This window comes from Tiliqua scincoides, chromosome 1 (assembly GCF_035046505.1).
Source record: "Tiliqua scincoides isolate rTilSci1 chromosome 1, rTilSci1.hap2, whole genome shotgun sequence".
In the NCBI taxonomy this organism is placed as follows: domain Eukaryota; kingdom Metazoa; phylum Chordata; class Lepidosauria; order Squamata; family Scincidae; genus Tiliqua; species Tiliqua scincoides.
In genome coordinates this window covers 61,450,259-61,594,437 of record NC_089821.1, presented here as the reverse complement: position 1 = coordinate 61,594,437, position 144,179 = coordinate 61,450,259, and the positions used below count along the sequence as shown (strand labels likewise).

The following is a 144,179-nucleotide window of genomic DNA, read 5'->3' as shown; positions in this document are numbered from 1 at the left end:
CACCAAACCAGCATAACAAGATCTGCTGCTGTAGAATTAGGGCAGAACTGGGGCTTAAGGAGAGTTACAGTAGCCATCTTCAAATATTTGAAGGGCTGTCACATAGAAAGAGGAGTGGACATTCTTGGTGGCTCCTGTGATTGTAATTATTTCTTTAATTAGGATTTGATTAGTGTAACACTTTCTTTTCTTAACAAAAAGCTTGGAACAACCATTGGTCTATGTAGCTGTTCTTGGGCAACAGTATACGAGTACATCAGCATTCGTCCTCCAGGGCTGATTCTGGTAACAGAAATTGGGGGAGCTGGGACAGGGGTAACTTTTCATCATTTCAGCTGCATCCTATCCTGGATGCAATCCTATCCTATTTTGTTTTTCAATGGGTTTGTGCTAAAGGTGGCCTCCCTGATCTCTTCTCATATCTTCACCAAAAGAAAATGTACAGGAAAGTCACTTCTCTGTGGACACCTGTCCTATTTTGTTATGGCTGTGTTGAAATAGGCATCTGTTTGCATGTCTGGATACATTTGTTAATAGTTCTCACTGTTGGGACCAGTGGCGGACCTCCCATTAGGTTTGATGGGGCAAATGCCCCAGGCATGAGCCTTTAGGACCCTGCAGAAGCTTTTCTGAGGCTCCTGACAGGGTCAGAAACTGTGCTTCGGGTTTTCCACAGTTTATAGCATCAGGGAAGCCTCAGAGTTTCCCCGATGCAAGTATGGGTCTCATGAGGCTCCATGAGCCACAGTTGAGTGGGGGGGGGGGGGGTTTGGTAGATTTCTGCACAAGCAGGTGGTGACAGCCAGTGGGGGTGCCCTCGCAGACCTTTGCCTCGGGGCTGGGGAGGTCTGTAGCCTGGGATTCAAGAGAAGCATAGCATATAAATAAGAAATGAAACTATTCTTAGCTTTTCCCCCCTCCTGAGAATGGTTAGGCTAGGGCTTATTACTACTTTGCAGATTACTGCAGACCCCAGATGTAGACTCTCTCTCTTCCCCTAACTTTTTATAGCCATCTCTTCAAATGCACATCCTCTCCCCTCCCCACTGCCAGATTGATAACTTACTAGTCTCTTCTGGCCCTTTAATGCCAGGAGGCAGACCAGGTAGCTCTGCAAGCATCAGATCATCTCCTTAAAGAGCCAGGAGAGGCATCACTGCCATAGTAAGATTTGACTCTGGGATCAGAGTAATACAAGGTCATCCTAATTCCCACTTTCAGCTTTAAACTGCTGACAGTCACTTGCTGTAGCAGCACAGAGCTCTTTCCTGCTGGGGAGAGAGTCCTGCAAGGAGGGAGAGCAGCAGCAGCTCCTTGTCCAGCCATAAGAATGACTTGCCTCAGGCAAGTGGCAAATTACAATTCTGGGCATAAGTATTTCATGGTGACATCTTTTTCTGTACTGACATCTTACACCATCTTCAGTGGGAAAAGCTGTTGCACTTGGTGGGCATTCATTTTTCTACAATTTAAAAGGCAGACCCCTCTGTTACTCTTATGGAGTGGTATGTTGTTTCATGAATATCCCTTTCTTTGCTGCAGGGCTACTTCTAATGAAAACAAGAGAAATGTCAATGTCAGTTCATGATAAAGGTGATGTCTGTGGTACTCATAAGCCTGTCCACTTAACTGCATGTGATGAATTATCATCTATCTTACTCTTTCACAAGGGAGCATTATAGAAATCTACACAGTTGTCACCTTAATATACAGATTATGTGGTTTCTTCCACCTGTACTGTCTGTACTAGCTGTATTATCTAGTTTAATATTGAACTAGAGTTCGAGAACCAAAGGACCCAGTCATCCTTAGTCTTGTGCCAGGCTCCAGAGAGGTCAGGCACAAGATCATGTCCTTTAATGCCAAGATCATTTACATGGAAAAAATTATCCTCTAGTTCTTTTCATGTTTTTCCAGTGAAAAGTACAAATTGCAGGTCATTTTGGGCAAATTTAGATGACACAATATTTTTTTTTATTGAGTGCCACCATAGTATGCAGCTGCGGTTTTCAAACTCTCAGGGAGTTTGAGGACCCCAGTAAATCCTTGCAGGGAAGGGCAGGGAGGCAGTGGGGGCAGAGGGAAGTCAGTGATGCGATCCCCAGGATCGCTTTGCTAAGGGGGGCTGCAGGGACTAGGATGTACTCGCCAGTCCCTGCAGCAGCCTGTCGGGGGTGCGGGGAGCCCTGCTCGAGCGCCTGCAATGCTCCCCAATGTTCCAAAAGTGAAAGTGGAGCGATCGCGCTCCACTTCTGCAAAACCAGAAGTGGAGCGCGATCGCTCCACTTTCACTTTTAGAAGGCCAGGGCTGTGAGGCTGGGGCATTGGGACGCCCCAGTTTAAGAACATAAGAAGAGCCCTGCTGGATCAGGCCAAAGGCCTATCTAGTCCAGCTTCCTGCGTCTCACAGATGCCCACCAAATGCCCCAGGGAGCATGCAAGACAACAGATACAACCTGTGTCCTGGTGCCCTCCCCTGCATCTGGCAATCAGAGGCAGCTTGCCTCTAAAACCAAGAGCTTGCACATACACTTCATGGCTTGTAACCCATAATGGATTTTTCCTCCAGAAATTTGTCCAATCCCCTTTTAAAGGTGTCCAGGCCAGACGCCATCACCACATCCTGTGGCAAGGAGTTCCACAGACCAACCACATGCTGAGTAAAGAAATATTTTCTTTTGTCTGTCCTAACTCTCCCAACATTCAATTTTAGTGGATGTCCCCTGGTTCTGGTGTTATGTGAGAGGGAAAAGAGGGTCTCTCTATCCACTGTCCATCCCCTGCATGATTTTGTATGTCTCAGTCATGTCCCCCCTCAGGCGCCTCTTCTCTAGACTGAAGAGGCCCAAACGCTGTAGCCTTTCCTCATAGGGAAGGTGCCCCAAACAGTTTGAATAACTCTGGTATACAGGGTTGGAGAGCAGGATAAGGGAGACCCCCCCCCCCACTCAGCCATGGAGACGCTTGAGGGCCCAAACCTATCCAACTTTCCAGCACCGGTGCAGCTGCAATGCCACCCGGAGGTAAGGGAACAAATGTTCCCTTACCTTGAGGAGGCCTCTGTGAGACTGTCTCCCCACCAAAGGATGCAGCTCACATCCCACTGACACCACTGCACTGGCCCTGGAAAATTGGATAGGACTGGGCTCTAACTTCCCTCACAGGGTTGTGAGGATAAAATAGGAGGGACTATAGACTGCTTTGAGCTCCATGGGGAAAGGACAGGACAAATATGTAAATAATAACCGTAACTTACTTTGATTAGTCTTTTTAGGTATATAGGCTGGCATGTGGCCTCCTTTCTTCTGCTTTTCACTGTCTATGCAGCCAAGCAGCTTTTTATTTCTGGCAGTCTTAAAACAGTAGTTGTTCTTTCAATTATGCCACTATGAACCATAGAGCCCATGTTGCTTTCTCATTGCATTCAACATTTTTTGTCCTCTATATCAGCAGCAACTCGGCTCCTGAAAGGTTGGATATCTCAAGTCTTCTCCAGAGAGCAAGCAAGATGAGGTGCCTCAAAATCATCACAGCCATACTTGTTCTCTCCTCCCAGGCCCCTGCCCCTGAATCAATTTGGTGTTCCCTCTTTCAGTGCCATAGATTGGGCTGCCTTTGGAAAAGGGACAAATCCCTTCTCTTTCAGTGCAAGCAAAGGGAGCAGAGGAGGCTGCTCTAATCTACCAGATTAGGGTGGGAATACTTCCTTTCTGTGTCTAGTAAGACGTGAAGTTGATATAAAAATCTTCCTGGATGCATTCTTTTTGGTTTTGTAGAACAGCAGAATCAGTCTGCACGATGAGACTTATTAGGGACGAACCTGGTCCCACAGCTCAGGTAAACATTGCAAGATAGCTTTAGTTGTTGAGAGATGAGAAATTTCCCATCATCCCTGAAGTAGGATAACAAAGAATAGAAACAACCAATATTTAGACCAGCAACATGATTTATAAACTAGAATAGCACCTGAGAGCAACATCAATATTTAATCATGGATGCAGTGCACACTTTAGTAATTTACTTGCATTTGTCAATCAGAACAGCCCAAGGATGTGGGGCAGACAGCAACATGAAAAACTAAGATTCAATAAAGCTTCATTGCCAACATCAGAATGATAATGATGCCATACTTAAATGTGACCCTGAAAAACCAGCCAAAATAAAATGTCTTGCCAGGGCATTGGCCAAAGTCCACACTTGGGTTGAATCTGCAGGAAGGGACTTGGACAGCAGGGTGCAACTACCTAGAAGGCTAACTTGCTAACACTGTGCCATCTTGGTAACAAAATGTATAATCAAGAAATTATTCTCAGTTACTATTAAAGATTGATGTGGAATTTACAGGAGAATATGACCAAGTTCTATACAGCCTAAATGGTTGAGGGTTGAAATTCATTTATTTATTTAGTTTTCTATTTCTGCTCTGCCTTCCTGGCCATATACCTTCATGGCAGTTTTCAACAGTTGTGCCTGTGTGAAATATAAGGAGATGGATGCTGAGGTTGGTGCAATCTGCTGCCAGCGGCCTATGATTATGAGGAAATGGACTCATGTTCTGGACCAGACAAAGTTTCTGAGAAGTCATTACAAGCAGCCCTCATGCACAATGTACTTCAAGTTGATGAAAGTATTAGTGAGGATCACTAGAGCTGAATGGGACAGGTGGAGTCAGTGGAAAGCGCTCCTGGCCATCACTGCAATGTGGGCTTCTAACAGAGAAGCACCTCGAAGCTAGGAACTTGTGTTGCCAGTGGAGGACTGATGTCCCTACCCATACACCCAATCCAGCGGTCACATCACCTGCTCTGTTTTGCCTAGTTCATCCATATACAGTCTATGTACCAATGTCCAGAGCACTAATAATCCAAGACTAGGATGAAAACACAACAATGTACTCTCAGCATACTAAAAGATCATTCAGGTCATAAAATGTGTGTACTTGTATATCTAATGTCATCTCTGTAACTTTTTTCTAAGGCCACCATTAGAACAATTCTGGCTGTAGGATTTATTAACTTTTGGGATAAATAAAGATGGGATGTGTAAAGCTGTTTACACTGCAGAACTGAAATATATGATTGTAATTGCATTCAGTAATTTGAATATTTGGTATCCTAATATGATCCAAGGCCCTAGGTTTGTCATCACTGCATTCTAGGGAACAGCAGACAGTAGAGGCAAAGCAATGGTAACATATTTAATATAAAGTGAGCACACTGTCACCCTCTTCTTGTATTCAGTGTGACTGTGTATGTGCAACTTGTTTACAAATTTCTCCACCTGCAGTTGCCTGGGCTTTGCATTTGATTTGCATGGCGGGGGGGGGGGGGCTTCTTTATAGCTGATAACCTCACTTTGGTGGAGATGCAGAATCTAAAAAGAAACAAGTGGAGAGGAGGAACCATTTTGAAATCACATCTCTGTAGTGGCTGGCAACAGAGGCTGAGATATTCAAAGTCAGACAAAGATGTTGATATTGCAAATAGAACATTAGACTCCCTTTTATTTTTTTCAGGGGAATTCCTCTTCCCATATTCCTTAGTTCTGACTGCAGATCTTTTGTGAAGGTTATCAAGCTTAGTATATTTTTATGTGACACAGTGACCATAATAAAATTAATTTACATGTAACTAAGATAGCTACAAATGTATTGCAGCAATAGGTTGTGACAGCACAAATGTCAGAAAAGCATTACAGAAGTGGTTCTCAAACATTTTAACAACAAAACCCACTTTTTTGAATGATAATCCATTGGGACCCACTGGAAGTGATGTCATGGGTGGAAGTGTCATCATCAGTTTAGGCTTCAAACCTAAACCACGATCAGCCAAACTTCCCATTACACATTGCTCTGGTGCTATTATTTTGCATAGCTTGGAAGTCAAAGCAGAACAGACTTGGATCTTTCAACCACACAGCCCTCCTCCCTTTCCAGCAGCCCATCTTTCTAGCTATTCAGGGCAAAGCACTGTGCCTCTCCCACCAGGAGCCAGCCCTGTTCAGCAGTCCTGTACCTTGTGGTTTCAGCTCTGTATTTTCAATAGCAGCTGAGTTAGGTGTATGTGGCCCACCTGAAATTGGCTCTTGACCCACAGTTTGAGAAATGCTGCATGACAGTAACAGACATGCCTCCAAACATCCCATACATACCAGGGCCAATCTTCTTTCAACACGTCATAAGGGTGCTGTGCACAGACAGTTCCAGTTTCCTTTCCTCTATGACTCCCACTTATGAGACGATGACCTGCTCTGAACATCAACTTGTTTCTTTAGCAGTGGGGTGCTGTAGCTGCAGGTGACTTATTCCACACACAGAAGACTCCCTTTGGAGCTCAACTGTGGTGCTTGTATTAGAACAGAAGTGGCATGTAAACCAGGGTAGGTATGCATTGGACAAACTCCTAGCAGTGTTTATTGGAATAGATGACATGTGAATCAGGTGGTGCAGGCAGGAGTTATCCTGACACTTTCAAGGACTGTTGTCAGTTGTACATTGCATTTGAGCACCCGTCCAGTGGTCCAAACCGAGTTAGAAACGTACTTGATAAAATGTAAATCAATAACTTGAGGTAACTGGGCGATCCGAGTTGTGGTTTCCCCCATCACAAGGGCTCTGAATCACAGTGCATTTTCCTGGATATTTGTGTGTGTGAGAGTGCTGGTTTGAACCCATGAGAAAGTCATGCTTTTTACACTGAGACAATATTCTTCCCAATGGGATTTAGTAACAACTTCTCATTGCTCAATTGCGCCTGGTACTTTTGCCCCAGAAAAACTGCCCTTTCTGACCTTTCTTCCTGGGCACATGGCCTTTTCCATTTTTACAAAATTGTGGCAGTGAGACTTCTAGTAGTGCAAACAATTCTGTTGTGGTCAAACCAGCAGTCCTGAAACACAAGAAGATGGATGCTTGAGCATTCACAGGAAAGAATAGATTCTATTGACTGCTGGTGTGAGGGAGACTCTTGTATGCTAATACTAATCACAGCCTGCTCCTAGGCATGTTTATGTAGAAGTAAATCCCACTGAGTTCAATGGGATTTACACCCCAGGCAATGTGCACAAATTATAGCCTGAGGCTGCTAATCAACACACAGTTACCACAGAGCACTGCAAAACTTATGAGTAAATATCCATATCCTACAGGTGTCTACTCAGAAGTCCCATTGTGCTCAGTGGGGCTTACTCCCAGGAAAGTGTATACAGTGGGTCCGCCTTATCCATGGGCTCCACATCCATGGATTTAATCAACTGTGGATTGAAATTGTATTTTGAAAAATCCACATACCTGGCTGTTTAGACAAGTTTAGGCAATTTACTCTGCATTTAGGGAATTTACATATGCTTTAGGCCAGGAGTGGCCAACATTTTAATTTTGGGGCCCCAGGACCCTTTAATAATCACATAGAAGAGGAAATTTCAGAAGGTACAGCTTGTCAGCTCACAGATCAAACTGTACCAGTTGAAATTCCCTCCTTTTCACATAACTGTTTAAGGTCCATGAGCCCTGCAGTTGAAAGGTTGGCCACCCCTGCTTTAGGCAATGTACACAATTTGTACAAATCATGCAAATTGCAATTCATGCACATTTACACAAGTTTATGCAATTTCCTCAAATTTACACAAATTTGTCAGTGGAACATCTGTGGATTTTGGTATTTTGCAGAACCAAACCCCCATGCATGCAGAGCACCCACTGTATAAAATTGCAGCCTGCAGTGTCTGTGTTTAAAGATGCTGAAAGACTCTGTGGCAAGAGCAAGAAAGCACTAATGGGTGAACTTGCCTTATGTGAACTGGTGTGACATCACCATGGAAACATGGAAAATGTTAAAGGCAATTTAAACATCTGCTGTGAAAGTGCCCAGGAGGTGGATCATTCTAGGAAAGGACCTCAGACAATGGCGTCACCCGGTGCGGGAGGCCTGTGCGTCACCCCATGCTGTGGGTGGGGCAACACCCCAGATGGTGGGCATGGTGATGTACCATTGCCCCACTCCCACTGGTTTTTTGGCAGTACCTTTTGATAGAACACAGATATCTCAATGTGGTTTGTTTCATTCCATTCTGCATGAAATTATGCATTGATTGATATATAACATGATGGGATTATTCCTCCAAATTCTGATTTTAGCGATTTTGAAAACTTGTGGAGTCACACACACACACACACACACACATATGTCAACTTACTAACACCTTATTGCAGCAGTTCTCAAACTTTTAGCACCGGGACCCACTTTTTAGAATGACAGTCTGTCCAGGACCCACTGGAAGTAATCTCATGGCCGGAAGTGACATCATCAAGCAAATTAAAATAAATAATTGTAAATAGTTAAATTAAAAGAAATGCCTCCGACGCATTCTCGGCATCACCTGGCAGGACAAAGTTCCAAACAACACAGTCCTGGAACGAGCTGGAATCCCTAGCATGTATGCACTGCTGAAACAGAGACACCTGCGTTGGCTCAGTCATGTCGTGAGAATGGATGATGGCCGGATCCCAAAGGATCTCCTCTATGGAGACCACAGCTGCGATACAAGCACATCTGCAAGAGGGATCTGAAGGCCTTAGGAGTGGACCTCAACAAGTGGGAAACCCTGGCCTCTGAGCAGTCCGCTTGGAGGCAGGCTGTGCAGCATGGCCTTTCCCAGTTTGAAGAGACGCTTGGCCAACAGACTGAGGCAAAGAGGCAAAGAAGGGAGGCCCATAGCCAGGGAGACAGACCAGGGACAGACTGCACTTGCTCCCGGTGTGGAAGGGATTGTCACTCCCGGATTGGCCTTTTCAGCCACACTAGATGCTGTTCCAGAACCACCTTTCAGAGCGCGATACCATAGTCTTTCGAGACTGAAGGTTGCCAACAAAAATTAAATAAGGGGGAGCCAGTCCTGTTCCACCAAGTGAGTTTTCTCTGTAGTCTGCCTGCAATAACACCCCCCCCCAAAAGAATCAGTGAGATCTTCAGCCCTCCCCTTGCCCAGTTGAAAGTCCTTCTGTTTCAAGCACAACAACACAAAGACCCACCTGGCTTTATAAGTCTGAGAGCCCAATCCTATGCCTGTCTACTCAGAAGTAAGTCTCATTGGTGTTAATGGGGCTTACTCCTAGGAAAGTGAGGATAGGAGTCCAGCCTCAGAGCCCAATTCTATGCATGTCTACTCAGAAGTAAGTCCCATTAGAGTCAGTAGGGCTTACTCCCACGAAAGTGTGGGTAGGATTGAGCTGTGAGGGAAACTTTGCAAGTGCAAAACAGAAAACTTTCCCCTTACCAGTTCAAGCCTCTTTGTTGGTCCTTTCTAGTGGGGGGGGGAGGCTGCCTTCTGGGGCTTTTGCTGCACTCCAGTCCCATCGGATCAGGACCATTCTGGTGTCCTCACATTCCCTTTGCCTGGCCTGACCACCAGCCAAGGCACGTCTACCTACTCACAAGTAAACGCTACATGAGGCTGCTTCGCTTCCCATAGGGCTCCATACACTCGCAGCTGGGGGGAGGGACCTCAGTTTTTGTTTTTTGGGGCTGCATTCATTGGATAGGACCATTCTGGCATTGGAGTCCTCTCACTCTGCCCTTTTGGATGGAGCAAAGCAAGGTCGCCTACTTGCAAGTAAACGCAGCCATGTGGCTTCCTTTCCCTTCCCATAGAGCTGAACACACTTGCAGGTGGGAGGGGGAATCTCCTTCTTGGGTGCTTTTTGGGGGCTGCACTCATTGGATCAGGACCATTCTGGTGTCGTTGGAGTCCTCTCAGCCTGCCCTCTCCAACAAACTAAGGCAAGTGCGCCTACTCACAAGTAAACACGAAATACGGCTCAGTTTCACTTTCCATAGGGCTCCATGCATTTTTACCTTCTGGTTTTTTGGCCATAACTTTCGAATGAAAGGAGCGATTTCAATTCTGTATTTTGCACTGCACTCTGCTGGCCATTCCACATCCAACGGTGTATGGCATGACGCAGTAGCTCATAAAGGCACGATTTTAGCACATCACCCCCCAGGGCACATCACCCGGTGCGGCCCGCACCCCTTGCACCCCCCTAGCGATGCCACTGACCTCAGTACCTTGTCACAAGAATTAGCTTCAGCAATTTCAATGATGAATAACTTGGGCTGCTCAGTTCATACAGTACCTGAGTGTCACAATGGGAATGAAAATCCTTAAAAAACCAAAATTTCATTTCTTATACTGGGTTCGTTGGTGCAAATTAGTTTGATCCAGTATAAGAGGTGGATGGTATAAACTGCAATCATCAACATTAACTCGAGAAAACTCCACAGTCAGGGAATAAGAGGGCAGGCCCTCTAATGAATTATGAACTGGTTGAAGACCAGGAAACAGAGTGGGTGTCAGTGGGCAATTTTCATAGTGGACAGTGTGCCTGGTTCTGATCACCAGATGTCAAAAAGGATATAGTGGAACTGGAAAAAGTACAGAAGAGAGTGACCAAATTATTAATGGACTGGGCCACCTCCCTTATATGGAAAGGCTATGGCGTTTGAGGCTTTTCAGTATAGAAAGAAGGTGCCTCATAAACATGATAGAGAAATATAAAGTTATGCATGGGATGGATAGAGGGGAGTTGTCTTCCCTCTTTCACAACACCAGGACTAAGGGACATCCACTAAAATTGAGAGTTGAAATAGGAAAAACCCTGGCCTTCAGACGACCAGGCAAAGATGGCTTTGTAAACTGGAAGAAATGTCTCCTTTTTTCTTTCAGGCATAGTTGACTAACACACAAACATATGGACAGGAGGGATAGTAAATCTGGAGGTTACTAATTCCTGCAGATAGATTCAAAAAGCTTTCTTAGAACAGGAATGACCTTTTCTTGCCCACATCATGCCTGCCACATTTTCGTAAGTCACTTTCTCCCACTTAGTTATCAATGTCCCCAACTCTCCCATGTGGCCACCCACCACACCTGAACCTCCACTGTCACAGCACTGTATTTCAGGGTCCATCCCACTCACTCCATGAATCTAAGGTGACATTTCCTCTTTTCCATTTGCTTTCCTTGAACAGATGGTCATGAATAATAAAGGATGTTTTCTGAGTCATGCCTGGGATCCCCTTCCAAACTGATGGAAAAATAAGAATGCCCTTTGTTTAGGCAGAGCTGCCTATTTGAATCTTGTAGGGCTACTGTCTCCAAATGAGCAAGAAAACACATACCCCCATCCAGTTAGCCTGAAATTCAGATAGGGAATGATCTAGTGACTGAGGGCCCAGTCCTATCAAACTTTCCAACACTGTTGCCACCACAATGCAGTGCTGAGGTAAGGGAACAAATGTTTCCATAACTTGAGAAGGCCTCTGTGACTGCCTCCCCATGAAAGGATGCAGTACATGCCCCATTAGCACAGCTACACTGGCACTGGAAAATTGTATAGGATTGGACCCACAGGCTCTTGAATGACAAAGATGCTCCCAAGTTTCCCTTAAAATCTCATAGGCCAAATCCTTTCCAAAGTGCCCCAGATCTGCTACAGCTGTAGGTATATTCCTTGTTCTTAGCTTGCCTAAAGATCTTATGCCCACTTGAAGTGAACTAGTTCCCCTAGCTTAATCCCAGCTAGGTTCAGCAGACTGCAAAAACTACTTGTGCCCCAGCAGAAAGGAGACCAGGAGGTGGCTTGCCTGTAAGTCTGCAGGATCCCTTCTCCCAGCTCTCCAAGCAGCAGTCCTTTCCGCTACAACAGCACCACCTCAGCTCTCCACTACTCAGCAGTCTGTTTGATTAGTCCACTAGTCAATGCACCAGTTAATCCATCCAAAAGTCCAGCCAGCTATACACATCCATTGGTTTGTTAGCAGAGTCATGGGTCAGTCCATAAGTTAACGGACTTATAGGTCAGTCCATAAGTTAACATAAACTTTCAATAAGCAGAGCCATGCATTAATCATTTAGCCAGCAAGTCTCCTCTCAACTACAACCCACACACCTTTCCTTATCAGGTGCTTCTTATCTCCCTAGAAACTTCATGGCCTCTAATGGCTGCAGCTGTGCAGCACACCCTCTGCTGAAAGCCCAGGCCTTAACCCTGTATTCTCCAGATCCACCACAGCAGAGGGCCACTGCAGACACCATGTCCTAGCTCCTCACCAGATCTTCTGTGATTCCCATACAGGGTGATGGAACAATTACTCCAGAGCAAATATGGACACGTCTCTAGAATGAGTCTGGGGTAAGTGATCTGAGAACTGCAATCTTCATTAGGATCCAGACTAGTAGTATCTTGTATCCACCCCAAGCAGTGGCATTCCTGGGGGTCCCCATGCCTGGGGCAACCCCCAGAATTCTGCCCCCACATCCTGTTTTGCCCCCCTTCTCCACCCCCCCTGCATGTGACCCAGAAGTAATTGCGGTGATGTCATTGTCATCGCAATTACTTCTGCACAGCTGCCTCCTCCGTTCCCCCTTTGAAAACAAGGGGCAATGAAGGAGGCAGCTGCAGAGCCTTCCGCGCCGTGGGGGTCTCCATGGCAGTGGTCTGGGACTAATCCCAGCAGCCCCAGACTGCTGCCGTGGAGACCTCCCACAAGCTGCGCGGAAGGCTCCGTGGGGGCCGGGAAGCGGCGCGCGTCCCCTCTGACGTCGAAAAGGCCTGTGTTACTTCATCCAGATTAAGAAGCCTGAGTTACATGGATTTGTGTCAACCTTTTTAATTGTGAACATCTTGACTTCTATTTAGTTCAGTTCTTCAGAGAAAGTGTTGATGTTTTACAACACAATCCTGCGCATGAGTACTCAGAAGTGAGTCCCATGGAATTCAGTGCAGCCTATTCCTAGGTAAGTATGTTTAGGATTGCATCTCTGTTTGCATAAAAGTCAGCTGCTGCTTTACTATGATCTGAATAGCTGTGTAGATGACATACAACACAGATTTAGCCAATTTTCCAGTGCTGGTGCAGCCATGCCAATGGGGTGTGCACTGCATGCTGTGGTGGGGAGACAGTCACAGATACCTCCTCAAGCTATGGGCGCATTTGTTCCCTTACCTCAGGGCTGCATTGCAGCTGCACCAATGCTGGAAAGTTGGATAGGATTGGGCCCTTAGGCTGCAATCCTAACCTCACTTTCTTGGGAGTAAGTCCTATTGAACACAATAGGTCTTATTTCTGAGTAGACCTGGTTAGGATTGTGCCCTTTGTTTTTACAGGATAAGTCATGGGGAAAAATTACCTCAGAGATGTTGAAAAAGAATAATAAATATCCTGTGAGCAGAACTAGAATTCCAAGGAAGCATGACTTATGGGGGGAGAACATGTAGTTGGTGTAAGGAAGATGTTTTGTCAAAATGTATTGGATGATGTACTTGAACCACCTTCCTGCCACAGTTCAGTGTTTACTTCTCTGTAACATTCACTACCAGAGAGATCTGGATTCTCCATCAAGCAAACACAATTTCTCTTCCTAGAAGCAATGATGAAAATCATCTCAGTATAAGCGAATGTGTTCATTTTGCATATGCTTCCAAACTGCATGCTTTACAGCTCACTCCTAAACATGCGTATTCAGAAGGTCCAGCTGATTTCATTTGGACTTGCTTCATAGTATGTACATTTAGGGGTGCAAATCTGGATTTAAAAATATATGCTGACTGTATTTTAGAAGGAGTGGTGTGCTGGTAGGAGGGCAGGTGTGTGAAAGTGATTGGGGGGGATATATGATTAAGGCAAATGTTACTGAGATCGTGAAGGGGGGTATTTTTTCCATTAATCAAAAAGACAGCAGAAGAATCCTCCTGAATGTGGATTTTCCAACAGAGCCACCAGCTTTCAAACTGATCTTCACAGTTCCATGAGCTGGAATCAAGCAGAACATTGCAAACATTTGGTTTCCTATTTGCTGTCCTTGATTCAATCTTTCACATGGGTGGTATAAAGAGCACTGAGCTGGTGATGAAATTGGCCCTGTGCCTGAGTTATCCTTGGCATCTCAAGGCTAGTCAAGCCCTTTGATCTTTATCAGGGATCCATTTGCGGCATGCTTATTCATAGGAGATATTCAGCGATGGCATATCTATGAACATGTGTTTCCCCAAGAATCAGTTCCCCAAGAGCCCCAAAGGAGTTGATACCCGAAAGGTTGTTTCTTTGCTCACTTGCTTGTGTTTTGTCTGCTAAAAGATTCTGGGAAGGATGTCAGGCAGTTGTGGGGGTGGATTTAGTACAGGGGTGCTCAATAGGTGGATCACAATCTACCGGTAGATTGCGAGGCAAAATGAGTAGATCGCGGAGTGCCGACTCCCCCCCCCTTCAGGTGCCTCTGGGAGGAAATGCCGGGAGTAAGGCCCATTGTACTCAATGGGGCTTACTCCCAGGTAAGTGTGGCTAGGATTGCAGCCTCACAGCCTAATCCTAGGCATGTCTACTCAGGAGTAATTCCTGTTATACTCAGTGGGGCTCAAGGTACACCAACATACATTGTACACGTAAATGTTATATGTTATGATGGCGCGAACATTGTAAAAAAAACTCTGGTAGATCTCCGGGCCTTGCTGGGTTTCAAAGTAGCTCTCGAGCCAAAAAAGTGTGAGCACCCCTGATTTAGTACATTTACTAGGATGCAGGTGATACAGTACTTTGGAAGCTGGATGATTTATTTCACAGCTGCAGCCTTTGAATGTTTGGATAAATTGAATTAAGAGAGCAGAAATGATCAATTCTTCATCAATCAGTGATAATGCTAAGAAGTTGAGGACAACCAGTACTTAGAGGTTTCCATTGTAGCTGAGCCTGCTTGTCTTGAATACATTTCATCTTTAAAGATTCCATAATAATGTTCATATTTAGGCCACTTTTTGTTTTGTGTTGCAGCCTACAATCTTGCTGCTGTTTCCTGGACAGATGCAAAAGCAGAAGAGATTCAAAGGTGATATACTGGGAGGCTGGTGCTTGCAGCATCTTTGCATTGAAAATGCAAGGGGGCTTCTTGGGATTTAAACTATGATGTTTGCTGCGCAGTCGCCCCATGGTGGGGGGGGCACAAAGTGAAGATACTTCACAGATACAGGAGTTTGCAGAACAGAGCGTTGGACACAGCAAAGAAAGGCTGTTCTCCCCCTCAAACAGAATGGATCGAACTAGACATGACAGGAGCATTCTAGAACCTTAACAGCCATTTTTTTTTCTTTTGGCCGGTGATTTAGATCAAGGCAATAGTGCTGGAGGAAGGGGGATAATCCAGTGCCCTTGTGCCACTTTCTCAATTTAAAGTGTTCCTCTTTTGAACCTGTAAGTTTCCCCTTTATAGCAGCTGGAGAGGACAACTGAGATTGGATGTCATCAGTGTTTGAACACGGCCTGGAGAGGCGAGAAAACTAATATAAGAACAATTGTACATACTGTGTATTTAAAGACCGTCTAGTGTGATTATGTGGTGCTGCTTGGTGCAGATGGAATCTTGACTGGCTTGCACGAGTAGATTAGAAATCACCTGCAGCCATGTCAGATGAATCATAGGAGTGGGTAGCCTATTGGACTTGCTACATCTGTAAAATGGGAATAGCCATGCTGGCATTTCTCTACCATAGAGAAAGCAAGGCTTAACAAGTTGGAATGCAACACTGTGCTGAAAATGGTATATAAAAATTATATTTTGGGGTACTTAAAAGCTTCAGTTTTTTTATATAGACTGTTCATATCTTCTTGTTTTCTAAAGCACTTTGAATGGTAAAAAGTACAACATAAATCATTCTATTTTACTTAATGTGTAGTTGAATCAAGCTCTAACATGATTTATGTCAGTTAATTGCATTTCTTCCTTTCTGAATGGCTTTGGTTGATCTAGATTGCTGTAATTGCATTTATCGGAGAAAGCTTGCAGAGGGAAGTTTTCTTCTCCTCCTTTTGACTGATCTTGGTTTGGGCTCTCACTAATTAGTCTCACTAGTCATTGTTTGGCCCAAATCCTGATGCTACTTGCCAGCCAATATAATGTTCCAGGGAAGAAAAGGTAACACAAAGCCTACTCTGGTTGGGTCTAATCCCGAGACACACAACATTAATACGTCTATTCCCACTTACAGGTTGGAAAACTTGGCCCTCTCACCACTTCCCAAACTTATGGCTGCCTTATAGCTAGTTGAAACAAATGTTCCCTATGTCAAGATAAGGCTTATTCAGTGCCAAGGGGAAGAGGATACTGAAGTATTTGCATAGCCAGTCATGTTAGGCAGACATGTTTTCCCCAGTAGCTTTAATGCCACCTCCAGGCCATTAGCCATAGGGTGAGAGGTGAAGAAGGTTAATTCCATGCTTGGGATCATTAGAAAAGGTGTTGAGAATAAAACAGCTAGTGTTATAATGCCATTGTACAAATCGATGTTAAGGGCACACCTGGAGTATCACGTCCAGTTCTGGTTGCTGCATCTCAAAAAGGAGATTGTGGAAATGGAAAAGGTGCAGAAGAGAGTGAACAAAATGATTACTGGCCTGGGGTACTTTCTTATAAGGAAAGGCTACAGCATTTGGGGTTCTTCAGTCTAGAAAAAAGATGTCTGAGAGGGGATAATTGAGACATACAAAATTATGCAGGGGATGGCTAGAGAGATACTATTTTCCCTCTCACACAACACCAGAACCAGGGGACATCCACTAAAATTGAGTGTTGGGAGAGTTAGGACAGACAAAAAAAACCCTTTTCTTTACTCAGTGTATAGTTGGTCTGTGGAACTCCTTGCCACAGGATGTGGTGATGGCATCTAGTCTAGATGCCTTTAAGAGGGCATCAGGCAAATGGACTTTTCTGGAGGAAAAGTCCATTACGGGTTGTACACCATGGTGTATATGTGCAATCTCCTGATTTTAGAAATGGGTTACCTTAGAATGTCAGATGCAAGGGAGGTTACCAGGATACAGGTCTCTTGTTGCCTTGTGTGCACCCTGAGGCATTTGGTGGGCTGCTGTGAGATACAGGAAGTTGGACTAGATGGGCCTATGGCCTGATCCAGTGGGGCTGTTCTTATCTTTTTATGAACTGACACAGTTTAATCAACCCGAGTTATTAATGGGATGATCAGTGCTGATTGTCAACTATGGAGCAGGGAGAAGGTAAAGTGGACCAATATGATCCAGCTATTAAGATAATGAGATGCCTCAAATAGGAAGAGGAGCTCAAGGGGTGAAGACAGGCATAAGAGTACTAATGTGGCCAGTCTAGCTAATACTGCATATTTTGCTCAGCCTTGTCTGAAGAAAAACATGGGGAGGGGGGGAGTTTCCAAGTCCATTATTTGTGTGTTCTCTAAAGTGAGGGTGTCTAGAATGGTATATCGAAATCCTCAGACTTTTTACTACACAATATTGACAGTAACTTGAAAAATTCTGGATGTGGAGCTCTTTGGGAAGTGGAGAACTTTTGTCATTCCTATAATGTGAGCAATGTTTATGCATGGACACTGAGTGCCCAACACAGAGGTTAGCATGTTTAGTGCTGGCCTTAGACATGTGCAGCACAAAGTCACACTTTCATCCCTTACATTGAATTAAAGCCTGTTTTCTGAATGACGTACTTCAACAGATGTTTGAGTCAGGAAATTGGTGCTCCTTTGAGAATCTGCTTCTGAAGTAACTGCTTCTTCTTGCTTTGTAGCAAGGCTGACCTTGAGGTGGTACCTGACATTTGTCTCATGCTGCACTGCTGTGATGTATCCCTTCTTAGGGAAACAGTACATATAAAGATTCAGTGGAACTAGTCTAACTATGAGCTCTGAATGCTTTTCCTTCACTGGGTAATAGTTGGGCAAGCCTGCCTTTGAAAGGCGATGTGGTGATGATAAAGTACTAAATGTCCTGGTTAAGAAGCAAAAAGAGATGTGAGTGGGGTGCTAACTATCTTCTCATCCCACTGAAATGTAAAATGTTGATTCTTCACGCCGTTTCAAAATGAGCTAGCTTTAATAGATGTAATACAGTTTGCCTGCGCTTGCCCTCACAGAAACATGTTTTTTTTTCCCTCAAACAACTCCTCAGTTAATCACACAGTTTTGATGCATAGTGAAAGAACCCGTGAATGAGACTGTGATGAATGACTCAATCAACTCAGCTTGAGCTTCTCAAAAATAGCTGCATCCTCATGTCACAATACACCCAGGAGCTTCTGGGTGGCCAACCTACAGTATGGATACTACATAGATAGGGTGTTGGTGGTGCTAATTAACTGGCATGTGGGAACACATGTTCTACTTCTAGCATCAAGGCAGTGTACTTTTGCTGCTTGCTCCCCCCCCAATCCCTATAGAGGTAAACATGCAGTGAAGCAAGCGTGTGAGGGGGTGTGCTGTGTGTAGGCACATGTGATGACTTGTGGCATTTGCCCTAAAGGTTGACTGCTGCTGCTAGATCGGGTTATCCAAAAAATCTTTCACTCAACTTAATTGGGTGGAGTGGAAAGGTCATGGTTGTGTGCCTCTTCTGTTTGGAAGGAACCAGAAACTGTCTGAGTCAGAAGCACAGGTTATTACCAGTGATGCAGACAAATTCTGTTGAGACGGAATAGATTCTCCACAGCTGCCATCTCACTGGGAAAAGCTCTTGTCTTACAGATGAGTGCAGATGAGCTGAAGCAGGGCCTGCCAGAGCATGCCTTGCTGGCCAAATGTTTGTTTTTACAGAAAAGTACAGAACTTTTCCTTGGATTTGATGGAAGCAGTTGCTATGCAGCAATTCCTTCTTATGAAGTGACAAAACACTTTGTAAGTTCTCCTCTCTGCCTGCCAGCACTGCAGAGCCTTCCCACTTAAAGAGATTTGCAAATTTGAATTTTTCTAAATCCTCACTAGCAGTATAGCTGTCTAAGAAGAGGAGATGGTAAATTTTCAGGGAAAACCCATGTAAATCTGTGTAGGATCTAGAAATCAGGACACTGAGAACAGTTGCTTCTGCCTACAAAATGTGTAGCACTCTGCAAGTTCTCTTCCTACCTGTGATCTACTAGACATTTTTCTGCTCCTCCTATTTGTGACACATGGTCTCCTGCCAATTCCAGATTCTGCAGCACACTTCGCTCCCCCAACTTCTTATAGCATCTTTCCTGCAAGATTAACATGCTCTGAAGTACTTCTCATAATTTTCCTCCGAGTCATGTGCCACATGTATCCATGTTCCAAACAAGATCAAAATACAGAACACTGATAAGCTTACATAATGCATGTTTCAATGTGAGCTGATTAATTTCTGAGCTTGACTCATTTTTTGCCTTCAAAGAGAGCAATGATCCCTCAGGACCTTGGACAGCGCACTTTGGACCATTTTGCACAAGGCTCATGTGTTGTAGTGATCACTGCAGGGACTGAAACCAAGGCCCTTTCTTCTCTTAGGCCATGTACTCATATGTACCAATGTAATGGACCCTCATTAGTGATATTTAACCACATAAACTTGCTTGTTAGAGTGAGTAATGTTGACATAGGCATAATTATAATGAAGCAACAGAAGCTCACTATACACAACAGAATGCCATCATATACACCACCCATGGTCATTACTTCCATATCATATAGTTTGACCTCTCTCACTGTCCTGGCGCAGGTTGCAGGAGGGGAGGGGAGCCGAGCCCAGCCAAGCCCACGGGCAAGGCAGGGAGAGACCAGCCAGCAAGCACACAGGGTCTTTTATAGTGGGAAGTAACATGAGACCTGCAAGTTTCACGTTACCTTCCCACTATAAAAGGCCCTGCGCACGCGCTGGGCTTGTCTTTCCTTCGCTACCACTGAGCTCAGTGGCAGCGAGGCAAAGCAAGGTACGGAGCTCGCACAGCGGGCCAGTGTGGGCTGGGGTGAGGGCTGAGTGCCCATAGGAGATGAGGGGACCCCCTGGGGGCTGGATGGGGACCCACAGTGGGCTGCAAGTGGCCCGTGGGCTGGGGTTTGGGCACCCCTGCTCTAGAGTAATGCATTTGGGGACTGCAAAGATTTGAGAGTTGTTATGACATCTTTATCAGTGAAATAATTGCTTATCTTGGCTGCGGGCAAAGGCCAGCAGTGTAACTTCTTAAAAGAAATGGAGCTCACAGTGTCACACAGTCACTCCTGAAGAACCCTTCACAGATGTGTGAGAAGGGTGTGTCGTTGCTCACTCATGAAAAGAAGACATTCTGCACACGTTCAGTGCTACTCTCTTTTTTAGCCTTTCTTGCTTAACTGGTACTGGGGCTGAGCTCCAATATTGAAACAAAATGTGAGCTGAGACCTCACTCAAATCAGGCCCCTAAAACTCCATACAATGGCAGAAATAGTTCTCCCTAGAAGCCACTCAAGAACTAGAGCTGGAAGCACAATTCTGCTCCATTCTGTTTCATTTGAACCCATTTAGCTTCATCATGTCAGCTGGTAGTTTTCCACCTCTCTGGTTTCTTTGTATATTTGTTAGAAAAATATAAATGACAGAGTCAAAATCAACTGGTTTCTGGGCAAGAAGCCCACTGAGAAGCTTTAACTGCCTGGCTGCAAGCTTGCCATTTTCATTTCTATTTTTTTACTCAGGAATATTTTATCAGCAAAGAATAACTCCTGGTAGCCTTGCATCTCATGGCTGGTGTCTTGCATTTCAGGAATGGATCTTGTTAAATGGCATCCTGCTTCTTATCTGAGGTAGCGCAGAATGCTTTATGAAATGGACTGCTCATTAATAGAAATAGCTGGAATGTACTAGACAACCACAGGCAAATATGAGAGGATTTCATAATGAAGTTAGCTGCCCAACTTCTTTCAAGAACCACACAGGCTATAGCTGCCTTTGGTGCAGGACATCAGCTGTCAAGAATGCCAAATTACCACAGTTCTAGCCCATCAAACAAGTCATGTGAAAAAGGCACACCAGCCGCAATCTGATCTCAACGAGGAAAAGTGCTGTCAGTTATTTAAAGGTTGAAAAAATATGGATTCTGATCTAATTAAAGTTGATCCTGCTTAGTTCCAGTGAAATCAATGGAACAAAATTACTGTGACTAGCAAATGGGAGCAGGTTCATGGAAAAGAGATTAGGTGGCAAGTTCCAAAGGACACTATGGCACAGGAGGTGTATTTGTACGGCAATGAAATCCAGAAGGCTGTGGCACAAAGAACATTCTTTAATCCAATGTTTATATTCAGGTTTCTCATTGCATAGATTGGGGAAGCAGGAATTTTCTTTAAGGAGAGGAAAACAAAGCAAGAAGCACTTGCTTTTTCTAATTTTAAAACAATACTTCTTGGCCCTGTATCAACATGGTGATTCACAAACATATTTTGAAAGAAGACTACTCTCCAGGCACACAGCATTATCCTGCCTTCTCATCTGGAGTCATGCATGCCAATCACTTCAGACTGAAAAACTTTTAGGTGGAGGAGTAGCAGGGTTACACTAACCAAATTTGGTGCCCATTTGGTATTTTTGGTGAAGATGCTTGTTCTGGTAACCTTAACATGAGCCAGTTATATTCTAGAAAGGGAAATCCTTACGCACATGGAAGGGTGCACAATAAAACCCCTTTGTTTAACAATCAGCAGTGGCATGGCACAGAGACTAGCGCAGAACCATCTCCTGACCAGGCTAATTTCCTGTGAGAGAAAGCATTAAAATCTTCAGCCTCCTATAATGCAATTTGGCTCTTATAGGAAAAAGTAGTTGACGTTCAGCTACTTTAGCACTGCCCACTAACAGCAGCTGATCTCATCTTCATGGATTTACAAATGTTACACATATATTCAGTTGCAAATCTTGGGGGAAATGGCCAGCGTAATCTTTTAGAAAATGAAAATGCTGGCACTTTCATATTCTACAAGCTTTCTCAATCTCCTATGTCCCATGAAATAGTGAATGCAATGATATGCATGGGGGGCTCTCCTTATATTATACTTACCTGCCAAGTCAAATACCAGAGCAGTCTATTCACTTTTGGCCATTGTGTACCACTTTGCAGGCTGCATGTGCAGATGAATTTTATCTGATGTACTGCATTGAGTTTTTCTAAACAGAACACATTAATTTTATGCAGGATATAACTATTGAGGGGTTTGTTAATGAAATCAATTTTATTTTATTATTGTGGGCTGATTATTCATAAATTATGTGTTCAGAATGCAGGCACAATCTGGGTTATGGCTGCATTGTTAATAGCCTCACAGAAGAGATGTGAAACCAACTGCTCTGATCCAGATGATAAAACACAAAAGCACTTGTGATTTCAAAGCTGGCAATAGGAAATGAACACATGCATTTTAAGAAAAGGAGGCGAGAGACTGGAGAGATATTAAATTCAAGTTTAATACTGGCAGATGGTAGAACTGCAGGGCTTTTATGAATCCTGATATGGGTATAATGCATGGCAAGAGAAAGGTATAGCAATGCTTTTGAGTTCAACGTGGAGGAAATTCTGTTGAAAACAGCATTCTAGGACAGTAGTTCTCAAACTGTGGGTTGGGACCTGATTTTTGGTGCTCACCAAAGGGTGATGAAAAGATCAGATAACTAATTGTTTCAAGCTCTGTGGCTATTCAAAATCAGATACTGTAGCTGCTATTTACCCAGCAAAGAGCTCAGCTCCTGCAGTTTGCAAGCATGTATAAATATGGGGAGATATATGTTTGAGGGTTTTTTCTGTTTATTATTACTTATAAATATAAATACTGTATAAATTTTAAAAATATTTTCTTTTTAGATCTTTTTTTTTTTAATATAATGCTTTATTTATTTATTACAGATACAGGTAAGGAAAATTGGATAGACTTAGGGCTAGGACTACATAGGTTACACACGAGGGTGGTGGCCATCGATTACAACAAACATTAATCCAAACGAAATTAATAATCAATACAAAAATTATCATATTCTTTAACCCAACTGGTTAATATTTATTTTTCCTCTAACCTTATCTATCCCATCATAAAAAAACACTTCAAACTTTTACTTATACACTCTTCTTACCACTAAACTAGTCTCTAAAATAAAATCTTTCTTATCTGATTCGTAATTTCTAATATGATATCTAAAAAAGAAGTCTCCGATTACCATGGTATTACCTCCTTCAATATCTCTTATAACAGGTTATACATCATTTTCCATAACTATCCAATCAAAAAAGGCTTCAAATTTTTACTTATAGACTCTTCTTACCACTAAACTAACCTCTAAAATACAATCTCTTATCTGATTCTTAATTTCTAATATCACATCTAAAAACAAATATCTCCAATTACAATAATATTATACTTCGCTTATCCACCACATATTTATTAACCCAAAATACAGATTTAATATTTTCTCCAAAATAAATTGACATCTATAATTTATTTTATTTACCTTCTTTTTTATAAAATAATCCTTTTATTTGTCATAATACCACTATATTTTACACAATACTTATATTCCAAAATTGCAGTTCCATCTAATTTATTTCATATATTTACCACTTTAATTTTCACAATACTTATATTCCAAATTCCCTTTTCATCCACTTTAGTTTAATCTAATTAATAAAATATTTATTTTAATACCACTTAATTTCCACAATATTTATATTTCAAATTTTCATTTACATCTATTTTAATTTAATATGTTTAAAAAAAAATTCTATTTATTATTCAACCATTTCGCCCTTCTTCTTATTGTTTACTTTGTACTCTATCTTATTGGTGTTCCCTCTTAGTCCTCCTACTGGTTCTTCCACTTCTTCTTAAGTCCCCACCTCTGTTTTTCTTTCTTCTTTTTTATTCTGTTATTCTTGAATTCAATCCATAAATTCTTCCTCTTCTTGAGACAGCTTGCTCTCTGAACATTTCGTCTTTTTTCTTCCTTAAGATTCCCAGTTATTATAACAATTGCTTCTTCCATCTCGTGTCCCATTTCAAAATACTCCACTTCTTTAACTTCACCTGACATCTGATCCATTCTTTTTTCTTCTCTATTGTTTATAATCTGTTCCCGTGAGTTTACAAGGGAGGAGCTTATTTGCCCAATTTGTTCAGAGAGTTCTCTGACTTGTTGCTCCATTTCTCTTCTAAAATCCATCAGAAAGTCCACCAACAAGGCCTGGCTTTCATGATCATCTTTTAGATTTTCAAAAGCCATTTTTATCAACACCAACTCGAGCCACTTCCTGCAGGGCTACTTTCTAATTTTGTATCCAGGGCTACTTTCCAAATTTTTATATCCAAAAAAAGTCAATCAAATCCACAGTCAAATTAGGTTAGTATGCCTTTAAATGACCAAAAGGAAAAAAAAAAAATTCAAGCCTCTTGCTGAGAAACCGAAACCGAAACCGAAACCAGCAGTGTCCAGGCTTAAATAAAGGCTTTTTGCTGGGAAAATGAAGGTAGACTTTATTTCCTTCGTTGAAGATTACTTATTTATTTCTCTTCGGTACATACCATTAAAAAAAATATATAATCTTGTACATACTCCAGCAGGGGAAATACCAATTCACCTATTCCCCCCCTGGGTGGCTAATGGCCAGCGTGAATAATCTTGAATTATCTCCTCCTCCTCCAGACTTCTTACTTACAGTTCTCAGTAAAACTTTTTAACGAGCCAAGTTCACTCACTCTTAATAGCTTTTTTCGCTGCGATGTTGTTGTATCTAGGCCGTGGGAGGACGGGTTTTCAGCTCTCCGAGCTACTCAAAGATGTCGCCCGGGATAGATATGCTTCAGCACAGAGCAAAACAGAGAGAAATCCTTGAAATTGCCTGTTTCTAAGGACCCCCCGTTCAAGCTCTCAGCTCTTCGTACCGTCTTCCTGGCACCGAAGCGTGCCTTAGTTGTTTAGGCACATGAAAACATATCTATTTCGCAGTCTCTTCGGGAACCCCCAAAGTTCACTGCCACTTCGCTGAAAGTTAGCTCCGTCCCCCTTCTTTTTAGATCTTGATCTCATTTTTTTTAAAGTTGGGTAAACCTAGGTGGGTTCTGAAACAGTGTCATTTTAAAAAAATGGATCCTGGTGCTAAAAAGTTTGGGAAACACTGTTCTAGGACATCTGTGGCAAAGGAAAGCAAGGTAGATAACAGAACCAGAAACCAGTTTATGTACTTGTGCTCTTGTTCAGACAGTAAGGTGAAAAGGAAGGTCATAAGCCACCAAAATAGGAGTGACATCCAATTTTTTTTTGTTTTTTCCTCCCTCAGAGTAGCTGAGTGTACAAAATCAAGGTAATATACAGAATAATACGATATTGGGAATCCTGGCCTGGTAACTGGACAATTGCCTCCCCTTTTGGATTGAATTTAATTTTGAAAAAAAGACGTTAACACTATGGAGTACCTATTCTGGAGGTTGTCTGGTGCTGTAAATATACAGCTTCAAAGCCCCAAATAAGGCGGGTGCCTTCATCTGGAACATCAACCAAAAATGTCCATAGTTTTGTGGCTCTAAGGCAGTGGTTCTCACACATTTAGCACCGGGACCCACTTCTTTAGAATGAGAATCTGTCGGGAACCACCGGAAGTGATGTCATGACCAAAAATGATGTCATCAAGCAGGAAATCTGAGGCTGCAATCCTACCCACACTTACCCAGGAGTAAGTTCCATTTACTATCATTGTTAAAAGAATATACATAGTAGTTTGTTAAAAGTACAGGTCTGAAATATTTCCCCAAATGCAGTCACATACCATGGTAGCATCAAGTCTAATATATTAAAAATAAAATATTGAAATAATGGGGACCCACCTGAAATTGGCTCACGACCCACTTAGTGGGTCCCGACCCACAATTTAAGAAACATTGCTCTAAGGTAAGGCCCAGTGGCACAACACATGCCTTGGGTTTAGTCCCAACAACTCTAGTGAGAAAGGATCTCTGCTAGCAGGGTTAGGACAAACTCTGCCTGAGCCTTAGAGAGCCATTGCCAGTTTGAGTTGACAGTACCTATGGACAAACAAGTCTGGAAGCATAAGGCATATTTATAAGGTTCCTGGGAGAGATGCCAAAACAGCCATGTCCCACTGGACTCTCATGAACAGAAAATACATTAACAATTCCAGTAGCATCATGAGGGATAGGCTGGGACTTTGGTAGATCCTCTCATTTAAGGGGGTGGGTGGGGGTTGTATATGTTTTAAAATGGTGTTGGCTACGTGGCTTGTATTTTTTTTTTGGCTTTGATCCAAGCAGCACGACAATTTTCTCTGTGTGCACTACCCTGTTCCTATAATCCACCCGCCTTTCTTAAAAGCAGCAATCCTCCTCAGGGGTATGGACTTTTCCATTTTTGTTCCATTAATGGCCTGACATTTCATGTAGCTTTCAGAGAGAGATTTTACAGTTGCTTTTGGAGGAGAAACCAAGAACTGCATAATTCTAAGAGAAAATGAGAGAAATCTTCTATGATTAAAGCAAAGAGCTATGAATACTTCTGCTGGGCAGAATGGACAGACACACCAGTGGGGAAGAGAGGCAAAAAGGAAAAGCCAAGCTGAGTAGCTCATGGAAACTATGATGGCTGATTGTGGGGTTGACCAGAGTTTCGGTCTCTCTGGATGCTTAGATCTTAGGTTTTAGCAGACATTTAGCTCATTTTCAAAGTGATGTAACATGCACTAATTCTAATTCTAAATCCATGCCAACATGGCTTCCAGTGGCATCCACTACCCACTGGTAAATGTGTTCATGCATTCACTGCAGATCAACTGCTTCTGAATTTACTTCAGCTTACGGATGACCTGCAGCAAATTCATCTTGTATAATTTATGGTGGACAAGGATATTTCCCACTTTGTGACTAGTTATTGCATACTTCTACCCTACTGCTGGCTTCAAAGGTAGCTTCAAAGTAGCTATGTATAGGACAGAAAACTAGCTGCTTTAAATACATGGAGGTTATATTCTCCTCAATCACTGTGGTAAACTGCATCATTACCACTCCCTTATTGTGTGCCCAAACTATTATTCGCAGTAAAGTTCTTTCTTTCTTCTTTTTTCCCCATTCAAAAAAAAAAATGAAACCAAACTTCTAGTATACAGTATACATTAGCAGAGAAAGCACAATTGTGTCCCCTTGAAAACATAATTTCTATTCAGTTTTGAAACTGTTCTTTCAGCATGCATGGGTTGATCCTTTAAAAAAATAAATAAAGGCACGTGGAATGGAGTGGCTGTTTTTAATCACCCTGGGCTGTTTCTATTACTTTTGTGGTGGGAGGGCCCAGCACCCCATCAACAATGGTTATAATATGGGGGAGGGGCCAGCCAGCAGCTGAGCAGTCATGCCTTTCTTGAACTCTTGAAAGGCACTCTGTTTTTTCCCCAAAAACTGCAGATCTGAGGAGACCGGAGGATTATTTGTCAGGAGAGACAAATTCCTCCATTCATGCTGAATCAAGCTGAAAGCTCCAGCAGGGAAAGACATTGAAAGACTTCAGTAAGTGTTATTCCGTTTGTGTATGCATGGTGTGGACTGAGTAATTTGATTGCCTGATTTGGTTCTTTTTTGCTATAAGAAGAGGAGGGGGGGAGGTTCCCCCCTCAGCTATTTATCAGTGTGAGGAAAAATTGTAGAAGAGATTTACCAAGCTTGTTATGGTTATCTGAAAATATAAGTACAACTTTACAACTTTGAATTTCGGTGGATTACAAATTAACTGTCCTTGGATAAAATTTGTGAATTGGAGTGTTTATTGCCTTGGTTTGCTACTATCATTTGCTAGTGCCTGAAAGAGCGGCTGGATGTTTTGACATTCTTGAGGACTGAGGAATGCGGCTGCCAAGGCTACAAGTATAAACTCAGTAGATAAGAGAAACAGAAATAAAACAAGAACAGTGCACCAGTGACATCTAGTGAATTTAAAAAGACATTGCAAGGACTGGATTTTTGTTTATAAGTGGAGCAAAGAAGATAATACGCTGAGGGCATCTAGTGGTTTTAAAGAACAGTTCGAGCAAAAGGTTTAACTTGACTTTATAATTTTCTTTTGTTATTGTTGATGAGTGATTAGAGGATTTATTGTTGATGTGATGTGATGTATAGATAACTGAAAGTGAAAGTGATTTGTTTGATAATAGACACTTGAGCTTTACAGGAAGGAAGAATGAAGATGGCAAGTAAAACAGTGAAAGTCCGAAGCTCGCCAGCATCAGAGACAGGACTTGGAAAATTAATACAAGAGGAATCGAAAGGAAAAGACTGGAAACAGACTATGCAAGACAACATGGAAAAACTGTTGGCAATGATACAGCAACAAATAAAGCAATCTGTACAGACCCAAGCCAGCGTAGATGCTTTAACTAAACAATTAGATGAACTTAGTGGACAATTGATGGATGTGAAAATTAGATCAGAAGAAAATAAACAAAAGATTGAGAGACTGGGGAAAAGGATAAGAAAAGATCAAGATAAAATATCAGTGACAGAAGAAAATCAGCACGACGCAGAGACAACTTTAATGGAAATTCAGATGGATAGTGCAGCTCAAATGGTGAGGATACAAAATATACCAGAAGAGAAAGGAGAAGATATGTCACGACAGATTGTCGGATTAATATCAGAATGGATTGATACACCAATGGAGGAGATATCTAAAGAATTGGATTCAGTGAGAAGAGTTAGCACTTTTTATCTGAGAAAACACAAATTACCAAGAGAAATTTATGTGAAATTCATTAGAACCTTTTACAGAGATAAATTACTGAAAGCCTCACAGGAAAAGGAATGGTTTGAGACATGTTCCATGGAGAGTGAGGAAGAAGAGAAAGAGAAAATAATGAATGTGGCAGAAATGGACAGACTTTCAGAAATTTTGGATCACCAATGAAAACCGACACAAATTGAACAACGGAAACCTTTCTATGCTTGGTTGAAAATGATGTTTTAGAAATATATGATAGGGCATTTAGATGATTGTATTACATATATAATTTGATATGATATGATAGATGAATGAAAATGATATGAAATAAGTAAATTTAGAAGAGGAAATTGATTAAGATATGTAATGATTTATTAGTTTTAGTATATGATAATGATATGATTTCCTGCACCCTTCTTTGTGTAGTGAAGTATGTTATGTTTTTTGTGTTATGTGTGTTTGCTTTTGAAAAATATTTTTAAAAATTAAAAAAAAACAATGATTATGATATTACCATGCAATGTCATTGCTCTTGGCATTTACTATCAGATTTTTATTGCAAAACCTCTACGCACCCACTCTTGTACCCTTATTACTTTGCCTATGATAATAATTACTCCAAACAAAAGTTGCCCTCTTCCTTTTTAGCTGATAGCGTTTTATACATTTAATGTGGTTGATATAAATGCATTTTACATGACAAGACACAACCTGAGCACAGTTTGAAAGTTGTAGTACATTTATACCAAGAAAGTCCTTTCTCTTTCTTCGGCCCTCTGAGAACTGCAATGCAAAAGGGCACTTCCTGCTTTTAAGGAAAACAAGCCCAGTAGTTCGAACACTTCATTGACATTTTCCTCTAGAGCCTGTGCATCCTGCTACAAGTCGGTACCACAAGGACCAGATAGGTTAGGACCATGCCTTCATCAAGCGAACTCTCTCATTTCTCTTTTTCCTTCTTTTTACTCTTTCTCTGGTTAGTCAGTTCATTGAGTTTCTTATCCAGGCATCTCTGGAGATGAGCTCTTTTGACAGGGTCCAAGGACTTGTCTTTCAATCCACTGCCAGCATATAAAACACCTTCCCGGCTGATTCTCTGTCGGGCATGTGCTTTGGCCTTCTCACCGCACCCATGAACCTGTGGTAGATAAAGCCATAACCAGCAATGAGATGCACCAACAGCTCCAATATATTCCAGCACAAATACAAGGGAATGACATTAATTAAAGTCTCTCATATTTACCTCAATTTAAATACTCTTCTTAATCCATGAAAATAATCTGCTTGTTTACTGATTGCTCTATTAACAACAATAACAAAACCAAACAACTTACAAGGGCATCTTGAACTGGTACCCTGGACAGAAACTACATCCTGAGGGATATCTTGAGCCTGAGGGAGGGGCTAACAGTTACATCAGCTGCACCACACCACAGCACACCTGGTGGACATCAGAGCGATGTTCCTGGACATTTTTGCAGGAGTACCCAACAGATGCCATGGCATGATTTAAACACATGCACAAGTGAAACACGTATCAGCAGATATGCCAAAATAGTGGTCGTGTGGCCTCTCAAATATCCACAGAAATACTGGCTCCCTTAAACATGAGCTAATACAAATGCGACCTAAAAAGTTCTCAGACCACAGCTCAAAAACGCAGCACTTTCATGCCTTTCTCTCATATTTACCACAATTGAGGGAGAGAAGATGGCTGCCTTTGAAAGCTGGACCAGCAAGAGGAGGAGCTGGGGCGAAGAAGGGCTCCCTAAGAAGATGGTCTAGGACACCATCTCACCCAACAAATTCACAGATATTGAGATCCATGCAGTTTTTCCAATCACACACTTAAAAAGCCATGCGGAAAAATCCAAACTCATGGATTAGGAGGGTGATGAGTGGCAAAGAATACTTGGCATGAAATCTACAGGATAAGGAAACCAGCATGAGCACTGCTTCCTTATGTGAGGTTATTCCATGGAAAATGCCCATTACCCTGTGGATTTCTGCACGTGTGCTGACAGTTACAAAAGCAAATTGCACTCAACATAAGTGAGTGGGGGGAGTGGAAATATTAAGAGGAAAGAAACAGTCCCACAGTGCAAACAGCACTGATGGAGTTTTCAGCACATTACTGTAATTTGGCTTAAGTCCACAGCAGCTGATCCCTATCAGAATTTTCCCAAGGGCTTCTATTTAAGAGCCCCAGCAATGGTGGTGGTCACCAGCTAAGCTCACTTTAAAGGGAGAGGAGATAAACTTATGGAGGGGGCATCTGTATAATGGCTACCCTTTAGTCTGATCAAGCAGACCTCTTCCTATGTTCTTAATAGCTCACTCAGCAACATACAAGCATGTTTTATGGTTCCTCTACACAATACCTGCATTTGCCCCATGTCCCCTATGGTCTTTCTTGTAGCAAGCACAACAGCCAGGAAAGTGCAGAGTTGCCTGGAGAATACAGTGGAGACTACAGTGGACTACAGCCTGGAGACTCTGCAGACGCGTGTGGCCTCTGGGAACCAAGTGCCTCTGGGAACTAAGTGCCAGGTAAGGCACAAGAGTTTAGCATATGGGCGAGTTCAGCAGCAGGGCGAGGAGGCCAGGGCCCCATACGCTGCCCTTCCTCTTCCCTTGAGAAGAGGGCTGCTATCCAGTGTACGGTTTTTTAAAGGACCCCTAAATAAAACAACAACAACAACAAAAAAGCTATGCAGTCAGACAGCCAGCAGCAGGGTGGGGGCTATCCAGTGTTCTGCATCGAGTGCCACATGTATGATTATATGCCTCTGGGGCATAAGTCATGGGTGTGTCCTTGATGCAAGGAGCTCCAGGCTCTCAGGGAACGCGTCTGCTCCCTTGAAGCCTTGGTGGCCGACCTGGAGAAGCGCAGGCAGTCAGAGGAGGACCGTGGGGAGACTTCTGGGGACGATCAGGCTTCGTCCCAACCTCAGGCGTGCAGCTCCTCGGCTGCCCGGGTGGGAAGTCTCGGGACTGGAGGACGTCATCCTGGAGAGGAGGGAAACAATCCCCTAGGGGGGATCCCTTCTCCAGGGGATGGGCCCGTATCCGAGCGCACTCGGGATACTCCTCGGCGGGAGGGGGGTCGGGGGCTTCTTGTAGTGGGGGATTCGATTATTAGAAACATAGAGAGGGGGGTTTGCGACGGATGTGAGGACCGCATGGTGACTTGCCTGCCTGGTGCGAAGGTTGCGGACATCACTTCTCGTCTAGACAGGCTGGTAGACAGTGCTGGGGGAGAGGTAGCGGCTGTGGTGCATGTCGGCACCAACGATGTGGGCAAGTGTAGCTGGGAGGTCCTGGAGGCCAAATTTAGGCTTTTAGGCAGGAAGCTGAAAGCCAGGACCTCAAAGGTAGCGTTCTCTGAAGTGCTACCTGTTCCACGCGCAGGGCCAGCTAGGCAGGCGGAGATCAGGGGTCTCAATGCGTGGACGAGACGGTGGTGTAGGGAGGAGGGGTTTCGATTCGTTAGGCACTGGGGAACGTTTTGGGACAAGCGGGGCCTGTACAAGAGGGACGGGCTCCATTTGAACCAGAATGGAACCAGACTGCTGGCGCATAACATTAAAAAGGTGGCAGAGCAGCTTTTAAACTGATCCCTGGGGGAAGGCCGACAGGAGCTGAGGGGCATCCGGTTCGGGACTCCTCATCCCTATGGGATGAGGATGGGGAGGTTAGAGAACAACAAGACAAAGGCAGGGTAGGAGAAGAAATTGGGAAAGTTAGGGAGATGGGATGTGATAGACGGTTTGGCACAATGAGAGGATGCGGGGACAAAGGAGCGAATAAGCAGCCCATCCTGGGGCATTCCGTGTATAAATGCTTTTATGCGAATGCCCGAAGTCTACGAGCAAAGGTGGGAGAACTGGAATGTCTGGTGACAAGGGAAAATATTGACATAGTGGGCATAACGGAAACCTGGTGGAATGCGGAGAATCAGTGGGATACCGCAATCCCGGGCTATAAACTCTACAGGAGGGACAGGCAGGGGCGTGTTGGAGGTGGGGTGGCCCTTTATGTTAAGGAAGGGATAGAATCCAGCAAAGTAGAGATTGAAGGTGGGTCCGACTCCACCGTAGAATCTCTGTGGGTTAAATTACCAGGCTTGTGCAGCGATGTAATACTGGGGGCGTGCTATCGTCCTCCAGACCAGAAATCTGATGGGGACCTTGAAATGAGGAAACAGATCAGGGAGGTGACAAGGAAGGACAGGGTTGTAATCATGGGGGACTTCAATTATCCTCATATTGACTGGGTCAATTTGTGTTCTGGTCACGATAAGGAAACCGGATTTCTTGACGTGCTGAATGACTGTGGCTTAGATCAGCTAGTCACGGAGCCCACCAGAGGACAGGTGACTCTGGATTTAATTTTGTGCGGTACGCAGGACCTGGTTAGAGATGTAAACGTTACTGAGCCATTGGGGAACAGTGATCATGCTGCGATCCGTTTTGACGTGCACGTTGGGGGAAGAATACCAGGCAAATCTCTAACAAAAACCCTTGACTTCCGACGGGCGGACTTCCCTCAAATGAGGAGGCTGGTTAGAAGGAGGTTGAAAGGGAGGGTAAAAAGAGTCCAGTCTCTCCAGAATGCATGGAGGCTGCTTAAAACAACAGTAATAGAGGCCCAGCAGAGGTGTATACCGCAAAGAAAGAAGGGTTCCACTAAATCCAGGAGAGTGCCCGCATGGCTAACCAGCCAAGTTAGAGAGGCTGTGAAGGGCAAGGAAGCTTCCTTCCGTAAATGGAAGTCTTGCCCTAATGAAGAGAATAAAAAGGAACATAAACTGTGGCAAAAGAAATGTAAGAAGGTGATAGGGGAGGCCAAGCGAGACTATGAGGAACGCATGGCCAGCAACATTAAGGGGAATAATAAAAGCTTCTTCAAATATGTTAGAAGCAGGAAACCCGCCAGAGAAGCGGTTGGCCCTCTGGATGGTGAGGGAGGGAAAGGGGAGATAAAAGGAGACTTAGAGATGGCAGAGAAATTAAATGAGTTCTTTGCATCTGTCTTCACGGCAGAAGACCTCGGGCAGATACCGCTACCCGAACGGCCCCTCCTGACCGAGGAGTTAAGTCAGATAGAGGTTAAAAGAGAAGATGTTTCAGACCTCATTGATAAATTAAAGATCAATAAGTCACCGGGCCCTGATGGCATACACCCAAGGGTTATTAAGGAATTGAAGAATGAAGTTGCAGATCTCTTGACTAAGGTATGCAACTTGTCCCTCAAAACGGCCACAGTGCCAGAAGATTGGAGGATAGCAAATGTCACGCCTATTTTTTAAAAAGGGAAAGAGGGGAGACCCGGGAAACTATAGGCCGGTCAGCCTAACATCCATACCGGGTAAGATGGTGGAATGCCTCATCAAAGATAGGATCTCAAAACACATAGACGAACAGGCCTTGCTGAGGGAGAGTCAGCATGGCTTCTGTAAGGGTAAGTCTTGCCTCACGAACCTTATAGAATTCTTTGAAAAGGTCAACAGGCATGTGGATGCGGGAGAACCCGTGGACATTATATATCTGGACTTTCAGAAGGTGTTTGACACGGTCCCTCACCAAAGGCTACTGAAAAAACTCCACAGTCAGGGAATTAGAGGACAGGTCCTCTCGTGGATTGAGAACTGGTTGGAGGCCAGGAAGCAGAGAGTGGGTGTCAATGGGCAATTTTCACAATGGAGAGAGGTGAAAAGTGGTGTGCCCCAAGGATCTGTCCTGGGACCGGTGCTTTTCAACCTCTTCATAAATGACCTGGAGACAGGGCTGAGCAGTGAAGTGGCTAAGTTTGCAGACGACACCAAACTTTTCCGAGTGGTAAAGACCAGAAGTGATTGTGAGGAGCTCCAGAAGGATCTCTCCAGACTGGCAGAATGGGCAGCAAAATGGCAGATGCGCTTCAATGTCAGTAAGTGTAAAGTCATGCACATTGGGGCAAAAAATCAAAACTTTAGATATAGGCTGATGGGTTCTGAGCTGTCTGTGACAGATCAGGAGAGAGATCTTGGGGTGGTGGTGGACAGGTCGATGAAAGTGTCGACCCAATGTGCGGTGGCAGTGAAGAAGGCCAATTCTATGCTTGGGATCATTAGGAAGGGTATTGAGAACAAAACGGTTAGTATTATAATGCCGTTGTACAAATCGATGGTAAGGCCACACCTGGAGTATTGTGTCCAGTTCTGGTCGCCGCATCTCAAAAAAGACATAGTGGAAATGTAAAAGGTGCAAAAGAGAGCGACTAAGATGATTACGGGGCTGGGGCACCTTCCTTATGAGGAAAGGCTACGGCGTTTGGGCCTCTTCAGCCTAGAAAAGAGACGCTTGAGGGGGGACATGATTGAGACATACAAAATTATGCAGGGGATGGACAGAGTGGATAGGGAGATGCTCTTTACACTCTCACATAATACCAGAACCAGGGGACATCCACTAAAATTGAGTGTTGGGCGGGTTAGGACAGACAAAAGAAAATATTTCTTTACTCAGCACGTGGTCGGTCTGTGGAACTCCTTGCCACAGGATGTGGTGCTGGCGTCTAGCCTAGACGCCTTTAAAAGGGGATTGGATGAGTTTCTGGAGGAAAAATCCATTATGGGGTACAAGCCATGATGTGTATGCGCAACCTCCTGATTTTAGGAATGGGTTAAGTCAGAATGCCAGATGTAGGGGAGAGCACCAGGATGAGGTCTCTTGTTATCTGGTGTGCTCCCTGGGGCATTTGGTGGGATACAGGAAGCTGGACTAGATGGGCCTATGGCCTGATCCAGTGGGGCTGTTCTTATGTTCTTATGTTCTTATGTACTACTGGGGATGGGGGTGGGATTTTTTCTCAGACCTCACTTTTAACACTCAGTGGCAATTCTTCCATAGGAACATGTGGCAAGTGGCATGTTGCTAATGCTGAATTCAAGTTCAGTGAGAAAATGTACATTCAGATCATCTCATTCAGGCTGCAATCCTAACCACACTTTCCTGAGAGTAAGCCCCATTGAACAAAATAGGACTTACTTCTGAGTAGACCTGGTTAGGATTGTGCCCTCAGTGTTTTTCCTCAGTGAAAAACTATGTACATATTTACAAACACATTACAGTAGCAGCAGGACAAAACCAAATCTTCCCCATTGCTGGTCAGAGTGCACCTGCTTGAATTGGCTCTTTCCCCTTCCTTTTTTTCAACAGAGCTAATTCATCTTATAGGACCTCGGCTCCTCTCCACAGCTGCTTCATCCTCATAGGAAAGAGGGCTACCCACATCCAGGTTATCTGGAACTGTGATTCAGCCTGTCCCTTAAGCAGGCTTTTTTTTTCTGGTCTGTCCAATGGCAAGCTCTGCTGTGACACTGGCCAGCTTCACTAACTGAACTCTTACACCAGAACACAGTGTTGCTGTCACAATGGAGGCACAGGTGGAACGCCTCCAAATCTGACACTAGCAATTTGATCTTTTGCAGGTAGACAGCTAAATCTAAAGCAATCAATTCTAAATTGTAGTTGAGTTACATAGCTGTGGCTGAGTTACATACATACTATAAAAGCGGTTATATGTCTACTACATGCTCATGCATATGTCCAGTCTTCATTTGCTTACAAAAGTGCCATGCATTACTCTCATCTAGGCAAAACTCTATCTTCTTCCCAAAGTATGTCAATCTGGACGTACTGGCTGGCTATAACAACATTCAGACTTGACTAAGAGGACAACAAATACTGAACAGTCCAGTTAGTTCTTGACCACTATAAATTTAGCCCCTAGTCATGCAAATAGCACTACCACATTTGAACCAATTCTGGTATGCTTTCAAAGTCAATTCTGATTTAATTCAGACTACATTTCCTATCAACACAGAGAAAGTCAACATGAACCTAGTGGATTATTATACAGTGTTGCACACCCTGCCACAAATGTGGTGAATGCTAAGAACCAACCAAAGTAGAGGGAGGAACTGAACACTTATACAGTGGATAAAGGTAGCTACTTAACCATTTTTAATGCAAATGGCACTTTGAAAAGACAGGGGCAGCCCTGTCTTGGGAGGCTTAAAATGAATGATATTAGAATTGAGAAAAGGACCTTCCCTGTGTTGGGATTTCTCCCCATCTGCTTACTCCTGGACTCCTGTATGTTGTTCTAAGGTCAGGGTATCCATCTCTGCCCATTTCCCAAGCCCCATTTTCTACTTCTTCTTAGGAAACTGATGTTGATTATTTGCCAGTCTCCCATTCTTTTCAGGAGCACGGCCTGCACCCCAGCAGGAGTTCTGGTCTTAAATGAATCATTATAGAGGAGAAGGCACCAGAAATCAAACAGTAGGGGATTGAGGCTGCATTACATACTTACCTGAGAGGAAGCCCCACTGAACATAGTGGGATTTGTTTCTGAGGAAACATGTGTAGGAGTGCACTGTAAGCATATCAATGTGTAGGAAGCAATACATAAGCCAAGCAAGTAACACATTCAAGAAGGCAAAAGCATCAAAGTGAATGTATGAAAATACCAGGGGGGGGGGGGAGATGCGTATTCAAGGAGGATGAAGAAATAAAGCCTCACTAGGGCTGCTATTGTCTCTCAGCAATATCTATGCTAAAAAGGACATGCACCATTAATTCACCCACACACCCACCCAAATGAATGAATGAATGGGAAGAGAGGAGAACAATCTCTCAGTATTTCAAGTATCCTAGGAACAAAATAAACTACAATCAAATAGTTTTCTACATACACACCAGGAGAAACTACAACTAAAGGAAAAAGTAAGTACCATAATAGAGAATGTAATTAATGACTGAAAAATTGCTTTGATGGAAGTATTTTTCATTACAAGCAAATGATGAAGGGCAAGCAGGCAGAGTACCAGTAAAAAAAAAAAAATTAAGGTGGAACAGCGCTGAAGCTATCACATTATGTCAGAAGACTTCATTTTAACAAGAGTTTCACATCTGAATTTTGTCCAAAGCTACAAAATGCCCTCAAACAATATAATGTGTGGGTGATTTGCAAACCAATTAAATTGGAGACTTGATTGTAATTGCATTGGTGCAAATCCAGGCTTCCATGTAAAGCTTTCTAACATCTTATCAGTTCTATCATAATCGGCTTTTAATTTGATGAGCTGAGAGAAGCCTGGAGCTCTAAAATGAATTTCCTCATGACAGTTTGATATCAACTGAACCAATCAATTTTTTTTAAAGCTTAAGTTACAACTTGATCTTTTAAAAAGTGCTCTGGCACTTGCATGCTCCAAAAGGAGAAAATGTCAAGTTTGACATATTTAAAACTCAGAAATAAATTCTTAAATGAGACTCCTGATCACATTCCCTTACATATATGTAGCTGCAATGCTGTGGGCAGTAAAGAAACAGCTGGCAGCTATTTCTGTTTCTGCAGTTGTGCTTTTCAAGTTACTGCAATCACAGGCACAGCTGTGGCTACAGAGCCTGATTCACAGCGATATTATCCCAACTGGGCACACATCCATAACTCTACCCTCATTCTCCCTCCCCCAACTAAATGTTTTCAGCAGCTAACTCCAACACTTTTCCCAAGAGATTAAAAACACCTCAAATAAATCAGAACTGCAGTAAACATGACATCTGAAATCAGGCTTTGTTGGTAATCATTATTATTATTCCTAGCACAGAGGCCTTTTATGTGCTACACTGGCACTGAACATGGGCAGATCTGATAGAGCTGTATCAGTCATTAAGAATATGTACAAATAATATCCACTTTGCTAGAGTTGCAGTGACGGGCAGACCGAATTCTGAGCTCTGACTGGAACAGTATTGTAATGATGGTCACATGTGCTTGTGGTGACATATCTTGCACCAGTTGTTGCAGTGACTGCATCGGGGTGGGGCGGAGGAGAAACAGACACTTAACATAGCACAGGTACATCAGTAGGGGATATTATGTGGCAACTGCCATGTGAAGACATAACTAGGGTCAAACTAAAACATTTAAAGTGCTCATGGAGCTCTGTCTTTCGGTTTTTTAAAAAAAATACCAGCTGTCAGGGGAGATGGACTGCGGTGTGGGGGTAGTGGTACCTCTGCTGAGATTCTGCCTCAGTGTGTGAGCCCCCCCCCCCCCCCGCCACCACTCTTTGCTTTGGGAGGGAAGTTCTCATTGATCCTATCAGCCTACCTAGTTCAGTATAGCTTTCTGTAACTAAACAGCAGCTATGCAAAGTCTCATAAAGTGAATTCTTTCTCAGCTCTGCCAGGTGAGATCCTTTTAAATGGGAGATGTCAGGGACTGCAGGCCTTGAGAGTACCTCCATTTTGGAGGCAGAAAAAGGTTTGCAAATCCTCCTATAAATGCCAAGCATGTGCAATGGTCCTTTCCATGCCATAATATTCAGCTTCCTACATTTTCAAGAGATTCTAGCTCCTACAAGCATCTCAACAGGCTGCAGGAAATGAATCTGAATGGTGAGGTAAAAAGTAAAGAGCTGCTTTGAGGTACACTATGCAGGGAGACACAGACAAGTAGTTGGAGGGAAAAGACTCCAAAGAATCGCATTATTTCAACCCAGCAACACATCATTAAGCATACATCCCTTGCTCTGCTATGTTAAGTGCCTTTTAATGCCTTGCCTGTTCATTCCAGCCAAGGATGCACATTCTTGCAGATCCTATTCTTTCCCAAGGAAAAAAAAATAGATATATACCTAAAGTGAAGCCAGAGGATACAGCCAGGGAAGGAGTGTATATCTGTTACGATTCCTTAGGGGAAAAAATGCAAATACACCCTGGACCTTGCCAGAAAACAAATCCATTCTAATATATAGTGTTTCGGGAAAGAGATGAAGGGAGATTTTTCAGGCATCCTTTAGGACATAAAAACTGAAACCACAGCGAGGACCATAGGGGGAACAAAAGGAAATGCTTCATTCTTCCCAATGATAATGGGCAAACACAGCACCACTGAGAGTTTCTTTTTTCGCTTATAGCCTAGCAGAGAGGTCTGCCCCATCAGCAGACTTATTAAACTAGAGCCCGAAACCCTCCTCATGGCTTCCTTGTGAATACTGTGACATTGCTTTTATAATCAAGGACTCCCCACCTCCTCCTCCCCACCAAGCTCTTAAGGCAGAGTTTTCAAGCATCCTTTCTACAAGTTAAGTGAACACAGTCTGACTTCTTCTCCCCCCACCCCCGGTGGATTTACACATGTAGAAATGATAATGTGAACAGTTCCACACTTCTCTAGACTGCAATGATAAACTTCCTTGAAAAGCAGAGTCTGTCAAATGCTTCAGTACCTCTCGTTGCACATTACCAGACATTCAGCAGGAAGGCCTGGGGTCAAGGGACGGAGCAGATGGTGATTTTCTGGGGATGTTTAGTCTGTCTGCACTAAGGTAGGGTAAAGCATACCTCTGGGATGTGATGGCTGAGACAGTAGCGCTTGCTGCAATGCAGGCAGAGCTGTCCCAAGGTTGTTACGCTGGCTTTGCACTTGTGGAAACTACACATGTTGTCAGCTTTGATTGCAGCAGAAATCAGATCATCAAAGTCTTCCTCCACCATGCTTTCCACTTTGGTTTTAACAGCAGCCTTTCCTAAAATCATAAGGAAAAAACCCACATGTCTACCAGTAATTTAAAAAAAGGATATTCAAACCCAGCATTTTATTCAGAGCATAAAAGGGGACAGCTGTGTACATTCAGGGCCCAATCCTATCCAACTTTCCAGCCCCAGTGCAACCATAATGCAGCCCTGAGGTAAGGGAACAAATGTTTCTATACCTTGAGGAGGCCTCTGTGACTGCCTCCCCACCACAGGATGAAGTGCACACCCCATTGGCACGGCTGCACCGGCACTGGAAATTTGGATAGGATTGGGCTGTCAGTCTCCTACTGAAGTCTGCAAAGAATTTAATTCTCCTAGTCAAGAGCAGAAAACACAGAAGCCCATGGAGTAATGGTAACCTAAGATGCGTGGAATGGCAGAAGCCTGGCCTCACATGAAAGGCATGGGACAAGACATATTGTTTTCTAAGTCATGCACAAGCAAAGAGCATCACTCAGCATAAACGTGACACAGTCTTTGCCCAGTTTATGCAAGATAAGCTACACAACAAAGAGATGACAAACCAGAATAAAGAAGTGGTAATAAAGGAGTAGCAAGATAAAATGTGTGCATGTCTGTGCAGAGTCCAGAAAAGGTGAGGTTATGGTGGCCTACATATGGTGGGTCATTATGGTAGCCTACATATATCAACATATATGGCATAAGGCAGCTTCATTTCAGACCACTGGTCCACCTAGCCAAGTACTACCTACACTGACTGATAGCAGCTGACTGTTAGCATATTTCTCTCCAAGGAGTTAGCAAGAGTCCTTTCTCAACTTGCTACCTGAAATCCTTCACCTGGGGGCTTCTATGTAAAGAACATGCATTAAAACTGGGCAATGGGCCCTCCTAGGCAACTCAATCCTATTCAACTCCACGCACAGCAATGTGACTGCACCAAATGATACCTGCTGTATCCCACAGGGAGTTTTAACCCCTGGAGGCCTCCTAAGAGTAAGGGATCAACTGTTCCCTTGCCCCAGAGTAAGCCTGTGCCAGCCTGCTGGGTCTATTTGAATCTGCACCACATGGACCCACGTTAAGGGAATCGAGGGTGGGAAGGATAGGATATCAGTGTGTGCTGCTGCCACCAATACCCCCCTCCGGGCCCCAATCACCACCCTGTTCCCCTTTCTCCCTGTCTTGCTGCACCCCTGTGCTAACTTACTGGCACTGATGGGCATCTCCAGGCCACTGACATGCAGATCCAGCTGCTTGCTGCCTGAAGTGGCAGCCAGGCTGCGCCAAATGGCTTGTTGCATTTTACGACAGCTGTAAAGGGTCTTATGCAGCCAGTCTGAATAGGATTGGGATGTAAGAAACATATGTAGAGGATGAATTTCAAAGAGGTTATTTAATTAATAAAGAGACGGAGGTTATTTCGGGAATAGGGAGTAGCATGGTAAAAGCTGTGAAAATCAATATAGCAGAACATGAAATATTTGCCTATTGGCAATCAAGGCACTTAGCTGCTTCTCAACTGCATCCATTGCTGTACTCTCTCTGTTTAGCCAGGATAAGATGCTTGCCACTGATTTGGGACTGGACTGCTGCCGACTTTGGCTAGCATATTATACAAAGCAACCTCTGAGCCTACGTTCATTCATATTTCCCTTCAGAAGTCTATTTCCATTCACTTTGCGTAACACTGATATCAAAACATAGGTGCTTCTATAGAGATTCTGGAGCATGAGAGAGTTCCAGATTTGTGTTAGGTTATGGTTCCAGTTATCTTCAAATATGACAATAAGGGAAAAGGAGTGGTGCACACACATGTATTCATAGGTATGTGCACACACAGGTGTTCACAGTCCTCCTAGGTAGGCAAGTAGGTAGATAGTACTAATATACTATTGCGTTGACAGGTTCTTTCCACTAATGAATTGTCTCCACATGGATATGTGGAAAACTTTCTCAGCTGATACAAAAAATTCAGGACAATGCAATTATTAGAACAAATTTTAAAACCTAGGAAGGGATGGGGGGGGGGGGGTTGGACTATATGTCACCTAAACATCCTCAGCACACTCTAAGCAACAGTCAGATTCCAGAGAATAAGTCAATCAGAGCATCTGGTTATCTTTTCGGACAAAACTCACAGTTATTTCTTTCTGGAAGGTTATGTGTCATATTTCCAAAAGCCAAATGTTTTTCTTTGCTAATACACACAATGTTTAAACCTTTAAAAGAAACCTCTTCAATGAACACACACAACACTCTCAGAGCAGTTTATTCTACTGAATTCTTGGCTTCTAGGTAACCACCAGAAAAGTTGCTGCTGTACAAGAAAAAAAGTCTGTCCCAGCCACAAAGAGGTGAGGAGATGAGCTGGAACAGCACTGTACAAGCAGCACTGAATTTCTGCAAAAGCTCTGGAGCAGAAGCTCTCATGGTCTGCTGCCCTGGCTGAAATTTCCCAAAAGATGCCTAAGGGAATCACTCCAGAGTGAATCTGCAAGAGAGCTGAAATGGGAGAAGCAGCATTCTGCAGAAAAGGCAGGAGACAATGAAAAGTATCATCAAACTTCCTTCTAAAAATGCAAATAGAAAAGCTTAGGAAATGGCTTCAGTAAGTCAAATCCATAGAAGGTGAATGATATACCTTTCCCTTCATTTCTGTGTTTCTTCCCAATGATTTCCTGCAGATTTACATTCAGTTCCTGTCTTTGTTTCACGCTCTCCCCTCGCTTGGCTTTCTCCCTTTGCACCCGCTCCAGGTGCAACGCTTTCAGATCCACTTTCCCTGTGCTAGCATTGCTTCCACTCTCCTCACTGACAGCAAGAACTTCCTTGGGGGGACTTGAAGATCTGCAGCATAACTCCTGTTCATGTGCTGAAGCATCTCCCAGAGATAAGTCTATGGCAGCATCTCGCTTACGAACACTTATGTACCTCTCTCTACCTCCTCCAGTGCTTACATGCTGCAGCCCATGTTCTTCAGCCAATTGGTGGATAAGCAACCTGTCATGGGCATTTAATGATGAAGGGAAATCCAGTTGGGTCTCATCGCTTTTCAGAAACTCCAATATCTTTGCTTGATGTTTACTTGAATTTTCTATCACCTCAGTTTGCTTTGCTGTGACTTTGACTGCACTCTGCACAGAACACTCAACCATTTTCTGTCCAGTCTGTTTAGCTGGTTTTCCTCTTGGATTCACACCATCAGCCTTTAAGGCAGGGGCAGTGTTGAGTTTAGGTCTCCTTTCTTGCTCATGGATCCCCTGAGAATTCTGGTGAGAATAGTTTTCAGGCACAATGTCATCTAGGTATTCAAACGCAGTACGTACTTCCCCATGCTTGCTCATATAATCCACCAGTCGTTTCAAAAAACTATGGTTGCCAATGGTCCGTGAATCACAGATCACCGCTACATGGCGCCGGGCACGGGTAAATGCCACATTTATTCTCCGGTCTTCAGCAAGGAATCCCACTTCACCTATATATTATATAAATACAAGAAAACAGGTTGTATTTATTCAGATATTCCCACCAAGTTCAAAAGTGCACTTACTTTACTACAAGTAAGTGTAAGTAAGATTGCACTATGTATACCATACTTTGTGTCTAAGTGCTCAAAGCTCCCCATACACTCTCTCACCCCTTCAGTAATTCTTTTAACAATCTTAACCATGGACTGGATCCAAAAGTGCAGTTCCACATGTGGAAGACATCTTCTGCTCAAGAAGAGCTGCTTTACACCTTATGCTACTGGTGTGCAAGGAAAGTGAATAGAAATCTGAGATGCTTTTCTACTTGCACAAGAGTTTGTGCAACCTTTTGCACAAGCAGAATCTTTAAAACCACTGACCTATTAGAACATAAGAACAGCCCCACTGGATCAGGCTATAGGCCCATCTAGTCCAGCTTCCTGTATCTCACAGCGGCCCACCAAATGCCCCAGGGAGCACACCAGATAACAAGAGACCTCATTTTGGTGCCCTCCCTTGCATCTGGCATTCTGACATAGCCCATTTCTAAAATCAGGAGGTTGCACATACACATCATGGCTTGTAACCCGTAATGGATTTTTCCTCCAGAAACTTATCCAATCCCCTTTTAAAGTCGTCCAGACCAGACGCCATCACCACATCCTGTGGCAAGGAGTTCCACAGACCAACCACACGCTGAGTAAAGAAATATTTTCTTTTGTCTGTTCTAACTCTCCCAACACTCAATTTTAGTGGATGTCCCCTGGTTCTGGTATTATGTGAGAGTGTAAAGAGCATCTCTCTATCCACTCTGTCCACCCCCTGCATAAGTTTGTATGTCGCAATCATGTCCCCCCTCAGGCGTCTCTTTTCTAGGCTGAAGAGGCCCAAACGCTGTCATGATTCCTCATAAGGAAGGTGCCCCAGCCCAGTAATCATCTTAGTCGCTCTCTTTTGCACCTTTTCCATTTCCACTATGTCTTTTTTGAGATGCGGCGACCAGAACTGGACACAATACTCCAGGTGTGGCCTTACCATCGATTTGTACAATGGCATTATTATATTAGCTGTTTTGTTCTCAATACCTTTTCTAACAATCCCAAGCATAGAATTGGCCTTCTTTACTGCCACCGCACATTGAGTTGACACTTTCACCAACCTGTCCACCACCACCTCAAGAGCTCTCTCCTGATCTGTCACAGACAGCTCAGAACCCAGTGCACTAACTATTCAGTGAGTTCTTGCACAGGTGTTTGTGGAACAGTAAGAGTTAATACTTTCCCTCCCATGGGAACCAATAAGGAATGAAACAAAATCCTGAAGGTCAGGCGTTTCATTTTGTCACTCCATCCATTTTCATTCACTCCCAATACCTTTAATTATTCTTTAAATTTTACTTGCATTTGTTTTGATATCTGTTTCATTACTCCTTTCACAAATGTCTTCATTGATTTGAAGAATTTATTTTAATATCTAGCTTTTTCATGTATCTTTTGCCACCTTCTGTGGCGGCAGCAGCAGCAAGAGGCCGTGTTTTCCTACAGCGGCCCAGAACGACACTGCATCCATGGTATGGTTGCAAAACATAATGATGGTCGCTAAGAGTTGGCTGCACAGAGGTAAGCCACTCCACCCCTAACATGAAATGAATGGAATCCCCAAAAGAATTCCTATTTGTACCCATTCATTACAAGGCACATTAATTTAAGTATGAATAAAAATGGGGCAAATGCAGTTCAATTTTTCATTTTTTTCAAAATGGATGCATACTCCTATTATAGGTGGCTTTGTAAATTTGATGGGGGAGCCTTTGTCTATAATGATGCGAAGTCCTTTGTTACCTCAAAAAGACATATACTGTGGCTTAGGTAACATGTAAATATAGTTTAACTGATTAGCAGCCCAATTCTCTCCATGAAGAATTCTCCATTCTCTCCATTGAAGTGAGCCCTACTGTAGTCAATGGGGCTTACTCCAAAGTAAGTGTGCAAAGGACTACAGCCTTAGTAATTCAATTGATTTGTTAAAAGGCAGATGAACTACAATTCCTTAATTGGGAAACTGCCCTACTTATTTTGTGGAGTGCTCACAATGCTGCATCAGGACCATCTTCTAAAAAAATCCAACAGAAAATCAAGCTTTATTCCATTTTAAAGAAAGTAGAATCCAGGAAAAAGCCAAGAGCCTGAAAGAGAGGTTCTGGGTCTGGATCTGGCTCACAAGGCGCAGATGGTCATTCTTGGTTCATATTATTGTGACTTGGAATGTCAGTTTCAGCACAGCAGGCCACTTTGGTTTGATAATCCTAACTAAAGTTCATCTCTGGATTGGAACTGGGATGAATTATGACTGTATCATGCAAGGAGGAATTAACAAAAGGGATTTCACAGAGTCCTGTAATCACACTTTGCTTGTCTCTAGTTATTGACAGGAGTCTAACTTTCATAAAGGTCAGAAACAGTCATAGTCTATGCTATTTTTAAAAAGGCAATTAACCAGCATACGCACACAACCAAATGGTTATACATGACAAATGCATATGAGATTCAACTCAGAAGCTATTTCTGATCTCCAATTATTTTCTCAAGGCTTTGTAATAACAGATAGCAAATGCCAAGATGAGTCAGCTCAGCCACCTATTGGGTAGTGGCTGAGTCCCCTCTATGCAGTTAACTAGCAGACAAGTGGAAAAACAAACATTAAAAGCAAATAGCAGGGTTTGTCCCTTCCAACTGAAGGCATATATTTCAGCACAAGCCTGTTGGTACATTAAAGCTGCAATCTTATTCACACTTACCTAGGAGTAAGCCCTATTGACTATAATGGGACTTACTTCTGAGTAAACATGCATACGACTGGGCTCTAAAACATATTAGGTTGCAATTCTATACACCATTTGAATTCAATAGTCCTTACTTCTGAGTAGACACGCACAGGATTGCACTGTTAGCCACCAACATGTACTTAAGCTTAACCTAGAAGATCATTACTACATGACAAATGCCTTCTGGAAAATAAACAATAATACATTGATTTGTTTCCTCCCTCTACAATGGTGGGTTTCACAATAGCAGAGGATTGAGAGCGCTGACCTACCACGTCCCATTACTTCAATAGTTAAAGTATGCTTTGATGCTACTAGTTGAATGAAAGGTTTGTGGAGTTCCCAATAAGAACACACCCTGGAAACTTACATTTGCAGCATGAAGTTCCACAAATATGAGGTCAACTCAATTTGCTGCAATATGGAATTAAGATGCAATCAGCTATATTGTATTCACTCTGAGTGACCTGAGACATGATGATGAGCCATATTTAAAAGCAGTCAAAATCTCATGCCAGTGCTTTTTCCCCCTCCCCAGAATATGCAGCCATACTATGTTCAGCAGACAGTAGCTGTGAAGGACACTGGAAAGCCAGAGATTGTGCTTACCAACTCAACATGTAGTTGCAATAAGTTTACATATTAATACACACGTTATGAAATGGATTCCAGATGGGTGCCTGCTGGTTGATGCCATAACTTGTGCTATGTGAAACTCATTGTGAACTTTTTTTTGTCGAAAATGGAATAATAGTAATAATAATAATAAAAATCTGACCACATGAAAGAGTCTAGTTAATATTGCTGCTATGTTGCCAAAGAGTTCTCCGTGTCATCTTCCTAAGTATTTCACACTGTGCATTATCCTGGCATATGAGCATAGCCACTAAGGCCTTCAATCAGGCAAACTATGCTTGGACACAGCCTTTTCCTAAGCTCTACAGAACAAAGACAAGAGTTTCTGGTCTTGTAATGCTATGGAAAGTATTTTGAAGCATACCCCCCGCCCACTTACTAGGCTTTGACAAACCACAAAATGGAGCCCAATTACTTAGTGTGGTGAATAAAATCTCCGGCTGTAGGCAATCAGAGTCATTGTAAGCTACACACTTTCAGTTACTGCAGTCATTATTCGCAAGGCACTCAACTTTTGGCCTACATTACTGTCCTACTTCTGTTTGGGAAAACTTTTTTCCTGTGTGTTTCTTTCTCAACCCTACATTTTTTTCAAGCACAACTAAGCTGCCTTGGGAACTCTCAGAAGAATTATCTCCTCGCCTATTCTCTAGCAATACAAAAACCGTACATCAAGCAATCTCACACTGAAAGAACAACATGACCATGTGGAAAGAGACAACTGCATGGCTCTTGCCCAGCATTCACACCCCACTGAAAAAGAGGGTACTGATTGAGTGAGAAAGACCACGCAACTTCCTGTGCAAGCTCACTCACATGGTTCCATTATTTACACATGCAACCTTGCAGCAAAGAATTACACCATGTGGGAAGCAGCTTCTATGCTGCCAGGAATGTGTGTAAAGGGTGCCAAAGTCAGATCTGGCTGAAGCAATACGTACAATTTCGTACATACATACAATTTCAATTTAACCTTACAATTAAGCTTATTTTTATTCCCCACTATTTGCAATTATGACCTATCAGGGAACATTTACCTTTTCTATTAGATCTCACAAAAGAGAGGACAACAGCCTCCTTCTCTCTTCCCTGGAAGCCATCCACAGATTTAATCTCCAGCTCTGGGTACTTGTGACACAGAAGCTCTCTTAGCATATTCACCTGTAAAACACAGACATTGCCAATACAAAAAAAAGGTAAATGGTAAATGCAAGGGAAAGGAACACGTCTTTCCATCCTGAAAGATTCCCTTCTTCCAAAATTATAGGTCTCAGAAGTCAAATGCCTGAAATATGAGATTATTGATTTGTGCAGGAGTGTGGTATTGTTAGGCTCTTGCTCATGATTGGTGGCTGAGGGAGAAACAATGTCCTTATTTATTGAGTAGAGGCCACAAGATGATCAAGAGGTTTGGGTAGATTGGCTGATAGGTCCCTTGCAACCAGCAAAAGTATAATTATAAACAAAGTCTGCTCAAGTCAGCAAAACCAGTTGGAGAGTCAGTTTCCGTTGCTGTACTGAATCTGTAACATGAGGCTAGTTTAGTGTGCTCTGTAGGTTCACAGGTCTAAAAATTCAGGACAATTTGGTTTTCCCATTCCTTCCTCTTTTTCAAATCCATCTTCAAAACCCAACCTTTTCTATGAAGACTTTAGCACACAGCTCTCAGACTTTAGCACACATCTCTTAGACCCTATACTTTGCTGTAACCACATCTAAGCTTGTGTAAAGGAAATAATCATATATTTGTCCGCCGTTTACCTCTGCCTCTATTTCCCTCCCCTACCTTGGTTACCTCCCTGGGGTTGAAATTTAGACTGCAAGCTCCTCAGGATGGGGACCTATTCTTTTGCATTTTATAAAGCATCCTGTACATTGATGGCACAATAATCACAGTAATTTCAAAAATGCTGTATTCTGAGGGCAAGGCAGACACACTCACCTGGAGATTGTAAGTTGCAATGACAGCAATGTCTCTTGCTTTAACTCCAGCTTCTACCAAAGCTTGTATGTGCAAGCTGACCAGACGTACTTCACCTAGAAGTGGAAAAAAAATATTTATACTGGAGAATGAATGACTTAGTCCTAAAACAAGTTGCAAAGATTCAGCAGTAAATGCCTGTGATTTGGTCACGAATGCGTTTTCCACTCCCCACCCAAACCAAAAATCAATTTTTAAAGTCACTGTAGGCATTTAAGTCATTCTATATAAAAAGACATGTTTATTTGCCATGGGCTGAAGGCTTATAGGAAACCAAAACAAGACTGACAGAGCCATCCTATCCATTTCTATTCAGAAGTAAGCCCTACTGAGTTCAATGTGACATACTTTTAGGTAAGTGTGTATAGGACTGCTGCTTGATTCATACAATCGTAAGTGGTACATTACTAGGTACATAGTGAGCACAAAACCCATGCTTAAGCAGTTGTTTTTAGACTTTTCAATGTGTGCCTATATAGTTAGTTTGTCATACTACGGCTCAACTTACTTTTGTAAAACTTGTGCTAGCGCAGTGAGCTGCAATCTGAACGTATGGCAGAACAAACACCTGCTTCAGTATAGATTCAAACACTCTGGAAGCACCTTGTGGCCCACATACACCCCCAAAAGATCCATCTCAAATTGTCCCTTAGTAAAATGGGCAAGAAAGACACACAGTCAATAAATACCACAGATCCTGTCATACATTTTACAATGGATGGCACCATGGATTATAATGTGCATCAGTGCTACATTGGTTTTTGCTCCATGTGCATCCTTTGGGATAAATATGTAGTACATGCACATACCATGAAAAAGCTGCATTTGGAACTGTGACATGAATTTCATAATGGCCTTCCATCCAGAAACTGGTCACGCTAATCACACCATATAACATGTGAAGTGGCCCTAAGTTAACATCATCTACCAAAACTTCAGCTTTTCTTCACTAACTTTTGTCTACACATTACTAACCATTGCAAGCACACCTTTTCAAATGCTTCTAAAGGCTTTCCAGTTTCTGTCACTGGACTCTTATGATAGCAAGGAATATCCTCCTCTCCTACTTCCTATTTGTTCTCCACAGTACAATTCAGCCTTCCAGAAAGAATATTAATACTGGAGCACAGCCAAACTGGAAAGTTTCATGTTTATTCAGTACCGAGATGAAGCTTCATAACTGTTGCTAGGCTGATTTATAACTCTAAGAGGTTGTGCTGAGGGCAGTGGCTTCTTTCCTGTTACGAGATCTTGTTGTATGTGCCAATAGCATGGTCAGACACTTGCTGTCCCATTAAATGCAGAGGTTTGTGCCATGTACATTAAGAGATTTGACAAACTGCTATGCACCTAGGTAATTAAAGCAAAAGCTATCTCATCCAAGCCTGTATGGGAGCTGGAAGAGTTTCGCATTTCAAGTTGACAGTTCACAGCTCTGCCCATTGTTTCACAGTCTCAGTTGAAATTCAAGGGATCTGTTCAGGCAAGTGATTTAACCTCAGCCATTGATCTGTCAGGAATCATGGCTGTTTTTTCTCGAAACTCCCGGACCCTACACACTAAGATATGGCACCTGCCTTAGGCCAAGACCGGGCACCAGATAGTCACAGAGGGGCAATAGAACCACTCCTTTCTCCTACCCATTGCTATTCAGAATCTCCTTGGACCTGGGCATACCATGCATGGTGAATGTATGAACACTGCCCAGTGCAGAGATCCCAAATTGATCATCATCTTGCATCATAAATTGCCAGCTGTTCACCACAGATAATTAAAAGGGACAGAATTAATTCATTAACTGGTGACCATGCAAGAATCATAATAATAATACTGTGGAAGGCTACAACCAGTTTGTAGTCATAAAATTTGCATATTGACCTAAAAAATAAGGTGAAGGCCTTAAGCATAAACTGTCCTTATTCTAAAATATTATTACTAAGAAACTGTCAGTGGAAGCCAATGCAAAGGATCATGATAAATGCATTTACTCTTTAGATCTTTTTATCCCATTTCCCCATTCACTTGCAGAGATAACACAAACAAAAAATCTCAGTACAACAAATGAAAAGCTACAAAATGTCAAGCCCAGTTGATGATGATCAGCAGCTCTTTGAAAAGCCCAAAATATTACAGCAGGTCCCTGATTTACAGAAGGTTTCTGTTCTGGATAACCTTACAGTAGTTGATTTTTAAGTAAAAAGGAATTCCTGTTCCAGTTCACACAGCAGCAGAGCAAGAAGGAGAACAAGACACAGGGTGACATATTGCTCCTACTACAAGTCCCTGACTTATGTAAGAACAGCTAGTATCTATATCAATGGCAGATGGGGGGGGGGGGAAGCAGCACCCTCTGCCTCCCTCTAGACTGCCATGGATGGAGCCAGCCTATCTGCTCCATCTTCTATACTCTCAGTACACTCTGCATTTCCTCCTTCATTTAAAGAGCCTGCATGAAGGACAGGATGAAATATGGAGGAAGGAACTGAGTTCTGATCCAAGGCCTGTGCTGGGCTTACATAAATTTAAATTGAGGCTTACGTAACTTGGGGACCCTCAGTACTATCCAAAAGTCTTGACAAATGGGTGGGCTTTATGTCTGTTCAGCCATGGACTATAGCTCAGTGGTAAAGTATGTGCTTTGCACATAGGAGATCCCAGTTTCAAATCCCAGCATTTCCAGGTCGGGCTGGGAAAGACCCCTATCTGAATCCCTGGACAGTAGACACAATCTTGGGAAAATGATTGAAAAGGTCCTGCTTTATGCTATAGATGTTCTTACTTCCCACATTGAAGGAACCTAGAGTAGAGGACTCCCCTCAAAACTGACCTCAAAAGGCAAAGAGTCGTTCATGAGGAGAGATGCTTTCCAAGATATGTAGGTTCTGGACTGTGAAGGATTGATTGTAAAAGCTAAGAAGTGGATCATGAAGCAAACTGGAAGCCATTGCAGTATGTGACTTTCTGCCAACTTTCTGTGAAATATCCCTACCATCAATTTTCCTCTCCAGTTAAAAGAAACCCAAATAAATCATGTTTTACTATTGCTTATATTTCCCATCTATGCTCCAGGTTCATTGGCGCCTTTGCAAAGGTTGACATTAGCACTTATTCTCATAATGGAACCTATTTTTGAGCAGAATGGAATGTATTTGTTAAAAAGGAAAAATACCAAAAAGCTATGCAAACCTTCTTTGTGAAAGGATATATCTATGGAACATACAACTTTGACATTTTATATTAATCAAGTTTATATAAGCAACCTCTTTCAAATAAAGCATGTTATAGGTTCCTTCATAGACTGGATGATGTTCAATGAGGCAAACAGCAATTCATCAATCAGAAGCTTTTCTCAGCATTCTGTATTCAAGAAGGTATGAAGCACAACACTGCCCACTACATGACACATCTGATTGAGGCAACAAAAGTATCTCTCTCTGTCTACATGAGTAGTTCTGGGTTGCAATCCTACCACATCTACAAGAAAGGAAACCTACTGGGCCTCAGTTTTGTCCAAACATGCATTGGACCAAACTGAAACATACATGCAGTTTAATCCACCTGAGACCCACATTTAACTCATAGCATCTGCATTACCACAACATTTCATTAAGTTCAAAGATAAAAATGAAACACTGGGGTTTAGAGATGAGTATAGGTGGGACCTCAGTATTCACTGATTTGACATCCACTGATATGACTCACCACTGATACCAAGGTCTACCTTTAAATGTCCTGTAACAAAGAAAAAAAGCACCAAGATCCAATTTCTTACTGTCGTGCTTTTAAACCACACTGGTTGCAAACTTCCCAGGGTTAAAGATAGCTTTAAAGATCCACTTCTGGGTTTCCTGCTTCTCCATTGTCGCCCCAGAATGCACTGGTATAGATGCTATACCGCATTCAGCCACTAGATGGGGTGAATAATGGAATCGAAATAATTTCATTCCATTAGATTGCATTATTACCCCATCTATTGGCCGAATGCAGTAAAAGGTCTACACCAATGAATTCAGGTGCAACAATGGAGGAGCATGAAACCTGGAAGTGGTCTTTAAAGCTATTTTTCCACTAATTTGGTATCCACTGATTTTTTTATCCAGTGGATAACGAGGCATGACCTGTATTCCTAGGAAAGGTAACTTCTTTCCCCCAAAATTCAAAGAGCCAACTAAACTAGTTTAGCGTTACGTTCTTTCTTTTCTTAGCTTCAGTGTGGTTCAATACTTTCTATAATCTATAACTCCCCTAATTCTGTGTGTTCTTCTCCTCATACAATTTTACTACAAGATCTAAGGATTGCTTGCCATAAAAAAACTACAATTCCTATACTCTTTCACTGTGAGATTTCATCACCCTGTACTGAATACTATGGCACCAGCTGTTTTCCTGGCACTATGCTGTGGCATGGATTATGGGGGTGAAACTGTGGGAATCTGATGAGTCAATGCACAACCTATTTATTTGGTCTTTTAAACCATAATATTTTACACATCTATTCTACACATCTATAATGTGTTCTCTCTTACTGATTCTGGTTAGCCTTTGGACACAAAAAAGTAAATTTCAGTGGGTTGCAGTGCTTGAATACAAAAAACCTTGTGGGCCACAGGTTACCCATCCATCTTAGCACCACTAACACAAATATCTAGACAACCAAAATAGTTGCTGATCTGTATTTGTGATATAATTTTTATGTGCCACCCCAAAGATCCTGGAATTTCAGTCACTCAATAATTCCCCAGTGTAGTCACTGGTCTTTTCTGGCAGAAAATAAGCTTTAAAAAATAATCTAATGACTGCTGACATTAAGCTTCAACATTTGTGGATAGTATCACCTGAAATCTGAAGACTAGAAACTAATTGCAGACCTGGTCCCTGTGCCGCCCAGGGGCACAGGACCACAAAATGCTGCCTCCACAGAGAGGAGACTTACCTCAATTACAGAGCTTCATGTGACATCCGCTAGCCCTCCAAAAACCTTCTGAGGTGTCCAGAGGGCTGTTGAACAGTACTTTCGATTTTCCGATGGAGGGTCAGCTTTTGGAAGGCCAGTGGATGCTGCACGGGGCCTCCCCAGCCCTCAGAAGGGTGCTGGAGGGTGGGCACCGGGTCCAGCAATAGTGCAGCAGTAGCACCCCCACAGGAGTAGAGTCTCAGGACTTTTGCCCCCCCTGACCCGCCAGGACTGCCAGTGTTAGAAATGGCAAGTTTTTTGGGGGGGGGGGGGATCCTACAGCAGAGAAAATAGTACCTTGATTCCCTTTAGACTGTTCATCTTCCACTTCAAGTTCAAATAAGCCACAGCCAGCTGTATCGATAAGCAGCAGTGGAATACTAGTCTCTTCTGTAGAAACCACATCTGGTAGATCCCTGACAAGTTATTATAAAGAATAATGAATTAACACTTTGCTAGTATTACCATACCAGCAACTGATATTCTGCTTTTAAAAATTCAGGCATTATTTGATCCAGATTATTCCATAGTCCATTCATAAGCCAATTAGAGCCTGGATTCCATGGGCTGAAATGCAATACAAATTTTTTATTATATAAAAGCATGCAGGTCCCCTATAGTCTGAACTGGCCTGGTAATGCCATATTGTTGGCATCCTTCAGTCTCGGAAGACTATGGTGTCACGCTCTGAATGGTGGTTCTGGAACAGAGTGTCCTCTCCAGTGCGCGAAGCCTGGGTAAAGTAGGTATGGAGGATAGACTGTTACCCATGCAGCAAATCCCCCCTCTCCACATCGCTGAAATGGTCCAATGGAAAGGCAGAGGCCAATACGGTTGGTTCCAGCGGCGTCGCAGGAGTTGCCAGAACGTGACTGTGATTATGGTAATGCCATAAGCCAAGTGCAAAGAAGAGGCAGGATTTCTGTTTCACTAAATGCATACAATATGGCACAAACTGTTCTCCACGTCTGTGCATGGCAGGCACAGCCTGCAGCTGGGCCATTGTTGCTTTGGGTCGAGCGTGGGTTTGGAAGGATTCATGAGCCACTAGGTTGCCATGTGACTTGGCAGAGTGTTTCAGCCACATCTGTTTGACTACTGCCTTTGGTCACTTGCTACTGACAGCATTTCTCTATGGAGGGCTGAGTTTTGCTCCATCAGGGAGAAACAGCAATGCCTGCCATTGTTCACAGAAATCTTATCCCATGATGAAAAATGAAAAAGCTGAGCTTTGATCTTGCTGTATTGCTGATGCCCTTTTAACCCAGTTTAATTTCTGATTTATCTCCTGGAAATGAAAAGAATGAGTGTTCAAAGGTTGGTAATGCATAACTGAGTAAATGGGCAAATAAGAGGTACTGCGCTTATCTATTATTCAGAAAATGTAACTCTAAAGTATGAAATAACCAGACAACTTAGAGGAAAAAATGTAATACATAGGCTTGAAAACCATCACAGTTGCATAATGACTTTGGCCTTCCTTTATTTGCCTCAAGATTGCCCTTCTTCAGAATTTTTGTCAACAAATTCAACAGCTTACCTCCACAACGATGAGAGCTGAGGATATTTTTAGTGATAAAGAAAGGCCACAGATCTTATGTAAAAACAAACATGCCCTCTTTAAGCTATCTGGGCAGTCTAACTGGCACACATATGAGAATGTTGGAGCTCTTGTTCTTCCTTTAAAATTCCAGACAAAGAAGTCGTTGAAACTTCCATTTGCAAAGGTAACACCATCTTCTAATAATTTCTAGCACTGAGCAAAATACAGAATGTAGGGTTTAGAATCTCATTTGACTAGTGCCAGAGAGTAAGATGATAGACGTAGGTATCCACAGTGTAGCTGCTTGTACTTCTTAGGGCTTGGAGGCAAAAGGAAGTATCCTTTGATGTATACAAGAAACAATGTTGTGACAGCTGTGATATTAGAAAAAAGACACAATGCACAATCCCAATCACCTCAAACAAAATGCTGTTTTAGTATCAGTTCTCTGGTGTCTTAAGCATATTCATAAGATGCATTTGAGAACAAATTCATTCACAGATGCTGATGAAAGAACAAAGAGGCTTTTAAGGTATACCCCTTGGACCGTCAGTTCATGAGATCTAAATTCATTAGTTATTTGAATGCTGTGGAAAATAAAAATCCAGTTTTTCACTTGATTAAAACTGCCCTAAGAGCCCAATCCTAACTAGTTTTACTGGAAACAGAAGCTCCACTGATTTCAGCAGTGATTTAAACTCCACTGAATTCACATAAACACACCTAAGATTAATTTAAGAACCATAGTAGGATAACACTTTTGCAAGCGCAACTAAAGTATCAAGAAAGCGGCGAACAAACTTGAGTTCTCCAGAACTCCTCTTCAGGCTGGATATTAAGCAAAATAAGGCAGGAAGAGAGAAAAAAGAGAAAATGACATTGAAGCCCTAAAGTCTGCAGTTTTTAACAGTGTTAAGATGGAGTTGCAGAAGGTGTTAGACACACCTATCTAGACTAGATTCTGTTAGGCACAAAATGAATGTCAGGTTGCAGGAGGTGCTATTGGGATAAAATAATAACAATGGCAGCTTCTCTAACTCGTTTGAGATGCATGTCTTCAAAACTTGCCTTCGAGAGATTCTCAATGCTGCACATATAGTATGAGTAACATAAATAAATACAGGAGAGACATAAAATTTCCACCTGCCCCGTCCTCTCTGAACATTTAGATCAGCAATTTTCAACCACTGTGGTGTGGTACACTGGCATGCCATGGCAAAAGTGTGCCACAGGAATTTAGATAAGGGTCATTTATTAGTAGGGCCATTAGTGGATGTGAGCCCCACTAATTAATGAGCACGTGCCTTATCAATTGTCAAAAAACGGATGGTGTGCCTTGATGATTTTAGCACTTTGCCAGTGTGCCATGAGACAAAAAAGGCTGAAAATCGCTGATTTAGATGCTTGTTATTTATTTTTTACTATCATTTTATTTATTACCTGCTCTTAAGTCAAAATGGATTTCCAGAGAGGCCCACAACACAGCTAAACATCGTACAACAGTAAACATGAGAAAGCATAAAAACTTCACACACACACATTTGAACAGAAGCGCATACAAATATAAGCATGGGGCAGAATAAAATGAAACCAATTGAAAGGGCTTGGAAAAATAAAAAGTGTTTTATTTGGTGGTGAAAACAATTCAATCACAGTTTCTCATTTCTCCCTCTAGTATAGAGCTCCACTTTTTTCTTTTTTAGCACAGACCATTTTTAGACAAACCATCGTGCACTAAATGTGATAACCACTCTTTAAATTTGTACACAATTAAATTACATCCCAATCATACGGAAATGGTTAGTCTTCCCCAGAAGTGTTTTGGAACAAGCTGAAAGGTCTTGAGCGCCTTTGGTTTTCTGCTCTTACCGTCCTGAAGAGACACTGTCCTTCCCAAGCAGGCAGACCTGCTAAACAAACAGTCTCCTTCAAGGATATAAAGATTCTTCACTGTGTACTTCATTTCACTTCACTTCATTAAGATTCTTCACTGTGTACTGCTGGCAGGCAGCGAGCACGCTTGAGCTTGTTTTAACTCCCAGGAACAGCCTTAATTTGAGTGATTTTGTGAACTCAACTTCTGAAGATAATTATCTGCATGAATCTTCCAGTAGAGAAAGAAGTTGCATTCCTTTCTGAGAAAAGACACGGCTGGAAGAACATGCTTGTGAATCGTTAGCCTCTATTTAGAGGCTAACGCCTGAGGAGAGAGTTGTCTCTCCTTCTCCTACTTTTGCTTAAGCCAGAGAGATGCAGACTCTAGTCTGCCTGGAAGCTATGCTCTCAGACCTATGAACCCAGCCCCAATACCAAAGAAGCTGGTTGTGGATATTTAGCTAGGTGGGAAAGGTACACTGTATGTGCTCTGAAAGACTCCCTGTTATTACTGCATTGCATGTTCCAGGGCTGAGCCCTTACATTGAAAAGATGTATCAAGACTGAGCCAAGGGTGGAACTACCATAGCTGGAACAATCAAAGTCATCTGGAGGAGAATTTTAGCAATACAATGAATGCACTGTCCCCCACCCCCCTTTTTGCCTACAGGTAAACATCACTTAGTACGTTCTAATCAGCAACGGACCACATATGCAATGGCTCATCCCTGTTCCCCCCCCCCAAGCCTCTGGCGCCGTCACCTGTGCACATCACCTGTGCGAAGCCTCTGTAGCTGAGGGGAGCTTTGCTCCCCTTGCCTCTGGAGGCTTTTCTGAGCCCTGCAGAGGCCATGGGTACACGCACGCAGCCTCTACGGGGGTCAGAAAAGCCTCCAGAGGTAAGGGTAGCAAAGCTCCCCTCAGCTACAGAGGCTTCGCACAGGTGATGTCATTGCTTAACAATGGGGATGCAAGAATGCATCCCCATCGTTAAGCGATGCACATCTGTATTTTCTGTATTTTGTATTAGTTCAGCCCCTAATAGCTGCTGAGGCATCATCTTGCTGGCAGCCTTCGTCCTTTGCCTATGTAAATCTCCTTTACTAGGGAAGGCTCAGAGTATGTGGGCTTGTGGATTGCACTTCTCTTTCTGTTTGAAATGGCTACCCCCTTTCCAGGATTGGCAGGTGCTGACTGAGCAGCAAAATCTGTCCATCTCGGTTAAGGTGTTGGGATGGAGTGACCATGTGGGGTTCCACTTCTCCAATCAGGTAATTTGATTACATCATCAGAGCAAAGTTGTACAAGATACAACCCACAAGAAGTATTCAGTTGTTCTCTGTCAGGTGCCCAAGCAACCCATTTGCTGTTGGAAGGAGCATCCACTTGCTCAATTCCAAATGCAAGGACAATTCAGTGGATTGTCATGTCTCTTCACCCTGCAAACACCACTGTGGGTTTGATTTTTAATAAGAACCCCTGGGGTTCAGTGCATACCTGGAAATGTTTTCCCCAGACAGCCTCCTTCTGCCTGGTTTCTGTAGCCTGGGATGATGAGAGAGGATACAAACTACCAAGGTTTTTCCCTTGTTCAGCTGCTGGTCCAGGGAAAACATGGAGCCAGAAGATGTGTGGGTACACTACCCACTAGGTTCTACTCCCTTTGGCCAGCCTGCCTTCTCTACCTCTTTCCCTGAGAAAAATCTGAACTTCTTTTTCATTCTCCACACTCAACTCTTCTCTCTATTTCTGAGACGATTGTACCATCCTGCCTTCTAGCAAGGCACATAATCCAGGCACAGTGCTGGGCTTTTCCTTACTCTTTGAAAATGGAATAAGTTGTTTAATTTCTTTGGAAAATGTGAAGACAGGGGAGGCAAATGTAGCAATAATGCTTTATTCGGGGAGTGAAGACTAATGGGTCAAAAAAATATTTCTGAGAAAAGGTGGTGCTTGAGGAGCATTCTGGAAAAGAGTTCTAGGGAGAGGGTGCAGCAATGGAAATATTTGTGTCTCATTTCTCATCTCGACTACATGGAGGATTCAATGGCCCATAAACTTTGGATCTTTGTTCAGAAGGTCACTTCCACTTCAATTTATGATCCTCTGGATGAATTTCATCCCTTTGCCTTTGCAGAGTCTCTCTTACAGCTTTTGGGCATGGCCCAAAGACCTCTGCTTTGTGCTGTGTTTTAAGAAGGAAGCAATTGCTTATTTTTGCCACATAAATCATTCCCTATTCCCTTACTTTTTTTGGTCTGCTATACAACCCCAACCACAGAGCAGTCTACATGCATTAGTCAGAGACAAGAGCCAGCAAATAATGTAGGGTTTTCCCCTCCATTTTTGCCAATTATGTTCTATGCATTGGACATGAATTCATCTGCAGAGAATGGGTTCAATTTTTTCTTAAAGTCAGAAATCATGAGGTATGTACACATGCTGAGGAATAGTCTAATTTTATGTTTGGGTTATGTGCCTAGGTACTGTTGGGCTGTAGGAAAATTTAATGCGCTGCCACTGAGAGAAGATTTGCTCACTTTTGTACTTCCTTGGTATTGGCGTTCAGCATTTCCGAAACACATGCCTTATCCGATAAAGTCATAAGTTTTGGACAACCAAGTTTCTTCACTCAGATATGCAGGTTTTAGCAGCTTTTTATGTGCAGCCAAATATTCCTCTTCAGTTTCATAAATAATACTTAGCTATCTACAGTACATGCAGTAGACTCAATTCCCAACACACCTCAAATCTAGCAAGCTTTGACCCTTTTCAATTAATCTGAGCCTTCATATCTCAACACTCAAGAGAAAGCAAAATGAAAACTGAAAAGTCCGCAAAAGTAGGCTTTAAGGTATTCCAAATGCTGCAGTCTAGATTGTGCTGGCTAATGGCAGGTTACTTTCAAATGTCAGTAGGCAGCAGCTCCAAAAATGAGAAGCAACTCTTAGCCTAGTGCTAGGATAGTAGGATACTCTTATCTTAAGATGCCCCAGAATGACAATCAGGAGCACATTCTTTTACTTCAGCCACTAACAGCCATCATCCAGTGATTTCATGCATACATTTATACCTCAGGTTGGGTCTATCCAAGTTTTTTCACATGACTGGTCCTAGATGGCTTGTAGATTCCCTCATCTAATCTTATATCTTCTCGTGATTAGCAATCAGCTTCATTTTTATTACCCTTAATACTGTGAATGGCCATTAAAAAAAACTCAGCCATAATAAACTAAACTTTTTGTGTTCTCCTCCCATTCACCTGCCTTCTTTAAATAACCCATTTTTACTTGTCACTTCCAAACTTTATTCTACCCATGTCTGCATAAGATCACAGAGATACCTCTTAACCTCCCTTGACCTTCTTATATAGGTCCAACCTTGTTATACACGGATTTTTTATACACGGATTTGACTCAACACGAATGGCCACTGCAAGTGAGAAGGAATGTGCTGGTCCCTGGAGAAGGAGAAAATGCATCCCTTTAAAATCAGTTTAAAAAACTGAATAGTAGCTTTAACAATACCCTTGCTAATGAGAGAGAGGGGGGAGGGAGAAAGAGAGAGGGCAGCTGGCTGACAATCCATCAATCCTTCTCTCTCCAGGCGACCCCTCCCTTCCCCCTGAGCACGTGAAAGAAAGGTGATCACTTTGCATTGGTGAAGGGAGGGGCTGAGTGAGCGCCTTTCTAAGTGCTTGGAGGAGGACTGATTGATGGATTGTCTTCTAAAGGACTCTTATCTTACATCACAAAGGTCAGCAAGGCTGTTTTTAAATCACAGGAGCAAGGGGACTGTTTTTTAAATTGATTTACTTTAGTGCGTTTTTTGTCATCTACATGAGTTCTGGGAACGGAACCTACAAGAATAATGAGACTCAACCTGTACAATGCCTCAGTCAAAAAGTATTTTCATTTAATTCTTTCCAAACCACTACAGAACATTCCACAGAACAGCCTGCTAACTGTAGATCTGTTCAGATGATATTTTCCTGATCTCACTGCTGTGAGTGGAAGCTCTGGGAGCAAGACCTGGGCTCTCGTACTTTCTCCCCACTAAACACTGCGCACAGAAGACAACCCCCAAACTGGAAGGGGAACCTAAATTTCCTTGAATGTAGGATCTCTCTCAAAACAGGACAGCCTAATTATTTCTGGGATTGTTCCTCTTTTTCACCCTTTCAGCCATGTTTTCAACAGCAAGTGCTGGGATTTCTCACCTTATGGTTAGATCTCCTGTAAAATAGTTGTATATATCAATCCACTGTAAAATATGCACACACAGTGCACATGTGCACAGTTTTATGGTACTGTATATTTACTCCAGAGTTGTCCATACCAATATACAACTCATCATTTTCAAGCAGTAACCAGACCTCAGTTAAGGTTTCACCAATGCTGGAGCATTCATCCTGCTCTTGATCTCTGCAAATACCAGCAGGAAGTGATTTCACTACGTCTTTTTTCCTGGGTGTAGATGACCACTAGAGCTATTCCCCTCCCCGTTTCCCTTTCCTAGCAAGGATGACAAATAACCATAAATTCACTGCTTTCAAAGGAGAAAATGTTGGAGGCAGGTCTTGCCTAAGACCTTCCAGTGCCTGAGGCAGTGTGCCAAGTGCTGTCCCCTCTTACCTGGACCAACAATTCCCATCTATCAGCAGCCACATGGCAAAACTGCTTTTCAAATTTAGGGAGAATTTCATAAAATGTTTATAAAATGAGATGACAACAACTGAAACGGAAACAATGCAAAGGATTCTAGCAGACATGTGCAAGCCAGCAGGCCTGATGTAGCTTAGGATTCCAGCGCATAGAGATGCATGACACAGCATAGCAATCTGAGGAAAGCAGCAAGCACAGTGCATAACTACTGGAGAGATCAGTTCCCTAGCAGCTGATTATATGAGCACTGGGCTGTAATGTAAGCAAACCAACATATGTTTGAAGCAGATTTTTCTTATCTCTCATAAAAATAATAAGCAATGAATGATCACAAAGCCCATTAAAGATCTTGTTGAGATATTTACAAGCCATTATAAAAACACAACAAAAACACAGCACAATCCTATGTATATTTAATGGGCTAATGTCCCACTGAGTTTAACATGTCTTTTTTGAAAGCGTGCCTGGAATTACAGCTCTGAAATGATTTTGCTTGTACAGGTCCAGCCTATTTATACACGGATTTTTTATACACAGAATTGACTCAACACAAATGGTCCCTGCAAATGAGAAGGAATGGGCTGATCCCTGGAGAAGGGGAAAAATGCACCCCTTTAAAATCAGTTTAAAAACTGAACAGTCCTTTAACAACAGCCTCCTTAATGGGGGGGGGCAGCTGGCTGACAATCCATCAGTCCTTCTCTCTCCAGCAGCACCTCCCTTCCCCCTGAGCAGAACGATCACTTTGCACTGGTGAAGGGAGGGGTTGAGTGAAGCACTTGGAGGAGGACTGATTGATTGGATTGTCTTCTTAATGACTCTTATCTCACAACACAAAGGTCATCAAGGCTGTTTTTAAATCACCAGAGCAAAGAAACTTTGTTTTTTAAATTGATTTGCTATAGTGCATTTTTTGCCATCCACAGGAGTGCTTGGAACCCAGGAGAATGAGTCTCAACCTGTATTAAAAAGTAGCTACAACTGAAATAATTCAAAAAATGGAAATAACCTGATTCACTCCATTGAGGACTAGCCTCAATGTGTTTAGTAGCACAATCCTACCCTCATCCCCCTCATGGGGTAGTAGTGCCAAAAATGGGCATGCTGTACCCAAGCAGCATTGACAGGCTTTGGAAGGGAATTTAAATCCCCTAACCTCCATAAGCCTCCAGACCTGTGCTAGTGATTTTACTAGCACAAGTTTGAGGAGAAAAAGGGATTGGGGAGGCTGCAGAAAAGGAGAGGTACAATATGGCATGCACCTGCTCTTTCAGATACACCCCCTCCCACAGCCTCCCTGCCCATTTTTGTCCACTCCCTGCCCCTGTTCTATCCTTCCCCACCACCTTACCTTCCTTGGCAGGTAGCTAGGGATCTGCTAACACAGGCAGGAAGGGTTTAGCCTTCCTACCAGCGTGCTATGCAACTTGCTGCCGGAGTGCCTTTTATGATTGGTGCTGACTGGTTTATGGTAGTCAATGCTAGAGGAATGTGGGTTCCTCTACTGCCCAGGTCCATTAGAATTGTGCCATTAGACTGTTATGCAAAGTGATTCATATGCAGACTATTTTATGAGTATATCAAAAAGTTACATCTTGCTTTAATGTGAGCAAGATCTTATTTTAAATAATCAAAGTGCTATATCAAAAATATATATTTTTCAAAATGTGTCTCCGTAAATATAGTATTACAGACATTTTAGATGTAATCTATCAGGGAATTGTGCACTTGGGTCTACTAAAATCATTGGTTAATTCTGTGTTGGACTGTGGCTTGCATCTACCAAATCTTTACCCTCTTCTGGTTCTACTGCAGTGAATTTGCAGTGACTGCAGAATCCAGCCTTTCAAATGTAACTAGGTGCTGTATAACTTTGTTTGTACTCTTTCTAAACAGATCATAACTGTGCGGATTTCTATTCTGCAAGCAGTGCAAGGAAAACTAAAATCAATATTTAAGAAATGAAAAAGAACAACAACAAAAAAACCTTGCTGGCTAAAACTAGGGACCAGAGCTAACGAATTATTGCAAACAGTAGAAGAAAAGCTTGCAAGCACTCTATAAATATTAATTGTCAAAAGTGATCTCCCACTGGAAACTTTTTTTGCTTTGTTTTTTTAAGAAAAACAGGTCACTTACTTCAGTAAATGTTGTGCTACAGAGTGATGAGCTGAGAGGCGGCCATCATACATCTCAGTGGAAGCCCACTGCATTATGGCCTGGTGCATTCGATATTGCACGGTGAGCATCTTCACAACACGGTCACTATATTTCTGAATCAGACGTTCCATTAAGCTGAGAGAAAGACCCTGAGCAGCAGCCCTGTGCCAAAAGAGTAATTAAAACGGGAAGTTAAATGAAGGGAGAGAGTAAATTCATTAAGAAGATTGCAAAAGGGACCATCAGCAGCTTCGCCCAATGCACCTGCCAGGATTAGAGAGGTTATGACTATGATCCAGTGTGCAAACACTCTTAGTGCACTTCCCCACTTGGATGGGAGACTGCCTGGGAATACCAGGTGCTGTAGACTTATACCACAGTCTTTCGAGACTGAAGGTTGCCAGCCACTATACTTGCAATTTTTTTGCCTCCAAAGCACAATGGGAGCAGCTTAGTTGACAACCTTAAGTCTAGAAAGACTATGGTATAAGCCTACAGCACCCAGTATTCCCAGGCGGTCTCCCATCCAAGTACTAACCAGGCCTGACCCTGCTTAGCTTCTGAGATCAGACAAGATTGGGCATGTGCAGGGTAACAGTTGCAGCTTAACTCAGCCAATTCACCTGAAGTCACCATGAACACTTACTGTATTTTTCACTCCACAAGACACACTTTTCCCCCCCCAAAAAAGTGGGGGGGGGAGTGTGTGCGTCTTATGGAGCAAATACTCCGGGCCAGCTCACGCCAGCAGCACCGAGCGGAGTCAGTCAGACATGCTATGCAGTCAGACAGCTAGCAGCAGGGTGGGGGCTATCCAGTGTTCTGCATCGAGTGCCACATGTATGATTATATGCCTCTGGGGCATAAGTCATGGGTGTGTCCTCGGTGCAAGGAGCTCCAGGCTCTCAGGGAACGCGTCCGCTCCCTTGAAGCCTTGGTGGCCGACCTGGAGAAGCACAGGCAGCCAGAGGAGGACCGTGGGGAGACTTCTGGGGACGATCAGGCTTCGTCCCAACCTCAGGCGTGCAGCTCCTCGGCTGCCCGGGTGGGAAGTCTCGGGACTGGAGGACGTCATCCTGGAGAGGAGGGAAACAATCCCCTAGGGGGGATCCCTTCTCCAGGGGATGGGCCCGTATCCGAGCGCACTCGGGATACTCCTCGGTGGGAGGGGGGTCGGGGGCTTTTTGTAGTGGGGGATTCGATTATTAGAAACATAGAGAGGGGGGTTTGCAACGGATGTGAGGACCACATGGTGACTTGCCTGCCTGGTGCGAAGGTTGCGGACATCACTTCTCGTCTAGACAGGCTAGTAGACAGTGCTGGGGGAGAGGTAGCGGCTGTGGTGCATGTCGGCACCAACGACGTGGGCAAGTGTAGCTGGGAGGTCCTGGAGGCCAAATTTAGGCTTTTAGGCAGGAAGCTGAAAGCCAGGACCTCAAAGGTAGCGTTCTCTGAAGTGCTACCTGTTCCACGCGCAGGGCCAGCTAGGCAGGCGGAGATCAGGGGTCTCAATGCGTGGATGAGAAGGTGGTGTAGGGAGGAGGGGTTTAGATTCGTTAGGCACTGGGGAACGTTTTGGGACAAGCGGGGCCTGTACAAGAGGGACGGGCTCCATTTGAACCAGAATGGAACCAGACTGCTGGCGCATAACATTAAAAAGATGGCAGAGCAGCTTTTAAACTGATCCCTGGGGGAAGGCCGACAGGAGCCGAGGGGCATCCGGTTCGGGACTCCTCATCCCTATGGGATGAGGATGGGGAGGTTAGAGAACAACAAGACAAAGGCAGGGTAGGAGAAGAAATTGGGAAAGGTAGGGAGATGGGATGTGATAGACGGTTTGGCACAATGAGAGGATGCGGGGACAAAGGAGCGAATAAGCAGCCCATCCTGGGGCATTCCGTGTATAAATGCTTTTATGCGAATGCCCGAAGTCTACGAGCAAAGGTGGGAGAACTGGAATGTCTGGTAACAAGGGAAAACATTGACATAGTGGGCATAACGGAAACCTGGTGGAATGCGGAGAATCAGTGGGATACCGCAATCCCGGGCTATAAACTCTACAGGAGGGACAGGCAGGGGCGTGTTGGAGGTGGGGTGGCCCTTTATGTTAAGGAAGGGATAGAATCCAGCAAAGTAGAGATTGAAGGTGGGTCCGACTCCACCGTAGAATCTCTGTGGGTTAAATTACCAGGCTTGAGCAGCGATGTAATACTGGGGGTGTGCTATCGTCCTCCAGACCAGAAATCTGATGGGGACCTTGAAATGAGGAAACAGATCAGGGAGGTGACAAGGAAGGACAGGGTTGTAATCATGGGGGACTTCAATTATCCTCATATTGACTGGGTCAATTTGTGTTCTGGTCACGATAAGGAAACCGGATTTCTTGACGTGCTAAATGACTGTGGCTTAGATCAGCTAGTCACGGAGCCCACCAGAGGACAGGTGACTCTGGATTTAATTTTGTGCGGTACGCAGGACCTGGTTAGAGATGTAAATGTTACTGAGCCATTGGGGAACAGTGATCATGCTGCGATCCGTTTTGACGTGCACGTTGGGGGAAGAATACCAGGCAAATCTCTAACAAAAACCCTTGACTTCCGACGGGCGGACTTCCCTCAAATGAGGAGGCTGGTTAGGAGGAGGTTGAAAGGGAGGGTAAAAAGAGTCCAATCTCTCCAAAGTGCATGGAGGCTGCTTAAAACAACAGTAATAGAGGCCCAGCAGAGGTGTATACCGCAAAGAAAGAAGGCTTCCACTAAATCCAGGAGAGTGCCCGCATGGCTAACCAGCCAAGTTAGAGAGGCTGTGAAGGGCAAGGAAGCTTCCTTCCGTAAATGGAAGTCTTGCCCTAATGAAGAGAATAAAAAGGAACATAAACTGTGGCAAAATAAATGTAAGAAGGTGATAGGGGAGGCCAAGCGAGACTATGAGGAACGCATGGCCAGCAACATTAAGGGGAATAATAAAAGCTTCTTCAAATATGTTAGAAGCAGGAAACCCGCCAGAGAAGCAGTTGGCCCTCTGGATGGTGAGGGAGGGAAAGGGGAGATAAAAGGAGACTTAGAGATGGCAGAGAAATTAAATGAGTTCTTTGCATCTGTCTTCACGGCAGAAGACCTCGGGCAGATACCGCTGCCCGAACGGCCCCTCCTAACCGAGGAGTTAAGTCAGATAGAGGTTAAAAGAGAAGATGTTTCAGACCTCATTGATAAATTAAAGATCAATAAGTCACCGGGCCCTGATGGCATACACCCAAGGGTTACTAAGGAATTGAAGAATGAAGTTGCAGATCTCTTGACTAAGGTATGCAACTTGTCCCTCAAAACGGCCACAGTGCCAGAAGATTGGAGGATAGCAAATGTCACGCCTATTTTTAAAAAGGGAAAGAGGGGGGACCCGGGAAACTATAGGCCGGTCAGCCTAACATCCATACTGGGTAAGATGGTGGAATGCCTCATCAAAGATAGGATCTCAAAACACATAGACGAACAGGCCTTGCTGAGGGAGAGTCAGCATGGCTTCTGTAAGGGTAAGTCTTGCCTCACGAACCTTATAGAATTCTTTGAAAAGGTCAACAGGCATGTGGATGCGGGAGAACCCGTGGACATTATATATCTGGACTTTCAGAAGGCGTTTGACACGGTCCCTCACCAAAGGCTACTGAAAAAACTCCACAGTCAGGGAATTGGAGGACAGGTCCTCTCGTGGATTGAGAACTGGTTGGAGGCCAGGAAGCAGAGAGTGGGTGTCAATGGGCAATTTTCACAATGGAGAGAGGTGAAAAGCGGTGTGCCCCAAGGATCTGTCCTGGGACCGGTGCTTTTCAACCTCTTCATAAATGACCTGGAGACAGGGTTGAGCAGTGAAGTGGCTAAGTTTGCAGATGACACCAAACTTTTCCGAGTGGTAAAGACCAGAAGTGATTGTGAGGAGCTCCAGAAGGATCTCTCCAGACTGGCAGAATGGGCAGCAAAATGGCAGATGCGCTTCAATGTCGGTAAGTGTAAAGTCATGCACATTGGGGCAAAAAATCAAAACTTTAGATATAGGCTGATGGATTCTGAGCTGTCTGTGACAGATCAGGAGAGAGATCTTGGGGTGGTGGTGGACAGGTCGATGAAAGTGTCGACCCAATGTGCGGCAGCAGTGAAGAAGGCCAATTCTATGCTTGGGATCATTAGGAAGGGTATTGAGAACAAAACGGTTAGTATTATAATGCCGTTGTACAAATCTATGGTAAGGCCACACCTGGAGTATTGTGTCCAGTTCTGGTCGCCGCATCTCAAAAAAGACATAGTGGAAATGGAAAAGGTGCAAAAGAGAGCAACTAAGATGATTACGGGGCTGGGGCACCTTCCTTATGAGGAAAGGCTACGGCGTTTGGGCCTCTTCAGCCTAGAAAAGAGACGCTTGAGGGGGGACATGATTGAGACATACAAAATTATGCAGGGGATGGACAGAGTGGATAGGGAGATGCTCTTTACACTCTCACATAATACCAGAACCAGGGGACATCCACTAAAATTGAGTGTTGGGCGGGTTAGGACAGACAAAAGAAAATATTTCTTTACTCAGCGCGTGGTCGGTCTGTGGAACTCCTTGCCACAGGATGTGGTGCTGGCGTCTAGCCTAGATGCCTTTAAAAGGGGATTGGACGAGTTTCTGGAGGAAAAATCCATTATGGGGTACAAGCCATGATGTGTATGCGCAACCTCCTGATTTTAGGAATGGGTTAAGTCAGAATGCCAGATGTAGGGGAGGGCACCAGGATGAGGTCTCTTGTTATCTGGTGTGCTCCCTGGGGCATTTGGTGGGCCGCTGTGAGATACAGGAAGCTGGACTAGATGGGCCTATGGCCTGATCCAGTGGGGCTGTTCTTATGTTCTTATGGAGTGCTTTCCCCTTCCCTGGCGGTGGCTGCAAGGAGGCACCGGGCGAGCAGCGAGTCCTTCTGCTGCAACACACACCGCCTGCTGCTGCTGCTGCTTGGCCGGTCCGCGTCTGCATGCACCGTGGTGCGCCCTGAGGTGCGAATGGGCTGGAGGTGCCTCCCCCTGTGCTTTTTGTTGCTCGCTGCTGCTGATGTCACGACCCCGGGGGCTTGAGGCTCGCGCGCCAATCACAGGCGGCCTGTGTGGGAACCGGGAGATGGCGAGCTGCTGCTGCTGCTGCTGGGAGGCACAACGGGGCAGGCGGCTTTTAAAGGGAACGCTGCCCCTTTTACCTCTCGCCCCCCCTCCCCCGGCCGAGCTTCCGAGGGGCATTTAGCATGCTTGTCTCTCTCTCCGCTGTAAACTTTCCGCAGGACAATCAGTAGCGCTGGCAGGGAGACAGGGAGGGAGAGGAGGAGCCGCTGCTGCTGCTGCCTTGGCTTCCTGTGCTGCCGCCCGAGCTCCAACTCACGACACTGGACGTGCATTTTCAAGTACACCGCGCTCTCTGGCCAGCGAGAAGCGGGACACTTTCTGCTTCTTCGCAGTGGTCACATAGTCCAAGGGTGGAAACTGTTCCAAGGGGCATCTGGCTTCTCCTGAGAGAAGGAGAACACTTGATTTCATTTGATTCCCCCCCCCCCCCAATCTGAAATATATTTTTTTCCTGTTTTCCTCCTCTAAAAACTAGGTGTGTCTTATGGTCAGGTGCGTCTTATGGAGCGAAAAATACGGTACATGCTAGGCAATGCTCTTACTTCCTATGCTTTGGGAAAAAAACCTCTTAAATTATATTACAGTACATTGGACCCTCATTATCCATGGGCTCGGCACCTGCAGATTTGACTTAACCCATGCTGAAGAGCTCAGACGAGTTCCTGGACGTGACTGGAAGTATCTTCCAGTCACATCTAGGAGGTCTTCTGAAGTGTGGGGAGGTCTTGCACAGTCTTCCTGTACCTCAGAAGGCCTCCTGGATGTGACTGGAAGACACTTCCAGTTTGCTGAAAAGTTGGAAGTGCCTTCAGAAACATCTGAGAGGCCTTCTGAGGTGTGTGGAAGTCGCACAAGGCCTCTCAACACCTCAAAAGGCCTAATGGAGGTTTCTGAAGGGCACTTCTGGAACAGATCCCCCACAGATACAGAGGGCCCACTGAAATGGGACATGAGCATCCAAAATAGCCATGCATATAGAGGAAGCTGCATGGGAGACAGCCCTTTCCTCAGTCTGCTGGTATTGCTGGTAGTGATCCCTTAAACCTGAAGTTGCTGCTACAGAATGCCAGGTCAGTGAATAATAAAATCAGCGTGATCTAGGATTTAGATCTTGGTCCTGATCCTGGAGGAAGGTGCTTACCTAGAATGCATTACAGAGACCTGGCTGGATGAGGCAGGAGGGGTTGGTCTCTCCCAGCTTTGTCCACCAGTCTTCCATGGACTGTAGCAGGCATGGCCACAGCGGCAAGGAAGAGAGGTTGCAATTGTCTATTTTGAGGCTATTCACCTTCCAGGTACCCTTGTCCATTGGTCCACTAGGTTTGAGTCCTCTGTGTTATGTTGAATAGCTAAGACAGGGTTGGCATTTCATTGGTATACTGTCTACTTTGCTGCCTAATAATCTTACTGTCTAGGGCAGAGGGAGTTTGAAAACAGCTCTAAGTTCTTGCGGGGGTGGGGGGGCCTCAGGGGGCTGCAAAGGCTTGGGTGCACCTACCTGAGCCTCCTGCAGCCTCCCAGGGGTGCGGGGAGCCCAGTGAGACCTTCTGCTGGGCTCCCCGCAGCTTTGAAAATGAAAGCGGAGCAATGTGGAGCACAATCGCTCCACTTTCACTTTCAAAGCTGCGGGGAGCCCTGCAGAAGGTCGCACAGGGCTCCCTGCACTCACGAGATGCTGCAGGAGGCTCAGGTAAGTGCACCCAAGCCCCTGCAGCCCCCTGAGTGGCATGATCCTGGAGGCCACTGTCTCCTCCCTGCCCCCGCCCCTTAAGGGGGCAGAGGCCAGGGCCCACAGGCTGGGGCATCGCGACACCCCAGTCTGAAAAGCCCTGGTCTAGGGTGATCCTGGTCAGAGGGCTCCTTAGCTATAGGTCGGGGGGGGGACTTCAATGTTCAAGGCCAGGGCCCCCAGTGTAGGTACTGCTCAGGATTTCATGGCAAACATGGGCCAGTCTAAATTGATTTCTGCCCCAGTACATGTCACAGGGCACATGCTAGACATGTTGCTTACTACTGCACAAGTAGATTGTAATCTGAATGTGGAGGAGATAAATAAAGGGTGTTTCCTTTCATTTTTAAATCTCAACAGCTCCCCTTCTACATGGGACCACAGTCTTCTTAATGACTCCTTGAAGTTTTTTATTTAATAAATAAATTAAACTGTCTTCTTTAATAAATAGACAGCCTATCATTCAGCAAATGACAAAGTGAAGCAGTGTTGATGCAGTAACAACAATGGATTGGTGGTGGTGGGAAATCACTGGTGTCTGAGTGCATTTGGAGAGTGCTACACCTCTGGATTGCAGTCAGCAAGGTTTTCCCTTGACTACTAGATAAATTCCTTGCAAATCTATTAAACGAAATAAGAAGCAAGTCTATAGTAATCTTGCACGTTAAAAACCCTTTGTTTCAATGCCAAGCAGTAAATGTTCTAAAGTATTCCTTTTAATGGAATCTCATAAAATGTAGGAGAGGCAATAAAGCTCACCATGGGCCTCAAATAAAACTACTGTATATATTAACACTGCTATTTTCAGGGTACTGTACAACCCACAAGGAGGGACTTATAACACAGACTATATGGTGAATTAATTATAAGAGATCTTTTGCCTTTTAGTGAATGTTGGTATTATTTCATCTCTAGTTACTGTCAATAATTGCTGATTTTGAAGAAAAAAAGGCTTTTCATTGTTTAGTTATTTGACTACTCAATGTCCTGTGTTTCCAGGAGTGTAAACTTCAGGTGTGAGTTCTGTGTACACATATCTGTGTACACACACAGATAGATGAATGCAGGGTACATCAGTAAAACACTGCACAGAAAGAATATTAATATAATCATACATATGTGCCACAATATTTTTTTTTTGCACTGCTTGACATTCAAAACTCAGAACAGCTCCACTGGATCAAGTCAAAGGCTCATCTAGCCCAGCTTCCTGTATCTCACCGTGGCCCACCAGATGCCTCAAAAGACAACAAGATACCTATACCTGGTTGCCAGCTCTTGCACCTGGCATTCTGATGTAGCCTACCTTTAAAACTAGGAGGTTGCATATACCCATCATGGTTTCTTTCCTGTGATGGACTTTTCTTTCAGAAACCTGTCCAATCCCTTTTTAAAGGCATCTAGGCCAGACGTCATCACCACATCCTGTGGCAAGGAATTCCACAGATGAATTACATGCTGGTTAAAGAACTGACATTCTTTTCATTTGTCTCAGGTTTGACCAACATTTGTATCAAGATTTCCTATTTAACATAAAGATTTCCTATTTAACATTTCCCCCCAAAAGCTGTGACAGTAGCATTGAAATCTCATATTTTCTCCAGGAACTGTCATGAAGGCCTGTACTGAAATGATATAACCCTGTCATTTCCCAGTTTGTTGGTTGGGAAAAAGAGAGAGAAAGCAAGAGACAGATGTCCTTCAATACAACCTATTATTGCAGATGGGTGGTGGCAGACCAAAGACAGCAAGGCCAATGGATAAGATCAATTCTCAATTTTCAGGGTCACTGAAGCAATGAATATGAGAGTGTTTTGGAAACAAATGTGTCTCTTGGCTTTCAGTAATGCTGCAGCCAGCAATAAATGTCCACAAACAGCACTATTTTTATGGCATTATTCAGACATTACAATACTTCCTATGAACTCATCGAGTTCTCAGTTTCCATGTTACACAGTTCACACAAAAATAATATAAATAAATGACTTGTGAATCAGAGCAAATAATCAGCATTATCCTACTGTGAAAGTGTATAAGATTTAGATTTAGAGAACTTTATTGGCATTAAGTGTATAAGAACCTTCACACATCCAGAAACTATTATCCAACTGACTCTGAAACCATAGTCTCCTTGGATCTGTGCCAGTCAGTTTGCTGGAGCAGAAGAAAGAAGAGTAAGGGAGAGGGAACAGTGGAAGGAATGGGGTTAGGATCCTGGCGCATGCTAATGTTCCTGGGATCCTCCCCTCCCTCCCTTATTCCACCTGTCCTCTCCCCACCCAGACATTGCCCACTTCCTCCCCCTGGCACAATTTACTGGTGCTGGCAGTGGAAAGCCTCTCTGCTGGCCTATACATGTAGCTGCCAGCCTCATCGTACACACTGTTGCAGCTTCTGTTGATACTTCTGCTGCTGCAGCAGCACTTCCACCAGCAGAACACACATTCCTGCAGGGCACAGCCCAGTCTGGACTGGCCTGTGTGTGTATTTGATACAATTAAATAATTTTACACCTGTTTGGGCTATTTGTGTTTCTGTTTTTACTCTTTTGCACTGTTTCTTCCCTGGCCCCCAACGTACATTTTGGCACTCATTTCTGGCTATGAACCTTAAGCGAGTTTGAGATCCTAAAGAATCTTCTCAAGAGCCACTTACAACACTGTACTTCTGAGATAATGTCATGCACAAATATTCATGAACTGTCATGACTGAAATGCAGGGCAAAAATACTCTTAAAATGCGCTTTAGATATTATGTGAAACATGTATTTTTCAACATAGATATTATCTGTACATATGAAAAGTATAATACGTGAAATAGCTCTAAGAAGAAAAAGTTGCATGCTATAAATATCAATCCATGACAAAAATACAGTATCATTTAACCCTACAAAACAGAAATATGCTTCTCAACTAAAGACTCCTACCTCTTATTCACAGTTTCTTCACTGTCATCTAGAATGCCACTCAGAAATTTTTAAAAAATACTGCTAAGAGGCCAAATGGTCCTAGTCACCCAGAGTTAATAAAGCATTTCCCTACATTTCTCCACGTACAAGTGCTGTTCAGACTGCACAAGCTACCATAAGAATATTCCAAGTGGAAGCCATGGTAGAGTTCACACTTACTGCATGTATCCGTCTTCATACCATAAAAAACTCAGCAGTACCTCAGTTTGAAATATTGTTGTGCTTACTGCCCAGTTACCCACCAGTTTCAAGAATGTCTTACTTCATGCCATATTCAAATGTAAAGCTTGAACTTGCTCACCAAAGCCTCATATGCACAGTTTTGCACAATCATGAAAATATATTGATATAGGTGAAACATGGATTTGCAAGAGTTATTACTGCTTGCAATATCCCCATCATTTGTAACAAGGAGGTTATAGAACCTTTCCCAGTCACAAACACAGAGATCAGTGACACTGTAAGGGCACAATCCTAACCAGGTCTACTCAGAAGTACAGTGGTGCCTCGCAAGAACAAAATTAATTCGTTCCGCGAGTCGTATTGTATTGCGAAACTTTCGTCTTGCGAGGCATCACTGCAAACTGCAAACAAACAAAAAAAAGGGGGGGAATTCGTCTTGCGAAGCACGGCCATAGAAAAATTCGTCTTGCGAGTCACCAAAAAAATCGCAAAACGCTTTCGTCTTGCGAGTTTATCATTGCGCGAGGCATTCGTCTTGCGAGGCACCACTCTAAGTCTTATTTTGTTCAATGGGGCTTATTCTCAGGAAAGTGTGGTTAGGATTGCAGCCTTAGTCTCTCAATTTACCCATTGAATCTTTCCAAAAGAGATTTCCTTGGGGACAGAGATGTCTAGTTTACAACAGAAATAAGTTTGAAAGAACAAAAGGTTTACTGAACAAAATTACGTACAGGTCCAACCTTGTTATACAAGGATTTTTTATCCACGGATTGACTCAACACGAATGGCCACTGCAAATGAGAAGGAATGTGCTGATCCCTGGAGAAGGGGAAAAATGCATCCCTTTAAAATCACAGTTTAAAAAAAACTGCTTTTCTTACTGTTGTAGAGAGACAGTTATGCAAGTGATCATTTCATTCTTCAGCTGAGCCAGGCATAGACAAGGGGTCCTTTGCATTTCTAATTGCTGACTGCCTCTCTCCAACAGTAAGAGAAGCTGTTTTTAAACCACAATTGTAAAGGGACACACTTTTTGATTTTTTTTAATTGCTTTTATTTAACACATTTTATGGTATCGGCAGGGAGTCTCAGAATCAAACCCCAGTGAATGTCGAGACACAACCTTATTAGGAGCAATGGAGGGGCAAGAAACCTGGAAGTGGGTCTTTAAATCTATTTTTCCACTATTTTTTTATCCACGGATTTATTTTATCCACTAGGGGTTCTGGAACGGAACCCTAGCGGATAACGAGACACAACCTGTATTCACTTTTCTGATACATTTTGGATTGTAAAGTCCCTCCTCAGAATAACACTGTAGGAACTTTCCTAAAATTACCATAAATTCAAGCAGTTTTAATTTGCCAACTACTCTGCTGATCTGAAGGCAAAGCAAGAGATAATTTATTCTCCTTCTTACAGTTAATCAGTTTAAGAAAGCTAAAATGTGATATTGTTCATCCGTACAATGACCTTGTGAAGAAGGAATATGGCAATTATCAGCAAAATCTGAAGCACCGAGTACATAAAGATGGTGATGAATTAATAATGTTCTGGGAGTTTCAAGTTAGGAGAAATGTAAGACTAGAATGAAAACGAGTAGATTAAGAAATGTAGATGGACTAAAGATGTGAGGCTGGGAAAACACGGGAGGGGGAATGGTTTGCCCTCAACAATTTTCCATTTTTACAATGGAAAAATTGGAAATTAGGGGAAAGCTAATCTTTCAGGAACTGTTTGTGATACTAGTAATTTAAAGGATATGTTTATTGCTTGTGACTCATGTTGCCCACAATTAATTTGCCATAAAAGTTCCATATTTTCAATGCTGAGTTAAAGCAGTGTTTCCCAAACTGTGGGTAAGGACTCACCTGTGGGTTGCAACCTCATTGTTAGTGGGTTGTGAAACAGAAACTGACAAGGAAAATGTATTAAGCCCAATGGAAAGTAAAACTGAGCTGCACATGTGTGTTTAGCAGGGTTGGGAACTTGAGTCAGTGACTCGGATTCGAGTCATGGAAATGCGTGATTCTGGGTGACTTGTGAGCCACGTGCATGGAAGACTCTGAAAAATACTTGAGTCAGGGCCTCCCTGACTCGGTACTCATCCCTATGCATGCAGACTCAAGTCTGTCTGTGTCTGGGTGTACTTGCTTATTGTTTCTGTGGCATGAAAGACCTGGTGGGGCCGCATTTTGACTGGGAGAGCAGTAGGGATGTTCCAACCAAGAGGCAGGGAAGGGTTAATGTTTTCCTCTTGCAATGAATGGGGGAGGTGGGACTGGGCTCTTTTCCCATCTGTGATAGGAAGGAAGGAATGGATGATAATTGGACAAAGGATGGGCATTCTGATATTTTCATTGGCTGAGGGAGGTAGGAGGAGGAGCCAAGAGGGAGGCCGCAGGGAAGGGCTGGGAGAGAGTTCATAGCTATCACACTTTGCACCACAAGGCTGGGGGGGGGAGGGAGAAGCCACATTGAGTGACCGGCTACAGTGGGACTATTTCTGAGTACAGCTGTCAAGGACTGGGTCATCCTGGTAAGCCTCACAACAGCTGCACGTGACCCTCCTCCCTCTTGCTGCTTCTGTCCCTTCTTTCTCACAGTCCTTCCTACCCCCTCCCATCCTCTTTACAGATGGGATGGGGGTAAGGAAGTAGTTAAACAGCTTGGGACCAGCGTATTTGAGAGACTGCCTTCTTCCATATAATCCGGTCCATTCTCTAAGGTAATCAAAAGGGGCCCTGTTGGTTGTGCCGTCATTGAGAGTGGTGAAGGGAATGGTGGCCAAAAACAGGGCCTTTTCGGTGGTTGCCAGTACAATACAATACCTACACTATGGAATTCCCTCCCCTTTGAATTGAGAGCTGCTTCCTCATTATTAGCGTTCCAGCGGGGCCTGAAGACTTTTTTATTCAGGAAAGCCTTCGAGGTACGATAAGGGCTGTTATAAATTTGTCTTTTACTGCATGCTATGTATTTTATCTTGTTTTAATTGTTTTAACTGTTTTGTATTTTTAATCTTTATCTGCTGTTTCGTATTTTTAACCTGATTGTTAGCCACCTTGGGTGCCCTTCGGGGAGAAAAGTGGAACATAAATCGAATAAATAAATAAAGAAAATTCTCACACACACGCACAGCAGCAGCAGCCACCCCATTTTTGCCATGGCTGCTTTTTTAAAGGGGGGGGTGCGGGACTTCACAAGTCCTTTACAGTCACTAAAGGGTGACTCGGCAACTTGGAAAGTGTAACCGTTATGACCAAACTAACTTTTTTAGGCTTTCCAGAGGCCTCAGAAGGCCTTCTAAGACCCTGTAAACATCCTGTGAAAAGAAAAAGGCCCTGTAAACAAAAACAAAAAAACCCAAAAAAGCAGGCAACGGGGAGGTTGCAGTAGCACCCTTTGCTGGGTGGCACCCCGGGCCATTTGCTTCCCCTGGTTCCCCCCCCCCCCGGTTCACCAGTGGCTAAAGTTGTAAAATAACTTTAGGTTAATATGAGACAACTATCGCATATATTATGTTTCCCACAGAGTAGTAGTTGTTTTTTCCCAGAAAAAATACCGAAAACCCGTTTTGTCCATGATTTCAGATTTTCTGAACATGTTATTATTTATTTAAAGAATGTCTACCCTGCCTTTCTCCCACACTCAAGGCAGCTTGCAAGATAAAAATACCATTACAGATCATATTTTACATCTCTAGGGTGGAACTAAATCATGTGATAACAAGAAGCACCTCAGATGCCAACTTTTTAAGGCAAGAAGATCACTTTTTGTCCAAAGGCTGTTCAGACGATTCTGCACATTGGAAGCCAAGATCTAAAAATTGGGCCAGCTACAAGTTTCAGAGGGCTCTTGGCAAGCAAGTCTCCTGAAGACTTCCTCCTACATCAGCCTTTGGGAATGGGCCCAGTACTGGTGGGGAGCATTGGGCAGCAGCTGCTTCAGCACTCGGTGGCTGGCAGCTGCCATTTTAGTCTTCCACAGCGCCCTAGAGTGCCACTACATCAGGGGCAGATTAGGAAAATAAAATGTTAGCTACCAGTCATCTGGCACTAAGAGGATAAAATAAATGAACAAATTGAGTATGAAGTAGTGGTGGGATGCCACATGCAGTGCCAGACCTGCTTGATCACACAGGAGCTCTGTACTACCTATGACAATATCTAGCATTACTAACCAATAGATTGCATTGTCCTGTTTTTACAGAGGATGGAATGATTTGCAGTCAAATCCTCTGCACATATACTCAGAAATTCCACACTGAATTCAATGGGACCTTTAGTCAAAATGGCACAAGCCAATGTCACAGGCCCATGACAAAACCTACATATCACAAGATCAACCATGGGCAGTATTAAATGCTCAGAATTAATGTAGATTCAGTGGTACTCAATGAACTCTTAGCTAGGAATCTATAGTCATGGAATTCAGTTCAAATCTATTCTCTTTCCTGCAACTCCGCTGCAAGAGTTTTTTGAGATTAGTCTCCAACAACTCCACTGATCTTTTTCTAGTCCTTTCAGGTTAGTATGCTAATAGTTAGTTATGCTATGTTAGTATGCTATGTTAGTTAGTATGCTATGCTGAAAGTATGCAAGCCCTTTCAGGTTAGTATGCTAATGCAGATGTCATTATTTATTATAACCGCTGCTTGTTTGGCAAACCAGAACCGGCATAACGTACTATCACAAACTCCTGCTTTCCATCGCTAATCGTAGTCTGTTTTGGCTCTTTTCTCCTGCCCCTGCATTCTACCTTCTCAAATGACAGCTGGGAGGATTGGAGACTGAAATGAGGAGTGGTCAGTCAGAACAACCACTTCACTCCTACCTCTGCCTTTTCTCAGCAATGTGGGGCAGAGGCATGGATGGGTGGTAGGAGTAGATTGGCCAGTTGGGGCAAACAATGACAGAAGCAAGGGATGGCAGAAGCTCTCCAGCTGCTCTGTCTCACTCCCCCTCTACTAAACGAAGAATCCTAGAATGTCAGAGTTGGAAAAAAACCTTGGTGGTCATCTGATCCAATCCATAGCTCAGTGAAGGCAACTACTGCAGCATCCCTGACCGGGGGGGGGGGGGGCATCTAGACACGTCTTGAAAACTCCCAGTAGGGGAAAGTGCAAAACTGCACGAGGTTGGCTGTTCCAGTGCCACAGAGCTTTTACAGTCAGGAAATTCTTCCTCACGTCTAGCCTAAATCTACTTCCCTATAATTTCAACCCATTGGTTCTAGACCTACTGTTAGAAGACAGGAGAATAAATTCTCTCCTTCTCCTGTGTGACAGTCTTGCCAATACTTCGAAGTGGTTATCATATCTGACCTTGGTCTTCTCCATCTAAATAGGACAAGCTTCTTTAACTGTTCCTCACAGGACTAACCAAGTCCTGTGAAAGTGTCCCTGAACATTCTGGGTCTTTCCCAGAACCACTGGTTTTTCTTTCCTCAGGATTCATCATAGACATGTAGATGTTGTATTGTGGCAATTGGCTCCCCTATGCAGGTACAGTGCCTTCCACCAAGAAGTGTGACATTGTGTTGCAGGCCTTCACGATTGCAATATTCAACATGATGACCCAGGTCTTTAAAATCTTGTATTTGCTCAGCTAATATACATATAACCAGGGCTTTTTTTCTAATGGAACGCGGGGGGACAGAGTTCCGGCACCTTTTTGCAGGGGCCCCTCCCCTTTGGAGGCATTCCAGGCGGGGGGGAGCAAAATAGAGGCATTTGCTGGGTGGGTGGGTGCTGGGGGGTGCAGGGTAGGCGGGCACCTGGCCCCTGCCTGACCGCACAACGACCCCCTCCTGCCCCCATCTCCAAGCTCTCGCCTGATCCCAGCCTGCCTCCCCTCCCCCTGCACTCTGCTTCCCAGCGCAGCTTCCAAGCTGGTGGAGGGTGCGGGGGGACACATGCCGACGCTGAGGAGGAGGACGGACAGCCAGCCAGGGAGACGGGCTGCGGCACCCACGGAATCCCCAGGTTCTGGCTTGGCAGAGGAGGAGGGGAAGGAAGCTGGCTGGTGCAGCCCCCGTGCCAATCTGCAGCACGAGCCTAGGTGTGTCTACTCAGAAGTATGTCTCATTGTGCTCAATGGGGCTTGCTCCTGGGAAAGGGTGCATAGCCTTGCATGTCTACGTTCCATTGTGTTCAATGGGGCTTACTCCCAGGATCATAGCCTTGCAGCCTGAGTAGACAGGCAGAGGAAGGGCTCTGAGGCTGCAGTCCTCTCCACACTTTCCTGGGAGGAAGCCCCACTGCCTCTAATGGGACTGACTTCTGAGTAGACAGGCACAGGATTGGGCCCTGAGGCTGCCACCCTATCCACAGTAAGCCCCATTCACTAAAGTGGACTTCTGAGCAGACATGCATAGGATTGGGCTCTTAGGCTGCAATCCTGGGAGTAAGCTCCATTGACTTTCCTGGGAGTAAGCTCCCACTTTCCTGGGAGTAAGCTCCATTGACTAGAACAAGACTTACTTCAGAGTAGACATACCTAGGATTGGGGTATTAATCCTGGCACAGATATATATCTGCACCCGTTTTCACATGCTAAGGGCAGGTGAAAAGGGATTCTACGTGTGTACAATGTGCTGTCCAGCCTTGCCAGAGATCCTCCTCGTCCTTCCCCCACAAGCATGCCCTCTGCCAGCCAGCGTTTGCAGCTCCTCTCCAGCAATGCACAGCAGCTGCTCAGGGCAGCAGAGAACATACAATTGCATGCCAAGCGCCTTCCCAAAGACACAGAGTATTCTGATACCTGAATTAAACCATATTTAATTGCTTGTTTGCAAACATAGCTGTTTCTGTGTGCACCTAAGGACCCCTCTCATGTAAAAATTCCTTTTTTGTTCTTACTCCCACAGTTGCTTAGAGTAATTTTATTACATGGAACTCATGTAAGCCATTTTTTGGAATCCATTCACTGCTTCCTCTCCTGGAAGTAGTGCCACACTACATACTACACGCTACAAGCGCACCTGTATAGTATTTTTCCCCATGTGTAGAAAAAACAACTAGGGGGAAGGGGATGTGGAGATTGACATCCCAATCCTATGCATGTCTACTCAGAAGTAAGTTCATCTTTAGGGAGGAAGCACATAAAAAATATTTTTTCTCCAATAAAAAAATGGTTCATAAATAAATAAATAAATAAATAAAATATTAACAAGTTGTGAGTTCCTGCACCTTTTTATTTACAAAAAAAAGCACTGCATATAACACATCATCCATTACTCCATATTCCTATAGGAAGGAATTATTTTTTAAGTTAATTTTTTAAAAGTTAAAGTTTTTTTTAACTTTTGACAAATATCTTTGTTTTCACTTTTCTTTTTAGTTCATAAAACTGAAAAAACAGCATTCACAGTACTTTATGTTCTTCAGCTCTTCCAAATCTGCCACTACAGCGGTATCATCCACAAATAATGGCCAATTCATTCCTGGTTCACATACTTGCTGTATTCAAATTTTTTAAATTCTTTTTGGTTCATTGTATCCATAAATATCTTAGGGCCCAATCCTATCCAACTTTCCAGTGCCGGTGCAGCCATGCCAGTGAGGTATGTGCTGCATCCTGTGGTGGTGGGGGGCAGTCACAGAGCCTACTCAAGGTATGGAAACATTTGTCCCCTTACCTCATGGCTGCATTGTGCCTGCACCTGTGCTGGAAAGTTGGATAGGAATGGGCCCTAAGTCCGTATAGGAAACAGTGAACTTCCTTGATGGAGACTCATTTAGTATCATTTGTTCTAATTATTGCTTCATGGCTTTTATAGTGATTGCAGGTTACTCTTTTGTTCAAGACAACTGAAGAAGTGTGATTCATGATGTTGGACCAAAAACAGTAATTTGAGCAGAACAGGAGAGATATAAGCATCCACTTCCAGATGTGGCTGACATTTGGGAGTAGAGAGCAGATGCGGCTAGGATCTACCTTCAATCTGTATCGGATCCCAAGAGTGTTGACTTCGCAGTCCAAGCATTTTATTTAAGAGCATGCACACACAAACACTCCGCAGAATCGTGGATGGGTCTGCATGCGTGCAGTCTCAAACGGAATCAAAATTGAGATCACGTTCTTTTCTCTAATGCTTATAATACTATTCTTATAAAACAATTTAAGACTGTGCTTATGGATCAAATGCAGAAAGGGTTACTTGTTGTTTCCAGTGGTCTACTGTATTTGAACAACAACAACAACAAAAATCCCTGACATTTAGATGCAACTTCTTTTCTTCAGATTAAAAAAAAATTTCAATTTATTGGCTTTTGGATTTAATTAGAAGAGTCATCTCTAGCAAAGCTCTGTGTCAGCTAATAATCTAATAGAAACACTGGACAATGAACATTTTGTTCTTTCCAAGCAAAACACAACTAGAAAAGCATTTAACCATATTTTTCTGTTCACAGTAGAGAGAATAAATTATTCTGAAGATTTTTAAACAATAACAATTCAGGACTGCTAAATATCACTTTCGGAACTATCATAGGTGCAGGTTCTGCTTCTTCCCTTTGATCCCAATCTAACTAATTCTTATCACAAAATTAACTTGCAACTTTAGACACTTATGGATTTGTCTGCTTCCCGCCAAAATCTGGCAGAAAGTCTTGCTGTCTGAAATCACAGGCTTAACAGAAGTGGCAGTGCAAGCCTATGCATGTTTACTCAGACATAAATCCCATTGTGTCCAATGAGACTTACTCCCAGGAAAGTGTGTAGGATTGTTCTTCTACCTTCCAATACCAGATTCACTTGTACAGAACCCATCCATTTTAAGAAAAAGCCCACCAACAGTTATATCCTAAATGAGCACAGTTCTTTGCCAATACAGTACTCGGGTTCCAGGATCAGTGTTATCACTTTGCCCCTTCAAGAATTTGAAATGACAGTCACACAAATAACTAACTTTCTTTTCTGTTGCCTTCCTAAGCATATTGATAAAATGTGCTCATCTGATTTAGGCTGTCATCTTGTTCATGCTTATCTTGGAACAAGACTCACAGAATACAGAGGCACTTATTTCTGCGTAAACTGTATAGGATTGCCCTATGAATGACTTTCATTGTTTCCCGTACTTTTGTTCTATCACATCTCTCTTTTCATGCTTTGCTCTTTTGACTTGAAGATTTATGGCTATACATATCTTTTCCCAACCGCACAGGTCTTCCACTGCTTTTCACAGCCATCCTTCTTGACAGCTGTGAATGAACACAGATGAAGGGGAGCATCTTCTTGAGAAGAAGCACTTCACGGTGCACTTTCCAAGATGATCAGACGTAGATTCACCCCTTAGCACCCATAAACTATCTTCTTATTCCTTCAATCATGATGGATAAATGCAATGAATGAACAGATGTTTTCCACCTTTGCATGTTGATGAGTAAAACAGAGCTTCTATTCTGTGATTGCAACTGTGAGTTTGGAATCATGCAGTAACACTCATCCCAGATTCATTGAAGTACAAAGACATAGTTTTTTATACGTGATATGAAGGTTACCATATGACATGATGGTGTCATGCAGCATATGAAGGAACGCCAAATCAAGCCAAGCTCAGCCCTGATTCTGCTACAAATATCCCAGGGATCTGTCACTCCCGTTGGACACGCTCTGTAACTAAGAGAAACTGACTACAAACTTAAGAGCAATGATTATCAAATAAAACATGTAAAAAGGAGAGTAAGGAGTAAGAAGTTCAGTGCAGATGCTGGAAACTTAACAAAGTTGAGTTCTAGGTGGAACCACCTGCAAGGCAGCCTGCCTGAACAACAACTGGGCTATAGATCTAAAGTACTGTTGATGCCATTAACAATAACTGTGTTTAATACAGTGAGCTCCTTGGAGTATAACTTATTGAGAACTCAGCTTGAGAGATGTAAATCTGTAAGCAGTTTTGATTCAAGCCACGTTCTTTCAAGACCTGTTTTGTATTAAATCTGCATGCTTCCTTTTGGTTTAACAAAGTGCCACTGTCTCCTCTAAATATGCCTTGAAAAAACCTTTTGGTTCAAGACTCACATTAGTCCAGTGGTATTCAGACTGGGGCATCGTGACGCCCCAGCCTGAGGGCCCTGGCCTCTGCCCCCTCAAGGGGGCAGAGGCCAGGGGGAAGGCAGGGACGCGATTCCCAGGATCACATTGCTAACGGGGCTGCAGGGATTGGGATGTACTCACCAGTCCCTTCAGCAGCATCCTGGGGGTGCAGGGAGCCCTGCATGAGTGTCTGCAGGATTCCCCAGCATGCAGAAAATGAAAGTGGAGAAATTGCGCTAGACTTCGGAGCCCTGCAGACACTCGCGCAGGGTTCCCTGCACCCCAGGACGCTGCTGCAAGGACTGGTGAGTACATCCCAGTCCCTGCAGCCCCCCTGAGCAACGCGGTCATGGGCATCATGTCACTGCCTTCCCCTCATCCCTGTTGCCTCCCCCCCGCCCCCACAAGGACTTACAGTGGTTTCCAAGCTCCCTGAGAGTTTGAAAACCACTGCATTAGTCCATAAAACAGCAGCATCTGCAAGAGACCAATGATCGTCCTACAACACTACTTATAAAGACTCTGACCAAGTCCAGGAATCAATATGTCAACATCTTACCCCATACCCGGAATGCCAATGGTCTTAAACAACAGGCATTTTTTAACATTGGAATTTATGCGTTTTGCATAACAATGTCAAGCAGCTCATTTCAAACTTCCTGCTGCTGGTAGCTCAATATACAGACACCTCTACAATTCATCAGCAAAACATTCAATGGGGTGCAGATAAAAAAAAATCATAACATATCTGAAAAACAGCTAGAAAACTCCATAAGAAAGATAGAAGCATTAAAGCTATCAGCAGAGTGGATTTACTGCACAAACAAAAAAATCATATTCTGTGTTCATAATAAATTACACATAACCAACACAAATCCAAAGTAATTCATATAAATTATTACAGTCTCAGTATGAGAACTATTAGTATAAGGCAAAAAATGAATAAACAGCAGTGATAAGAGGAATGTAAAGCAGGACACGAGGGGGGGTGCGGAGAGACACACAGAGCCTAAGACAAGGGAGAGCTCTCTGCAGATCTCCTTGAGGAAGATGATGTGATGTCTAAATTTGCTGCTGAGTTCAGGATGATTCCTCAGAGAAAGAAACAGTATCTGGTGCTTCACAACCACCACCAAGTCCCCATTACTCCTTTATAAGTAGAGAAGTCAGGTCACCCAATGAAGCTAAATTGATGGCTCTCCCCTTAGCTATTAGGTGATCAGCTGAACATTCAAGACCACTAGTGATACAACTTTGGTCATGCCTGGGGTCCTGCAGAATGCAACCCCTTCCTGCTTTCTTAATCTTTCTCCCTGGAGTCTTGCCCGATCAACACCGATAATGGAGCAGACTATTTTGACTCCAACAAGTCTCATTCGGGCCCATCACTCTTCAGGCTCCCTTTTCAGCTGGTACAGGACAACTGACAATGATACAGAGGAGCTAGCTTGACATTGTAAAGAAATTGGGAATAAGGAAGTGGAGATGGTACAGAATCAAAGTAAGGACCAAATAACAAAGCAACACATTTAGAGAGAGGGGGGAGAGAGGGAAACACTGGCATTAAAACAAAGAGGGGGAAAAACATGGGAGCCAAAGGACCTCACAGTCTTACACAAAACCCTTGTTATTACTCTCTATGGCTCCATTAAAAAATGAGGAAAATATATTGCATACCCTCAATTTAGTTATGCATTCTTGGAGGCAGGTCTCATTCCCTAGATGACATCAGCATAAACACACTGTGCATTTTTACTCCTGTTCATATACATGGGCTGGTCCATGCTTGAAAAACCTTGATGTTGCAGCACGGTTACACAGGTGATAATGATAATGATAATACAGGTATTTATATACCACCTTTCTTGGTTGTCAGATTTCTCCTGGTATCCCTGGTCAAGGGTTCAGCACAGAGAACTGACACCCAGTGCTGTTACAGAGTACAGATAAGTACAGAGTAGTACTTACAGAGTAGTACAGATAAGTACTACCAAGGAAACAAAGAGGGTCTCCATCTCCAAGTTTTCCCCACAATCACCAGTTTTTAATTATTTATGTTTAGGCTTGCATCCAGTCATGAAAGATGACAACAAATAACAGGAAAAATCCCATCAATAAAAATCAGTAAAACGCACAGTTAAGTACATAAGAACTTAAGAACAGCCCCACTGATCAGGCTATAGGCCCATCTAGTCCAGCTTCCTGTATCTCACAGCGGCCCTCCAAATGCCCCAGGGAGCACACCAGATAACAAGAGACCTCATCCTGGTGCCCTCCCTTGCATCTGGCCTTCTGACATAGCCCATTTCTAAAATCAGGAGGCTGCACATACACTTCATGGCTTGTAACCCGTAATGGATTTTTCCTCCAGAAACTTGTCCAATCCCCTTTTAAGGGCATCCAGACCAGATGCCATCACCACATCCTATGGCAAGGAGTTCTACAAACCAACCACATGCTGAGTAAAGAAATACTTTCTTTTGTCTGTCCTAACTCTCCCAACACTCAATTTTAGTGAATGTCCCCTGGTTCTGGTGTTGTGTGAAAATGTAAAGAGCATCTCTCTATCCACTTTATCCTTCCCCTGCATAATTTTGTATGTCTCAATCATGTCCCCCTTCAGGCATCTCTTTCCTAGGCTGAAGAGGCCCAAACACTGTAGCCTTTCCTCATAAGGAAGGTGCCCCAGCCCCGTAATCAGTCACTCTCTTTTGCACCTTTTCCATTTCCACTATGTCTTTTTTGAGATGTGGTGACCAGAACTGGACACAATACTCCAGGTGTGGCCTTACCATCAATTTGTACAATGGCATTATAATATCAGCTGTTTTGTTCTCATTATCTTTTCTAATGATCCCAAGCATAGAATTGGCCTTCTTCACTGCTGCTGCACATTGGTTCGACACTTTCATCGACCTGTCCACCACCACCCCAAGATCTCTCTCCTGATCTGTCACAGACAGCTCAGAACCCATTAGCCTATATGTGAAGTTTTGATTTTTTGCCCCAATGTGCATGACTTTACACTTACTGACATTGAAATGTATCTGCCATTTTGCTGCCCATTCTGCCAGTTTGGAGAGATCCTTCTGGAGCTCCTCACAATCACTTCTGGTCTTCACCACTCGGAAAAGTTTGGTGTCGTCTGCAAACTTAGCCACCTCACTGCTCACCCATCTCCAGGTCATTTATGAAGACCTGTCCATAGTCCTGCACAATAGACCTGCACAATAGTCCATAGGAGCATTGCCCAAGAGGGCTAAGGCACAGAGGCCTGACAAAACAAAACAGGGAAAGTACAATGATAGCTTTGGTCACATGTACTTAAAGCTTTTTCATATAGGGAACAGGGTCCCTCTTTGCTTCCTTGGTAGTACTTGTTTACTTTGTAACAACACTGGGACTCTTCCTCAGTTCTCTGTGCTGGATCCTGAGCCAGGGATACCTGTGTGTGTATGGTTTAGGGGCACGGGCCAACCCATGAATGTGTGGTATCAAAGCTTCACAGAAAAAGTGGGTTTTAAGTAGGGAACATGAAGGAACAGGAATCCACAACATTGCTTTGTATAGAATCCCCAAAGAGTACAGCATTGGGCACTGCACAAAGTCCTGGTTTCATTTCTGCCCATTACATACTATCATAACCACAAAGAATGCAACAATGCAAGGATTTTCTGTACCTGGCCGAATATTATGCCCATGGCTGACAGGTTATTTTATATTAGAATATGCAAGAGATCTATAATATTCATGTATATTAAAAAATGACTAAATATTTACATAGTAAGAGCTGCATACACAACAATGCACAATTTATAGGCTTCTTTCATGCTTATTTCTTACTAGAGGAAAAAGTAAAAGCAGAGGAGAAATAAGAACATAAGAACATAAGAACAGCCCCACTGGATCAGGCCATAGGCCCATCTAGTCCAGCTTCCTGTATCTCACAGCGGCCCACCAAATGCCCCAGGGAGCACACCAGATAACAAGAGACCTCGTCCTGGTGCTCTCCCCTACATCTGGCATTCTGACTTAACCCATTCCTAAAATCAGGAGGTTGCGCATACACATCATGGCTTGTACCCCATAATGGATTTTTCCTCCAGAAACTCGTCCAATCCCCTTTTAAAGGCGTCTAGGCTAGACGCCAGCACCACATCCTGTGGCAAGGAGTTCCACAGACTGACCACACGCTGAGTAAAGAAATATTTTCTTTTGTCTGTCCTAACCCGCCCAACACTCAATTTTAGTGGATGTCCCCTGGTTCTGGTATTATGTGAGAGTGTAAAGAGCATCTCCCTATCTACTCTGTCCATCCCCTGCATAATTTTGTATGCATAATACATTCCTGTTAGTGGTTTAACATCTCGCAACATCTCGCAAGGAGCAGGTCCATAAATTTGACATGTCTTTTCCTAACAGCAATAATTCCAAACAGAAAAATTCAAGCAAACCACATACATATTATTGTACAAAAACCATGGAACCCAAATCCTTGACTAGGTTTGTCAACCTCCCTGTGGTTTACTAGCAAATCTATTTAGCACTCTGGGCAAGGAAACATACCGATAAAACCTTCTCTCAGATATTCTTGTATCTCCCAAGGAGCTCTCATAGGGAACAGGAAAGGACCATTAGGATGCTGTTTTCATCCTCTCCTCTACCACCTTATAAATAGTTGGAGGTCAGATTTCCCTGCCAGAAGGAGACTTCACAATGACCTGCAAGTTGGGGAAAAAATTAATGGTTCCTGACATAAGACAGAGGTGATTTCAAACTGTGAAATCCCTGTCCTTCCTCACAGCCATGTTAAAAACAAATACAAAAAACTTGCTCCAGCCTCCAGTTCAAATCAGGCATCCTCACAGCTATTTTTAGTTAAGGAAAAAAAAATGCAGGATATCCATTCACCAACATCCTGTCATCTCATCTAGTTCAGCTCCAAGTCAAGACATTCGCTCATTAAGAGTTAAGATAGTAAGGTACTTGCACTTGGTCCTCTAACAAACAGTATTCAGTTACCTTCACTGGCTACCCATCGATAGGTCCTGTAGTCCATTTTAAATCCTAACACACAAAATCTGCAAGTACAGGTGAAGCCTATTTATCCACATTAGTTCCATTCCGTGACTATTAACAAAAAACGAGTTGTGCTAAATTCCACAGAGTTACACAAATACACTGCAGCCTGACACTTCTGGATGGAAGGAAACTAAGGCAGCTGTTATCAATCCCCTCCCCTCCACACTCAGCTCTCCCCATTGCCAGCTGCCCAGCTTCTTTCACATGGGATGCTGATCTTTTAAGAGTCCAGCCCTATGCATTTCTACTCAGCCCTATTGTAGTCAATGGGGCTTACTCCCAGGAAAGTGTGGAGAGGATTGTAGGCTAAATCTCATGCTTTGCTTGGTGGGAAGGCTTGCTTGCGTCCTTGATAGCCTGCACCATGGGGGGGAGGTTTGCTTGTGCCAGTGATTGCCTGCACCATCTCAATGGGGGGGGGGAATTTGGCAAATACTCCCTGGGTTTTTTAAAGCAATCCCCTCAGTTGCTACCACACCTGACCCTGTGTGTGTGTGTGAGTGTGTGTGTGAGAGAGCGCGCGCTCCACCTTGCTGCACGTATTCTAGCTACAGAGCTTTTCGGCCCCCCTTCCCCTCTTCGCTGGCTCAGGTGCTCCAGGAGACTTACTGTTCCTTAGCAAGGGGAACCTCTTCCAGAGCTCCAGGGCTATTTCCTTGCCTGGGCAAGGCAGAGCGTTTTTGCAGTGTTTTGGGCTGCCTGGAAATGGACGCTAGCACCAGCGCAGGACAAAGGTGTGTGTGACTTTCAGTTCCCCCACCCCTTTTGTTGAGACAAATCCGCAGATAAAAAAATCCGTGGATAAATAGGCTGCACCTGTACATTAACAAGAAATCATTGACAGTGCAGTTTTCTGTCAATTTCCACAACCATCTCATATTTTGATACTTAGTATGGATTGAAAGGGACAGGAGTTGGCAAAACTATTTTCTGGACTGTCATCATGTCACATTAACAGCCGAATCCTATGCATGCCTCCTCAGAAGTAAGTCCCGTTTAGTTCAATGGTGCTTATTCCCAGGTAAGTACATATAGGATTGCAACCTAGGCAAACTATAATAGGGAAGTTCATCTGCACATGAAATGGGTGGCTGTTTGCCAACTTACTCTCGACTCTATTCCATAAAATAAAAATACCAATGATCTTTTGCAATGATGAATGAAACAGGAATATGTTGTTACAGGCCCCCTCTCTAAACCAAGAAAGAGAAGAAATTTAAAATGGTAACCAATAGAAGAAACCAATTTGCTAAGACTCTTAAATGTACATATAGCAAGGGCTCAAATACAGAAAACCTTTCTGATGCTCTGGGAGAATTTTTATGACATAAAAGTTTGTGGATATACTATTGGTCCACAGCTAATTCTGGCAATTAGTTGCAGACACACTATAATCCAGGTCACAGATTTGCAAAAACAAAAACAAAAAACAGACAAATAAGCAGTGACTTGCACACAAGACCTCATCAGCTACTCTGAATGAAAGCAGGATTCATTCTATACATGCAGGATACTTTGCAAGACTACACAGGGCACTCTCAGCTTGTGGCTGTAGAAAGTGACCCTTATATTCTTATACTGCTTCTGGTCACTCCTCTAAACCAGTAATTCTCAAAATATGTGCTGGGAAAAATAGATTAGTTAAACAACTAAAGGCTTCTGGGAGCTCAAAGCAATCATCCACAGCAGGTGAGTTTAGTCATTCTATCGCATTTCTGTATATCAGGAACGATTGGGAAATTACCCACCCTCAGAGAAGGCTGTCCAAGGCACACTCAGACAGAAACAAAGGGAACAGGCTCCTCCGAAGGCAAGAAATTCTTACTTTTTCTTACTGAAAGTCAATCTTTTCAAGTATGAGTAGTGTGTTTCAATTTTAACTGAGAAAAAAAAGCATGTCCCTGCTATCAAAACTTTGGTCTCTAACCACTCTGCTAAAATATATTTTGCTGTTGATAAAGGCATTAAATTCCTTCAAGTAAGGACATGGTAGATTGGCCCTTAGCACAATGATGAACATCTTACTTGCTGCCTGTTTAAATACAAACACTGAAGTTCTAAACAAAATGCTATTTTTCATATGAGCCTATATCCAAAACTTGTTCTGAGTAATTAATGGACTATTATTTAAAATGCTCCTTACTTGTGAGAAATGATTGTGGGAGGCAGCTGTTTGTGATCTCCAGCCAGGATACATTTTCTGGCTTTCAGCAGAGGTATCCAGCAGCTTGCTTCCAGGGCTTGGGCACATTCATCAATCACCACCACATCAAAGTGGTTTTCAGGAAGAAGCTTCAGTGGGCCATCAGAAGAGGCTCCTAATACAAAAGAGAATTAAAAAAAAAAAAAAGAACTGAGACTTCAATCCATACCAAAGGTAGAAAAAGCCTTGTTAGTTTGAGAGACTGCACTTCTGTATACTTCTCAGTGTGTCACCACATCACACACAATGTGATCTTCAGTGCTCTGACAATCAAACAGGTTCGATCTGGTACAGTTCGTCTGAACTGATACCCTATGCTAGTGAACATATGAACTCCAGAAGCTACCTTCTGCAAAGTAAGATCACAACACTTCCAAGGTCCCACTAACCAGCTATAGTGCCCCCTTTAGGTGCAGGGTGATTATGCAGGGCTGTTGCACATTTCTCCCCTTCTAACTACTTCAGATTTTGGGGGGGGGGGAGTCACAGAACTGATTATTTCTAACTGATATTAAAACACACACACACACACCTCCTGCACAGCTAGGGATCATGGAGAATTCTAGCCACACCTTCTTTCTAATATGCTAGTTTTGATAGTGTAGAATATGTTGTTTTTCTAGGACAGAATTTTGACCATTTGGTCCCTGCACGTGCTATCTGGTCCCAGTCTGGGAACGGGTCTATCATCTCATTTCTACTATGTATGAACTACATCAAAAAGTGGCATTTGGACAGAAAAAAATAGAGTTCCACTACTATACCCAACTAATTACCTGCTTATGGCTTTGATCATGTGGTGCACAGGCCTAAAGAAATATGCTTATGTAACACTGTTACTGTACACATTAGCTTTATATGGTTATATGTAACACCACTTTGATGTGTTTTGATGTGCTGTGCTCCCAATAAAATAACCTGGGGCCTGGATTAGAAATTACACAGGTACAGTTATGCAGGTAAGAAAGATATTACTCTATTCCAGGCACTCTGGTGGAATCCTAATGTACTGAACTCAGTTAACGAAAAGTCAGTTCTGTCCCTCTGGGTTGAAGCAATTAAGCTCTCCTCCTGCTGAGCTTGGCAACAATATGACAGAAGTAGGTTTGGTTTGCAACAACCAACTCTGTAGAAAAGAGGACATGATGATTTCAACGTCCAATTAGATCAACTGGGTAATTGCTCCAACTGGTACATGTCTGGGGAAAAAATTAGCCCATCATAAAAGCAACATCATGGAGGCTTCAAAGTTATAAGGCTTTACTCATATTCGAGTTTCTCTAGAAGTTTTCAAAGCATCACAGAAAGAGTAAAAGTGTAATCACAAGTTTGCATGTGTGTGGAAATAAAAGGCAAAGGAAGATGATACAAGAACATACATAATAACACAGAGTCAAGATACACAACCATAAAATACAGACCAGTACTTGGTTTACTGAGACACACTGTCTTCTAATTGTCCAAGAGTTAAGGAAATCAAAGTCATCAGCATACAAGGTCAACTTGTACTTTGTGACCTGCTTCCCCAGAGAACTATGCCTTGGAAAAAGTCAAAAGCAACTGAGACAGCAGTCTCAGCTTGCAACTCAAACAGTGCCAGTATTTTTTGGAAAGCATGTTGTTAGTTGGATAATGACAGTGATGTCATCTAGTTTGATGTCATCTTGGATGACAGGTTCCAGTATAAGGGATGCACACAGTTAAGAAGCTATTCAGACATTCCATATTTACCCAAAATGAGAGAAATTCTACTGGAAGCTTTTTGGTAACAAGGGTGTTACAGGGGAATCATCTCACAGCAGTAAGATCCACACAAAACTGGAGATGTGGTCAGAGCTATTGCTTTGGCAGCAAACCCTCTTTATTGGTCTCAGTGCAATGGTGTGGGAGGAACATGCTGAAGCTTATTTACTAGGACTTTAGCCAAGATCATTGCATCTACCCTAACCAAGGAAACCATTGGTTCTGCACCTCAGAGGCCCTTGCCCATTTTACAAAGAGCAGTCACTTATGTTTTTGTTGAAAAAGATGTGTAAATATTCTAAATATGAGTCATCCTGCATTGCGGGTGGCAAACAAACAGCTTTCACAAACACATCAATAAGCATTGGGACTAGCAGGACAGAGCACTGCTTACATACAAGGGGGCAAAGCAGCCCTTAGACTATGATGCCTTCCCTATACACGCAGATCTTTAACTGAGGAAGGAAACCCTGTAAATCAACAAGGCCTGGGCTGTGAATGAGAAATCTATTACAGATGGTTGCCTAAATAATAATTTGAGCTGACTGTCCTGTTTGTCCAAAACTCACTGCTGTGATTTAAGGCACTGTTTCAACCTTCCAGTTAGAAAGGAAAAAAATAATTTTCCGTAACAAATTGATTTTAATATGCTTGTGGTGTTGAGTTCATAAATAACCTTTCTACATGTTTATTTGCAAGTTTCACTGGTGAGTATACTTTGGGGATCACTAACTACTCCCCAGATGCAAACAGCAGCAATTTTATCTGGCTCTAATCCAATACATTACATAAATATGCACTTAAAACCATACAAGTCATTTCTGAAGCTTGTTTAGTTCTAGAAAACATGCCTAACCCCCTCCCCTCCCTTCATTAGGTACAGATACAGAAGTAAGCAGTGGTTTAGACAATGTGAATGATAAAGTTGCATAGGCTACGCAGAAGCAATCCAAATCAATAGCTACACAAGTACACAAGCAGGAAGCAGAATTGCAGGATCAGGAGGGAAAGGCACACTAGCTAGTTAAACACAATTCTGTGGATTGCTGGTACTAGCGTTACGGATAAGGGGCTGAGAATCAATTTAGCGATGTGTTGTGTTATCTTGGAGTTCCTGATGAAGCACAATAATGCAGTAGTGTGTAGAGCAACCAAAATCTGCGATTGCCAATAATTTGACTTGGCTAACCTCAAGGTAAAAATTGAAACATTCCTCTAACCTGTGTTTGTTGCAAGGACAACATTAGCCTGTGTAAGGATTTGGGTCATGGCCATTTCCTCTCGCTCCTTCAGCTCTTTTCTCAGTGTCTTAATCTCATTTAGGAAATGGCTTCTCTCCCCTTTGTCTTGGGTCTTTCTTGTTTTTGCCTGCACAAAAGAAAAAAAAAGACCACAGACACAAAAATAAAGCACAACTTAAACCCCAGCACATCACTGTGCATAATTCATAGTAATAGTAATAATTTAAGCAACCCAATCTCTCTCATAATAATACAAAATACTGCAAAGGCAGCACCAACTGAACTTTTTAGGTGCTCAGCCATTCTTCCTTTCTTAACAGACGTTTAGGCTACCTGAGAAAGAGAAACATGCCTAGGCCATATTGAAGTTAATTGACATTTTTTTTAAAAAGGCATTATGAATGAACCATGTATATTCCAGCATTAGCACCAATTATTCCACCCCCAACCCATTGCCAAAGTAACACAACTTAATGAGAGAGACTGAAAAAAACCTTTTAATCTAAATGGGAATCCTATTCAGTTTCATTATTCCGTTACAATATGCAGACAAGCCCCAGGGCTTATAGAGTAGATTAGTGGGAAGATACTGTCCTACATGGATAAAGAATCTTCGTTGATAATTTCTTGAGCCATAAAACACTGCAACTGGGGCATATGCGTTTGAAAAATCATACTTATACCTCTACATAGCTTTTACATAACAACAAAATAACACTATTCAGGGTGGTTCAATATTCCCAATGTAACTTGTCATGTAATAAGCAAGATGGACAATGTGACAGTTTTCAATACACTCATCAAGAAATCTCCCACAAGATCTAATGACTTAATTTTGATACCTGAAAGTGCACATTTAAAGTTATCCCAGATGTAAACAGGCAGCAAAGCAAAACAGAAGAAAGCCTTCCATATTTGTCTAAATTGCACAGGTTGCAAAGCCTCAGTTCAAAATAAGGGATATCAAATGGACCCACTGACTCAAATACAAATTAAATATGCACCGTGGTCTGAAAGCAAACATAGAAAACATGAAAGGTGCTTTCTTACCTACTGCTCATTCTCAGGTCTACTCCCAGCTAAGCAGCCCATGTGCAAGAAGCAGCAAAGCAGGTGAGCCAAGGCATGGTAATCCAGAGATCCTGCCTTCCTTTCACCTGCAGCCTTGGGACCAACTCCTCTTGCTGATTCTGCCCAGCCCTGTTTGAAACAGGATGCGGTAGAGGTAGACCATGCTGAGAGTACTTACAGTATGCTCTGCACATCCGGTTTCAAACAGAGCCAAGCAGAACAAACAGGAGGAGTGAAAGCTGCAGGTAAGGGAGGAGTGTGGGGGCTCCACCACCTTCTCACCCACCTGGTGGGTGGACTCATGGGAGAAGGTGGAACCAAGTAAACTCTGTTGTGATTATGTATGAAATCAAGTGATCAGAACAGGATTGCTTTGCTGCTGAAATAGCTCATAATGAAGGCACTGAAAGAAGCAGGCTGCCACTGCTCCAATTCTACTTTTGTTGAAAAGCAATATACAAATACATGTAATAATATTATATCAACAATTTACAAGAGGGGCTTTCAGAAACAGATCGGTATCTGGCAACCCAGAGTCAGATCAACTCTTCTTGAGAGGTGTAATCTGACCTTCAGTTGCCAATCTAGAGCCCATGGAGATGTTTCAGCAGCAGTGGCCATAGACCTTGCTGAAAGTGCACTGTGGGGTGGAGCGGGGTTGAGGTCTGTCACCCTCCACATTATACTCAAAGTGGCTCTCTAGCAAAGCTGGTTAGGGCTTAGGGCAGTGGTTCCCAAACTGGGGCATTGCAACGCCCCAGCCAGAGAGCCCTGGCCTCTGCCCCCTTAAGGAATGGGGAGGGGGGAGGCAGCAACGCAATCGCCAGGATCGTATCGCTTTGGAGGAGCGCAGGGGCTTGGCTGAACTCACCACAGCCTGAAGAAGCCTCCTGGGGGTGTGGGGGAGTCCTGTACCAGCCTCTGCAGGGCTCCCCAACATGCGGAGAATGTAAAACTATCACGACCCACTTTTGGTTTGCAACCACAAAACCAGAAGTGGGTTGCGATGGTTAGTTTCACAGTCTCTGCATGCTGGGGAGCCCTGCAAAGGCTGGCGTGGGGCTTCCCGCACCCCAGGAAGGCTGCTGTAGGCTGTGATGAGTCCAGCTAAGTCCCTGCACCCCTCCAAAGTAATGTAATCCTGGCGATCATGTCACTGCCTCCCCCACAAGGACTTACTGCAGGGCTCAAACTCCCTGGGAGTTTGAGAACCACTGGTTTAGGGGAAGATCTAGAAAATATTAAGAAATACCAAGAAAGCTTATTCTCCCATTCCAGGCTGAGACCCACAGGATTGTTCTGGTGAAACATCGATGAAGTCAGGTAGTAGATGGTCAGGGCCAGGAACCAAGTTCCCTTTGTCCTCTGGGTCTTTGAACAGTACCTCTAAGGATGGCAGTCAAGGTACTGGCCCACAGCATTTATTTACTCTTAAATGAGAGCCACAATAGCCAATGGAAAACCAAGGTGTATATAGATCTGGGTTCAGGTTCCAGTACTATGATGTGGGTTTGGTCAAGTCACTATCTTCTGGCCTCAATTGGCCTTTTGTAAAATGAACAGCAGTCACCTACCCTGTGCATGTATGTGGTGATGTCGTGTACAGTAAAAACTGTGAAGCACTTTGCAAATTACATGTATTACTTAAATGACAGATACTAGTAACAGTGCTGCTGGAGAGCCTAAGGAAGCAAAAGTTTAGGCAAGAACAACACAGTGTGCTCTGTGTTCTGCAACCCAGTACAGTTGTACTTCTTGCAGTAACCAACTTCTTCCCAGCACAGTGCATTTAATGCACTTATGAAGCCATCTTGTCCAATGTCATTGGGAGAAAAATGTAATCATCTGTATTAAAATGTATTATCCCAATTAAATTTGTGCCACATTTTAAATTAGGTTTAAAATAGGAAATTAAATAAAGAGGATGACAGGAAAGCCTAATACTTTACTTATTGATTTTGCCAGGAGAGTGAAGGGACAAGGGAATATGTGCAACAAATTCAATTACAAAACTATTTAGCAAATTTTCTTCTTTCCATAATAAGTCATAATGTGATAGATAGGATGTAAATGTTGCTATTCAGAGGAAATCAGGAAGAATGAAAGAAGTGGGTACCATACATCAAGCACTACCCCCATGCAACAAGTATTCACTTCAGTAGCAATTTCTTGCTTATCCTGCCAATAATGTTATACACTTCTCTGTTCAGCAAGTGACTCAGCCTTGACCTAAACTTCAGGTGCAAAGGCAGGAGTTCAGGCCCTGGTGCTACCACTAACCACAGTAGATTCCAATAAAGAAGAGTTTATGTTTTCTGATCTCCAGTTGGTCCTTAGCTGTTCCACTGCGCAATCAAATATATCGCCAAGTGCCGACTTTAAGGAGTAAGCTATGACTAGGGGTGTTTGAAAATGTGGGTTTTCTTTTTTTAGATTTCATGATTTGAAAGTGCTGTTTTTTTTATTCCAAGTTCTCATTTTTATTAATTTTAAACACTTCAAAAGTGTACTACCTTGGTGATATAGTGTCAGCAGATGCAGCCACAGTATTATTTCTAATGGGAAAAGTAATCTATTTTAACTTCTGGAAAATATCTTAAACACCAAAATGCGGTGTTTTGCATTTTTATTCAAATATTTTAAACACAAAATGGTGATTTTTTTTGTTTTTAAACAACAACAAAAAGCAACCTCTAGCTATGACTGTTTCATTTATAATGCTTTTAGGTGTGTACCCAGTCACAAATATGTGAGCGCAGCAAACAGTTATCTGAAAATATGAGCATTATATATAAAGAGGAGTTGAGACTCGTTAAAGCTTCCTAGTAAGTGTATATGCATATATTGTGTATGTGGCACACCCAGATTCGTAGTCTATGTGTGAAATGGTTCTCATTCAATTCAATGAAGCCACCAACAATTGGTCCAAGAACAATTCCAGAGATTCCTGGATTGTGGTTTCTGGGTTGTTCAGGAAAATGGTTGGCAACCTTCAGCCTCGAAAGACTATGGTATAAGCCTACAGCACCCGGTATTCCCAGTCAGTCTCCCATCCAAGTACTAACCAGGCCTGACCCTGCTTAGCTTCCGAGATCAGATGAGATCAGGCATGTACAGGGTAACAGTTGTTACCCTGCACATGCCCAATCTCATCTGATCTTGGAAGCTAAGCAGGGTCAGGCCTGGTTAGTACTTGGATGGGAGACCGCTTGGGAATACTGGGTGCTGTAGGCTTATATCATAGTCAGGAAAATGATGTACTGTAAAAAGAATTAAAAGCATCACCTCAATGGAGTGACTGAGGCTTATTTTTCCCACCTCAAAGTTGGATGAAGGTAGTTCAGAAGAAAGAAGACATAGAGAAGAGAGACTCTGGGCAACCATCTATCTGGGAAGCTAGGGTTGTAGAGAGGAAGGAAAAGCTTCAGTGAGGGCTGAAGAAAAGCAATGACAGGAAGACCTCCAAGGATTGTTGCTGTGGTGGGAGCAAAGCAAAAAGAAAAGTGGCAGTCTTGGCAGGGGAATGGCTGAGTCTTGGGATCCTGAAATGTGTAAAGACAGATTCCAATTTTAAAAATGTAAAGCAGGGTCACAAAGGGAAGAAATTATGGGTGGGAAGGAAAATGTTGACTCTCAACCCCACAGAGTCTTGGCCTGCACACAAAAAATACTTGTTCAAGTTATGCAAAGGACCGCTACAGCTTGTAAAGAGAATTATGTATACGGAACACTTTTGCACAACATTTTTTTCAGGCACTGAAGCTGTGGAGGAGGGCAGTATACTGGGATGGAAAAATGGTCAGGGAGGGTAAAGGCAACATACAGAAAAGATCACCGGCTCCGCCATTCTCTGGAGTCGTACATTCTGGTTTTGACCTTTCAACACAGCACTGTCAATATATATTTGTAAATGTTTTCCTACAAAAGTGATGAAGTCTAGATGCTTGCAGCTTAAACACACACACACACACACACACACACACACACACACACACACACACACACAGAGGAATCTCTGGATTTTCCATATTCTACACAACTTGAATGATTCTGAACTCCCAGTGTAACCACAACTACTCAATCTTCTAGACATCCTACTCATACTGGCAACAATCTGCAGAATAAATCTACAGTATAGTTGTCTACTTTAAAAAATAGGAATAGAAAACATACAAATGCTTGATCAATATCCTTTCTGATTTCTGCCACAATCTGGGCATTATCACCCCGTGCCAAGACTGCATCAAGAGAATGGTGCTGGATGGACTCCAGGAGACGAGCTGGATGTCCAAGGCGCAGTATTCGCTCATGGTGACCAGCGAGTCTTTCCACCAAGTTGTCCACTGCAATGTTGGACGGAGCACAGCATAGGACCTTGAAGAAAAACAAACAAAAAAAAGAGTTAATTAATTTCACTGAAATGGTTAAAGTTTAGATTAAGAGAGTCTAATGAAACCACATCAGTGCCAGGAACAGAGGAAAGGAGGCCAGCTGCCAAGGGAAGAGCAGCATTTTGACATTTCTGTTTCACATTGTTCTTGAGTCACAGCACAAGCAAAGCTAGCACTGCCAAGTCTCAGAGTTTGATGCAACATTTCAGGGTTTTCACTTCCTTGAGGAGTCTTGAGGGCTCTTGAGGAGACCCTTGAGGGGTCTTGAAAAGAAGAAAAGGCCAGCGTCAAAGATAGTCTATTTCATTCACAACTTCAGAGTTTGTACTATTCAGGCTTCAACGCAAGGTGCCAGGCACAGGCAGGTTCAGCTCCCTAATTTGGTAGGTACTGCTAGGTTCTACATCTATCCCAGGAGGCTCTGCTCTCTGATACGCTAGATACCAGCCTTTAGGCTCTGCCCCCTAAGTCTCATTGTCTAAGCCTCAGAGTAGGAAAAATCTTAAACAGTGGTTAAGATGTATCAGAAAGGTTGAAAAATTGGGTCAAATACCAGCAGTCACATAGACTTCAATTTAAGATTTAGGTTCATAAAGTTCACAGAGTGTATGGTGAAGACGTTCCTCTAGAACCTAAACCCATTCTCCCCATAGGCTCAATGATTCAGTATCTGCTAATTCGGTATCCACTGATTTTCCAGGAACTTAACCCTAGTGGATAACAAGAACTGACTGCAATAATAATATCTTCACTCACTTTCAGGCCTTGCTGCACAGCTTGCAGGATTATTTCCACTACAGTTGTTGTTTTGCCTGTTCCAGGTGGTCCATGAACGACAGCGAGCTCTTTCTGTGTCAAGGAGAAGCAAACTGCTTCTTTCTGAGAGGCATCCAGTGATTCATTGTAGAACTTCAACAGTTCTGTAAGTAACAGCAGGCGGAACGTTTGTTCAGATCTCAGTCATATAAGGAACATTTGCACAAGAAAGCAAGCACAGCTATACAAATAAAATGCTATCTTTGGAAGTAGATCAAATTTGATAGGAAGGATAACCTTTGCAAAAAAAGAAAACATCTCAGTTAACACTCTGAGGAGTCAAAAATCCCCAACACAAGCCCCTAATGAATCATGGCTTTCTTTAAGACCAACCATGTTTAGCAGCAAATTATTCAGTCTTCAAGCTATGAATTTCTGAGACATTCTATATCAGTATCTGAATCAATGCTGGCAAAAATGTTAGTCTGCTATCCAGGAAGTATTTTAAAGAGATGGTGCCTTTACAGTATTGTCTGTCATGATCTTATAGCTTAGAAGACCTTTTTAAAAAACACTCCAGTCTGCTAAGAGACAAATTATCTGCATGTATAAACCTGTATCTCCTCTCTTCATAAATGGATTAACATCCCACAAAGTAGAGACTAGGGATGAAAATGCACCATGTCAAAGGTAGTTGTGTGATATGGGGGCAGAATGCTAGACTTGGAATGGGAAGAATGAATTCAAATGCCTGCTCAGCCAAAGTCACCACCCATCAGCCTCAATTCTCTACCTGCAAAATGTGGATAACACAGCAGTGTCTTATCCAATAGGACGAGCATAGACAAAATCAAGACTTTGATCTACTCTGACATTTCTGCTTTATCACATACAATGTAAAATCTCTACTTCAGTGTTGTCATCTTAAGAACACGTTGCAGCACTTGCTGTGTTTCTGTTTATTTGATTTCTAAAACAACGGTGTCCAGTTCTTAAGAGAACTATCCAACTTTTGGCTGCTTACCCTAAGATATCCACAATTTTTAAATCTAGACATTAACAGCACAATCCTTTGCATGTCAGAAGTAGTTCTCATTGGGTATGCCAGGAAATGTGCTTCGGTTGCAGCCTAAAATATTTCATCATCTTATCTATCCATTCTTCTAATACAATTATCTTTGCTCGCCTTCAGTGTTTTGCATGTATAGTAGCAGGGACTAAGCAGAACTAGCCCTTTGCAGGGGAAGAACAAAATTACTGTGGTGGGGAAGAACAAAACTCAAAAAGAGAAGGAAAATAACTGGGTGCTTTGACATTTTGACAGTTATAGTTTAGCATATCAGCAAACAGAACACTGGTTCAGTTATCTTGCTCTTAACACTTTGGACAAACAGTATGCTTCAAAAAAAGATTGGGAAAAAATTATTGCATGAACATTCATGCAGTTCTCTCCTTATTCATCCCATTTTTTAAAATGGGACCAGGCTGCAAAGCTTTTTGGAGTGATGCCATAGCAGAGGGGTCAGCCAATTAGCATAGCTAGCTTCTTCTTCAAAGTTGCAAACTAGTTCTTGCCCCATGGAAAATGCAGTGAGGGTTGCACCCTGCCCTAAAAGTGTTATATGCTTTCACCCTCGAGTGGATAAGTATTTCAAGAGTTCACATCCTTAACTTTCTTTTCTATTTATTAGTACTCTGACTTTACCCATTCAACTACAAAAGACAAGGGGGGGATCATGGTTTTGGTCTTTATTCCACTGCTTGTTTGATGTCAGAGTGTTGCCATAACAGGCAGAATAAAATTTGGTGTCCATGGTCCAGAGGAAGGCAACTGAAAAATCAGAAGTGGGTTTTACGAAAGAGGAACAGTTGGTAAGTGGGAGTTGTTGCTCGTTGTTAGTTTGGCAAATGCTACATGGAACAGGCATTTTCATTTCAGGCTGGCAAAAGACACTGAATGGACAATTTAATTCCTCTGTATCTGCAGGGAGAAGGAGAACAGAAAAAGACAGTGCTGTCACCTTTGCTAAACCAGGCTGCCAAGAACAGTAAGATAACTCAACCTCCAAATCTATTCTGCATCTTTACTATGCCCACCAACTGGGAACTGGAACCCCCAGGTAACGGGCAAAGTAGCACCTTTTAAAATCTGCAGTTCTCTTATATTTAGTGGGGTGGGGTGGGACAACCATCCCTGTTTTTCCCAACATAATGTGTTACCAGCAGCTATTTGCTGGTGCATCCCCTCCACCCGCTATCTATTTTTGGATTGTAAGTTCCTTTGAAGCAGGGAACCATTTTTTCTTTCTTTGCTATATACACCGATTTGTGAACATTTTTTATGACAAGCAGTATAACGATATTCTTAAGAATAATAATAAGGATAATAATTATGGATTTCAAATCTGTTTTGTAGGAGGCCTTAGTGCATGACACCCAAGTGCAGGATGCAGTACATGTCCCATTGGCACCGCTATGCCAGTGCTGGAAAGCACTGACATAAGGGGTTAGGATTGCGCCCTAAATCTGAGTGTGCCACGGGAACATGATGTCTGGTTTAGAAAATCAGGAAGGTTATGACTGAACCAACCCAATTCTGATAGGCTCCATGGCCACCTCCCAGTTCTGATGTTTTTTTGCTGGTTTCTCCTGTGATCAGCTGTCATGGTGGCACATGGAACTGGGAACCGACATCAGGTTTGAGGCTCACCATGTCTCAAGTTGCTTTGAAACATGAAAGATAAATGTGACAAGTATCTCGGATCCAACTTGATAGTGCCAGAACTTGCCCATCTGCTGTTTAGTTAGGCAAATCATTCCTTCACATAGAACTATCCACAAAATTGAAGACGTACACCTCAGGAAAATATTAGAATAAAAATAGGAATGGTAACAGCATGGCTGTGTACATGCTGCTCACAGGAAAATGCTGACCCCTGGTGGTTCCCGGGTATCATTATATACAATTCACAGATTTTAGCCAAACGTTCTTCCTGATGAGCTAGTCTTCTGGGTGCAGGCAGCTTTTTAGCAGGGGACTATTCCAGTGGTGTCAAAATGGGGGGACCCAGGTGGCCCCAAGTGCCAAGGTGCAGGGGGAGGTGACATCTCTTGTGACCAAAACTGTGGTTTCTAGGAATAACACCATCATATTATACTATTCGATGCATAATTTACAGCAAAATGCAAAGAAAAAAACTGGAGTGAAATATCCCCATTCTATCAAAAGTTATGGTCAAAATACTAGAAAACAAAAATACAAGCGTCTTATGTAACAAAAAGTAGATTTCCTTAACTCAAAACGAACCAATTAGACTGTTATTCAAAGAGCCAATGAGATGTTGTTATGACATGGCATGGAACCAATAAGGTGTTAATAAGGTGACACCCTGAGGGGGTGACACCATTAGTGACCAAAATCATGAAAATTGTGGTTTTTAGGAATAATATAATATGTGGTTTTTAGGAATAAATAGGAATAATATCATCATGTTATAAAACATTCGATGTGTACCGTGGATACTCACTTAAAATTTTTGCCAAATAATCAAGCTCAAATTATCACTTTGCCTTATTTCCGGGTCAGAGGGCGGAGCCTTTCAACTCTGAAAAGTTTCCTTTCTTTCTCAAGCAGCAGGCAGGCACCCTCATTAGAAGCAATGTAGAGATCATTTGTTTCTATAGTAACTTTCTTGGGAAATTCCAGCCAAAGTTAACCTTTTATTCTCCTTCCTTCTTTCCCTTTTGCAAATGCTGCTGCAGCCTGGTTCTGCTTTGCAAATGCTTGCAAAGCAGGTTTTTCAACATGGAATGGATCCTCCTTTCCATTTGAAACAAAGTCCCAGGCTACAATTCAGTACACCATTACTTAAGAATAACACCCATGGAAAGCAGTGGGTCTGCTTCTGAGTAAAAAGGGTTGCAAATATATGCAGCTGCACCTCTCTGCTGTGAATTGAATTGCACACTCCCAGTTATGTGTTATGGGTTGTATGTTGAATGTAGAGCTTCTGGTTTAAAACACCAGACACCTTAAAGGTGGATTTGATTCATGGTTCTCCTGCAGTGGTTCCCAACCTTTTTCACTTGCATATCCCTTGGCCACCCATTTTCATAAATTGTACCCTTCATATTAGCAAAATGTTTGTAATAATACAAGTCCCCATCTCCTCTCAGACTTCACGTATTCATCACATATTTTCTCTTTTCATCTGTTTGAAGAACAGAAGACTCTGCCTTTGCACTGTTTTGCACCAGAAGTATCCTGAGAAATTCTGGGTGATTGATCACTTTCCATATTGTTGGCATCCTTTAGTCCTTTTCCATATTATCCTTTTCCATATTATGTTTCAGCTTTTTTACTGTGCTGGTTTTCAATCACTGGTTCATACATGAATTGATGACCAAAAACTAGCTATTGGTGGGGCTTTCACAGCCAACTAGCTACCTCCCTTCCTGCCTTGCTGGTCCTTGCAAGGCATTCTGGAGCACAACCTGACTTTTTTTGCCATTATTCCATTATTTTTCAAGTACCCTTAAAGGTCCTGTTGAGTGTCCCTGGGAGTATATGAATACCAGGTTGGGAACCACTGTTTTACTGGCATGTTGTTTACAGTGCACTTACTCTGATAGTGTTTACAAAAGGTGGTGCAGAATTTAAAAAGAATAAAAACGTATCTTATGATCTACTACTATGTTTTTAATAAATTAGAGACTACAGTTCTAAGGTAACAATTAGTGGTAGGTTATCTTTCAGGATCTGGCCTTGGGTAAAATCAGACAAAACTAGTCAGACACCCCCCTAAGTTTAACCCCCGACTTATCCGAGGGTCATAGAAAATTCCATGATTGTTGGCTCAGGACCTGCCCTCGACTTATCTGTGGGATTGACTTATAGGTGGATGTCTGCGGTAATTTACAGCAGAGTGCAATAAAACAAACCGCATTGAAATATCTCTGTTCTATCAAAAGCTACAGCCAAATAACCAGAAAAGGAAACACAATTGCCTTATGTCACAAAAAATGGATTTCTTTAACTCAAAACTGATCAGTGAGCCTAAGTATTATGACAGCTAATAAGGTGCTATTATGAGACAGCATGGAACCAATAAGTATGGTTATCGTAAGTGAGCTCCCTTTTCCATGTATCAGAGCTAACAGTCAAACTCCTAATCAGTTGTGTGAGTGTCATCAATTTGGCCACTTTTTTTTGTTGGTTACTGATTGGTTTGGTAACCTGTACTGATTTATAGTAAAAAATAAAGTAAAATAAATAAATGGGGGTGACACCATGAGTTGTCAGACTGGGTGACACCAACCCTAGCGATACCACTGGTGGGGAAGGTGGGGTGGAGTTGGTCACTGGCTTAGATGACTTTTAAAGTTGATTCTAAACATTCATGGTGAACTATAGTCTACCAGTGGTTATTAAGCATGATGGCTACATTGAACCTCCAGATGCAGGGGCAGTTTATCAGTGAGTCAGGAACAGATCCAATGCTTGTGTTTGGGGGGACGATGACATATGAGCACTCGTAACTCCAAATCCCAAGTCAACCAGGTGGGTAGACCTGAACTTCCAGTTGAACTTCAGCCTCTGTGACTGAGGTTTGCTAGGTGGGTAGACATGGGCTCCCACCTGAACTTGGAGCCCAGATCTACCTGCTGGGTAGACCTGGGCTCCCATTCTGACTGCGCTCTAGAGCCATTTCTTCCAGGTGGATAGACCTGGGCTCCTGGTTGAACTTCGGCCTCTATGGCAGAGGTTTGCTGGGCGGCTAGATCTGGGCTCCTGCTTGGACTTGAAGCCCAGATTAATTAATTTTGTTGTGTGAAGGGTGCCATGAAACTGTTTCATATGGGTTCCTATTTTCTTACATTGATATTAGAGTAGCTAGGGCTCCTTGGGTGTAAAAGATTCAGTTGAGAATGTCTGAGTTCATTAGAGGAGAGGATAAAAACCTTTAGAGAAGGGAACTTTGTTGTCTTCCTGGTGGATGAGACCTAAGGGAGAGTTAGCCTCACTTTGGTGGTATGAGTAAATGAGAAAAATTAATTCTGGCTAGTCAGTAAAAATTAGATTGCGTTAGGTTTTTATCTTTTCTTTGTAGTTGTTTTCAGCAGGTTGACAAAAGGGTTCTGCCTTGAGGGAGTCCTGCAGGTTTGGGAGCCTGTTGTATCTTCTGTTGTACCTTCAGCCAACTACATCTGGATTGTGCAGAAGCCCTTTCTGTTAGTTGTAATAATTAATGAATTTTAGTAAACTCTGTGTTTCTTATTCCTTTTTGATTGGGTCTCATTGAGGTATCTGGGAACCATTACTCTCTTCCCTTATAGGGAATAAAAGAGAGGAATTAAATAGACCCCATTAATTAGTGTATATAATAAGGAAGAGGGATTTAGCCCAGGGAATCCATAGCTAGTATAAGAAAGCATGTGACAGTTTTCTCCAGTGATTGAATTATACACCACACGGCTCATCATAATGTTCAAACACAGTTCATGTCAGAGAAAACAAGACAAAACTGTGACCTTTTCTTCCAGGTATTCCTAAGAACAACTGGGTTATTTAGTTGATACAGTAAGAAAACTCCTATAATAAATTAATTGTAACTTAAGACTTTTTTATTGACTAAATGATGGCATATTCTGAAAGCAGACCCCATGCGAGCCTACACAAATGGGCAGGATTAACCAACCAACACTGAGACTGGGTATGGGGCACAGTTGAAAATACTCCAACAGGTCACATTAAAATAGAAGAGGCTACAAAGCACAGGTACTTGGTGGAGTGCATCTCAGCATTGAATATCTCAGCCTAATGTCTGAACCCTTTTACAACACATTCTACATTTATCATCCTTGTTAATAAGGTGAGTCACAAAAATTTACAGAGCCAGTGGGTCTGCAGCTCCCAAGCCTTGCTAAATAGACAGGCAAATTGCAGAAGTTCACTGACTCCTCATAATGACCACAGTCTTCCCGTATACCAACAACTACACCATCAGACTTCAGATTTATGAAAGCCATAAATGAAAGCCATAAACAGTGAATATTGATGGCAACTTTATGCCAGAACAGGACACTGGTGAGGTAAAAGAACCAGTACAATGGGGTAGGGAAGACAGAGGTGATGCTAACATTGAAGCAGAAGTTATAGCTATATCTTTTCCGCAAAAGGCATCACAAAGGACTGAAGAGCAGAACTCTCAGGGATTGCTGGTTCAACATATTTGTAAATCATGGTTGGAAAGGCATGTGCTGCAGTCACTTCAGTCTTCCAAACTTTCGCCATTATGCCCTCAGTCAGAAAGAAATGTAAATGTTCTTACTTGTATTGCTGGCATAACTTGGTTCAGAAGAATAGAAGAGGACATCAATAAGGCCAGATGCTGGGCCAGAGTGATACTGATTAAGCAAATTTAATGCCCTGCCAAAGGAGAGAACGCAAGAGATGATCTTAAAAATAATTTCTTCAGATTTCAGAAAATATGTATGGTACTGTATTAACCATCTAGAGGCCAACTCTTTAATATGACACAGTCTTCAAAAGGAACATGACTCGGGTTATTATCCAATGTAAAGTATATACATATATGAATCTGACCGCAAACTCAGGGCCTAATCCTATCCAATTTTCCAATGCCGATGTAGCCATGCCAATGGGGAGTGCACTGCATCCTGTGGTGGGGAGGCAGTCACAAAGGCCTCCTCAAGGTATGGGAACATTTGTTCCCTTACCTCGGGGCTGCATTACTGGCTACACCGGTGCTGGAAAGTTGGATAGGATTGGGACGTTATATGCTGCAGCCTTTGCCATACTTGACAAAGCGCACAACATTAAAAATGGACAATATGCATCAAGTCAGTGCAGGACATGGAAGGGTCAGGCCAAAGGCCAACACTGCCAAATCAAATGAAGAGGCATCTTCACACTGTACCTGACCCAACAGCTTACCCAACAGCTTGTGGTTCATCTCTTATAAGATTCCATAGGTGGGTGTTCCTTCACCTCCACAATCTCTCCATTCATTAGCATTAGACAGGACAAGAAAATCCCCACTACAAATACAGATAGTCTTTAGATGGCTACGAATAGATCCGGCATTTGTGATCCTTTTATGCTCCTTGTGTCCAGCAATTGAATGACCTGTGAGTTAGTCAGGACAGAGGACTGTGCCCTTTCCTTCCCCAGTTATTATAGCTTTTAAAAGGAAAATAGGCTTATTCTCTGAATGTGTAATGAGCCACAGCCTGTTCTATGTAGCTTTACCTTCTAAGCCTCTTGTATGTGACATCATTGGCAAGTTTCAGCAGGCGATACGAGTTTTCCTGGTCCAAGTTCACAAGGCTACTCTGAGGCTCATCAATTGCAACAGTAATTGATCTTGGAGTGATGCGAGTGACAATTCCTGTAGCAAGCTGATCATTCTGACCAGCAGTTTCATAAAGTCCCACAATGTCACCTGCAGAAGACAAACCATTGCAGAGGAAAACATTCAGAATGCAAAATAGCAAATGATAAAGGCTGCAATCCTATGCATATTTACTTGGGAGTAAGCCATACTTAACACAGTGAAACTTAATTCTAGGTAAAATTGCGTAGGACTGGACTATAATAAAGTACCCTACCATTTAGCATCCCAAGGCATACAAAAGGACCTCAAAAACCTTGAGCAATTCAATCTTCCACTTCTCTAAAACAAGCTGCCTCCAACCCCCACAACTTACTTGCATCTGCTCTCTCTCTAAGATTCAAACTAACCAGCTGTAAAACATCCCCTGGCTTAAAATGAGGGTAAAAGAAGTACAGTTGTTGAGTGCTCACTAGCAGTGAAGACACTGTCTGTAAGCACCAGATAGGACACTGGTGTGGGTGGGTAGGGTGCGGGACAGGGAATAATGGGGAGTTTCTGGGAAGGGTGGGAGGTGGAATGGGAGAGGGAGGGGTAGGATCAGCAGCATGAGCATGTGGCCAGATCCTATTCCATTTCTTCTCCCTTACACTCTGCACTAGGACAACAGCTGGAGTAAAACCAAGGATAATGTTCGCTAGTCAAATATTTGTAAAGCAGGGAGTTTCTGTATCCAAATTTGGCTAGCTTTGGAAGGCAACAGTTGTTTACTTACCAGGTCCAAAACTATTACATGGCAGTTCTGCTTCCAAGCCACGTTTTCTAGGCTGGAAAGTAACAAGCAGTTGGCCATACAACCCAGTCCTTTGACAAGTTAATTCAAGTTTCAACAAGCAGATCCCTCTGCGCTGCAGCTCTTTCAAGGAGATACTTTCTTGCCATGCCCTGGAAAAGCACACAGAAAGAGAAAAACAATGCAAGGGCTGGAAAGCAAATTATTGGTTTAGCCCTCCCTTTCCACCTTCCCAAAAACAGAGGAGAATGCCAAGGACAATGCTGATGGAGAACAAAGAAACACTACCCAAGATAGCCAACAAATACGAAACATACTCTAGTGCAGAAAGAATATGGTTAAATTATTTGACCTGTATGGAAAGGACAAGCTTAATAGCAGCTCCCTCACAGTTATTCTAAGTGTAATGCTTGTCCAAGTAAGATTCTTGTAATGCATTCTGGAATATTGGGTGCTCTCTGGGGAGAAAAGCTGGATATAAATCAAATAAATATAGATAGTGGCAAGGTTGCACAGATCATCTTGCCACACAATGTTTGTGGGTACTAGGCCTCAGAAGTCTCATTCAAAGTAATTAAGACTGTTGACGGGGTAGCTTTATACCATTCTAAATATTTTTTAAAGAGATTTGCCACTTGGTCACGTCTTTTTTCCACCTTTTCCCACAGTTTTATTTTAATAGCAGGCAAACAGCATTCTCTAATTTCTATAAGACAGGTTAAACTTTGCAAAGCAGTAGGAAAGAAAAGATTGTTTCCTTATAGCCTAATCCAAACTTGCAGTTGAGCCGGCTCAGGATTCCTGCACTGGCTCCTGAGTGTTGCAAATGTGCCATAGGGTGCCATAGGGCACATTTGCACAAACTTGGGAGTCAGCTGGGCCAGGACAGAGGCTGGAGCCAGCTCACCAGGGTCAGATCCAGTCCCTCCGCCAGCCAGATGGGGTAAGTTTGCACCAGGCAGAGCAAGGGGATGGTGGCAGGAATGTGTTCCAGGGATGGGAAGGAGGCTTTTTTGGGAGGGGGAGGGCAGAACATAAGGCAGATCAGGCCCAGGAGGACGCAGAACAGCCAACAGCAACGTGCATCAAATTCAAACCCCTGTCCCCAGCCTGAGCAGCATTACATGGGCTGCTTGGATGTGGACCAACTAAATAGCTGGCGCAGATCCGAATAGCCCCATCGGGCAGATTGGGGCTTGACACAGCGTAAGGGGGGAATATATTTCCTTATCCCCAGGTGACCTGCACCCTGGATCTAACCTGTGCTGGATACAGTGCAGGCCACTGCAACCTGGTTGTAGTGGTGCAGGTTGAGATTGCACCCTTATTGTTTCCTCAGTTTTAAAACTGCAAAATACCATGCGATCAGGATGCTGCTGCTGAAAATTAAAAGCAATAATGTTAATTATACTTCAGTGTTTGTATAGCACCTTCTGAGCAATGCAGAACATTTCCCATGTATTATCTTTTATTATTATTATTATTATTATTATTATACTTTATTTTTACTTTTCTGCCCGAAGGGACTCAAGGCGGCTTACAAACAAGGTTAAAACAAGTTAAAAACATAATTTAAAAGCAGATAAAATATCATAAAAACAGTAGTCAGGTAAAAACCAATCAGGCAAAGAGCATAGGGCAGCAAATTAGAAAATGTTCAGGCCTGTGAGCAGATGTTAAAAAATGTTAAGAGATGTTAAAAAGGCCAGGAACCCAGAAGGCTTGTCTAAACAGAAGGGTCTTCAGGCCTCACCGGAAATATTTAATTTGCCAATGAGTTCTGAAATGTCTTCTCTTCTCACCTCTTTTTGATTTAATTCTTTAGTCAGGGTGGCTGTTCAGGCAGTGGTATCTGACTAAGGGCGCAATCCTAACCCCTTATGTCAGTGCTTTCCAGAACTGACATAAGGGCAATGCAGCTCTGAGGTAAAGGAATAAACATTCCATTACTTTGAGGAGGTCTCCGTGAGTGACACCCAACTGCAGGATGCAGCACATGTCCCATTGGCACCGATATGCCAGTGCTGGAAAGCACCGACATAAGGGGTTAGGACTGCACCCTAAGCTTTTCTGTCACGAAGCTAGCACAGGATGTGCTGTTAGCCACTATTCTATTCCAAGTCTCATACTACTACTACTACTACTACTACTACTACTACTACTACTACTACTAATTTTGAAGATTTATGCTCCACTTTCCAACCAAAATGATCCCATAGGTATCCTACATCAGATTAGGGATGTGCGGTGAGTGGGAAGGTAGGTGAGGTGGAGCACGTGGGTTGTGGGTGCTTGGGCGCCTCACATGGCAGCAGCGCTTTTCGAAGGTCTCCGGTGGGGAGGCTCTGCCTCACTGCGCGTGGGTTGTGGGTGCTTGGGTGCCTCATACGGTGGTGGTGCTTTTCAAAGGTCTCTGGTGGGGAGGCTCTACCTCACCTGCCTCACTGCGTGTGGGTTGTGGGTGCTTGGGTGCCTCATATGGTGGTGGTGCTTTTCAAAGGTCTTCGGTGGGGAGGCTCTGCCTCACCGCATGTGGGTTGTGGGTGCTTGGGTGCCTCACACAGTGGCGGTGCTTTGGACTCCAGTAGGGAGGCACTGCCTCAACTGCCTCCCCACCCACTGCACATCCCTGCATCAGACAGCAATACAACAAGTCCCAGAAGGCCTTGATCTGCTGGCCCACAGGAGGCCAGACAGGCTTTCCTTGCTTCTGTGGCCCCCAGGCAAGTGGCAGAGGGGAGGCAAGCAGCCAGGCCCCCTATAGAGTCGGCTGCTTCCCTGACAGGTAAGGGGGGGGCAGCCTGCCCTGCCCTTCCCCCCCTCACCAAGGGCAGTGTCTGGCTTCGACCAGCGGCTCCACAGCGCTTGGGAGTCCCGACGGCTCTCTGCAGACACTCCTGCTCCTCTCGCAGAGAAAAACTCTGCACATGGTCAGAGGCGCACATGTGTCTCTCTAAGCCGCCAGCCCCGTCTCTCCAGGCGCCTGCCCGCTGGCCGTACCTGGCCTCCGAGAGCTCGGCCTCCCTCTCCTCCTTCAGCAGCTCTGCCTGGCGAGACACGAAGTCCTGCACGGAGGTCGCCATCGCCGCGGCCTCGAGCGCCGCGCACCGACTCCGGGTGGCCCTCGAGTGTCGCGCTCTCGTTTCCGGCCGGCGCCGGCGCATCGCTGCGCGCGCCCCCCCGCGGCTCCGTTTCCGGTTCCTTGGAACGGCGAGCAGAGAGGCCGGAGAGGGACGCCGATGGCGGTTGCGTCCGGGGCTGCGCGTGGGCGTCTTCTGGGCCGAGCGGGTGAGGACGGGGGTGCGCGTGCGGCTGGCCTGCGGGCCGCGCCTCTGCCGCTCCCGCGCTCCGGGGGGCCTGGTCGGTGGGTGGGAAGGCAGAGCCTCCCCAGGAGGGTCCTTGGAAAAGCGTCGCCGCCGTGGCAGGCACCCAAGCACCCACAAGCACGCGCTGAGTGGTGGGTCGTGAGTGCTTAAGCACCTTCCACAGTGGTGGCACTTAAGGACCCCGTGGGGAGGCATGCCTCACTGCGTGTGGGTTGTGGGTGCCTGGGCGCGTCCCACTGCGGCGGTGCTTCTAAAGGACTCCAGTGGGGAGGCACTGCCTCCCCACCCACCACACATCCGCGGTCTGTGGTGGTGCTCACTGCTTTCCCCTGCTTAGCCTGTTCACATCTTCCCCCTAATGGGCGTGCTTTAGTTTTACCCTCCAACCCCCACCTCTGGGCTTCCTCTGTGTTCTTCTCCAGTCTCTCTCGCTGTGACTTTTGCCTTCCACCTCTCACAGCCCCTTGCTGAGCGGCTGTTTCTCACCCCTTCTAGGAGGCACCACGGGCCATCCCCTGACCCTCCTCACGCCTTCAGCCTTTCCGTACTACTGAAGTAATTCTGTTTCCCTCTCCTGCCCCAGCCTGCACCTGCAATATTGCCCCTGCCCCACCTTTATTTGAATCAGCTCCTCACCAAGGGCTTCTAATGTTCCCACTTATATAAGAACATAAGAACAGCCCCACTGGATCAGGCCATAGGCCCATCTAGTCCAGCTTCCTGTATCTCACAGCGGCCCACCAAATGCCCCAGGGAGCACACCAGATAACAAGAGACCTCATCCTGGTGCCCTCCCTTGCATCTGGCATTCTGACATAGCCCATTTCTAAAATCAGGAGGTTGCGCATACACATCATGGCTTGTAGTACCCCGTACTCCAGAAACTTGTCCAATCCCCTTTAAAGGCGTCCAGGCTAGACGCCATCACCACATCCTGTGGCAAGGACCTGTTCCACAGACCAACCACACAGTGAGTAAAGAAATATTTTCTTTTGTTTGTTCTAACTCTCCCAACACTCAATTTTAGTGGATGTCCCCTGGTTCTGGTGTTATGTGAGAGTGTAAAGAGCATCTCCCTATCCACTTTGTCCATCCCCTGCATAATTTTGTATGTCTCAATCATGTCCCCCCTCAGGCGTCTCTTTTCTAGGCTGAAGAGGCCCAAACGCCGTAGCCTTTCCTCATAAGGAAGGTGCCCCAGCCCCGTAATCATCTTAGTCGCTCTCTTTTGCACCTTTTCCATTTCCACTATGTCTTTTTTGAGATGCGGCAACCAGAACTGGACACAATACTCCAGGTGTGGCCTTACCATCGATTTGTACAACGGCATTATAATATTAGCCGTTTTGTTCTCAATACCCTTCCTAAGGATCCCAAGCATAGAATTGGCCTTCTTCACTGCCGCCGCGCATTGGGTCGACACTTTCATCGACCTGTCCACCACCACCCCAAGATCTCTCTCCTGATCTGTCACAGACAGCTCAGAACCCATCAGCCTATATCTAAAGTTACCGATATGACACTTTCATCGACCTGTCCACCACCACCCCAAGATCTCTCTCCTGATCTGTCACAGACAGCTCAGAACCCATCAGCCTATATCTAAAGTTACCTATATGACCTTACACTTACTGACATTGAAGCGCATCTGCCATTTTGCTGCCCATTCTGCCAGTCTGGAGAGATCCTTCTGGAGCTCCTCAATCACTTCTGGTCTTCACCACTCGGAAAAGTTTGGTGTCCTCCTCAAACTTTGCAACCTCACTGCTCAACCCTGTCTCCAGGTCATTTATGAAGAGGTTGAAAAGTACCGGTCCCAGGACATATCCTTGGGGCACCCCGCTTTTCACTTCTCTCCATTGTGAAAATTGCCCATTGACACCCACTCTCTGTTTCCTGGCCTTCAACCAGTTCTCAATCCATGAGAGGACCTGTCCTCTAATTCCCTGACTGTGGAGTTTTTTCAGTAGCCTTTGATGAGGTACTGTGTCAAACGCCTTCTGAAAGTCCAGATATATCATGTCCACGGGTTCTCCCGCATCCACATGCCTGTTGACCTTTTCAAAGAATTCTATAAGGTTCGTGAGGCAAGACTTACCCTTACAGAAGCCATGCTGACTCTCCCTCAGCAAGGCCTGTTCGTCTATGTGTTTTGAGATCTTATCTTTGATGAGGCATTCCACCATCTTACCCGGTATGGATGTTAGGCTGACCAGCCTATAGTTTCCCGGGTCCCCCCTCTTTCCCTTTTTAAAGATAGGCGTGACATTTGCTATCCTCCAATCTTCTGGCACCGTGGCCGTTTTGAGGGACAAGTTGCATACCTTAGTCAAGAGATCTGCAACTTCATTCTTCAATTCCTTAATAACCCTTGGGTGGATGCCATCAGGGCTCGGTGACTTATTGATCTTTAATTTATCAATGAGGTCTGAAACATCTTCTCTTTTCACCTCTATCTGACTTAATTCCTTGGTCAGGAGGGGCCGTTCGGGCAGCGGTATCTGCCCAAGGTCTTCTGCCGTGAAGACAGATGCAAAGAACTCATTTAATTTCTCTGCCATCTCTAAGTCTCCTTTTATCTCCCCTTCCCCTCCCTCACCATCCAGAGGGCCAACCGCTTCTCTGGCGGGTTTTCTACTTCTAACATAATTACAGAACCTTTTATTATTCCCTTAATGCTGCTGGCCATGCGTTCCTCATAGTCTCGCTTGGCCTCCCATATCACCTTCTTACATTTCTTTTGCCATAGCTTATGTTACTTTTTACTCTCCTCATTAGGGCAAGACCTCCATTTATGGAAGGAAGCTTCCTTGCCCTTCACAGCCTCTCTAACTTGGCTCGTTAGCCATGCAGGCACCCTCCTGGATTTAGTGGAACCCTTCTTTCTTTGCGGTATACGCCTCTGCTGGGCCTCTATTACTGTTGTTTTAAGCAGCCTCCATGCACTCTGGAGAGATTGGACTCTTTTTACCCTCCCTTTCAACCTCCTTCCAACCAGCCTCCTCATTTGAGGGAAGTCCGCCCGTCAGAAGTCAAGGGTTTTTGTGAGAGATTTGCCTGATATTCTTCCCCCACGTGCATGTCAAAACGGATCGCAGCATGATCACTGTTCCCCAATGGCTCAGTAACATTTACATCTCTAACCAGGTTCTGTGTACCGCACAATATTAAATCCAGAGTCACCTGCCCTCTGGTGGGCTCCGTAACTAGCTGCTCTAAGCCACAGTCATTTAGCACGTCAAGAAATCCGGTCTCCTTATTGTGACCAGAACACAAATTGACCCAGTCTATATGAGGATAATTGAAGTCCCCCATGATTACAACCCTGTCCCTCCTTGTCACCTCCCTGATCTGTTTCCTCATTTCAAGGTCCCCATCCGATTTCTGGTCTGGAGGACGATAGCACACCCCCAGTATTACATCGCTGCACAAGCCTGGTAATTTAACCCACAGAGATTCTACGGTGGAGTTGGACCCACCTTCAATCTCTACTTTGCTGGATTCTATCCCTTCCTTAACATAAAGGGCCACCCCACCTCCAACACGCCCCTGCCTGTCCCTCCTGTAGAGTTTATAGCCCGGGATTGCGGTATCCCACTGATTCTCCGCATTCCACCAGGTTTCCGTTATGCCCACTATGTCAATGTTTTCCCTTGTCACCAGACATTCCAGTTCTCCCATCTTTGCTCGGAGGCTTCAGGCATTCGCATAAAATCATTTATACACGGAATGCCCCAGGATGGGCTGCTTATTTGCTCCTTTATCCCCGCATCCTCTCATTGTGCCAAACAGTCTATCACATCCCATCACGCTACCTTTCCCAATTTCTTCTCCTACTCTGCCTTTGTCTTGTTCTCTAACCTCCCCATCCTCATCCCATAGGGATGAGGAGTCCCGAACCGGATGCCCCTCGGCTCCTGTCGGCCTTCCCGCAGGGATCAGTTTAAAAGCTGCTCTGCCACCTTTTTAATGTTATGCGCCAGCAGTCTGGTTCCATTCTGGTTCAAGTGGAGCCCGTCCCTCTTGTATAGGCCCCGCTTGTCCCAAAACGTTCCCCAGTGCCTAACGAATCTAAACCCCTCCTCCCTACACCACCTTCTCATCCACGCATTGAGACCCCTGATCTCCGCCTGCCTAGCTGGTCCTGCGCGTGGAACAGGTAGCACTTCAGAGAACGCTACCTTTGAGGTCCTGGCTTTCAGCTTCCTGCCTAAAAGCCTAAATTTGGCCTCTAGGACCTCCCAGCTACACTTGCCCACGTCGTTGGTGCCGACATGCACCACAGCCGCTACCTCTCCCCCAGCACTGTCTACCAGCCTGTCTAGACGAGAAGTGATGTCCACAACCTTCGCACCAGGCAGGCAAGTCACCATGCGGTCCTCACATCCGTCGCAAACCCCCCTCTCTATGTTTCTAATAATTGAATCCTCCGCTACGAGAAGCCCCTGACCCCCCTCCCGCCGAGGAGTATCCCGAGTGCGTTCGGATACGGGCCCGTCCCCTGGAGAAAGGGTCCCCCCCAGGGAATTGTTTCCCTCCTCTCCAGGATGACATCCTCCAGCCCCGAGACTTCCCACCCGGGCAGCTGAGGAGCTGCACGCCTGAGGTTGGGACGAAGCCTGATCGTCCCCGGAAGTCTCCCCTTGGTCCTCCTCTGCCTTTCTCTGCTTCCCCAGGTCGGCCACCAAGGCTTCAAGGGAGCGGACGCGTTCCCTGAGACCCTGGAGCTCCCTGCACCATGGACACACCCATGACATGCCCCAGAAGCATATAATCATACGTGTGGCACTCGATGCAGAACACTGGATAGCCCCCACCCTGCTGCTGGCTGTCTGACTGCATAGCTTTTTTGTGTTGTTGTTTTATTTAGGGGTACTTTTAAAAACCCTACACTGGTTAGCAGCGCTCGAGGGAAGAGGAAGGGCAGTGTATGGGGCCCTGGCCTCCTTGCCCTGCTGCTGAACTCACCCAGATGCTAAGCTCTTGGTGCCTTACCAGGCACTTGGGTTCCCAGAGGCCACACGCGTCTGCAGAGAGGCTCACGCGCTGGCAGGCCCTAGCTTTATACTACTGGCTGGCTCCTCCTGCCTCCTTCCTTGCTGATTGAAAGGGAGGCTGGCCTTCCCAGGTGAACTTACAAAAGCTCAGGAAGACAAAAGGCTGCTGATGGGTGTAATCTACTCTGCAGGCTCCTGAATGGAGTGCTTGGATTAGCTCAATGGGGCTCTTATTGCCTCCTAAAGGTGGTGATGCTGAATTTCTAAAATGGACTATGCTTGGGTGGTTGGGAACTGGCCCTTCCTAAGTTCTTTCCCTCCTAGTTCTGTTCTCTTAGGCTGGACTGTTTTTGTAACCTCAAGCTAGTTTTTACTTGAGTTTGTTTAATTATTTATTGCTCTCCAGATCCTGTGTCCCAATTTACTGAACTATTTAGGTTATGTTCTAACTTAGATTAAGTTTGACTTGGGTTAAGTATAGGTTTAATTTAAAACAAGTAGAAAAACTGGCTTTCCACTTTATCCTCCTCCCTTCCTTCAGTTAGATTAGGTGCTAACTTAGGTGCAGCTAACTTTCAACTTTGAATTAAGTGCCTGACCCTTGGGCTCTTACTCATGAGTAGAACTCTGCTCCTGCTCAGAGTAGACCTATGTACCTCCCTTAGGTGCTAACTTTCAACTTTGAATTAAGGTTGATTTAAAGTTAAAGTTAAGGTTAGAAGACAGGGAGTTAGAAAGACAAAGAGTTAGAAAGAGTACACTTACCTTCTTGTTGTCTTCCTCCTCCCCCTCCTCCTCTCCTTCTCCAAAATTCAGAAGTCTACTTGCCTTCTCCTCGCCCAGATGCTAAACTCTCGGTGCCTTACCTGGCACTTAGTTCCCAGAGGCACTTGGGTTCCCAGAGGCCACACGCGTCTGCAGGGAGGGCCTGCAGATGTCTTTTGACATCTTCTAATCAACATCTTTCGAGGGCCTTCTAATGTCTTTTGAACCTTTTAGGGCAGTGGTTTTCAACTGGTGTGCCATAGAGTTTCTATAGGTGTGCTAAATCTACAGGGATTTGGGGGACTGTCATTTATTAGTAAGGCAATTAGGGGATTTGAACCCCCCACTAGCAACATGGTGTGTCTTGCTGATGGTCAAAAAACTGATGGTGTGCATTGACAATTTTAGTGCCTTGTCACTGTGTTGTGAGATGAAAAAGCTTGAAAGGCTCTGTCCTTTGCCCAGTGTTCCCTGCTAACTAGGAAGAAAAGGACCTTTAAGGTGGTGGCATTTGTATTTAGAAGGGGGAATAACACGGTCTGTATTCATCCCAGCATAGCATCCCTTCCAGGGGCTGTTGTTAGTATATCTTTCATTTCCTTGAGGCTGAGTCCTTTTGAAATGGGGAACTGTTTTCTCATTCCTTTTGCTTTGTAAACCACTTTGTCAACTTTTAAAAGTGATATATAAGTGTACTTAATAGCTCTTGGAATAGTGTAATCTATGACTAGCCTCCACTATTTCCTAGATGATTACTGGATTGCAACCACTAATCTAGAGAACATATTACCACACACGCAGTGGTTTTAGAGCAAATATAGTTTGTCTTGTACTGTCATTTGCTTTCCTCTTCCTCTTGCATCTGCTGGAGTTGTCCTACCTACAGTCTACTTCCTGCCTGCCAGTATGCAGTGTCCTATGCTTTCCACCACCATCACTGCCACCCTGATAAATGATCGCCTACTCAGAGAAACATTCCAGTTCTGTTGAATTGAAATCTAGGCAAGTTTAGCTGGAGCACTACATGCATTGTGCTAGGAAACATGCATACATGCTTGTGAATTTAATGTTAGCATATATAGTTGCAGGAAGGAAGGGAATGAGTCCACAAGTAAAGTTAGATTTGAACAAGACCACAAAAATGATTGTCAGTAGGGAAATTCTTGCAATCAAGAAACCTAGTACAGTGGTTCTCAAGCTGTGGGTCGTGAACCAATTTAGATGGGTCCCCATTCATTTCAGTATTTTATTTTTAATTTATTAGACTTGATGCTCCCATGGTATGTTGACTGCATTTGGGGAAATACTACAGATCTATACTTTTAATAGTCTGCATATGCTTTTAACAATAATAGTCAATGGGGCTTACGCCTGGGTATGTGTGGGTAGTATTGCAGCCTAGGATTGTTAAAAATTTTCTTGCTCAATGATGTCATTTGCTTTTTGTGGCATCACTTCTGGTGGGTCCTGACAGATTCTGTTTCTAAAAAGTGGGTCCCGGTAAGAAAAGTGTGAGAACCACTGTTCTAGTATATTCCTTTGCATGTGTAGTACATTTTTTCAAAACCAAAATTCTCTTTTCAGCATGGTGCCAGGCTTCCTCTTGTGCAAAAAGTTGGCATCACTATCATGAGTTGGAAAGGAAGGGGTGCTATGCACATGTCACCAGCTGGTCCTTCTTTGTAAAACCTTTTTTCTGTGTAGCAGAAAACGGATGTGCTTACTTTGAGGAGCAGAAGGTGAGGTAACTGAACCTCACTGGTTACTTTAAAATAACGGTATCGGTCCAGATGCTCCCTTGCACAAGCAGACAATGCTTTTGCTCATGCAGGAGAAGCAGTATCAATTTCTGAAGGATTTCTCAAGTCTCAGGAGTGGCTTTCATGGGGTGCAAAGGGCTGTAACAGGAAAACATAGTTATGAGAGTCGCATTATGTGAGTGGAACTCTGCTCACGCTTCTCTAGATCAAAGCCATTGGTTAATCAGAACAATGTAAAAGGTTTTTTGAGGGGGGAGGGTCAGCTCAGACCAATGGGGTTTACTGGGTTGTTTTTTTTCTCAACACCTGCTTTCTGAACACAGAAAGTTTGATCTTGTGCAAAACTAGGTGTATGTAAGTGAACTGACTTCATTGACTGTATATATGTAAAGTTGCTGTTGGATCAGGCTGTTAATTTTATTGTGTTCCAGAGGGTAGAATTAGAAGGGAAAGGGGCCTCCAAGGTTTTTAAAATTCTTAGAGTAGCTATTCTGAGTAAGTGTCTGAGTTCATAGCCCACTTTTTCATGTTAAATCCCCTGTAAATAATTACTTTGTGTAGATTTTTCTTGCAAGGGAAGTCAGTCCAATGCTATGACTGCAAAAACACGATTAAACTAATAAGCTGTTAGGAATAACTCTTTCCAAAAGGGGATTTTCACTAATCTGGCCATTAATTTGGTCAAGTTAATAATCATCATTTTTCACTCTGTTGTCATTATTTCTTCTGCTTCTTGTCTGCATTAGATTTAGAAGCGAAACCTTGTTTAAACTATTTTTATCCTTATGTTTTGCAACTCATTTAAGCCAGAAAAGCTAAAACCTCAAATTGTTAGAGTCATGCCCCAGTCTGCAAAAATCCATTAAGCCCACCTGCTCTCATTTCACCAGATCTCTCCTTCATAAGGGACTTTAGGAACTTCTTGAAGCTGAGTCTTGATGATACTTGTGCAATCTTTAGACCAAATTGATAAAGACTTTAAGGGAAGGGGAGCAATTTAATAAAGCCATCCTGTTGGTCTTTCCTAATTTGAAATTGGTATAGCTTTTTTCCTGTTTAAAAAAGCAGGGACCAAGTGCAACTGCTGGTTTCTAATTCTCTTGTCTATTTATTTCAGCTTCTCTGTTGTGGTCTACAGTTCGAAGTCAGAGTTCACAAAGCACCTCATCACAGCAAGGGTAAGGTCAATATACAGGTTGAGCCTCATTATTTGTGTGGGTTCCGTTCCAAGCACTCATATGGATGGTAAAAAATGCACTATAGAAAATCAATTTAAAAAACAGTTTTTTTGCTCCTGTGATTTAAAAACAGGCTTGCTGACCTTTGTGATGTAAGAGTCATTAAGAAGATAATCCATCAATCAGTCCTCCTCCAAGCGCCTACAAAGGCGCTTCACTCAGCCCCTCCCTTCACCAATGCAAAGTGATCACCTTTTTTCACTTGCTCAGGGGGAAGGGAGGGGTCCCCTGGAGAGAGAGAAGGATTGATGGATTGTCAGCCAGCTGCCCTCTCTCTCTCTCTCTCTTTCATTAAGGAGGCTATTGTATTGTTAAAGGACTGTTCAGTTTTTTAAACTGATTTTAAAGGGATGCATTTTTCCCCTTCTCCAGGGATCAGCACATTCCTTCTCATTTGCAGTGGCCATTCGTGTTGAGTCAAATCTGTGTATAAAAAATCCACGTAATAGGCTGGACCTATATTGCAGAACTTGTGTGTTTTATTTCACCATTAGAATCCAGACCTTCCTTTTTCCCCCCACTCTCTAAAGAACTGAACCATAGTCCTGCCAGGGCAGTATTCTGCTTTGGAGTGGCTGAAAGCACATCTTCAAATGAATCTCCTGTGCCTTTGTGTCTCTGCTATATTGGAACTACCTGGAGGAGTTTCGAAAAGGCTTCTCTTTCTCTAAGATGTTCACAGGGCACATTCTTTTGGGTGTAGGAAGTTTTCTTGTTGCTTAGCTTTTCTTTTTTTGTTATCATTGCTGTTTAATTTTTATTCTTCTTTGTTGGTAGTATTGTTTTTAATCATTGCCATGAGTCATTTTGAGAATCATATAGGCCAAAGGGCAAGTTAGAGCTATTTTAAAAAGGATAAATGAAAATTGAAGGAGCTGCAATGTATGGGAAAACTTGTTTCTAAGTTCTCTCTAATCCAAGGGTCTCCTAACCCCCGCCTGGGGGCCTGATGTGACCTGCGACGAGCCTTTATCCAGCCTGCAGCAAGCCTCTGGTCCCCTTTAAGGCTCTTGTCCACTCAACCAAATGTGACCAGAGCTATGCTCTAGTTGCGTCTGGAGGGTGTTCTGAGGGCTGGGGAGGCCATGTGCCTGCCCTCAGAATGTCTTCTAAAGGCCTAAAAACATAACTTCCTGGTTTTCCTGAAAAACCATAAGTGACATTTTTGGGCCATCTGAAGACCTTAAGCTTTCTGAGGCTTTCTAATATATTTAAATTTTATATTTAAAACGTATTTATTTTTCCAGCCCTCGACACCATACCAGATATTTGATGTGGCCCTCTGACTTAAAGGTTTAGAGACCCCTGCTCTAATCAAAGAGAGAAGCTAGCATTGAGTTTTCCCAGCTCATTGAGTTGCAGCTCATGCTATTTCAATTATGTACTGTGCAGACCGACAGAAAAACTAGTGAGAGTTGAACATCAGTGCTGGGGTGCTTAGATGCAGAAGTTGAGTGCATCATATCCCTGAAAAATGCTTCTTGCAAAAGTATCCATAGGAAATGGTGCTAATGAAAGCCAGTTGAAGACTTTAATATTTTCCAATGTCCACAACACAATGCTGTGCATCCTAATTAAGACTCATTCATATTCTTGTCTTCCATGAATTTTCCACTTCTCTTTTTTCAGACTCTTGTATAAAAATAATTGTCAAGCTAGGGTGAGATGCACCTTTTAAATCATGTTTATTGTTGTAGCAACCCTACTTGCTGAAAAATAGAAAATAAATATTTTACTGGCTCTGTAGCCTAATTATGTTTCTTCCCACTTTGATGCAGTTCTAAAGAGTAACACGAAACGCATCCTAACTCTTCATCACAAGAGTCTGAAGTTGCTCCTAAATTCACAACAGCTGGTATTAAAAGACAACCCCTAAAAGTTAAAGTCAAAAATATCCTATCATCCATTCATAAAATTGCTCTCAGGAGTGTTCATGATCATCATCAAGTGGCAGATTGGCACCTAAGCAGCAATCAACAGTTACAGATAAGGGGAAAAACAAATACTCAGTGCACCCTGTGCCTCTCCTCTCCCTGTGTGCCATGAGCTCAGTCAAGCATGGTGGAACCAAGTGCAGGAAGAACAAGAAAGGCAGCAGCTTCAACCCAGCAAGACCAGTTAGTGACCTAGACAACTTGGGTGAGAGTGCTGCTTCTGAAACCAATATCCCCTCCTCCTTGCCATCCACTTCTGCCATGGCCTTACCTTTACAAACTGGTGCTGCCAGCTCCTGCCCTAATTCAGGTCACAGTCTTCTGGAAGGAACTGCTCCCTTGAGTGAGAATGAAAGAATGGAGCAGGAAGAAATTCAAAGAGAACATTGTGAAGAAGCAAGTCATTCTGTAGATACTCCTAACCAAATTAGGACAGCAGCTTCAGAAGTGGAGCCAATCCAACTTGATGAAAGTGCCATTGAAGTAGTAGACCTTACCTGTGAACCTTCAGAATATGTAGTAGTAGATCTTACACATAATGATTCTGTTGTATGTGTTGAAGAGAACAGACAGAGGCAAAATCAAGAATTAGGAAACCAGTTGTTAACAGACAGTTGTGTATTAAGTAGCGATGATGATGCTGAACTGAAAGGGAGTAATATATGTTTCACCAATAAGTTGCCCAAAGAATTGCCTGAGGGTGGTATTGCAAATGCAGGAAACACAGGAACTGTTAGTTGTCCAATTTGCATGGAGGGCTACTTGGAAATTATGCACAGTGGACGGCTTATAATGTCAACAAAATGTGGCCACATTTTTTGTAGTCAGTGCCTTCATGATTCTCTTAAGAATGCCAGTTTTTGCCCAACATGCAGGAAAAAACTCAATCATAAACAGTATCACCCAATTTATATATAAAGACCAGGTCTTTATATACAAATTTATACATACAGACCAAGCTTCCTTTTACTTTAAGTTGACATTACATTTCAGGTTCAGATCTGTTGATATTTGGAGGGCAGTTTGTCCTGCCCTTGAACATTTTGAGCATCCTAATGGACTAGAAATTTATTGGAATTTTTTTTTTTATGGTCTGGACTTCATAATCTAAGATGACTTTAAATTAATCTTCTTATGCATGCACCTGTTTACAGAGTGAAGCCCACTTCAAATTACAGCCAGCACCATTGTTGCCACTTGAAGCTCTCTGAAGCTGCTTTATGTGAAGCAGCTCCTCATTGAAGTCATTATTGTGTCTTTGAACCAGTGCCCTTGAATGGGGAGCTGTTTCCCACATTTGGGTTGCTATGTGGAACCTCATCCACAGGCTGTGTTTCATGCAGCAGTCATGCTGCTGGTCACATGTAAGAAATGGACTTCATTTTGTAAAGAGTTTGAATTGTAGTAACAAGCTTATTTCGGCTTTTTATATGATCAAAGTAGAATAATGAATAGGTTGAAATATTAAGAACTTCCCCGGTTATGCACTGATACGTTGGATTTCTTTAGCAAGTCTAAGTTGCCAGCTCTTAACTAATAGGCTTGCTTTACATGTGCATAATCCAGTCTTCTCTAGGTAGCAGATGTGGTATCTTAATAATTGGGTGCATCTCACCATAAAATATGAACTCTTAAGACAGTTTGGTGCTGTGAGTCTTGCAGTATTGGTACCTGAACAAGTATGTTGATAGAGAACAGCTTCAGGGTGAGCTCACATTGTTCTTGCTTCTAGTTCAGCACTGTGTTACACAGGTGGAAACAAGGGCAATTTTCCTTAGTCACCTTCAAGCCAGCAGAAGGGTACAAGCTAATCACAATACATGCCCAACACTGGACTGCCAGATATGACTTCCGCCTGGTTCTGTATGCTTAGACACGTGTTCTGTGCTGAAGAGTTTCAAATTGAATGCTGCCCCATAAATGCCTGAGCAGTGTTGTCTTTTTTATCTTATTAGAATACTGCATATCCTGGGTGCCTTTTCCTATTATTTGGGCTCTAGTAAGAAAAATTGAATTATTGTGCAGAATCCTTGTATGTACAAAAATGCAGGGATACAACATTCATCACTCATAGCTTCTGTTGCATGAAACTCAAGAGTCCAATTCTTTATTGGTTTAGCCTTTGCATAGCAGGCGTTTTAAAAAACCATATGTGTTACAGTTGCCTCTTTACACAGATTTCCTCTTAATGTAAGGGAACACCTGTGAAATCTTTGCAGCAAAATTGATTTAAGGAAACCAATCCAAATTAGATCTAGAAAACAGTTGCCCACACTGCAAATGCTTAATAAAAGCTAATTTTGTTTCAGGTTGTGCTATGCTCTATTATAGGCTGCAGTTGCCATGTGAGGCATGAGACAAGCATATAGGAATGTTTAAGAAGTAAATCAGAACTTGGCAGACACATAACTTGTTGCCATGTTGGTACAGTTCCATACTGTAGTCAACAGAAGCTTTATAATTCTCTCCCTGATTCTGCAATGTGAATGTATACAAATCTACTGGACACTGACCAGAAGTATGCACTGGTTCTTGTGAGTTCTATCGTTTCTTAAAGTGCAACTGTAGCACTAACTTCTAAATAGCAATTATTACCTCCATTAAAAAAAATAAATCAAATCCTTCTGAACTTAGATTCTAGAACAAGTAGTAATAGTACAGCAACAAGTAGTTCAGTAATAAGCTTGGGGATTGTAACATACTATCAGAGATGTTTGGTTTTTTCTGTTTGTTAATGTGTTCATTGTTCATGTCTCCTTTTTTAAAAAAAAAAAAAATTATTGTGTCCATATGACCCACGTTTGTATTTGATCATTTGGTAGGCAATGACTTTTGCACTGAAAATGAAAATAAAGTTGAGTACGCAAAACTTACTAATTTTAAGTAGCATATTTTAATTGCCATGCTCTTCATCTTTCTCAGCTTTAGTAATACTTTCCTTCCAGTGCAATACATACACGTCTCAGAAGAAAGAGCCATTGAGCTTAAAGGGGCTTACAGCCCAATCCTGAGCTGCCCGGGACGCCCAAGCTCAGCTGCACCGAGGAGGGCTGCCGCCAAATCCAGCACCTCCCGCAGGAGGCGCCTTGGGAGAAGGGGACATTTGTCCCCTTCCCCCGAGTAAGGTAAGTAGTCCCGCAATGGGGCTACTCATTTTACCGTCGACGGTAAGGAAAAGGCGCTAGTGTAGGGCGCACAGCCCTACACGAGCGCCCTGGATCCTGCGGAGTGGAACTCCGTGGATCCCCCTCCCTCCCTCTGGCACGCCTCCCACCCGCCCCCAGCACGCCTCCCTCTGCCCTCTCTCCGCCCCCCGCCGGCCTCCCCCCTCCCCGGAATGCCTCCTCCCGCCCCCACCTACCATTCTGCAGCTTGGCGGTCCAGGAGACCGCTGAGCCACAGGACCTGGGCAACCGCCCAGCGCTAGTCCAGCACCAGTACGTGCCTTATGGCATGTTTGCGACTGTGCTTGGCAGGATGGAGCTGTGCCGCCTAGCTCAGAACTGGGCTCTTACTCCCTAATAAGTGTGTATAGGATTGCAGCTTTAGCAGTGTTTGCCTTTCTCACATTTCTTTTTGACTCTGAAATGTCGCTAAGGAAATACTGTACTGCTTGAAAACCCACAGTTTTCCCTCACTCCATATGCACAGTAGTAATCTGCAAAAGTTTACTTACACATTTTTAAAATAAGTAGCTCACTTCCCTGTGAACTCATGATGGAGTGGGGAAATTGATTGTGTTTCTTTCTTAGGCTTATTGTCAGCAGATGAAGCATTTTTCTTTCTTGAGCAGATTCCTGATAGTTGTGAGACTCTGACGCTGCTAGCTAATGCTAATTTGCAATGGTCAGGTTCTTATACCTTGTGTGTTCTCAAACCTTTGGTGAACAGAACCAAACTCCAAAGTTCTCAAGGACTAAGGTTAGTATGGAAACACCAGTTTCCACAATCTGCAAGCCTTAAGGAATCCATGCCAAAAGGAATAAGTCTTTGAACTATCATTCATCAGTTTTATATTGACTGCATAGGAACTCTTACCAGTCATTGTATCACCAGAAAATGTATCTTGTCACTTTTCTTGAAAGTTTGACATTTCCAGTAGGTGAGCTGGGTGCTGGGAAAGCCATTTCAGCTTGGAATTTGGCAGTCTGGTGCTTCAGTAGCTTGAACGTGTATGACAGCTTCTATAAATCTTGTTGGTTAGGGGTAAGTGCCCTTAGGGGAAACTATAATGTTTTCCAGGGCCATAGAGTTGCAGTACCTCAATATGTCTTCAGTGCTGCCCTACTGCTTTTCTTCAGACAGCCTTCAGAGTCAGTGGCCCTCATCAAGACGAGATAGTTCACATGCACCTGGGTCTTACTTCTCCCATTTCCTACTTGCTACTAGCCAGTTGCCTCATATAAGTGACAGCAAGACTGCAACATCCTTTTATAGGAAGGATATTTCTTGTTTCCTCTAATAGGCTCAAGACCAATTCAACTTCTTTATTTGAAGGTATTAATCCCATTCAGTTCCTCAAATTTGTTAATCTAGTCTGCTTTTTCCGCATCAACGAAAAGATTTTTAGATTTCTAGACCTCATGAGCATCATAGTAGAATTAGATAATTCATTTTCTTAAGTCCTTATTAAAAGGGTTCAATACTAGCTGAGCTCAGTGAGTGTAAAGATGTGCCAGCCACGCAGATATGTAGTAAAAACATACTGTTATGACTACCCTATATTTCCATTGTCTAGGGGATTTTTGTGTTGCAATTAGCAGATCAGGGCCTTGGTGTAAAATTAAGCTACATAATTGGAAAAATTACATGGTGTTGGCTTCCCTTAATTGCACTATTTTAGTGAAGGAATTATGCATTTGTCCCCTGTGTCAAACGCCTCAGTCATGGAAAGTTAGTATGCCAAGAACAATAGCCTCATTGTTTTCTTGACATATTAGTTTTTATGTGTAAGGAGATTCTTATGAGGGGAAGTATTTCCAGCTTGCCTTCTAAAGTGGAGTGAAAGGAAAGCTGTTGTCTATAGTAGCTCTGAATATGTAGTTCTGTCCATCTTGCAGTTCCTACAAAAACCCCAAGATCATCATCCGTATAACGTGGGGGGGGGGGGTGCAGAATAGGCACTGCCTGCTGCAAGAATTTTCCCATGCACATGCTGCAGTGTACTTTACAGGGTTGCTGTAAGGACATTATCAAAAGAATGCATGTGCAGCGCTCTACATGCTCAAAATGAAGGTGTGTAGACATGCTTGGGTTGCTGGAAGATTTGGGTAGTACAGTCTTGATAGATTGTGCCTAGTTTCATGGGCAACTTTTATTAGAAAAGAAATAAAGACGGGGGAAGTTTTTAGATATGAAGCAGGACCCTTTTACACTGGCTCTTAATCCCTAACCTCATCTCTTTCACTTGCCAAACCTGTCATGTCCCATTTTCTTTTATCCCTATGATCAGGAGAAGAGGAGTTTTGAATTCTAGCAAAAGGCCCATTTTCCACGCATGCTGGTTAAAATATACTGCCCTGATCTATTTCCATTACAGAGTGTTGATTGACTATTAGCATTTATATGTTTTTCTGGTCATAAGTGACCCCCTCTGAAGCTTATAAGCAATGGTGTACAGCACAGTAAAACTGACAACCAAAGACTGAAATCAAAAACTATTTTTTTAGAAGATATGTACCTCACCTTTCCCATGCCGAAGCAAATGCCCAAGGTGACTTACAAATATACATTAAAATGTGCAATTTGTAGAACAATGAAGTCATAATAACAATAAAATCATTGGGATGGACAACTGTGTAGACCACATCATTATTACAGACTCAAGACAACAAAGCATCACTCAAATGCCAGGTGAAACAGGAACATTTTGAGCCCTCGCCAAAAGGTCATGAGGGAGGGAGGTAGTTCTTATTTCCCCCAGAAAGGAATTCTGTAATTGAGGGGCTGTCACAGAAACGGTATCAGTTATTTAAAAGAAAAAAAAGCATCAAAAGAAAACATTCAAATCAGGAAGTTAGGCAACAGTTAAAAAAAATGTTAATCTTGCCACTTTTGTATAGGGCCTTGTGTTCCAGAAGAAATAACTCTTACTGTTTATTGCAATTAAACTAGCGTGTGTTTTATCGTAGGACAAAACACAACTAAGCTAGCAACTAAGAAAGAAAGAAGATCAAGAAAGGAAAGTCTAAGGGTGGAATGTAGCTCCATTCCATAATATGTGGCTTAACTGTTCAGTGGTCACGATGCTACAGTCACAACATTTTGAGGCGTTGGGGGAAGCACCACATCTTGTTCTCTTTCCACTCAGTGCTCCCCCTCCCCTTCAGCCAAATCCTTGTAAACAAAGTCCTGGAGAGCCTGTCTGAATTCTACTTTGGCCTTTTTCCTGCCACCTATATCTGCAATAAGGTGGAAAGGAGACCTTGAGTCTGCATGTTCCTCCTCCCTCTCTCAGTAAGCATACAAAATTAAAATCTGAGCTGGGAGATGAGAAGATGCCATGAGAAACTTGGCAACTCCTGTTATAGGTGTTACTTTTGCACAAAATGAAAATTAAGGGAGGGATGTGGCAGAAATGCAGAAGCCTACAAACAAATCCTGATTTTTCCTGTTATCTGAGCAACTAATATAGAAGCCAATTGTTTTAAATTACAAAATGTGTTTCAGTCTATGGTTGCTTATTCTTTATTGTTTGTGGTGGGTGGGAATTCTAGCTTGTTCTGTTTTGGGGGGGGGGGGAAGGACCCTTTGTACATAGCCTGTGCTCTTTTCTCTCTTTGCTCTGGGGTTCTTGGTGGCTTATTACATTGAGAAATATGTGCGCTACTCCTGGTGCCAGGTCTGTTTGATTGAAATATCTTTCCTCCATCGTACAGCTGATCATGAAGTGTGACAAAGCATTTCTAGAATAGGTCCAGGCAATTCATTCCAAAGAACTGAGGTTTCAGCGGCTCTGCAAAATGTCTACCGCTTCTTGGTAGCTGGAACACTTCGCTTCTGTAACAGTTCTTGATTGGCATTAACATTCTAGGGCAGTTGCTGTTTGGTCACCTCAATGCAACCTGAATGAAGGGTAGTGAATGGACTGGGGATTTGATAACAGTACAGGTGGGACATCAGTACCCACTGATTTGACTCACCACTGATGTTGAGGTCCACCTTTAAATACCTTGTAAGAAATCACCAAAATCCAATTTCCCTCCTTTGTGCTGTTAAATAATTAAAATTTCATTCCGCTAGTTTTCATTATTCACCCCATCTAGTGGCTGAATGCGGTATAGCATCTATGCCTACACATTCTGGGGGGACAATTCAGGAGCAAGAAACCTGGAAGTGGGTCTTTAAAGCTATTTTCCGCTGATTTGGTATCCACTGATTTTTTTTTTAATTCACTGGGGGTTCCAGAATGGAATCCCAGTGACTAATAAGGCACAATGCAAACTGCCAACTCCCTGCTGCAGGAGGAACCTTGTCTCACCTATTTAGACTTCCTGTGACCATCCTAAAAGATACACCATGCATTCAAAAGAAACCCTTTGAATATTCACATTTGAATCCTGCTTAATTCTTGTGCCAACCTTCAGTGTTATGAGCCCCATCATTCTTGTAGTTAATAAATACAAAAACTCCCTTATTTACCAACATTTTGGGTTCTAGAGGTTTGTTCATAAGTTGTTTTGTTCATAAGAAGTATTCCCTGTTAGGGATTCGTGCAGTGGTGCAGACCCCCTCCCTGGCTGCATAGCAGCTCAGCAGCATCTCTGGATGCTTGGTGTCCACCTAAACTGCTTAAATGGAATGCAGTTCATAAGTGTAGTAACGTCCCCACCTCTGTTGCTGTAGCTGTCCAACTCCAGCTGTCAGTTTCACTCCCCCAGCTGTTAATGTTGTCAGTTTCACCCCAACCTCTGATTCCTTTAAAGCCCTTGGTAATATCAGTTTCACTCAGAACATTGCTATTTTCACTTCAGAGCCACCTGGAATGCCCCTGAGCAGCTTCTGTACTCAGTAGTATGGCTGCAAACCTGAAGTCAGGGCTGAAAGTGTTATTCATAGGCTGATCGTTTGTAAGTTGGGAATCTTCTGTAGAAATATTATTGTTTCAACCGATGACTGTAACAAACACAAGTCAAAATATTGGTCTGTTAGCCAAGTGCTATTCTGGCTTTCAAAGGCTTCAAGTAGAGGTCTCTTCCCAGTCCTGCTGCCTGAAATCTTTTTACATGGGGATGCCAAGATTTGAACTTAGAGCCTCCTGTACAAAGCATGCATACTATCAATGAACTAAGTTTTCCCCAGTTAAGCCTTCAGCTTAAGCCTCCCCAAAGGTCATACTTTCCTTTTTGTCAAGAAAATTTTATTAATATTTCTATATATCCTAAATCGGGGCAACTGACAAGCTGCACCTGTTGAAATTCCCTCTTCTACACAATTGTTAAAGGTCTAGGAGCCCTAAAGTTGAAAGGTTGGCCATCCCATTCTCAATAATTCACCACTGGTCATGTGACACCTAAGACTGTCAGGTTAACTTGCCTCTTGCCAAAGCGAGCTGACATTGCTCCATGGTATTTATACACCAGTCCAAATCTACAGTGCGAATGTAGCACTTGTGCATCAATTTCATATACCTGGTGAACAACTGACTTTTACCAGCATATTATCTGTTTAATGGAATTCCATTAAATGCTTAATTCCATGAGTCATTTAATGGAAATTCCATGTGCTTAATTTTCTGTTTCAAATGTGCTACAAAGCCAATATGATGTCAGCTGGCCATTTGGACCATTGGTTTTAGGAAGGAAAATGCCTCTGGTCGCCCACCAGCACATGTTTTGGGTCCCAGTGTTGCAGATCCTAAATCAGATAAGGAAGAAAGATAAGGAATATGAGAGTCATCCCAGACTCTCATATTCCATTTGTTCCTTATCTGGAGTTCTTTATGTTGATCTGTTCAGATTCTGCAGACCGGAATTCCCTGAATCCATTTGGCTGGGTTGATTCCTGACTTTTGATAGCAAGTGTACAGCAGACAAGATGAATAAAAAAGGGGAATCTGTTTCACATGAAATTCAATAATGAGAGAGAATATCTCCACAGCTAAATCCAGAGGAAATCATTTTGAAAAACAAAGTTGGATGGAAAAGATGGCAAGTTTTGCCTGCCAGTTTTTGGTTTCTCTGTCTTATATGATTCCCACAAGAAAGCTTTTATTTCCTTATTTAAGGGCAATAATTAAAACATCTTTTAGAATGTGTGAGTATTTGGCTAAAACATTTATAATTATAGATTTTTTGTTTGACAGACTTGTTCCAAAAACGTCTTTGTCTTCACCCCCATGGCCTGAACTCAAACTACCAGACCCAATAAAAGAAGCAGAGCACCACAAAGGTAACTATTCTAAGCTGCTCAAAACTAAGAGTATGGCTATACCATTTCACTGTATTTCTTTTTGCTTCATTTTGACTTCTTTATTGTCTCCCCTTTGTATAATTGGCCCACTTTGGGGACAGAGTCAGGTGGGGAATTTGCCTGCGGTGGTTGACCTGTCAAACCATAACACAGGGTCCTAATGCAAGCTCAGGGAGGACAGAAACCTCCCATAGAGGAGAAAGGGCAAACGCTTGCTTGATCTTAATTTTCGGTAGGAATACAGATCGTGAAAGTGGAACCTCATGGTCCTTCTGACTTTGGGGGTTTTAAGCAGGAGGTGTCAGAAAAGTACCTTTTCTTTTCAAACTACTGCTTTGTACCTTTTCAGTTAAGAAAAAATAGGCACTAGAAACAGAGTGAGGGACAAAGATGTCATTAGGTTTGAACTGGAAGCAGAAATTCCTACTTGCAGGCAATTGAATAGTGGGTTAACCTCTCTGATTGCTACTTAAAAATAGACTTGGGAGTAAGTAAATTTATTTGTGAGTAGCTGCCCCATTTGTTGTATCAATAAACCTGCAAAATGATTTCACATGACCTCTGGTAGCCTTGCTAAAGAGGCCTTGCCAATACATTGTTTTCAGAAATTATGTGCAGGGGTTTCACATTTTAATGTTACAGCTTAGTTTGCTTTGGTTTGGTATACAGTGTAATGCCAAGCCATGCCTTGGCACAAGCACTTCTGCTCCCACTTCCACGTTAGATGATATTGATTTTATTATAGATCCTGAAGATGGGCAGCAAAATACACTTCTTTGCTGGAGAATCTCATGGCTATGTATAATTCAGAAGTTAGCCTCCCCTGGTTCAAATTTAGGTTCTCTTTAGAACACCTCACCAATTAGTTTGGCAGTAGAGTGTGCCTCAGATATAATGTTACTGTGAAAGGGCTATTTGCTTTTTTGAAGAGGATAATGTCTCCCCCACACACCTCTCATACACACAATATTAATTTCCAACTCATTTGTTCCCAAACATCAATTTTCTTCCAGGGATTGTACAAAAAGTGAATGAACTAATTGCCACTGGACAATATGGAAGGCTTTTTGCAGTTGTTCATTTCGCAAGCAGACAGTGGAAAGTAACCAATGAAGACTTGATTTTAATTGAAAACCACATACCTGCTGAGTGCGGAGACCGAATTCGAATGGAAAAGGTAAGTCTCCTCTTTGTGATTACTTTATTCCGGTCTATGAATTAGCAATATTTTGTTACTGTCCCACATTTTAAGAGATTGGAACCCTTAAGTAACAGTTGTGTTATTAGATGCAAGTGGGAACTGTTCAGAAACTTCACATGACTAAGAATGTTTGGGCTGGCTAACTCAAGCAATGCTCATTTTCTCAAGATTGTACATGTATTTGGGTACATGGCTGCATGGAGAAAACTTCATATTGACAGCCACAGTAATTTCCATGACTGCTGCAATGAGTCATCTGGAAAAAAAAAAAAGGTAACTGCAAGTCATGGAACTGGTTGCAGCTGTCCCCATATAAGCATATGGTTGACACTGAAATTTCTCCATACAGTCACGACCCTAGATTGTGTGTGAATCAGATTCTGAACCACACTCAGATTTCATAAGTTGATGTAATGAGAAAGTACTCTTTTGACTTAGCACTGTCTGGTTAATGCTTGGATACTTACCTGCTGTTGTTTTTTGTACAGGTCCATCTAGTTTAATTTTGGACTAGCCAGTTGGCGTTCATAGTCCCTCTACCACTTCTCAAATTTTCCTAACAGCCCAATCCTAACCCACTCTGGAACAGGCCAGCTGGCCTGCCCCATATCCAGTGTGAAGTTGAGGCTAGCTGCCGCACAACTCGGAGTAAGGGAATTAATTTGGAGAAAGGGGAAATGTCACTTCTGGGTTTTTGAAAAAACTGACTCTAAGGGTCAGTCTAAGCCCGGCAGAGACCGTGGATGGTCATGCATGGCCTATGCTGGGCTCAGGCAACCCTTCAGGGCTGAGGGGAGCAGAGCTCCCCTCTCCTCCAGAAGGGTGCACATGGGGGGACCCCGTGAACCCAATTCATGGATGTGAATTAGTGATTCATGGATATGGGAACAATGGATATGGGGGCCTCCCTGTATCATACTACACATGCACATGCAATCGTGGGAAGAAATGGAAAACAAAAAAAGAAAGATATAATGGACTTTCTGATTACCGGAAATATTTTGAAGATTGTGGAGACAATGTTACTATTTTATTTTTTGTTATGACTGCACTTTGGATAGTGGAGTCTCCTTCTCTTTCTATAATAGCAATAGTAATCCTTTGGATAACATAGGTTTCTCTCTCTTCTGTGCTTCCTGAAAGGAAGTGTTGGAGTCTTTATTAACAGAAATGCCTTTTAGATAGGCTATCTACTTGTATATGACACCAAAGTTGGGTGTGTTAAGACTATCTTCTACCATCGAGAAAAGAATTGTAGTGACAGATGCTCACCTGAGTTCTGCTGGGCTTTGATTCTGGAGTTTGAGCTCCGGCACCCCTGTCCTCAAGACTTAGAGACAAACAGAGTTTGCACATTCATTCTCATCCTTCTCTCTAAATATTTTTACTTACCTCCACCATTGGATGCATTGTGCACCGTGTTGGTGTGACTGCATTGGTGCTGTGACAGAGGATAGGATTGGGTCCTTATTTCCCTAATTGATGCCAAGCTAATTGATGATAATTTCTTAATTATTATTCCCAAGCATGCTGCCAAAGTGAAACGTACCAAAGTCGATGACACTGAAATGTAACACCATTCCAATAGTTTTAATTTTTTTTCTGTTGCTGCCCAGTTATAGTGCACCTTTATAAAGATGTGCCCTGATTTGGAAGCCTGGGTGGCACTTACATGGTAATTATGGACATGTACTTCAGTGTATCCAACCTAATCCACTTTTAGTACTAAAACAGAATTTTGTTAATCCAAGTCTTAAATAAAAACCACAAGAGGCCACAGAATGAAGCTGTGCTCAATTAATCAGCATGTATATTCTAGTCAAGTGCTTATTTATGGAGGAGTTGAATGAGGGAAAGAGGTTTCCCACAAAACTATTCCTCAGATGTCAATTTCTGAGAGGCCTCTATGGATATTGTGGTCCTGTCGACCACATGCTGCAGCCTTGTGTGAAACAGAAGACATGTTCACAAGAAGCTGCCATCTGAGTGTAAAAATTTTCGATCATGATGAAAAAACCAGGCTTTCATCTTTAAACTTCCAGTAAATCCTGACCACAATCCTCCCAGGATTTCACAACCACCCAGAATTTAGGAAGCTCCCACTTATCAGCTTTGTACCGCATTGAACGGCTTTACTTCAATATGTGATGGGCTGTCTGGTTAGAGAAGTGAGCAAATAAAAAAGGCCATTTCACAGTACAAGCCTGTGCATATCTACTCAATAGCAAGTTCTGTTGAATTCAGTAGGAAGTGTGTATGATATTGAAGAGTGTCAGGTGGCAGCTGTAATCAAGAGTGTTTTTGCATAGCTTCCAGAAGAAGACAGATCTGGCTACAATAATCCATGGTTTAGTCACTTAATGTTTGGACTACCGCAAAGTGCTGTACTTGTTCCCCCCCCCCCCAAGACAATTTGGAAGCTGCAACTAGTGCAGAATGTGGCAGCCAGTGTACTTGTGGCAAACCAACAATCAGAACACATGACACTGGTGCATCATGAACCGCATTGGCTTTCAGTATGTGTCTGAGCTCTAAGTGCTGGTTATTACCTGTTAAATCCGACATAGTTTTGGTCCAGAATACTTGAAGGACCATCTCCTAATGTACAAACCAGCTCACACTCTGCATTCATCATTGGAGGCCCTCTTCTGTGTCCCAACGCCATTGGAAGTTTGTTTGATGGGGACATGAGACAAGACTTTCCCTGGCTATGGACTCCTCTCTTCCAGGAGACCCAACTGACTCTGATACTCTTTGTCTTTAGGCAGGCAGTAATGATGATTCTGTTCTTTTTGGACTTTCCTTACCTTCTGTGATGATCTTTGATCCTGCTCTGGCTATTTTGTTGGCTTCTGTTGATTGTTTAGTTGTACTGGGTTAACAATAAGTAGTGATTCAGGTGTTTGATTCTATTTTGTAAGCCCTTAAATGGGACCAAAAGGCAAAGTAGAAATTTGAAAAATAAATGCAATTACATTTCAAACTATTCAAGTCCCCTATATGAATGACACATATATTTCATTTAGCCTTTGAGGTAGGATGATCCCCAAAGTGATTAGTTTTAGTCACTGTTTTTGAGTTTTAATGCTGCTTTCATGATTTGTACTTTATATAGTGGCTGTTGTCTTGGTTTTAAAGTACCTGTTATTAGTAAGAACATAAGAACAGCCCCACTGGATCAGGCCATAGGCCCATCTAGTCCAGCTTCCTGTATCTCACAGTGGCCCACCAAATGCCCCAGGGAGCACACCAGATAACAAGAGACCTCATCCTGGTGCCCTCCCTTGCATCTGGCATTCTGACATAGCCCATTTCTAAAATCAGGAGGTTGCACATACACATCATGGCTTGTAACCCGTAATGGATTTTTCCTCCAGAAACATGACCAATCCCCTTTTAAAGGCGTCCAGACCAGACGCCATCACCACATCCTGTCGCAAGGAGTTCCACAGACCAACCACATGCTGAGTAAAGAAATATTTTCTTTTGTTTGTTCTAACTCTCCCAACACTCAATTTTAGTGGATGTCCCCTGGTTCTGGTGTTATGTGAGAGTGTAAAGAGCATCTTCCTATCCACTCTGTCCATCCCCTGCATAATTTTGTATGTCTCAATCATGTCCCCCCTCATGAGTCTCTTTTCTAGGCTGAAGAGGCCCAAATGCCATAGCCTCTCCTCGGGCTTAGTATTATTATGAATGCTATTTTATATACTTGTTTTTACTTTTTTAAATTATGTTTTATGATGTTGTATGCTGCTTTGAACTACAGTAAAGTGGTGTAAACATCTTTTAAATAAATATTAGAACCCTGCCTATTTCTCTGAGGCAATAGTTTGAACTTCTTTGAACCAAGTGAGCGATTGCTGCCACTTCACCAGGTACATCTGCAATCCTGAGAGTTCTCAGGGAGGGAACAGCCACTATGCTTTGCCCTTTCCTTTCAAAATGTGTGGAGATTATAACAGGGCTTGCAAAAATACCTGTATGTGTGAAGATGATGGTGTGAAGATGGCTGTCTTCCATTTCTCACCATCTCACAAAAGAGAATTGTGTCCTATTCTATGTGAATAGGGTACTTGTTGTGTACCTAGAAGAGGACAAAAGCACATTTCTCTCTGAAGATTGTATTTATTGGGCTGGCCTGTCTTTCCTCTGCATTAGCCTTACTTAGAGCCCAATACCGAGCTCTTTAGCGCCAGCGGTACAAGCGTACTGCTGGCGCTAGATGTCGCAAACAGGTCACAAGGCACATCTGTGGCATCTGGAGAGGAAGGGCCGCTGGTGGTGGGTCCATGCCAGTCAGTGCTGAGCCTCAGCACCACTTGAAGGGCCAGCTGGTGCTCTGCCGCAGGGCTGCAGAAGGCAGAGGTAGCCGCTTTGGTGCCGCTGCATCTGGCAGCCTTGCGGCGCCTTTAGGATTAGGCTACCATTCAGCTGTAAACTGTGGCTAGAAAACAAGAATGCCGGTGTAAGAGCCTTTTCCACAAGTACATTGATAAAATGTTGATAATATTGTAACTGATGTGCATAATTTCATCTTGCCTAGGTATTATTGGTTGGTGCAGATGATTTCACCTTGCTTGGGAAGCCTCTTCTGGGGTAAGACACACTTTGGATATTTTAACAAAAGATATTTTGGTAAGGTTGTGTATTTGGGGTTTTTTGTTTGTTTTTAAAAGAATTCAACAATGTAACCACTATCTAATTTAGTAGCATTCCCTGATTATTCCATAAGCATTTCTTCAAAGTCTGGCACTAGCTTATTTTGTTTTGATGGGTCAAGTACATTTTAACTGCCTCAAGAAATCAACTACCCCCCCCCCCCCCGCAAAAGGCAGTCCTTCTCAGATGTTTGGGGGGATTGTCGATTAAGAGCCTGACCTTTTTGTCTTTTGTGCATGGAGAACAAACATCAAGACCAGGTGCAAGAGCCATTGCATGAGTTCAACACTGTGAGTCTTAATATTGCACTAAAGGGGAATGTGTCTTTTGCTGATTGACTAGTCCATGGGCTATGGAGCCTCACCCGACTCTATCTAGCTTCTGCTAAGTTCTCAGCACAAATTACTCAGGATTCTGTAGTAATTGCCACACGCTAGATGCATTGCAACTTTTAGGACTTTGAATCACCAGGCTGTAAATGAATATATCCTGGAAACCATAACAAGGATTCCAGTGAGGATGTTAAACTGTTGTTAACGTAAATAAATGCTCTGTCATCACTGGTGTGTCTTACCAGAGCACTTGATTTCCTATAACTAATGGTAGACCTTATTCCTTTCCACTTTATGGAGAAATACGTATTTTGAAGCCATGTTTTCGGGGTTTTTTGGTGGCTTTGATGGCTGAGGTTGCTGTTGATTTGATGCTTCTGTATGTCACGTTCTCTCATTCCTAACAGCCCAAACCAGAAAATCCTCTGAATCTGGTGAGAAGAGAAATGGCTGCTTGACAGTGTAGGAACTGTTCTCTGCCCTATCTTTGGAGTGTAGTGAATTTTGTGAACACTGCATGGATTATGTTGTCTGTTAGGCACATTTGCTTTCATTTCATGTAGATACAAGAACTCAAAATATACATTTGTCTTTCTGATTAGAGCAGTCCTTTTTTAGTTGAAATGTATTATGTTTATTTAAACCCAGCAGTTATCTATAGCATATTATGAGGCATTGTGGTGATAAAGCCTCCCCAGACTTCCGAGAATGGTTTCTTTGAGGGGGGGGTATGCGTGTGTTTTCCTGCACAGTGCCATAGCCCTCCGTATAGGACCCACCATGTCTTAAAAGGCTGATATATAGGAAGAGTTTAGGAAGGAAAAGTGACTGAATTGATTCATGAGAAGCTTTCCCATTTGGGTACTGGGTTTTGGGTTTTTTTGGGGTTTTTTTTGCTATTAGTATTACAGCAGGAGATTGCACAAAGGTCTGTTTTTGCTTGCTGCTGCCCCTGCTGCTTTTTCATTTCCAAAATGTCATTCTTGGTGGCAGGGCCAAGGAGTGCATCACATTAGTGGTGCCCACAGATACACTATGTTATTGTGTGTTTCTGCTCAAGCTGAGGATGCAAAAGAGCAGGAACTCAAGCTTTCGAAGAAGTCAACATTTCCTTTGTTTTAGGGATTCATTCATTTTTCAAATATGACATCTCTGGCAGACAATCACTGACATGAACAACATTCTCTAAATGTCCTTAGCAGGAAAGTAAGCCCAGTAATGAGCTTTTCGTGCTGCTCTGGAACAGGAGGATGTGAAAAAATGCCAGCTCCCAGAACAGCAGTTCATAAAAGCCCAAAGCTTCTCAACCCATGGAATGAGCTGTTGTTTCAGAAAGCAGAAACCCTGCTATTTGGAGTTCGAAACATTAGAATGGGAAACCTTTCGCTTAAGAGCATGTCTGGTTTGGACCATGCTTCTTACACTTTTTAGCACTGGTACCCTCTTTTAAATATGACCATCTATCGTGACCCACTAGACAATATATATATATATATATATATATATATATATATCTATATCTAGAAGGAAATCATATTTCAGCTCACAACCCACTGGTGGATCCCAACCCACAGTTGACCATTGACCTTCTGACTGTGCAAAGGAGATCCCTACACAAAGTGGTTTAAAATCCTTAGTTTATACATCCTCCTAACAATTCTGTAAGCTCAGCTATTATAATTTTTAAAACTGACTAAGCCAGTGATTTTCAACCTTTTTCATCTCACGGCACACTGACAAGGCACTAAAATTTTCACGACACCATCAGGTTTTTGACAATTGACAAGGCACACCATGCTACCAGTGGGAGGCTCACATCCCCCATTGACCCTACTAATAAATGACCTTACCCCAAATTCCTGTGGACCACTTGTGGCACACCAATGTGCCATGGCACACTGGTTGAAAATGGCTGGACTAAGCAAATACTTTAGGAACAAGACATCCAGTTAAGTCTGTGGCTATGCTGAGATTTGAACGTAGGGCTTTTCAGGCCATTGAAAACTTCCTATTCACTGGTTAGTACTGTTTGTTTTGTTTAATCCTTGTGTCAGAAGAAACTATTAGGCTAGCACAATGTAGGCACAACTTGTGTATTTTTGGTTCCAAGTTAGGAAAAATCTGTGTTTAGATGCGGTGCTGGATTGAGGACATTATCCCATCTGCCCAACACTATGATGTCATAAACAGAGGTGGGGTGTCCACTGTTGTCAGATCTGATGAATTCTGCTGTAGAAGCTAAGAAAGATCTGCCACTCCTGTTGGGCAGTTGCTTGAATTTTGTCAAAAAGGAATTTGACTGCAGCTAGCCAAAGCCTCCACTTCTCAACAGCCTTTTAGAAAATGTACTAGATAATTAACCCAGAATGAGTCTTTTGCCAAAGCCTTTGAATAATTGGTGGGACGTGATGTTCTCAGGAAAATGATCGTGGTTTTTTTTTCTTTTTCTGCTCATAGGCTCCCACTACTTAAACTTCATTTATTAACTTTTCAGTATCTTAAATTTGCTTGTTTCCACCTAGTACCTTCTCCTCTGTCTCCATGTCCCTTGGAGATCTCTTCACTCCTCTGATACATTGTCCTTCATAAACCCAAGATTACATCCTCTATTCAACAAGCTTTAAGATAAAAAGCTTAGTTATTTCTCTCTTTTTATTATAAAGAAAGGACCTTGTTCGTGTGGAGGCCACTGTTATTGAAAAGACAGAAGCTTGGCCAAGAATGTATATGAGGTTCCGCCGAAAGCGCCGTTTCCAGAGGAAGAGAAGTAAGATGGAAAGCCTTCTAACTCTTTTTCTCCCAACTCCTGTATTGCAGTGGCATGACAGCACCAGTGGGGTCACTAGGGTTTGTGTCACATGGAGCGGACGTGTCACCCCCGTGATGGATCACCTCCCATGCAATGGTCAAAGCAATACCCTGGGCAGTGGGCATGGTGAAGCACCATTGCCCCACCCCAATGAATTTTTGGCTATACCGTTTGATAGAATACAGATATTTCAACATGGTTTGTTTCATTGCATTCTGCATGAAATTACACATCATTTGATATATGACATGATGGTATTATTCAAAAATACCAAGATTTAAAAATTTTTGGCCAGTAGTGGTGTAACCCCCTCTTCCTGCGTGTCACCCAGTGCAGCCCACACCCCAGCACCTCCCTAGTGATGCCACTGGACATCCCTTAAATGGTTTTATGCAAACGCTGATGTTGGAGTACAGCCCAAGATAATCCAATTCCTAGTGAGTGGAGTGATCTGTGTGCCCATGTAGTGGAATAACCAGGCTGGCACTCCAATGACAGCTGCAATCCAAATGGATACCTTCCCCCCTTCCTGCCTATCAGTCCTTTTTGGTTTAGCTTCCATCACAATAAAGCTTCCATCACAACTGTTCTGTTCCATCAGCTGCAAATCTTGCATGTGAATCCACAGATGTTAACAAGCAGAAACAACATATTTCTCTGAGGCTTGATTAGCATGTTAACAAGGCCACTTCTTCCTAAGTGATAGTGCCTCAGGCAAAAATCTTTTCACTTGTATATCCTAAATAGAACTCGCACCTGAACAGATGTGATTGTGCTTCCCATTGATCAGGATTACTGGCTCTTTATGTTCACATATAGGGTAATTCCATTCTTAGGCTTTGCTCTGAGTTGTATTTTCCCTTTCTTTTCCAGTTATCATTCAGCCGCAAACCGTTCTCCGGATAAACACCATCGAAATTGCTCCCATTCTGTCATGATGAATTGCTTGGTTTGGTTTGTTGCTACAGCTTTAGGGCAATATGAAAATTGAAAATGTTTCTGTTGTATTTGGATATCATCTATACAAGACATCTATTATTAAATGGAGTTTTTTATTCTAATATTATTTCTAAGTTGATTATGATGATTGTGTAAGTACTTTTTAATGAAATTGGTGATCAAGTGTTGATTGGCAAAATGGTTGCTTCTCCTACCGCCTGCATTTCCTGGAAAGTAATAGAGAAGAGATGTAGATCAAGATGGCATAGCTTGTAAACAACCACAACCCCTGACAGATACAGCCCATTAGCCATGTATGGTTTCCTATAAGGGGTTCAGTGAGCTTCCTGTTTTTACTGCCTGCCTAGGAATGAAAAAAGACAGGGTTGACAAGCACCTGTCAGGCCACAATGTCTGATTAGCGGCTTTGTCAACTTGATGGGTCATGAGTCATGCAGGGCTGACTTAGGCAGTGATCTATCCTTATGCACTCAAGCAACAGGCAGTGGCAAGGAAAGGCACCCTTGTGCTTTTGCCTTATTAAATCTGGAATCCTGTCTTTGTGGAGGGCTCTGAATCTTAGCCATAGTGTAAAATCTTGAAACCAAAGTGTAAAATCATGAAACCTCTTCATGCTAAAAACTCCACTCTGTCAGATTAAGATACCAATATTGGTCTGATTTTTCCCAAGTTCTGAGGTTTCATCATTGGTGCCTGTGAATAAACTGAAACTGAAATCTCTTTAAGCCATTTCTGCCCAACATTGCATATATGCAACAGGGACCAAATGCGTACACTTGTGGGCCAGGCAGAAATGGGTTTAACAAGATTGTTAACTTTTCTGCTATTTCTTAACCTGAGTTAATTTAGGCCAACCATGTTCTTTGTCCAA

The 144,179-nt window shown here is 43.2% G+C and overlaps 2 protein-coding genes and 3 pseudogenes across 2 annotated transcripts; 3 read left to right on the top strand and 2 right to left on the bottom strand.

Moving 5' to 3' along the window:
• Positions 1-28,940: 28,940 nt before the first annotated feature.
• IGHMBP2 (immunoglobulin mu DNA binding protein 2) lies at positions 28,941-113,026 on the bottom strand. Its single transcript, XM_066632272.1, has 15 exons — positions 112,914-113,026; positions 109,896-110,065; positions 109,039-109,231; positions 108,098-108,195; positions 100,767-100,930; positions 99,793-99,993; positions 94,528-94,675; positions 91,505-91,679; positions 64,192-64,374; positions 54,268-54,386; positions 48,978-49,072; positions 48,073-48,196; positions 42,750-43,583; positions 39,950-40,134; positions 28,941-29,685 (listed from the first exon to the last, which is right to left on the bottom strand). The coding sequence occupies exons 1-15, from the start codon at positions 112,994-112,996 to the stop codon at positions 29,488-29,490; spliced, it is 2,970 nt and encodes a 989-aa protein (XP_066488369.1). The 5' UTR covers positions 112,997-113,026; the 3' UTR covers positions 28,941-29,487.
• On the bottom strand, positions 98,636-98,752 carry LOC136637101 (5S ribosomal RNA; annotated as a pseudogene).
• On the top strand, positions 98,737-98,853 carry LOC136638014 (5S ribosomal RNA; annotated as a pseudogene).
• A 78-nt stretch (positions 113,027-113,104) lies between the features above and the next one.
• Positions 113,105-143,409, top strand: MRPL21 (mitochondrial ribosomal protein L21). Its single transcript, XM_066635966.1, has 7 exons — positions 113,105-113,201; positions 121,879-121,939; positions 133,238-133,323; positions 134,358-134,521; positions 139,092-139,144; positions 142,203-142,306; positions 143,222-143,409. The coding sequence occupies exons 1-7, from the start codon at positions 113,153-113,155 to the stop codon at positions 143,284-143,286; spliced, it is 582 nt and encodes a 193-aa protein (XP_066492063.1). The 5' UTR covers positions 113,105-113,152; the 3' UTR covers positions 143,287-143,409.
• LOC136636209 (E3 ubiquitin-protein ligase RNF4 pseudogene) lies at positions 124,042-124,851 on the top strand (annotated as a pseudogene).
• Positions 143,410-144,179: the final 770 nt, after the last annotated feature.

Excerpts from the sequence above, each read along its gene's own strand:
- IGHMBP2 (XM_066632272.1), bottom strand. The coding sequence starts at position 112,996 with ATGGCGACCTCCGTGCAGGACTTCGTGTCTCGCCAGGCAGAGCTGCTG. Across the intron at positions 100,931-108,097 it reads AAGTTATGCCAGCAATACAA|AACTGTTGAAGTTCTACAAT; the intron begins GTAAGAACATTT and ends TGTTACTTACAG. Across the intron at positions 40,135-42,749 it reads ACACAGAAATGAAGGGAAAG|GAAAGGCTGCTGTTAAAACC; the intron begins GTATATCATTCA and ends TTATGATTTTAG.
- MRPL21 (XM_066635966.1), top strand. The coding sequence starts at position 113,153 with ATGGCGGTTGCGTCCGGGGCTGCGCGTGGGCGTCTTCTGGGCCGAGCG. Across the intron at positions 113,202-121,878 it reads GCGTCTTCTGGGCCGAGCGG|CTTCTCTGTTGTGGTCTACA; the intron begins GTGAGGACGGGG and ends TATTTATTTCAG. Across the intron at positions 142,307-143,221 it reads CCGTTTCCAGAGGAAGAGAA|TTATCATTCAGCCGCAAACC; the intron begins GTAAGATGGAAA and ends TTTCTTTTCCAG.